The sequence below is a fragment of the Gigantopelta aegis genome, chromosome 3, assembly GCF_016097555.1.
Source record: "Gigantopelta aegis isolate Gae_Host chromosome 3, Gae_host_genome, whole genome shotgun sequence".
NCBI classification, from domain to species: Eukaryota; Metazoa; Mollusca; class Gastropoda; order Neomphalida; family Peltospiridae; genus Gigantopelta; species Gigantopelta aegis.
Window position 1 is genome coordinate 71,645,498 of NC_054701.1, and position 123,597 is coordinate 71,769,094.

Genomic DNA, 123,597 nt, shown 5'->3' on the forward strand with positions numbered 1-123,597 from the left:
AGCGAGTTTCCTCTCTCAATATCTGCGAAGTCCTTAACCATCTGTCTGACGCCATATAACCATAAATAAAATGTGTTGAATGCGTCATTAAATAAACCATTTCCTTCGTTTATTGTTGGATTGTGTTCTGTACATCCAACATATAATTTTTATGATGGCACATGTGCGTTTATGTCCAAAACTAGACTATAAAATTAAAAACAATCCTTATGATTAGCGAGTTTAAAATAGACCTCAAAGCATTTTATTAATTCCATATAGCATATGTAGATTTTTCACATTGACATCCATTTAGAAGCAGCAGTAGGTATGTAGGATATTCCCTGATTTTATTAATCCTATTTATTGCATTTCAAGAGCATTTCTCACCAAAGTGTAATGGTTGTATTATCAGGTATTTTAACTTGAAGAAAAGTAGATATTAATCTGTTGGGCATTATTGCCATTTCTGACATTTTTACGATTCTTTTAATCATTATCAAAGTATGTTAACTCTACTTTGTACCATTATCCAAAATGAATGTTTACAGGGTTAGTTTATTCAGATTGGCATGGCATTATCTTCATCCGATCTCTTCCTGCAACTGTAGGTTTGGTTACAGTTACACAAACATGATCTTGCTAAACCTAGCAGCTTTTAAGATGAATTATTTCAAATATATGAAATAAATTGTACATTCTTCTGTATATATTGGTGGCATTTGTTTTTCTTGTTAGTACAGGAATAATTTATTTATTAATTTAGATTTGTGCAGTTTGAACTCAAGAGCACTACCTCGAAGTGACCAATCCGATATGGTAGCTAAATTAACCCTAATATATACTACTTATCTGCTAGGAGTATACCAATTACATGTAATGATTTAGAGAATACTCGACGAGCTATGAGGCAATATCATTTATCTTGCACGAGTGAATTGATGATGTCCTTCCAGAGCCTTTAGCATCACTTCACAAGTGCAAGATAAACAGTATTGCAGAGTAGCGAATTGAGTATTCTATTTATTACCCATTATCAATATTTATCATTTTGTGGAAGATTTTCAAACGATACTGTTGTTGAAAACAAATTTGCAAGTTGAGAACACGAGGCAGCATTGCATCATAGCTGTGACATATGTATCACTGATGATGTTAAGTTAGTTGTTGATATGACTTCCACCATGGACACTATTCTTACACATAATTAACCGCCTATTGTGAACGTATCTAGGGGAAGAAATGTTTGTTTTTTCTTTCCCTAGGCAAAGATCACTTTCTTTGCCCACTTCTCTCTGCCCATAAAAATAATATGTGCAACATGATCAATGATACCATGCGGTTTGGATGTCCCATACATTACAATAATAATGCACGACTACAGTTGCACGTCCTCCATTGAACACAATAAATGCATTTGCTTTACTTTATTTAAAATTTTCAAAATATCCCAAGCATAAGTTGAGAAGTATATTGGACACAAAATATCCAGTTTAATATGTGTCGACGTGTTCTTTAAAAAATTCCTTTCCCAGACATAAAAAACTGGAATATTGTGCTGTCCAGTAATTGTTTCTGGTCCTTGGTCTTTGATGAAAAGCTTACACAATAACCGGCCTAATTTTCAAGACCCTGCAGTTTTCTGAATTTGTGTTGTTTGCGGTAATTTTCATATCTGCATTTCTTTACGTGTATCTTGTTCCAGCCAGTGCACCACAACTGGTACATCAAAGGCTGTGATATGTGCTATCCTGTCTGTGGGATTGTGCATATAAAAGATCCCTTGCTGCTAATTGAAAAAAAAAAAGAAAAAAGTACATGAAGTGGCAACAGCGGGTTTTCTCCCTCAATATGCGTGTGGTAGTTAAACATATAACCGTAAATAAAACATTTCCTTCCTTCTTTACCTGTATGGGGTTGAATGCAGCCCAGTGGTAAAGAGCTTGTCTGATGCATGATCGGTGTAGGATCAATCTCAGTCAGTGGGCCCATTTCTCATTCCAGCCAGTGATTCATAAGTGGTGTAACAAAGTAAGTAAAGTTATATCACATTTCATTATGTGTGGTCTTTGACAATGTCAGACTCCATGTAACTGTATATTGAAAAAAAAAAAAAAACCCCACTACTGTCCCTACATTATTTCCTGTTTCATTACTGGAATATAAAAAATGGTGTATTCTATGGTGTTTACATACAGGTGCAGACTAGTATATTAGGATTTTTTTTTCTCTCAACAGTGTCGCAATTGGTAAAATGTTTAAAATCCAATTTGTGGCGATTTGGTTAATCTATCTTTCTTAAAAAATTACAACTTGTGCACGATTACAAGACAAAGCAAAATTTACAGTCTGCTCCGATTGTGTCTAGAACATCGCCTTGTTGAAGATCATTGTACATTGACAGCTCACTAAATGGGGAAAAAATGACAACTTTAACCCCAAAATTATTGGGCTACCATAATTATGCTGATGGGCTTTTGGGAGGTCCCATTGTTAACATACTGGTTATAATTGGCTAAAGTAAAGTTTGTTTTATTTAACGCCGCCACTAGAGCACATTGATTTTTTATCTTATCATCAGCTATTGGACGTCAAACATATGGTCATTCTGACAGTTTTTCTAGAGAAAACCCGCTTTCGCCACAGACTACAGCAAGGGATCTTTTATTTGCACTTCCCACAGGCAGGATAGCACAAACCATGGCCTTTGTTGAACCAGTTATGGATCACTGGTCGGTGCAAGTGGTTTACACCTACATATTGAGCCTTGCGGAGCACTCACTCACGGTTTGGAGTATCTGGATTAAAAATCCCATGCCTCCACTGGAATCCGAACCCTGTACCTACCAGCATATAGACTGATGGCTTAACCACAACGCCGGTAAAATTGGCTAAAGATGACAGGAGCCAGACAATGTGGATCAATTAAAAGAAATGTTTGTTTTAACGACTTTTGTACACTGAATCTCTGCAAATAACCTAGAGTTCATTAAAGTATTGGAACATCTAAAACAGTAGGCTAAACCTGTACTCTTGTAAGTTAAACCAAGAACAGTGAGGTTTTTTTTATATCATCACAAAAGACACCGAGCTTAATATCATCACAAAGGACATTTAGTTATGTACATATTGCTTATGTAATACTTGTAAGGTCAGAAATCAACATATTCTTAAATTTGGCTTTATTTATATCCCATACCCATACAATTAGTATACTGTTGCCATGTTAAGAAGCTGAAACTGATAAAACACTGTATTATCATACTTGATGACATCATCAGTTGGTGATAGTTGTAATAGTTTTGTTTTGTTTAATCATAAATGACACCTCTAGAGTACCGATTAATTAATCATCGGCTATTGATGTCAAACATTTTGTAATTCTGACTTGTAGTCATCGGAGGAAACCTGCTACATTTTTCCTAAAGCAGCAAGGGATCTTTTATAGGCACATTCTCCAACAAGAAAGCTCATACCACAGCTTTTGACTGGTTGTAGTGCACTGGTTGGAACGAGAGAAAAAAAACCCAATCAGTTGAATGAATCCACAGAGGTGGTTTGATACTGTGAGGCAACCACCTCAAGAGAGTACTCAACTGACAGCTAAATCCCACCCCTATTTGTAATAGTTATTTGTATATACAACAAGATCATTTGTTACCAAAAACAATGAACAGTTGAAATTATATAGGAATCACTCTACTGCTTTCTGATTTGCAGACATGACTATGTAAATTTTACTGCCGTCAATAAAACTAAATTAGTGACAGTAAAACATCAGTTAAACAAAAAAACAGCAGGGTTATTCCCCAATTTTATTGTGGACTACAATATGTATCAAATGAAACAAGATGAGAATGTAAGCATACAATGTCTGAAAAGAGGGATGGGTTTTTCTCCCCATCTCTTATAAAACAGTATGACATAGTACAACAGTGTCTTTGCTGCCCTGTAACTTTTTGCATCAAATCCATTATCCATGCTTGTCTAGACTGCAAACCTTCACAGATAGCTTTCACAATGAAAAACATTTTCTCATTCAGCTAACATGACCACAAATGGAGTTTTCTTGTGTGTTGTTTTTTTTTGCACCAGGTTAAGATCAAGCATCTTTCACAAATGTTCTTTACTTCACGTTCCCGTTCTCATAGGTGGGGAAACAAGAATGACTCCATCTCCACGAACAAACAGCATGGGAATTGTTCTCTTTGTAGACTGAAATAAAAATTAAATCAAGGACAGTTGTAAACAAAATCACTTGAGCACATATAACAGTTGACGGCTTTTTCACTGTTAACATTGATCACATATATACTCTTCAAAAAAAGAAACGCAAAAGGGTACAAATGGGTTATAACTCCGATTTTATGTTTCCTACCGGTTCATGCTTTGTGAATATAAGGTCATTGCATGTCCCAAACACATTCCCACGGTTACATTCGATAAAACGCAGCTACTGTACAATAAAGTTCCAAAATGTGAATATTCGCAAAAACGCAGCCACGTGCAAACCATGTCACCACTGCACGTGCGTTGTCTGCACGTGCAACATGAACACCGACAGTATAAAAGTGCAGGGTGTTCGCTTGCCTGGCCTCTGTATCTGGCCGACAGTTGACAATCCAGGACATGCCACGTCTCAGTGAACCGCAGAGAAACAATGCCATCGGCCGACTAGACGCAGGCGAATCCAGAACGGCCGTTGCCAGGGCATTCCATGTGTCCCCAAGCACCATCTCCAGACTGTGGGACCGTTACCAGCAACATGGATCAACACGTGACCTCCCTAGATCCGGTCGACCACGGGTCACTACCCCCGGGCAGGACCGCTACATCCGGGTACGCCACCTTCGGGAACGATTGACTACTGCCACCTCCACAGCCGCAGCAATACCAGGTTTGCGCAGGATATCCGACCAGACCGTACGGAACCGCCTACGTGAGGTAGGAATTCGTGCCAGACGTCCAGTTCGAGGTGTCATCTTAACACCACAACACCGTCGACTCCGACTGCAGTGGTGCCAGATTCATCGACAATGGCCTCAACTGCGATGGAGACAGGTGTGGTTCAGTGACGAGTCCCGATTTCTGCTCCGACGTCATGATGGAAGATGTCGCGTGTATAGGCGTCGTGGTGAACGTTATGCGGCAAACTGCGTGCAGGAAGTGGACAGATTCGGCGGGGGTAGTGTCATGGTGTGGGCAGCCATCTCACACACTGGCAGAACTGACCTGGTCCACGTGCAGGGCAACCTGAATGCACAGGGCTACATTGACCAGATCCTCCGGCCACACATCGTTCCAGTTATGGCCAACGCCAACGCAGTGTTCTAACATGACAACGCCAGGCCTCACACAGCACGTCTCACAACGGCTTTCCTATGGAACAACAACATTAATGTCCTTCCTTGGCCATCGATATCACCGGATTTGAACCCAATTGAGCATCTATGGGACGAGTTGGACCGACGCCTCCGACAGCGACAACCACAGCCCCAGACCCTGCCCGAGCTGGCAGCAGCCTTGTAGGCCGAGTGGGCCACCATCCCCCGGGACGTCATTCGTACTCTGGTTGCTTCAATGGGCAGGCGGTGCCAGGCAGTTGTCAACACACGCGGAGGCCACACCCGGTATTGACTCCAGATGACCTTGACCTTGGTGGTGTGTCCTATCACTTACTCACAATGGACTAGAGTGAATTGTGAACAATCCTGCAACATTTGGTAATTATCGGACTCACCATTCAATAATTAAATCAATTCTCCAAATGTTACGACAATGTGGTTTTGCGTTTCTTCTTTTGAAGAGTATATATACATTTTGTATTAGCATAAATACCTTTTTGAGAGTGAAAAATTGCTCATTTCTGACTTTAAAATATGACATGGCTTTGTTTTTATTACCCACATGGTCTCAAATATACAGGTAATATTTTTTTGATAATGGCAGTGTGCAGATTGCTTCTACAGTCACCCAACTGGCTGGCTTAAAAATTATTATTTTTGGTTGGTTATTCACTTTCATTTATTAATATTTCCATTAATGAGTCGGATTACACATACATTATATGATCAGAAAAATAATTACTTTCTAATACAACCACCATCATATTATTTGTATTGTAAACATTTGGATGTTATGCCATAACGTCACTTACATTGCATTGTGTAATGTACATAAGGTTATGACATAATGATCGACAGCTTTGTTGTCATCAGAGGGTTTTTTTTCCATGATTAAAAACCAGTTATTTGTCCCTCGTGAATGGATCTTGTAAAATCCTTTCCAAAGGCTTGGTTTCACAACATTCATTCACTAGGGACAGATAAATTGTAATTCCTCATAGCTCGTTAATTATTCTCCAATTAATTTACATGCACCGATGTTTGCTAAATCAAAACTTCTATTTTCTAAAATATGTTCTTTAAGGTGTTCTTAAACAGTCATGTTTCTTTCTTTCATGTACAAAGATTAACTACACTTGGGGTAATAACCTTATAGATCTCTTCGTAGGTTTCCTCGTCAATCTCCACTGTAGTAACGGTCTCCTCTACATCCCCCAGGATCATATTCAGATGCTGATCGTAAGCCTAAAATGATGTCAAATCATATTTATAAACAACAACACAATCGCAACTTAGAGGTGTTTCCATTTGCCAAAATTATCCAATTTGGCACTTTAAAAATCTTAGTAGAAAATTCAGACTAGATTAGTGACTAAATGCAAGTGGAGTGTAGTAAGAAAATTATTAAGTTTAGAGAGACTGTCCCAAGGTTCTGACCAATACAATCTTTATAATCACTAAAATTAAATACCATGTTTGTATATTCAATGTTTCTGATCATCCTCAAAGGTCGTAGTAGCCCAACTGGAGTTTGTATGTATGAAAACATTGTATATAATAGGAAGATGTTTTCATTAGATAATAGATATGTCAACATCTACTGACTTGAGTTAACCCTTTCTTATTCTTACATGAAGTCTACCACGTAGTTCTCTATCATTCCTCATCTTCACATAGATTCTTTCATCCAGACTGAGTCGAATCAAATCCAGGGGCTCTTCCACAGTTTGGATTGGAACTTGCTGTTGGAAAAAGAAATTTTAAAAATATGTGAAAAAATTACTTCACGTTAACTTGCAAACATGGGACATATCATGACAACTATGACAATTAAACTTTTAGCTTTTTTCATCAGTTGGCACTTCCAAGTTTAAAAAAAAAGAAGAAAAAAAGAGTAAATTTTGCCACAAAATGTTCAAGGAAAGACTTTCGAACATTCCTGCATGCATGCTAATACTATCACTAACCTTAACCCTAAACCTAAGCCTGAATGAACTGACAAATTGCCCTACTCTAGTGGCGTCATTAACCAAACCAATGTTTCTTCCTGTTATTTTACCCTAGAATGGGTGGAGCCCCTCGATCTCGCCCAACGTCTATCTCGCCCAAGACGAGATAGCCGTAAATCCCATTTCCTATTGGGCAAAGTCGCCGTACATATTATATTTAAACGGAAAGGATAAACAATGCTTAAAGGAAAGGTGTAGGCTGGCTCTAATGCCAAATTAAACAAATATGGAGCCTAAAATGAAGAATGATGCAATAAAATGTTTAATATGTTAACGGGTTTAGGATTAATTGACAATATTAACACGGTTTCTATTTTACGCGCATGGATAAAATAACTACGCGAAAAGCCGCGTGCATTGGCTGTGACGTAGCACGTGAACAGCCAGCCAGTAAACAATATGTGAAACCATGTGCTTTTTGATAGATTTGTTTACATTAGCGCTTTGATCAATGGCTTACCAACCGTTTATGTTTGAGCCCGAACGTTCCGAACATGATAGTGAGTCGGACTTCGACATAGGATTATCTTCAGGCGATGAATTGGAAGAAAATGTCGAAAATATTGCGCGATTGGGAAACCGAGATTGGTGTTTGTGTGGCAACTGCAGACCAATGGACACGGTAAAAGAAAGTATCTGTTGTTTAGAAGTAGACCAAATCGGCGACAAAATGCAAACCACCAACTTGCAGTGCATTCTAGAACATTATGATTTCCCGATTATATGTTTGTATCCAGAAGTGCTCAGGACAGCCCTCGTAGCCAGAGCCGACATACGACGCGATGACTACACAGAACCAGTACCAAATAGGTATGTAGCTTACTATGGTCCGTACCACAGGGAACGCCCTTTTTCATACTATACAATTTACTACAAGTTATTTATTTCTGAACCGATTGGTTTGTAAATTTGCACACAAAAATAGTAAAAAAAAATGTTATTTTTAAAATGCTTTTACCTTTCTTCTTAGGTCAAACCAAACAGCAATTACTGAATTAGCCCCATTTTTGTTTTAAATTCAAATTTTGGTACATTTCCTTGAAAATTATTAAAATGTGGTCGATTTATGTAATCTTTTATTACTTAAAGACTAAATATGTGCTTTACATACATTTTTATATACTAATTTATTGTGAAACATCTATATTGACCTTGTAACACCGGAGCCTGGCGATCTCGCCCTGTGTCGATGTCGCCCGGGGCGACTTCGCCAGGACTTATTTTCATCGTTAGGCGAAGTTATCATACATATTAGACTTGCTAGAAGACATATATTACAACATATATTATAGTATATATCTACTGTCATTATCAGCATGTTTTTGTGCCAAAACTACAGGGTTATACCACTTATACTACTAGTTTTGTGTTGGGACACGCTGTGGCGAGATCGCCATATTTACTTCCGTGTTGCATGTCTGTTTAGCGAAGTCGCCAGTACATTATAACTCAACAATATTCAAGTTACAAGCTGTTTTATGTTTACTTCATTAAGTAAATACATGTGCAGTAGTCATGTTTTGATTTTCTTGTTGTAAAATGTAATACATTGGTAGTTTACATTTCTGACGATTTCACTTGCAAGCCGGGGCGAGATCGCCAGGATTTTCCAACGGAGCCTGGCGATCTCGCCCCGTGTCGATTTTGTTTTTTCTTGTTTAAGTTTACAGTTTATTATAATAAATACACGTAAAGTACACATTTATGGTTTGTTTCATCATGTAATGTAACATTTTTTTAAGTTTACATTTCTTATTATTTCACTTTTTCAGGCTGTGGCGAGATCGTCAGGATTTTCTCAGTGTAGCATTTTTATGTTGGTGAAGTTGTCACACGTTACTACGCAACTATTTGTCATAAGTGCACACTTTGATGTTCAATTTGGTATAATAAATATATGAACAAGACAACATTCATTTATTGTTTTGTTTTTATTGAACAGAAACAGAGTGTTTTGTGACAACATAGTTCTTTCGCCGAAGATTATGTACCCATATATACTTTGGTACGTTTTCTCTCTCGCCTGTATTGAGTAATACCCAATGCCTTTGACCCTTCTTGAGTCATTACTACAGTTGACAGCTGCACAAAGGACCATTTTCCATTCATAGAAACGCGATTTCTCGCGAACAAAGATGTAATAACAATTAACTTAATCGATGATAAGAGCTTCCATTATGCGGCCATTACGTGTTTTCCCCACATGGCTGTTTCACCTGTGACGTCACGCATGACTGTTGTAGTGTTACAAAAAGAAGAGTTCCGTTTTTTACTTTCGTACACGGTTGAGCTCGTTTTTAAATATAAATATATATTTTTTTAATTTATATATATTTTTCCCTTATACTTTGTAAGGCTATTAATCCATTTTATATGAAGCCCTGTACGCTCCAGTACCCCTTTAAAATGTTTATATGACTAAAATTAATTAATGTATAGACTTATTCTCATTTAGTGTACTCAATATTCGTGCGTCATGTCATTTCAACAGAAAATAATGATATTTAGCGTGCTCACGCGCTGCGCGAGATTTGCATCTGTCAGAATAAAAGATAAATGTCAAATGTCACCAATACCAAAATGTCCACTTCCAAAAATTGCACTTAATGTTATGTCAAACATTAATTAACTATGAGTGTCATGGATAATCAACAAATAGCTTACCAAATATCGTTGATTATCATACATTTTAACTACAGAATGGTACATATTATAATATTAATAAATCAAATATAAATTTCGTTATTATTGTGTACAATTATACATGTCATTTAGGCCTAATACTGTTCACCTTTATAATGCACTGCTGGTGGGCTTACAGCTCAAAGATAAATACAGATTGAATTATAATTTACTGATTAAAGTTAACGGTCCTTTGGCATTCAAATATAGTCATTACAACAGTTAATGTTTTTATAATTTACGGATTAACGTTAACGGTCAATCGCCTTAACAACTCTTCTGTTATTCCGTTAATACAGTCCAATAGCTAATTGGCTACCATGCACATAGTTGTTATAATATGAAATGTGTTAACACATTAACGGGTATAAAATAATGCCCCAAAATAGGCAGACCTCATTCGCATTCGAATATTGCTAGATATTTCCGTTAAACGCATTTCGTTCGTTAGAAAATTTCTCTAAGAATGTCTGTCAATAGTTCTTGTTCGGCCGTGTCAGGAGGGCTTGTTGTGAAAACTGTTTTAATATATGTGGACCGAAACCATTTTACAATTATTATTATGACTTAATTAAAAAAAAATATATTTCAGCTTGAAACAAGTATCCATAATCCAGTCAACAACGTCATGCACACATTAATTGATTTTAATAATATATACATTTTAAACATAATTAATACAATCTAGTTACATCATAACCAGCTTCTACACAGAAGTAAAACATGTCAGAGATCTCGCCCAATTTCGCCAAGGTGTAAACATAAACTAACACAATCATCAATGAAAAACATTTTTAAAAACCCCCACACCAACATGCAGTATGCACTGAATCAGAATAAGTCTATACATTAATTAATTTTAATAATATAAACATTCTAAACAGTGCCAATCCTTTATAAAATGTACGGCGATTTTGCCCAGTAGGAAATAGGATTTACGGCTATCTCGTCACGGGCGAGATCGACTGGCGAAATCGACGTACTTCGAATGGGTTATCTCCCCTTGGTTTCGTTTCAAAAACGTTTCACATTGCACAGCTAGAAAATTCAATACGTGTTCACACTGGCCCTAAACTTATGTTCAAAACTTAAAATGATTAGTGATTTTTACAGTTAGTATGTTAAGCAACCACAAAGTGCTATTTAAAAAAACAACAAATGTACATGTTCACCTGTTCACTATCATCCGCCATTATATTTATATTTAAATGAAGCTTCTTGAAAAATATGCTTTCGTATTTTGAATTATAGTAATGAAAACAGAAACTGTTATCCCTTGTTATATAAATAATTCCAGAAAGTACTATTACATACAACTATTATGAATATTCCTTAAATGTTTTAATACACCTCGTTTTTGTGAAAAATATGCGAAACTAAAAGATTTAGAGTGGTACTTTCAAGTTACAAGTTTCAAAGTAGATGAACTTGGACCAGGTAGAAACAAATTGCATTGCGTTGTTAATAATGACAGTATTTTGGGATGACTTATAAGTAGTTTTATTTTTAATACAGTATTATACAGATAGTAACATGTATGTTTCAGGATTTGAACACATACTTCATATGAATCCGAGTCGTTTCGCTCTTATTCCTATTCGACCCCCGAGTCGTTTCGCCCTTATTCCCGAGTCATTTCGTTCTCTATTATGAGTCGTTTCGCCCCTATTGTATTGGGGGTGGTACTAGTATGCAAAATTAGGTATATAAAAATAATTTTACCCATAATTTTGTCGTAATAGTCACCTAACAGGAAACAAGGTTGTAGACTTAAACGTAAAAGTCCGAAACAAAATGTTGCAATCTAATTTAATTAAAATTAGCTCCACTATTACATGTGGATCTAACACCAGCCAGTTGGAACCAATTAAAACCTTACTTGCAGAATCCTGCCAGTGATTTAAAAACAATTTGAAAACATTCCGAATCATCCTGAGGGTATACAACATGTTTCGTGTGAATTACGAATGCCTTAAAACATGTTTTATTTTATAAAATAAATAATTTGTAATGTAAAAATGAAGATGATTTAGTTAGTTTTTTTATTATAAATAAATAAAAAAAAATTAATCTAAAATTGAAGACTGATAACCTATCCCGTACGTATTGGTATGGTTCGCTGTACTGTGGCCACTAAAATAGACTCACCCGATATTTTTAGAATTTGTATGCTCCCAAATAACGTTATAAAAGGCGAAGTGTGATTGGTCAATATTTAAATTATTATTTATAGACTAAATGTTACCTGGACATTGGGGACTACGCAGTGTTGTTAGCAATCCGATTAAAATTAGTTCTACTGGTCTAAATAAGGCATTTGTAATTCACATGAAACATATCGTATACCCTCAGGATAATTCGGAATGTTTTCAAATTATTTTTAAATCACTGGCAGGATTCTGCAAGGAAGGTTTTGATTGGTGGACATGAGCTCCAACTGGCTGGTGTTAGATCCATATGTAATAGTGGAGCTAATTTTAATTAGATTGAAAATGTTGACAACTACAATTAATTGCTCCTACCTTTATTTTTCGTTAGATTTTACCCACATTTTGTCCAGACAGAAATCTTGAAATGACACAGGGCGATTGGGAATAAGGACGAAACCGACCTGATACCGACACGTACCCATTTGCAACTAGAGTCACGTAATTTTTTTTATTCATCATTCACAATCAACATGTAGGTATTCCCTACATAAACATTAGGGCGAAATGACACGGGGTCGATCAGGAATAAGGGCGAAACGACCTGATACCCTTCATATAGTCATCTTACTAAAAAAAAAATCAATTCTGATGGAAGCATGCCATTGCTGATGATTTGGGACATTGGCAGTGGCACTGCGTCAGTGCGTGCATGTGGGGGGGGGGGGGGGGGGGGGGGGGGGGAAGTCTGCAAGTGACTACTAGCCTGTACTGTTTTTATGTTAAAATGTACAACGAAATGGTGTCTAAAATGCTCACCAACAAAGTGTGCGTCTGAGTGACCAAAATCTGTTCCCAAAGACCTTTTGTTTCAAGATTACTTCGGCTTTTCTTGTTTACTCATAATATTAAATGTATATAACACCAACCTTTTGCTCTAAAACCAGTTTATAGCGTGTCTTGTTTTGCCCTTGATTCCTGTTCGTACGCAGTTGTTTCATTCTGAAAGTGAGTCAGTTTGCCCTGAGACCTACCATACATGCCCGCCAGCAAAAACAATGATATTATCTGTATGACTGTGCTTATATTGTGCTCAGTAGTTATCCCATAAGGAATTAAATCTTACACAATAAATATAACATGTCAGTGGTAACTTTGTTATATAAAATTTTGACATGTGTGAAGTTAAAGGGGACAGACCCTAGTTTCAACCCGTGAAAATCCATATGCACCAAGTTTGGTTATTCTACAAACATTTAAAGGGACAGACCCTAGTTTCAACCCGTGAAAATGAACAGTAAGTTTAGTTCATTTGCAGACCGGTCTGTAAAACATTTGAATAAAGTTACAATTGAGTGAAACATGAGTCTGTGACTTTGAAATGGTGAAATACCCTCTTAAAATAGACTAAAACGTGACTCCATAACTTTCTTCTCAAGACGCACATGCATTTTTTAAACAATATAAGAAATACATTTTGTGATATTAATAACACCAGGATTATTCAAAAATACAGAAACAGATAATATAAGCAATAAAATCTAAGTAAAGTGTGATTTCAGTTATCAAAAACGACTCTACTATAGTACTGTCGGAAATAGAATAAAAATGATTTTCGTCGATTATTTCTTACATATTAAACTGACAAGTAAATATTTTGTAAATATCTATTTAATGACAGTCTACCTAATTGAGCATTTACTTGTTTGGGCACTCATTGATGTTCAAGGTGGTGTTTACTCTTGAAATTTAAAAAAAAATGTCAGTAAACAGGTGATTTGTGCACTTTATTGGAACAGACTATAACAAATTTGTCAATATGTGTCAATTTCATTGCTGTTACAATATGTGAGGGACTGTTTCTGATGATGGTTTACCCCTATCCCTCTCCAAAACTAAATATTTGTAGTCATTTATAAGTAACTTTTTAGCAAAACTGCCAAGAACCATTATGAGTGATCCATTTTCCCGGAATTAAAGGTGCTATCTCAATGTTGCACAATGACAGCTATTGCAAATCATTTTTTTTTTATATATATAAAATTTTGATTTAATATTTAAAGAAGACACCTTTAACAATATGCTCATAAATGATTATAGGAAATAATTTTATCTACTGGTAAAAAATACATTTTTATTGGAGAATCTTTATCACAGCTCGCACATAACTATGATATAGTATGTTTAAATTGTTGCAAGATTGTGTAAATTTCTAATGTACTTATATTGAATTTATATTCAATAAATATGCTTGTCATAATTAATAATTTATGCGGCAATTCAAAATAATTAGTTAACTTGCAGTTTTAAATTAAAAGTTTGTTTATGGGTAAATGAAATTGACACACATTGATCAAAATGTGTTATAGTCTGTTCCAATAAAGGTCACAAATCTGATATCTTTAGTTTAATTTCAAGAGTAAACACTATCTTGTACATCAATGAGAGCCCAAACAAGTAAATGCTAAATTAGGTAGAGTATTATTGAATGGGTATTTACAAAATATTTACTTGTCAGTTTAATATGAAAGAAATAATCGACGAAAATCATTTTTATTCTATTTCCGACAGTACTTTAGTAAAAAATATGCCTTAGTGTTTAAAAACTAGGGTTATGTCACTTTAAGTAGATCAAAGTGATACGAAATGATGATATGTAGTAATCTACCTTTTGTGTTTCAAAACCAGAAACATATTGATTTGTAAAAATTTATTTTGTAAGAAAAAAGTGATTAAAACAAAAAAATGTCTTCATATCTTATAGTTATATGACATTCATACATGTACATCATACTACATGTAGCCATAATTTTAGTTAATTGAAAAACCCCCAAAAAACCTGTGCTAATGCTTGACTAGAATTATTATAAAGTTTGATGGTTTTACATACATGTAGTTCACTTATGTGTTCAAATCTGATATTTTAGACTATGCAGAGAACTTCTAAACTGGAGTATTCAAACAGCTCGGTTGTTGAATCAACATGGAAGCGACGACACTCATTCAGAGCAGCAAGAATTGCAATGATATCTACCATCATTATCACGTTCCTCATATTCATCATTTACATAGACATGTGAGATGAATTTAAGTTTATTTTGTTTTTAAAATAGACAATTTATACATTCATAAACCATGATAAAGTCTTCGCCAGGAAAGGCGAATGATCACTACTGCTTTTCACCACACTTGCCAGGAAAGTTTTAGGCATGGGTCGAAATACTGGAGTCCCGACCAATTTTGCCAGTCCACATCACTGGACAGGCAATTATTTTACGTTTGTATCCACACATTAGGCAATTATTTTACGTTTGTATCCACACATTAGTTTGAGTGAATCATATTTAGTCCAGTAGGTTTTGATTCAGGGCCCCGTTCCACGAAGCGACCTTAGCCCTAAGATCATCTTAAGTACATAGCTACTTTAGGCATTTAGGTGATCTTAGGGCTTTGATAGCTTCGTGGAACGGGGCCCTGGCCGACATAATTTATAGGATAAAATATATGTTGATTGTGTCAAAGAGACTATTAAAAAGATTAAATGTTAATATGCCATTCCAGTATATAACGCAGAAAACATTGAATCAATTTTGAATGAAAGTATACAATTCACAATTAACGATCAATTATTTTTAGAAGTATTATTAATGGAAATAAGGGGAAAAACAATTTCGTATTCAACATTTAAGAAAAAATCAGAAAATACGTTAGAATTAAAATTTAGTGAAGAAATACAGGTGTTAGAAGAAGATGAAAATAATACAAATTCTGACTTACTAGAAGCAAAAAGAAATGAACTAAAAGAAATTCGAAGGAAGAAGTTAAAAGGGAAATTCATTAGATCTAGAGCAAAATGGATAGAAGAAGGCGAGAAGCCTACTAAATACTTTTGTAATTTAGAATCGAGGAACTACAATAGCAAATTTATTTCCAAAATAGAATTAGATAACGGTAATGTAATAACAGAACAAACAAAAATCTTAGAGGAAACTAAAAAATTCTATGAAAACTTATACTCTAAACGAAATCCATCTACTGGCGATAACTTCAAAAATATTAATAATATTAATGCAAATAAACTATCAGATGCAGTAGCAGAAGGCTTAGAAGGAGAAATAAAATATAATGAAGCACTAGAATGTCTTAAAAATATGAAAAACAATAAAAGCCCTGGTTCAGATGGTTTTACGGCTGAATTTTTAAAATTCTTTTGGATTGACCTAGGTCGCTTTATTATTAGATCTCTTAATTATAGTTATAATATAAATGAAATGTCCAACACTCAAAAATTAGGAATTATTACTTGTATACCGAAATTAAATAAACCAAAACAGTTTAAAAAAAATTGGCATCCTATTACTTTATTAAACTGTATATACAAAATAGCTTCAGGATGCATAGCCAATAGAATAAAAACAGTACTTGATACAATTATTGCTAAAGATCAAACTGGTTTTATCAAAGGCAGGTATATTGGTGAAAATATATGATTAATATTTGACATAATGGACTATACAGAAAGACAAAAAATACCAGGTATGTTGGTTTTGGTAGATTTCGAAAAAGCCTTCAACTCGGTTTCCTGGGATTTTATTGAACAAACACTAGGTATTTTTAACTTTAAATATTCAATAAAAAAGTGGATAAATACTCTTTATAAAATTTCTGTGTCGCGAATATTACAAAATGGGTTTCTATCAGAAAGTTTTAAGTTAGAAAGGGGTTGTAGGCAAGGCGATCCACTATCCCCCTATATTTTTATGATATGTGCTGAAATTCTAGCAATATTAATCAGAAATTCAAAGGATATTAAAGGAATACATATTGATGGGGAAGAATACCTTCTATCTCAATATGCAGATGATACCACCTTTATTTTAGACGGATCACCCAGTCCCTGGACAGTACTTTAAGTGTATTAAACATGTATGCAGATGTTTCTGGTTTGAAAATAAATTACTCGAAATCGAAAATTATATGAATAGGAAGTAAGAAATTCTCAAAAGAGGTCTTTCATCCATCAAAATGGAAGCTAGAATAGGGAGCTGAAACTTTTAGTATATTAGGAATAAACGTTTCTTTAAATATGCAACAAATGATTGATAAAAATTATGAATATAAAATATTGGAAATGAAGAAATCTATGAAACAGTGGTCAACAAGAAAATTAACCGTTTTGGGTAGAATTATTGTGGTAAAATAGCTTGTAATACCCAAAATAACGCATTTACTTATTTCTTTACCAAATCCACCGGAAAGAATATTAAAACAAATAAATAAATTACTTTTGAATTTTGTATCGCAAAACAAACCTGACCAGATAAAAAGAACAATACTAGTGCAAGATTATGAAAAAGGTGGGCTTAAAATGATAGATATTATACATTTCTCTACAGCATTAAAACTGACTTGGATAAAAAGACTGTTTGGGTCAAATTCTAAATTGGCAAATATTTTTCAGTCTTAACAGGTTTAACAACCAGAGACTTAGTTATACAAGATGATTTTTTAATTCAGCTTAGGATAAAGAAAAAAAAAAAAATGTTTTGGAAGGATGTATTAAATAGTTGGATTTTATTTCAACAAAAATTAACATTTCAAAATGAAGAAGAAATTCTAAGTTTGAAAATAGACAGAAAACCTATATTATATAAGAATTTCATTGAAAAAGGTGTTATATTTTTATATGATTTACTAGATAGCCAAGGGCAGTTTATGGATTATAACACTTTTAATGCAAAATATAATATACGATCAATTTTTTTTAGAATATGCGTCTTTAATATGTGCAATCAAATTATTTATACAAAACAAAACAAATTTAAATAAACAAACATACAAAGTGCCTAAACATCCAGTATTTCCTTCGAAAATAAAGCTTTTTGCGAAAAACAAATCGGGAAGTAGAGAAATATATAAAGTACTGAATAATGCTACTGTAGTTCCTATATCACAATTGAAATATTCTTGTGAAGGATGCTGTTTTCCTACTTCAAAATGGGCAAAGTATTATAGTCTTCCATTTATGATTTTGAAAGACCCAACTCTACTATGATTTCAGTACCAAATTTTACATAGGATTATACCTACAAATTAGTTTTTATATAAAATAAAGTATATTGCTTCCAGTACTTGTAACTTTTGTAATCAGCAACCAGAAACATTGCAACACTTGTTTTATGATTGCCCTAAAGTCAGTGAACTTTGGAAAACTATAGAACAATGGTTACAGCAAAAAGACGAATATATTCAGCTTGATAAAAGTATGGTTCTATTCGGCAGCATACATACAAATCATAAATTTGTGAATTGGCTTATTGTCAATGTAAAGCATTATATATACAGAACAAAACTTCAAAAGAATATACTTCATATAACTGGAATTAAAAATGTAATTACAGATAAATTACAAATAGAGAAATACATACTCTATAAAAACTGTTCACATAAAGAGTTTGATGAAAACGAGTCTAGAAAATTAAACTTAGCCTTAATAGTTAAAAATAACTCCAATATAAGACACATACTGTTGGTGGGTTTTTTTTGTAACCTAAAAGCCAATAACGTTTGTTTCTATATTTGGAAATATGGATTTTTCTTTTCTTCTTTTCTCTCTGTCTATCTGTTTAATTTCTTTTTTATTATATATTTAGTCTGTCATTAATTTTGTGCTCCAAATTTGACTGTTTCAATTAACTAGTAATTTTATTGAATGCACTTTATATTTATGTATCTATTGTTAGATAATGATTTCAGGGCCCCAACCCTGACATTATCAATATATAAATATCTGGGACAATAAATATATTTAAAAAAAAAAAAATAATAATAATAATAATAATATTATTAGCTGTGTTTAAAAAAAATCAATCTTTAATCTTTAAAATGTAATTATGATGGCAATATTTGGTGTATTCTGTTTAATGTAGTGGTTGTTTATAAACAGCATGTCAAAAATCAACTCAGCAGTTTTGTCCACTACTGTATGTCTGGTTTTGTCATAAGATATAGTAAAAAATATGGTTTAGTTTTTCTGTGAGTTCATATAAAATAAAATATTCAATGTTTAAAAAAAAAAAAAGTAAGTTAAAAGAATTTGATGAGTTCGAAGCCATTTACAATTAATGTACCAAAATTTCCTTGAGCGTACAAACCATACTTTAATTTTTGGTACCCACTCCCTCTTAATTAAATGCTGTTCAGAAATGTTGATTTTGTGCTTAATTTTAATTCAGTCAAACCTACTTGTACTTGTATACATGTATACATGTGTTAAGTGGCGACCAGACATGCATATAGGTGATGTACACAGGCAGTGTTTCTGCCAAAAAGAAATTTTAGGGTATGGCGCTATGGAATTGAATGCAACCATGGTCAACGGGATATGGGGGACCTCTCCCACAAAGAAAATGGGTTACATTTAGGGCTAGGGTTAAGAAAATCATACAGTAATTATAAGAGTCATTAATTTTGTCAAAATGTTAACTTAAAAAATTAAAATTTGGGTATGGCGCCATACCCATTTTACCCTCTGGCAGAAACCCTGACAGATAGTGTTGAAATTTGCCACTTTGTTGTTTAATAGGTCATTAAGCTTTACATTCTGCATACTCAAACAATCAGTGTATTTCAAAAATGTTATTAACAAATTGTGGACACTTTCAGCGTCACTGTAACTAGTATGTACAGTGTGTTCGGGTTAGGTCATTCATCAGTTAAGCAAATATCATGTAACCGATTTTACAGTTTCCTAGGTAAAAATCATGTGAATGCACTTCTAACATTTTAAAAATATTGTGACCTTGCCTCTGTTGATAACATGAAATATGATATGTTATATGACTATTATCTGTGTGTGTTGATCAAACTGTATTTCTTTAGGTGCTATGGAACAGTTAGTGGTTACTTGGATGTTTCTCACCCCATCCTCTGGTACCTTGGTAAGTACTGTTTTGATAATTCTGAAACAAAATACATTTAATAAGGTTTACTTTTATAACAACATTATGAACTATGAAGATGAGCTGTATGGTTTAAATTTATATTACTGAATACTTTGTATTCCCAGTAATGAGTAAAAAGTGTTATTCCTTCTTTTGTTTTCATGTAAGCGCTGCAAAGCATCTTACAAAATACTTGCGCTAACAGGGCTCACTCTGGAAAAAAGTTTGGTTTAGCCAAATTTCAGAAATGTATAGTATTTCAGTGCGAGCTCTGGGTGAGCACCACATTTCGCCAAATTATCTATTAAATTAAAAACATTGCAGAAACTTGGTTATTCTTTTAACAAAATAGCAATTACTATATATGAAATTATTTCACCAGATTAAAATATAATTCGCCAGTTCTTTTTAAAATTCGCAATTGGTGAATTTGGTGAGTGCCAGAGCTAGCCGTGTATTTCTGTGAAAATCATTAAAATGTGGTTAATTTGAGGAATATTTTATTGGCCATTTTGTATAAAAATTAGCAATTGGCTAATTTAGCAATGTACAGGTTGAGCCCTGAATGCACATTCTAAAGTTAATGCAAAAACAGACACCTTTTTACATGACATAATTTTAATATTTTTAGCATGTACACTATTTACAAAACAAACAAACTACGTCACTATAATAATAATAAAATACATATCATTGTGTAACAGTAAACATTTTTAATATAAAATTGCTTTTGTATATTACACAATTTGATACATTTTATAACTGTTACATGTGTATATATATTTGATAAATTCTCTGAAAACAATTCTTGTATACATTTATTGTTGTTATTACTTGTAGAGTTGGTCATCACTGGTGTGTTCCTGTGGAAGCTTGTTTTAAATCTGTCAAATATCATCACATACCTGAAAACCAATGTATTCGGGAACATCATCGAGCTGTCATCACAACAGCGGATCTTGCTTGGTGTTCGTGAAAGTGGTAAGAATTTCTCAAGTGTTTCAGCCTTGAAATGTTTCATATATATATATATACAGTAGAATCTCATTGGCTCGAATGCCCAACAGTCGAACCTACCGGTATTCTCAAACCAAGAACAATGTCCCGATGTTTTTCTCTATTAAACTATTTTATTTTGGTGCTGATTGGTCGAATACCCCTGGGGTCGAACAGAAGCTTTCTCTCAAACCAGTTTATTGGTCCGAACTGTAAAATTAATTAAACATATTTAGCTCGAACGACTAAATCTATCCGAAGAAATAATGTTTTTAATTTATGTACAAATTTTTCATCGACCCTTCCACGTTAGTCACACAGTAAGTTATTATAAATTCGGAAGTGGAACGAATTAATCCTAGATCATATGCCGGATTATCATGTTGTTTATTTAGCACCTATCGGTAATTATCTTTCTAGTACAGACAATTGTACTACGATAATCGTTAGCTGAATGAACCTTACATGTAACACCAATCAATTGGTGAGCCTAGGCAGGCCTCGCCAGTTTACTTTAATCATTTTAATCGCTACTCTACAGAACAGAACAGGTAAAGGTCCCCTGCCTGTGCTTCATGCACTTTCATTTTGTCGCACTTTCATTATGTCGCAAAAGATTCTACAACAGCATAATAAAGAACGATTTTTTAAATTAATAAATATTTATAAATACAGATTAACAGTGTGGTTTGTATTTGTTTATTTAACGGTGATAAATAATAGTTACAAATATGTATCTCATCCGACATTTGACGACGACTTCGTTACTCATGAGTCAATCAGACCATCTCGCCCAAGCCAGTTTTACGGAAATATGCGAGGTGTTCCGATTGGTTTTTGTGTTACAGAAGCACCCGACAACGGCCGAATGCATGGTTCGAACTACTCAATGGATCGAACAGACTTTAATGCACCGACAGTGTTCGAGCCAATGAGATTCTACTGTATGTATGTGTGTGTGTGTATATATATATATATATATATATATATATATATTATATATATTATTATTTTTTTTTCATTGTGATAGTACATATGTATTTGGAATATTTAGCTAACTTTTCTGACTAAATATTTGGATCCACAGACATTGAGATAAAGTTTAGTTGGTCTATTCAAGATATTATACATATACTTTATGGGCTAGATCTGGGTGAGCAGAACATTTTGGTAAATTATGGATTAAACATCAAAAATGGCAGAAACCATAAAAAATTTCACCAACTGTTTCAAATTTGCATTTAGCGGAATCCAGAGTTAGCCTTGCTTTTTAAAGTAGGGGTCTTATTTTCTTAAATAAACAGCCCTGGCTTGGACAATAGAAGTGTTTTGCCTAATGTAAATAGTCTCTAAATCTGTTGCTATTAATGATCAGGTCGGGACTGTAAAATAAACATTCTGTACGTTTGCTAAAAGTTAAAACTGAGACTGACTTTGTAGTACAAAAACTGTAATGTATGCTTGTGAGGAAGTGCACATAAAAGACCACATTCTGCTTACCAAAAGGATTTGCTTGTGTAACAGCAGTGTGTTTCTTCTCTATCAATCAGTTATACTGTGCATGTATTTGAACTTGTGTTTGCAAACAACTGAAGATCTGTTCTCATCACACCACCAGACAAGGTGGTGTCGGGTTTTGGAAAAGAATGTGTTCACAAATGCTGATGAGAACAAAGTTTTAATGACACAGAATATGACAAACAAGTAGCCACTGATTGATAATTTTCCTTTAACGGTGTCCTTTTTGTCTCGCCTTTACAAAGTACAAAGGTGAGATATAGGTGTTACGTTTCAGGCAATGGCGATGGCATCAACTTTTACATTAAAAGTTTTGTGTCTAAATTAGTTTCTCACCAAATATAAGACCTATGTGAGGTAAATCTGGTTTATAATTTCATCTATGGATGTTCATCACAGTGTGCCAAAAAGGTTCATGGTAGATGAGACATTTAATTCCGTAGAATGTTTGTTTTTGTAATATTATTAATGTGATTTCAATTTTTTTTGGTTAGAAAAAGGTTTTCGGACGTCTCCTGTTAAACCTGCACCAGTGAGTGAGCCTTTTGAGAACATCGGCCTGTTTACTCTCGGCAGTCCGGTCTCCCCGGCACACACTAGTTACTCGAGCGACGGCTCCCACCACAGTCCCAGCTTCTACTCGCCCAGCCCATACGGAGTCGGCTACAGCTTCCTCGGCTCATCGCCTTCTACTTCACTAGACAGAGTACGTTTTATTCTCAGGTCTTATTCCGAGACAATTACAAAAAAGTTTGAAATATTTGAAAACATCAACAAATTCTATCTAAAATATTTATTATGAAAACCATAACACACTGACAATTTACCAGAACATTTTATTTCCTGTCATGCGCAGTCCACCGGATACGAAAAGAGAATAGTATAGTCAAGACAACAAGTTAGAATTTAAAAAAAGTTAATGTGTGAATTTCACTATTTGTAGAATATAATGAAATATTTTAAAATTTCGTATATTGTTTTTGTCAATGTCTGTCCTTGATTGTTAATAACAAACTGAACAGTTAAGCACATAATAATAAATAAACATTACAGATAACCATGTACTGCTCAGACGTTCATCAGTATTGTATACTCAAAACGGTTAATTATCACTGCGGATCGCCAGCACTGCATCAGTGATTCCAGGGTGGATAAATGCAGATTTCAACATTTCCTGGCGTGTTTTCAATTCTGCTATAACTTTCATAATCCACCTTGCATGAATTGGTTTTATCGCCGAAGTACGCATGTCGATCTTGATGTCTGTTACACCTTTGCCGTCTTTCATAGCCAAGGAAACCTGCTTTGAATACCATGTGGTGAACTCGGACTTCAGGGCGTCCTTAAGTGGTTTGTTCACACATACGTCTTGTGGCTGCAGGGCTTCAGTGCAGTTAGGCGGAACAAAGACCAGCTTGATATGCGCTTTCTTTAACTTGTCTTGAAAGGCTCGGTCTTGATGACATTTAAACATATCGAGTATGACCAGTGATTTCTGACGTTTGGGTAGTTTTTGTTCCTTCTTAACACGATTCACATACGGTATAATAAACTTGTCAGCGTATTCATTCATTGTTGCATTGGTTGACCAGTGGTTTTCTGAGTGTGTAGTATCCCAGTCAGTAGGGAATTTTGTGCCCTGGGGGTGGCAACGATCTGTCTTCCCATCGTAAATCAACTGCACTGGGAGCATGTCCCCACTCGGTGTCGAAGTAACAACAGCCGTTATCATGCGTTTATTGCTTAGTCCAGCAATTTCAATACGCTTTGATCCCTTCTGGTCCATGGTCCACACACCACACGGCACAAACTTCAAGCCAGTCTGGCCAAAGTTTATTATTAGTTCATCTGGAATGTCATACTGATTTACGTTTGTAGAAATTCTGTCTAGAAATTCACTTTTGATAGATTCAAAGTTCTGTGGTAAAGTTCTTGCACTTGTTGTTGCTTTGCATTTTGAAAACCCCATCCGATGTAAGAGGGAAGCTGCCCAGCTCTTCGTTAAAGATATTGAACCACCGTTTTCTGTCAGCAGTCCCGGGTTGCTGGCTTCAATGACTCTCTTGGCACCTATAGTTATAGAAGTGTTGACAACATCCCCAGCCTCACGGATGGCCTTCAGATAAATCTGGATTGTTTTATCAACTTCACCCAATAGCAGTGATCGCCCCCTGTTTTTTTTTGGCAAAGTTGTTTCTGTTACTTTAATATCTCTCTCTGTAGATAAAATATTCTGTCTGACGTTTAGCATACAACGTTTATGTCTGTCTCTGATACTTCGAACTGTCGATTCGCTGACTGGTTTATTCAGTTCTTTTGAGAATTGACGACTGCATCTTGCCACACCATGTTCAAGAGCATATTTCCCAATCTTAGCTGTCTGTTCGTCATCAAAGAAATTGTACTCGCGTTTTCATTTCCATGATTTAGGTGTACATATGGCTTTGTTTGCGGCATCGATATATGAAGATGGGATCTCGAGTTCGGGTCCTCTTGACAGCGATGGTAAAACCCCCATTGTTTTCGACCAATTTTTTCAACTAGCTCAACAGACTCATGTTGCAAGTTTGAAATGTAAAATGTGTATGTATTGCTTGTTTGCTACACTGGTATACAAAGCCAGCTTACTATACGAGTGAGTGAAACATGTCAAGCTCAGATTAAACATCAAACACTGCACAGACTGACTTCGAAAATATCTCACACAAATTGTAATTGGCTTTACACAAAATCAAAGACTGTGATTAGTTGTCTTGCGAATAGCATACAGGGTATCACAGTGGCCAGTTAGGCTACAGCTGAGTGCTCTATTGTTTAACTTTACATGTCGGTGATATCGAACATCTGGCAGCCGACATGAAACTTTAATCAACACTAACAAGTATTCTCACAACTGGACTTGCTAAAACTTGAAAATAAAATTACTTTCAATTTAGATTTGGCAAACGATGAAAATAAGAAACCTTGAAATGTTTTTATACCCCAAACCGGTTATACGGTATATGGTTTGGGTGGAATTTTTTTTTAACCCCCTCATCGTACCCTTTAAAACATATGCAAAAGCAAAAAAATTTGATTTTGTCAGACATAGTTTTGTCGACATGTTTTGTTTTATCATGGAGGGAGGCATTTATTTTATTTTTGTTGTTTATTTTAACAGACCTAAATCCTAATCTGTGAAATTTGGTTTATTGTTGTATCTATGGATGTTTATGAAAGATGTTAATGATCTGGATACAAGTTATGTAAAGCATAAATATATTTCAATAGCTTAATTAAAATGCAGCATTAAGACAGGACATCTTCTAACAATAACATCCTTTTTTTTAAATTTCAGTCTGCTAACATTAGTGGTGGTAACATACCATATGGGATGTCAAACCTATCATATGGGACTCCAAATCTATCATACGGGACACCGAACTTAACATATGGGACACCAAACTTATCGTATGGGAGTCCGAACCTGTCTTATGGGAGTCCGAACTTGTCTTATGGGACTTCGAAATTCGATATGAATGAACAGAGTGGATTGAGGTCTCGCGCTGGTTTCTCAAGCATAAAGAGTTCTCCAGGTAATACATACTGATGTTATGTTAAAAGTAAATATCTGTATTGTATGTGTGATATAAACAAATTGTATTTATATTTTCATGATGTAAAATGTTCCGAAAGTACTTATTTAACTTGTTTATTATCCTCTATATTGATTTACTTGAAATTCATATTAGCTTTATGATGATAAGTGCACACACAATTGTGACTGTATACCTTAGAATGTGTTGCCATCAGAGGAGACACTAATCTTCAGTGATAAATTCAATAGAAAAAGCATTGTCAAAAAGATTATTATTTTTATCTTTTTGTTTTCATGAAGTGGAGTTTAGTCATTTGAATTTCAAGTTTGTAATGTTGATCAGACCATTTTAGTATAGTTTATTCCTCAATATGCATTTTCACATGGGATCTGTTGTCAAGACTTGTAACTAATGAAAATATACATTTGGTAATGTATGGTAAATAATGAATTTATGTTTTCAATTTCCCTTACCCGACAGAGGACAACATCACTGATATGTACCATCTGAGTCAATACCTTCGAGAGCAACAAGACAAAGAAAGGAGGAGTATGCAAGGTATGCATTATCATTTTTAAAATTAGATCATTTTATTTTTTGTCTGTCTTTGACAAAGCTGGAAGGTGTTACTTTTGGTGAAGATGTCAACTTATGTGTTGATAACTCCATTTGTTGAATTATTATTTTTTTCTTCTTTAAATTAAATTAACTCCATTCATTTGTGTGGGTTTTTTTGTTCTTTACATCAGACATATTTGCATTAAGTGTGACATTTAAATTCAAGGAATTCCGGTTCTCACAAAGTCGACCTTGAAATAGTTTTATTGTTTTAAGGATTTGTAACCTGACACATTGCTTCTGTGCAATGGGGGTTTAGTTTCTTTTGACTAACATTTTAAACTTTGACTACAATTATTTTTAGCATCTCCTGAAAACCTGAGTGGTGGATCTCCTTCATTCTGGAGTTACGGGGTAAGCCCGATGGACTGCAGTAATGTTCTGAAGAAATATCAGTACCAAGTGGCAGCCTTCTCTCCACAGTCCCTTGTCACCAAAAGCAGTCACAGTGATCTGTCCATGCTGACAGGCAGTGAAGAAGTGGGTATACTGATGGAAAGAAATTAGGGATCACGTAAATACTAACAGCATTGACTGTAACAAAAAACACATTTACATTATCAGGAAGTTAACTGTGTTAATGGTAGTCATTCCCACATTACATCTCTGTAATTTATGCAGTTAAAACTACTTAAATTAGTAGTGAATTAAATTTTGTCTCAAATTCTACTGTTACTTTATTTTTTTTCATCAGTAAATTTTTTAATTTTGCTATCTTTCCCATCTAAATTAAAATAATATGAATTTGTAGCTGAGTCATGTCGGTATGTAATGCTCGTTAATTTGTGATGCTGATCTAGATGTGCCCCAAAAATGTTTTCAATTAACTATATTACAGGCATCTTTTATTAAACTGTGTCTGAGACCTCGCCATTTAAGGGGAGCTATCACTCTCTCACCATCACTCCCCTGAGACTAGTTCAAGGAGAGTAATTTTTATCTCCCTTTAGTGTGTAAATTTATATGGTATGGTATCAGTGTGGTAAAAACTTAAATGGCTCCACATAATCTATGCAATTAATCACTCCCCTCAATTTTTTTTTACATCAAAGTCTGATTTCTTGAAATGTCAGTAATCGCAGACCTCAAACTTAATTGACTGACTCCCTCAACTTAAATATATTTGCCGAATATCAACTGATATACTTTGAAGTTTTTGTGTGTATTCTGGTGAAATAGACTGAAACAATGCTGGTGCAGATAATAAAAATGGTTCAAGTTCACACTCGTAAATTTGACAAGTATAAATTGTAACTAAAGTGAGGTATTATAAAGTTATGTTTTGTTTATTTGATTATTGTTTTTCATATTTAGGTTTGGAACAAACTGGGTGTAACAGAGGACAACTTGTACTTGTGGACAGAAAGACTGAGAAAAGTGAGTAGCCAACATTAAAGGCACACTGTCACAGATTTAACGACCTTATTTCTCTAAAAATTGATAATTGCATCACATTAACTGAACCATGATGGCGTGAAATCCATGTCATCCCTCTCAGCAATTTTAGTTTTTGAATTATGGACCATTGCCATAATTCAATTATTTTTACAAAATATTAATAAATGGAGTATGGTGGTTATGAAGATGGTTGAATAAAGTACATTTAGGGACAAATCAAAATTATTTTTGTTTAGGTAATACTTTGTTAGACCATTAAATAGGTCAGTGGTCTGTGACAATATGCCTTTAAAGCTGCTGATTTCTGATTCTAATTTTTAGGCAGTGTCAGATATTTTCAGCTATTTCTGGGCCCATATGTTCGAAGCTATCTTAGTGTTAACAATATTGTAAAACTGCCGGGTTCTATGATGTGTGTTTTCAGTGACGCCATAGCCTCTGATGACCGGCCTCGGTGGCATCATGGTTAGGCCATCGGTCTACAGGCTGGAAGGTACTGGGTTTGGATCCCAGTCGAGGCATGGGATTTTTAATCCAGATACCGACTCCAAACCCTGAGTGAGTGCTCTGCAAGGCTCAATGGGTGGGTGTAAACCACTTGCACCGACCAGTGATCCATAACGGGTTCAACAAAGGCCATGGTTTGTGCTATCCTGTCTGTGGGAAGCGCAAATAAAAGATCCCTTGCTGCTAATCGGAAGAGTAGCCCATGTAGTGGCGACAGCAGGTTTCCTCTCAAAATCTGTGTGGTCCTTAACCATATGTCTGACGCCATATAACCGTAGATAAAATGTGTTGAGTGCGTCGTTAACTCAAAGATTTCTTTCTTTCTTTCTTTCTTTCATTAAAAATACACAAAAACTAATTGAAATAAACATTAATGTAATTTATGTGCTTGCTTTAATACATGAATGGCAAAAGATATAAAAGGCATATTTTATTAATTAATAATACCTTTTTGGGTGTTTTATAAAGGCAATTTTAGAATTAATTACTGAAAAAGGCTTGCTTAATCTCAGGGCTGCAGCATGGTGCTGATTACGGCAAGATGGTGCTAGACTATTGAGGCATGGTGCTGCACCATGCTAAAACAAGCTAGGGAAAACACTAGTGTGTAATATCTCCATATTATTGCAATATAGATACATCACCATAGCTAGCTCTGGGTGAGCAAAACAATTTGCCATATGTAACATCCACTGTAATTTTTCAACAAAATAACAATTATTACATGAAAAGTTTTCGCCAAATCAAAATAAAATTTGCCATTTGTTTCTAAAATTTGCAATTAACGAATTTGGCAAGTGTTAGAGCTAGCCCTGGATCACTGACCTAAAGGTCAGCTTAACTAAAACATTGCTGTGACCTGATGATCTCATAAAAATTACTGATTTTTATTTTTATTCCAGCAATATATTATACTACTTACAGAAATTCTTATTTTTCTTTCAATAATAATTATTTAAATACAAGTGATTTTTGTATGTTAAATCAGTACTCTACATGTGGTATATTAAGACCTAGGTATCACCCTGGCTGGCAAATGACCAAAAAAACCAAAAAAAACTCCTTGAAAATTAATTTTATGGGATTTATATAGAATTTCATCTTCAAAAATTCAATTTACAATTTATTTGATTTGAAGTTATTTTATTTTTTTAAATTAAAGAAAAAATTAAAATCTAATTTATGAGGTACATAATGTTTTTTTTGTTTTTTTAGTGGCTTAGTCTAACAGTTATATCACGGTTGTCTAAAGAAATTGATGAAATCAACAAAGAACTTGAAAGGATTGGCTGTGAAGATATGCAGGTTGGAGGCAAGTTAATGGATATATTGACAAATCATCTTCTCTTTTGTGTTCATTTCTTTTAAAAACAATTGAAAAATTAAATTATTCAGAATAAATCTTTTTGTGGTGTGGGTTGCAGCACAGTGATACATCCCACCGCACAAAATATAAAAAAGAAAGGAAGATCATTGAAGAAAATTATATAAACCACAATATCTCGGGGGCGGGACGTAGCTCGTTGGTACAACGCATGACTGATGTGTAATCAATTCTGGTGGGTGGGCCCATAGGGCTATTTCTCGTTCCAGCCAGTGCTCCACAATTGGTATAACAAAGGCCATGGTATATACTATCCTGTCTGTGATGGTGCATATAAAAAGATCCCTTGCTCTTAATCGAAAAAAGTAACCCATAAAGTGGCGACAGCGGGTTTCCTCTCAATATCTGTGTGGTCCTTAACCATATGTCTGACACCATATAACCGTAAATAAAATGTGTTGAGTGCGTCGTTAAATAAAATATTTCCTTCCTTCCTTTTTTCGCAACGATATCTGGATATCATGACAGAATAATATAAATATTGCATTACATAAAATATGTAGTGTTAAGAAGATTTTATGACAGTGCATCATGTGTAGTATGGTTTCACAGGCTTGACACTATATGGCAAACAGTCAACTAATTCTGTTCATATTGATACTTGCTATGGTTTTGTGTTAATACCTTCTTCTTTTTTCAGAGGTGAGCATATCTACACTGAAACAACTGGCACTAACAAAGGGAGCCTGCATCCCGTCTTTGAACACCATCGTGCCATACCTGGATTTATCGGCCAATCAGGAATACGTTGTGAGACGAATTAAAGGTGAGATGCCTTGATTTGTTTTTTTTATTGATTTGGGGTTTTTTGTGGGTTTTTTTAATTTCATTTGTAATAGATTTAGGGAATGAAGTCAAGTATGTATTCTAGTTTTGTTTCTGTCGGATATAATTTAGTCTAGTGGTAGATTGTCTGCCTGGTATGTGCGGTAGTATGCTCTGCAGGGCTCAAACATAAGAATTTGTTGCCTATGGTAATTTAGTTTTTTAAGTTTGTCTTGTTCAATGACGCCACTAGAGCACATTGATTTATTAATCATCGGCTTTTGGATGTCAAACATTTGGTAATTTTGACATATAGTCGTTGAATGGAAAACGTCTACATTTTTCCATCAGTAGAAAGGGATCCTTTATATGCAATCTAATTAAAATTAGCTCCACTATTACATGTGGATCTAACGGCAACCCATTGGAGCTCATGTCCAGTTGACCTTTCATTCGACAAATCAAAACCTTACTTGCAAAATCATGCCAGTGATTTGAAAAGAATTTGAAAACATTTGGGATTATGCTGAGGGTATACGAAATAATTCAGACCCAGTAGAGCTAATTTTAATCAGATTGCTTTATATGCACCATCTCACAGACAGGATAACACATACCATGGCCTTTGATATACCAGTCGTGGGGCACTGGCTGGGACGAGAAATAGCCCAATAGGCCCACCGACGGGAATCGATCCCAGACCGACTGTGCATGAAATTACATCCCGCCCCAGGCAATTTTAAAACGTTTTTACTGCAGGCAAAATGCTCACCTATAGCACAACAAACACAAAATGGATTATCTCTTTTAACAGACAGCATGAATTTTTATCCAGTTTCAAAACACTCTTTATCAGTAAAGCTTGTGACCTTTGGCAATTCATATTGCAACCACAGCAATTTTTCATTTTTGGTGTCACTGTTAAGTTCTGAATCCTGCTCCGAAGTTTTTCCCATTCCAATTATTTGTTTGTAAGTTAAGAAAATATAATATTAAAAGATAATGTTCTTTCTTTTTAATTGACATAATATATAAAAGTGAAAATGTGTCTTTGTTTTACACTCTTATTAGCAAAAGCTCTGTATTCTGATTTAAAATACTGTCTTGTGTTGTGTGTAAAATACATTGCAAAGCAATTATTTTTTCAGGACACAATTATGAAAATTTACTTCCAAATTGTGTAGTGTTTCCTATTAAATCTGTGTATTTCCACGAAACTTTTATTTACATGAATGTATTTGACTGATGCTGTTCCAGTGAGCACAATGTCAGTGCTGTAATGTAATGTACTGATAGACGCTGAATTTGTGTATTCCAGAGCTGGGTACTGGAAGCATGTCGGAGTTTACCTGGAATAGTGGCGGTCAGTATGGTAAGCGGTGGGAGGAACACCTGCCCACTGATGCTGCAGTAAGTCAGATTAATCGTCTTGAGGGTGTTTTGTGTTCAGAAAGCTAGTTTTATATGCCAGTCTATGATGGATCGTATTATGGTATGGCGTTGTCCGTCCGTATGTCCGTCCATCTGTTAACGTTTTCTTGTCCGGACCATATCCTGCATACAGATGCATAGAGGACCATCAAACCTCAAATGTAGGAAAAACTTGGGATAGCGGTGTGTTTTGTACTATTACTAGGTCACTATGACCTACTTTTCACGGTCTACTGCTCATAACAGTAAATCCTTGTCTAGACTATATCTTGCATACAGATGTCTACAGGACCATCGCACCTCACATGTAGGAACAATTTGGAATGGATGTGTGTCGCATACTATTACTAGGTCACTGTGACCTACTTTTCATGGTCTACTGTACATAAAAGTAAATCCTTTTCTGGACCATATGCCTACAGGACCATCAAACCTCACTTATAGGAACAATTTGGAATGTTGGTGAGTCACAATTACAAGGTCACTGTGATACAAATAACGGGTGTATCATGTATCTCACCGGTACTTGTTATATTTTGTGGCAACAAAATTTGTCTTTATCAGTTAAAGAATGTATATTGTATGACAGGTTTCCTCCCATCAATGTCATTGCCAAAAATCTTTGGGGTCAAATTAAAATTTGAAATTGAAGCAAAAAGAAAATCCCAGATTTATATTATACTTTGTGTCATTACTCTGTAGTTGTATTGTGGCATCAAGTTTGTTTGTTTGGGTTTATTTTTATTTTGTGTGGGTTTTTTAATTTATTTGGAGTTTTTTGGGGGGGTTTTGAGAGGGGAGGTGGGGTTTGGTGTAATGTTTAAACATTTTCAAGAACCTGATATTGGACATTAATGTTTTCTGTTATAAAACAGATTTCTGCTTTTTAAATATTTCGTTACCGATTTTTATTTTCCGCTTGTAATAATTTTTAACGAGAGGTCATTCAGAGCACTTAATTTATGGTACTAGAGAAAACAAAATTCACCAGGATATACCAAAAATAGCCGAATATTACAATTGAACTTCTTGACTATCCTGTATTGTGATTGGCCTATGGTTTCCAATAGACAAATAGACCAATGACTCACTGCGTAACAAGTTGGCAAACAGTTTGCCTTTTGCAAAAATGGTGTCCTGTGTTGTTACAGCCCCTCCCCCCAACCCCAAACTGGAAAGCCATCGCTCTCAGTCCGCATTAACATCGCTATGTCTGAATAAAATAATTTTTTCTTTTGGTAGGGTGAACGGGGGCAGGTTAACTTGCCCCAAAACCAACTCTCCCCCAATGTGGTTGGTCAACTTGCCCCACACTGTTTTGTCAACTCATTACCAATTTAAAAAATTAATATACCAACATTTTAAGCAATAATATGCATTAAATATTGTTGTCTGATCATTCCTTTAAGGAAAATAAGGCACAAACTCACGAACATCGTTAAAATAGGCTTGACAGTTCATTGTAATATATTATTATTTATCCGATATTAAGATCTCCCCAATATAAAATCATTTAATAAGTGGTTGTAATAGCAGAGTTTCACTGTAATATTAATAAATAAAATGACACCAAAGTTGTAGACGTCCATTTTTACTTTCGTCACAATTATTTACGGACAGTAAAGTTTGGGGCGAGTTGTCCAAACACTGGCGAATTTGTAGGGGGCGAGTTGGGTTTGGGGCGAGTTGACCAGCATTCGGGTGCACAAATCATGTCTGTAATATGTTATGGATACCTTTTTTGTTATAATTTTAGCTTGTTATCACACTGCATTGCATGTGTTACTGATGTATCTTGAAGATACATTGTATTTTAACTGTTAAAAGGACAGGGCCTCGTAAGTTAGCAAACTTGTGCTCGATCCTTTTTGTTTTTTGTGCAGTAAAATATGTTTTCAATCAAACTGTCTGTTACAGCTGGTGATGCACTGTATGTGTACATACCTCGACATGCGGCTACCCGCCCATCCGAAGTACCCAGATGGGAAAACATTTACAACTCAGCACTTCCTGAAAACTCCAGACAAGCCAAGTAGGTCATATATATATATATAGCTATTCTTAGTAAGAGCCTCAACATTTTATTTTGCGAACTTTATTATTGGGTATAGATTGTAATTGAGGCTGAATTAGACCATTTACCACCCTACATTTAATCTTTTAGCATATTTATTTTTATAACCATTTGATGCATACATTAATGAAACCTAATATTTTGTATTACCACTAAATATTAATTTTGGAAGTGGGAAATGTGTTAAAATAGTATACTCTCCGACACAGCTGTATTGCATAAGATGACATAAGGACAGGTGCATATGTGCTATCTAACAGGGAAAGCTGTGAGTACTATGCCCCCACCCACCCACCCCCACACACACTTTTCTTTGTTGTTGTGCTCAGAATGATGGAAATGTTGTATTTGAAAACCTGAATTTTAAAATGCTCTCAGAAGAGCATGTCCCAAACCCCCTCTGACAGTTGTGGGGCCTAATTCACAAAGCTCTCATACGCTCTGATAGACAACAAAGCATCCTCTTTGCAAGTCTTTTTGCATTGCACTGCGATATCGCAAAGTTGCGAGAGTTTAGTGAATTGGGTCCCTGGGTGTTTTTTTGTCCCTTGCATTTCCCTCATCCAGGCCATTGGACTGATAGTGGCCCACCCCTACTTTCTAAGTGCACTGACAGTAGTATCCCTCACCCTAATTTGAAATACACTCCATGGGCCTTGAGGTGTTGTCTTTGTTGCTATAGTTAAAATACGCCGAGGTATGGTTAAGCGAAATATTCCTTTGATGTTTCCTTTGTTAGTATATAGGTTTTTTGTTTTTAGATTTGGAAAAGAAGGATAACATGTTTCTGTACCAGACCAGTATCAATTCACCTCATTTCCAAGTTGTTATTGGCCAAGAAGTCCTGAACCTTCCTAAGGTGAGAACCGAATGTATTAGTGTTTCCAGGGTTTCATTTTAACAGTGACTAGGTAACATAGTTTAAAACTCTGCAGGCGTAGATCCAGGAGGGTGTTTGGATTGTTTCCACTCTACCCCTTTAACTCTGAAGATGTTCCAGATATCTTTTCTTAATGGATGAATATGAAATTATATGAATTAAGTGTGAAATTTTGTGGTTAGCTGGGCATTTCTTGGGAAAACATGTTATATAAAATTGATGTTCTGTGCATGGTTTGTTTAAAAGAGGAATTTTGCACCAATGAAGTGTGTTATTAGGTAGCTCTTGCTTTTCCTTTTCAGGGAAGAAACAATATGTTTCATTCCATACTGCTGTTTTTCTACTATATCAAAGAGAAGCAAGCAGGCATGCTTGGGTGAGTGTTTAATCATTTGTAAACTACAGTCCTAAATTAGTAAAACAAGAAAGCACTGTCTTTGTCATCTGTACTAAAGAAGACATTTGTTTAGTAGTTACTGTTTATCAGTGAAAATATAATGCTTTGCTTTATAGTACCGTATATCTTCACCTGTAAGTCGATCTCGGCTATAAGTCGAGTCCCTAATTTCAAGCCCTGAAAATGTATTTTTTTATTGACCCGTTTATAAGTCGACCCATGAAAAACGAACTTATAAATATTGAAGTATTTCTTATTTTCAGCACATAAGAACAATAATATACAATATTTGAACAAAAGAAAATTATTTTAAAAACTTCAGTTTTTACTGTACGTTTTGTACATCGCAATCAAACTACATAGCATCAAAACGAAACATTCCCTTAGTAGATAGTGAAAGCTGTTTGACTGTCACCGTATAGCACTGTACAGCATGGTTTTGTGCACAGACAACAACTTTATTTATAAACACTGACAACAGATCACTACGATAAAACTGAAAGTATCAGTTAATCACATGTTTTGCCGCCATATTAATACATGTAAGGAGGACAACTCTGGAAAGTACACTGGTTTTGTACCAAATGATGTATGTCCCTATTGCTCTAGTGAACTGTAGAGATTAGTCTAATCTGTTTTAAGGGAAAGCTCAGTAATATTCATGAAGTTAATCACTGACAAAACATTGTTTGAACAACCATTAATGCCAGTGACCAGATTTCAAAATAAACTCAGGCAACAGGTAGTTAGTATTGTTTACATTTTTGCTGTTAGTGACGACTGTTATTTTAACTAAGTGGAATGTTCTCTTGGCATGTGAGTGATATCGCACGCCTTTTTGCATAACCGAAACCGTTCTAATGCCCAAAAATACATATTTGAGTATAAATACAGGGATACTTCAACAATAAAACTTGTAAAATAATCCCCAAAACGGTAATATTTTTTGGTGAAATTTTTTTACCCTCTTATAAGTCGACCCCCCGAGTTATAAAATAATTTTTGGGTGAAAAAAAATCGACGATATACGGTATATGAAATTGTTTCAAAAATATAATGAATTCAGACTCTAAATCTTGAAAATAATCATAGTATTATTGCACTGGGGTAGATTTACACTAAAAAGTGTATATTTATATCAGTGCATATAAGTACATGTAATTGCAATTTAAAAGTTTATACCGTGAAAATAATGAAATATAGTACTGTAGTATATGTGCACAAACAACAACATGTTGCATTTCAAATGTACTTTGTTTTCATTCTTATAGGTAACATAGAACTTTATTGACAAAACACAATGCTTGTATGTTATTTGTGTACATAGTTTTGAAGGCCATTCAGGTTTAAAAAAAATATATATATACACACATATATATATATATATATATACTGAACAAAAAAAGAAACTTCCGATTTGTACATATAGTATTTGTTGTGTTAAAGAATTCATTGTGTAATGAAATTATATAGGTAGTATTAGCCTTGAGCTGTATTATCAGGATTCATGAATTTTATCGATTATTTTTGCACTGTTAATCGTCGACAATGTGAAATTCAATTTGCACGTGTATGCATGGTTCAACATGTCCCGTGTAGTATTCGGTCAATTTGTTTTACTTGTCTTACTGACATTGTTGTCAAGTGAATGAAAACACTTAAAAATTTGTAAAAAAAATTAAAGTTTTTTTTACATTGTAGCATTTTTAGTATGCCAAGAATACCCAATAATTTACGCGAACGGGCGATTGGCATGCTTGATGCTGGCATGTCGACAGAAGATGTTGCAAGGCATGTTGGGAGTTGTAAATTTTCTTAGGACAAATAACATTGATTTCATTGATGACTGGCCCGCTAAAAGTCCTGATCTCAACCCCATCGAGCATGTCTGGGATAGTTTGGACAGACGATTGAGGCGTCGTCCCAACCCACCCGCTAACGTCAACATACTTCATCAAGCGCTCATTCAGGAATGGAACAATATTCCACAGGCAGAAATCAACACTTTAGTCAATTCTATGCGCCTGCGATGCACTGCAGTGGTCAATTCAAGAGGTGGTCATACCCGTTATTAAGTGGGTGTTTTTGTTTTTAACCCCTACCACACTTGGTCAAAATTTCTCTCAGTTTCTGTTAACGTATGGCCATGATTGTTGCACCAAATGATGCATCATGGAACACTCTTTAAACGCATATATAACAATTATTCCCCCGGTTTGTTTTCATCAAGTTATGTTCAAGCAAAGTTAGCGGAAGTTTCTTATTTTGTTCAGTATATATATATATATATATATATACTCTTCAAAAGAAGAAACGCAAAACCACATTGTCGTAACATTTGGAGAATTGATTTAATTATTGAATGGTGAGTCCGATAATTACCAAATGTTGCAGGATTGTTCACAATTCACTCTAGTCCATTGTGAGTAAGTGATAGGACACACCACCAAGGTCAAGGTCATCTGGAGTCAATACCGGGTGTGGCCTCCGCGTGTGTTGACAACTGCCTGGCACCGCCTGCCCATTGAAGCAACCAGAGTACGGATGACGTCCCGGGGGATGGTGGCCCACTCGGCCTGCAAGGCTGCTGCCAGCTCGGGCAGGGTCTGGGGCTGTGGTTGTCGCTGTCGGAGGCGTCGGTCCAACTCGTCCCATAGATGCTCAATTGGGATCAAATCCGGTGATACCAATGGCCAAGGAAGGACATTAATGTTGTTGTTCTGTAGGAAAGCCGTTGTGAGACGTGCTGTGTGAGGCCTGGCGTTGTCATGTTGGAACACTGCGTTGGCGTTGGCCATAACTGGAACGATGTGTGGCCGGAGGATCTAGTCAATGTAGCCCTGTGCATTCAGGTTGCCCTGCACGTGGACCAGGTCAGTTCTGCCAGTGTGTGAGATGGCTGCCCACACCATGACACTAACCCCGCCGAATCTGTCCACTTCCTGCACGCAGTTTGCCGCATAACGTTCACCACGACGCCTATACACGCGACATCTTCCATCATGACGTCGGAGCAGAAATCGGGACTCGTCACTGAACCACACCTGTCTCCATCGCAGTTGAGGCCATTGTCGATGAATCTGGCACCACTGCAGTCGGAGTCGACGGTGTTGTGGTGTTAAGATGACACCTCGAACTGGACGTCTGGCACGAATTCCTACCTCACGTAGGCGGTTCCGTACGGTCTGGTCGGATATCCTGCGCAAACCTGGTATTGCTGCGGCTGTGGAGGTGGCAGTAGTCAATCATTCCCGAAGGTGGCGTACCCTGATGTAGCGGTCCTGCCCGAGGGTAGTGACCCGTGGTCGACCGGATCTAGGGAGGTCACGTGTTGATCCATGTTGCTGGTAACGGTCCCACAGTCTGGAGATGGTGCTTGGGGACACATGGAATGCCCTGGCAACGGCCGTTCTGGATTCGCCTGCGTCTAGTCGGCCGATGGCATTGTTTCTCTGCGGTTCACTGAGACGTGGCATGTCCTGGATTGTCAAATGTCGGCCAGATACAGAGGCCAGGCAAGCGAACACCCTGCACTTTTATACTGTCGGTGTTCATGTTGCACGTGCAGACAACGCACGTGCAGTGGTGACATGGTTTGCACGTGGCTGCGTTTTTGCGAATATTCACATTTTGGAACTTTATTGTACAGTAGCTGCGTTTTATCGAATGTAACCGTGGGAATGTGTTTGGGACATGCAATGACCTTATATTCACAAAGCATGAACCGGTAGGAAACATAAAATCGGAGTTATAACCCATTTGTACCCTTTTGCGTTTCTTTTTTTGAAGAGTATATATTCTTAATGGTGGAAATTGTGTAAAAATTTCATGTATCAAGTAAATATTTCAGTAATTCAATTGCATCACTTAAGTACATAATAGAATTTATATTATTTTTCAGTTATTTTCCAAAATTGTTATAGTTTCATTGATTAAAAAAAATGTGTAAAAATCGATGATAAAAAAAATAAAAATCTTCTTTTTTTTTCAGTCGTGTAAATTTAGGCATGTCTGGACTGAACCTGTTGTGGATATTTAACTGATGAAGAAGGAAGTTCAACACAAACACTCACAGTGCAATATTTCAAATATGTGTTATTTCAGAAAACAGTGCTGAACACGTAGGAAAGCACATTGTTAAGTTGAATCACTGACAGTTTTTAATTGAACATTTCCACTCAAACATTACATAGAAGTCAATCATCACCATCCTCTTCATCTGTGTAAAATACATATTCATTTCACTCATTCATTTTTGGTTCTCTTTTTTAATGGCTTTGACACTCAATAGCTTATGCATGCTGGGGTGTTTCATCTTTCAGCATTTGCAGTTTGCATCAGCATTGACACACACTATTAAAAATACTATTAGGAATGTGAACCTGGAGGGGTGGGTGGCTCGTACCTCCATCTCTTAAAGCCAAAAATATTTACTTTTTTATTCGTCCAATTAAAGCAAAAGAAAATGTGGTTGTGCCGGCACCCCTAAGTCTCCACTTTAATTAATATCATCAGAATGGGATTGTGGATGCATGGATCTCACTCATTTCTGTTTTACAGTGTCTATTTTTGTAATATTAAAGTCTGAAACTAGAATGCTTGTGTTAAATGTTTGCTTTCTCATTCTTTAGAATCCAGAAACTATTTTCAACAGCTTCACTGTATAGTGTTTTCAAATATGGGAACATAAATATAAATTGGTGGCATGTTCAGAAGGGTGAGCACTCGTGAACAATTTCACTGGATTCCAGTGTACTGTAAACAAGAATAAATGCATGCTTTTAAACTTTTATGTCCTTTGTGCTCAACCTTAAGTCGTGAAATTTAGTTTTCATTACAGGTACCAATGGGTTTCGTGAAATTTCCATATTGCGAACATATGCTAAGGTGTGTATTTGCAAATGTTACCATATTAGTTTACAGTATCCTATGCTATCGCATTCTCTTGTCCTCTGGTCTAAAAACTGAGTGGTTGGCCTTCAGAACATGTTTCAGATATTGGTGTCAAAAATCCACATAACTCATCTTAGTATGGAAGTGGTTAACCATCTGCCTTAAGGCTGGTAGGTGATTGCTTCATATTTCATTCTCTTACTGGCTGCAAACCTATAGTTTTAATGGTCATAGGCACTGGAACAGGTGACCACCACAATCCCTAGTTCCCAACTCTGAAGATTATACATTACTCGAACCCCTTCACACATTTGAAAGGAATATTTGTTTAACAACACCTCAATACATTTTAAACTATTTCAACATTTGGTTAATGGAGATAAAGAGGAAACATATTTCCATCACATGGGATTCTCCTTTTCCACACTTAAAATGCCCCTACCCACCACAATTTCCGGCATCTAAAAATATATGTGCGTCCTTGAACCTTACTTAATTGGATTTTAATCAAATGAAGTGGGATATCATTATACTGGAATCTTTTTAACCAATCATTTATTATTAAAAATGCTAATGTATTCTTGTGTTATAAAAATTAATTATGTCATATTATGTGCAGGTTTTTTTCCAATGCATTTGCATAAAATATGTGAAGATTGATTTTAAAAAACCGCAAATACAATTAAAAGATCATGCATTGTGGTATAAGTAACATGTTTAGCAGCATGGGCATGTGTGCTCGCTGTCAATGCAAATATGATTTGTAAAGAAACAATTGCAACTGCTTGCCTCACAGGTTTCTGCTTTTGTCTGACCAGAGTCAAGTATAACTCATTGATCTAGCTCCCATCTCTGGAATGATGAATCTTGGGATAAAGTATATTCCTATCCCAATCTGTAATCATTGGTCTAAAGTCATGATCCAAGATTGGTATTTTCAAAGTCTTGATCCATCATTGGTATATCCAAAGTCCTGATCCATGATTGGTGTATCCAATGTTTTGATCCATCATTGGTATATCCAAAGTCTTCATTCATGACTGGTATATCCAAAGTCGTCATCCATGATTGGTATATCCAAAGTCTTCACCCATAACTGGTATATCCAAAGTCTTCATCCATGACTGGTATATCCAAAGTCTTTGATTCATGATTGGTATATCCAAAGTCTTGCTCCATGATTGGTATATCCAAAGACTTGCTCAAAGATTGGTGTATCCAAAAATTTGCTCCATGATTGGTATATCCAAAGTCTTGCTCCATGATTGGTATATCCAAAGTCTTGCTCCATGATTGGTATATCCAGTCTTGATCCATGATTGGTATATCCAAAGTCTTTGATTCATGATTGGTATATCCAAAGTCTTGCTCCATGATTGGTATATTCAAAGACTTGCTCCATGATTGGTATATCCAAAGTATTGCTCCATGATTGGTATATCCAAAGTCTTGCCCCATGATTGGTATATCCAAATACTTGCTCCATGATTGGTATATCCAAAGACTTGCTCCATGATTGGTATATCCAAAGTCTTGCCCCATGATTGGTATATCCAAAGTCTTGCCCCATGATTGGTATATCCAAAGACTTTGCTCCATGATTGGTATATCCAAAGTCTTGCCCCATGATTGGTATATCCAAAGTCTTGCCCCATGATTGGTATATCCAAAGTCTTGCCCCATGATTGGTATATCCAAAGTCTTGCCCCATGATTGGTATATCCAAAGTCTTGCTCCATGATTGGTATATCCAAAGTCTTGCCCCATGATTGGTATATTCAAAGACTTGCTCCATGATTGGTATATCCAAAGTCTTGCTCCATGATTGGTATATTCAAAGACTTGCTCCATGATTGGTATATCCAAAGACTTGCTCCATGATTGGTATATCCAGTCTTGATCCATGATTGGTATATCCAAAGTCTTGCCCCATGATTGGTATATTCAAAGACTTGCTCTATGATTGGTATATCCAAAGTCTTGCTTTATGATTGGAATATCCAAAGTCTTCACCCTTTACTGATATATCCAGTCTTCATCCATGATTGGTATATCCAGTCTTGATCCATGATTGGTATATCCAAAGTATTGCTCCATGATTGGTATATTCAAAGACTTGCTCTATGATTGGTATATCCAAAGTCTTGATCCAATCTTGGTATATCCAAAGACTTGCTCCATGATTGGTATATCCAAAGTATTGATCCATAATTGGTATATCCAAAATATTGTTCCATGATTGGTATATCCAAAGTCTTGATACATGATTGGTAGTAGTAAGCAGGCCTGTATAGAGTCATGACCTACTTTCCGTGACCTTGGCCTTGATGACGTCACGGCCTTGTGCCGTGACCTCGTCCTACTGACCTACTTAGACTGACTTTGACCTTGGTGACGTCACGGACTACTGTACCGTGTGCAACGTCCTACTTAGACTGACCCTGACCTACTTAGACTGACCCTGACCTAGTTAGACTGGCCTACTGTGCCGTGTGCAACGTCCTACTGACCCGGCCCTGACCTACTTAGACCGGCCCCTGACCTATTTAGCCCGACCCCTATCCGTCGTACTTAGCAACGCCCGTGCTATCCTGTTTGTGGGAAGTGTAGGATCCCTTGCTACTAATGGGAAAGTGCAGGGGGGTTTTCCTCTCTAAAACTGCCAAAAGTATGTTTGACATCCAATAGCCAATGATTCATAAATCGAGGTGCTCTAGTGGTGTCGTTAACCTACCACGTCTAAGGACTCAGCCCGACGCGAGGTAGTGTATTTATTTTTAGCGCGCTGAATGATGAATGGTTATCACTGTTTACATCCGGGAAGCGGTGGTATTCTATTTTATTGTCGGTGACAATACTGAACTAGAAGTTACATTCTTAAAGACGTGAAATAAGAAATGATTTAAATAGGTGTAAAACAGAATTTTCGTTCTACGCTATCTGGATCCCGCTATCTGGTTCCCGCTATCTGATAGCGCATTCACAAGATTATTATTAACTGACCTATTTCGTCACGTCATTCCGCGCTTCGCCGCTCGCACATGTAGCGGTTTAAAGGACAGGTTTTGTTAACATGCGTGAAGTAGTCAGCTGCGAACGACTTCGCGTCCAGCGCTGAGGGTACGCCGTTCGTATCTCATGTGGGGAAATTAAAGTTTTACTATTATTTTTAAAACAAAATAATAATTTATAGTTTGTTTTTATTTTACTTATTTACTTATTTGTATTTATTTGTTTATTTATTGTTACGAGGTTTTTTTTTTAAGCAGCCTCTAATAACCCTGTGGGGACGGGACGCAGCTCAGTGTTCCCTTGATGTGGGTCGGTCTGGGATATATCCAGCCAATGCTTCACAACTGTACAACGGTATGTACTATCTTGTCTGTGGGATGGTGTAGGATCCCTTGCTGCTAATCGGAAGAGTAGCCCATGAAGTGGCGATAGCGGGTTTCCTCAATCAATATCTGTGTGGTCCATATGTCCGTATAACCATAAATAAAATGTGTTGAGTAAATAAAATATTTCCTTCCTCGTAAAATAAAGATTAATTGAATAATTTTTTTTAGTGTTTTGTTTTAGTCATAGGGAAAGAAAGACATATTTGTCCCGAAGAAAGGAATATTTGTTAAAAAGAAAGGCATATGCGTTAAGGGAAGAAATGAATGTTTGTTAAGGGAAGAAATAAGTGTGTGTGTGTGTGTGTGTGTGTGTGTGTGTGTGTGTGTGTGTGTGTGTGTGTGTGTGTGTGTGTGTGTGTGTGTGTGTGTGTGTGTGTGTGTGTGTGTGTGTGTGAGAAACATCCCCAGCCCATTGCTTTGAAGAAAGAACGCATGACTGCAACTCAACGCTCCGACCTAAACTATGATCTTTTAGCTGCATTTTAAACACAAGTATTTCCCTAGAGTACAAGCCTTTTTACAGGGCTTTTTTAATTACCAAATAGGTAAATACAGTGGTCGATCTAGGATCGATCCCCGTCGGTGGCCCATTAAGCTATAGCCAACTAGTGTATTATGTCTGGTATATCAAAGATCGTGGTATGTTCTGTCTTGTACACACAGCTCTTGCTACTATAAAGTAGCGGTAGAAATATCCAATCACAAATCTAGTCATAGAGTAAAAAACAAAAAACAAACGCAATGGTTTGGTTTTTCATTTATTTCTAAAATTACAAATCACTGACACATATATAAAATGGGCACACACTGGGTTACATCGAGAGGCCTTAAGGGCGACATGTGAATAATATGAGTGTTCATTTCTCTTCATAATCGTCGTCCTCCTCATCGTCGGTATCGTCGTCGTCTTGTTCATCCAAATATTCGCCGATCCAGGAACGATACTGATTTAATTTAGAACGAATCTGTGGTCTCACATCTTTGTCTGGATTCACAAACTGTAAAAAAATTCTGGTGTTGGGACCTTTGTCAAAGTAATGCATATAGGTCAGAAAGCGAGAGTACGTGTCTTTAAATAACTTCCATTGCAATGTCTTCATGTTTCTTTCGATGGCATCTTGGGACATGTTTTTTTCTTCGTAGCGTTTCCTCTTGCTTTGGAGATAGTCATGATTGATGTCGAATTCACGTTCCACCATGAGACGAATGCCTTCGTTTTCCAGGTCGGGCGACGGCTCTTCAGTTCCCTCCTCGCACGTTTTCACGTGTCGCTGCAAGTCGCTTCCGTCTTTAAAGACCAGACCACACGTATCGCAAGACTGCATCCTCTTGACTTTTTTGAGATAGGGTTCTACCTCCTCTTCTTCTTCGTCATCACTTTCGTAGGCGGGTATGCCTGGTAGTTTTCTCTTGAATGCGTTTCTTTGCATGATTTGCATATAGAGCTCTTTCTTCGTCGGTGGTTGCAACTCTTCTGAGACATTCGCCATTACGTTCGTGCTTTTATACCATTCGGACGGCCCCGTCTCTAAACCATTAGGCCGAAGACGCCAATGTTCGGGCGTGGTCGGTTTCAAGTCCACCAAGAGATATTCGTAGGGCCTGTGGGTAGCTTCCTCAAACCGCTGCATGAAATGACGAGTATTTCCAGGATACATCTGCTGTGCCAAGGTTAGGACTTGCTGCTTGTCGATGGGGTTGTTGAACTGTGCCAGGTAATGACAGTTTCTTCTCTGTGTCGGGTCCTTGCTGTGATACAGGTTCTGGTTGATGGCAATCACAGAGAGGTTTCTGTGGTGACTTCCTTCCGTGAACAGGTCGGTGATGCGAGGGTTTTTTCCAGCTGTAGACATCAGGTCGTCCAACACGATGAGATTTCTGACTCTCGAATCCAAATAACGATCCTTTTCCAAATTCTCGGGTATACCTTGAACAAATTTCACTCGAGCAACCATTTTGATCGTATCATAGAGGGTTTACCATCGTTTGTAGAGCCAGATGATGCGCTGGGGAGGCGGCTGGATTTTACCATCCCTTAGCAGTTTGTACAACAAAACTGTCTTTCCACACGACGTGGGTCCCGACACGATCATGTGAACGGATGTAACAATCTTAGGGGCTGCTGCTGCTGTTGCTGCTTCTGCTGCTGTGGTGGTGGTGGTGGTGGTGGTGGTGGTGGCTATTGCTGCTGCAGTGGTGGTGGTGGTGGTGATGGCTGCTGCTGCTGTGGTGGTGGTGGTGGCTGCTGCTGCTGTGGTGGTGGTGGTGGCTGCTGCTGTGGTGGTGGTGGTGGTGGTGGTGGCTGCTGCTGCTGCTGCTGGGAAGGCTTATTTTCAGATTCCAAGAGTCCATGTTTATTTCGTACGTGCCGAGTTAGGTCGTGGGTCCAAACATATTTTTTTTCGCAAATGCGACACTGATTCATGTTGTTGATTGTTGAAGTGTTCGACGTGAATTGACGATGTTGAAACTGCCATGCCCCCTTTTATAGCCTTCTCAGAAATGCTTGTGCCGTTTTTGTCCAGTCTGCTCTTGTCGTTTCTGTTCCATGCCACTCTGTTCTCGTTTCCGTTTCAGATCGGCTTTGGCTTGCTCTACCACTTGTTGTGTTGGGGAGACCACGACGACTTTGGGTGTCGGGGACTTGTTCTGTTCCTCTTTTTCTTTTTTCCACGTGGGATCGTAGAGTTCTAGACATCGATCCACACTGTACATGATCTGACTTTCCCCACCACGTTGAATTTCGAAGTGAGGTTGAAGTTTACCTTGTGCCTGCAGTTTATAGAAACGGGTCCACTTATCCACGTCGGGTACATATAACTTGTACTGGTCTGACATGTTGCTCCTCTGAAAGTTCTACCTCAAATGACGAGTTTTCCAAAACTATTTCACTTATATACCTTATGACGCATAAAGATATGGTACAGGAATGTTTGAATGTGTGTGATACGTATGACCAGTGTCCCTCCTCCCAAGCACAAATCTCATCGTGCGAGCTCCCAAAAAAACATCGTTACCAAATATTACCCTTTACCAGTGTTACTACCATAGGAATACGTCTAGAGACACACTCATGGACCCAGAACATAAATAAGAAAGCAAAACCTATTATTCACGGTTTTATTCACAACATACAACATGAAAACATAGCACACTAGTGTCTGAAACATTTAATGTCTGAACACGTTGTTCACATGGGGACATCTCGGGGACAGTCTGTAATGTTCCATCACTTGGTCGTCCATTCTCTGCCATCGGTAGGCGCGTAGTCCACAACAGTAACAGACGACGGCATCGTGATCCCCTGTGTAGAAGAAACTGGCCTTGGCGAGCTCCCTCGGTTTCTGGCGTAACTGTATGGGCCACCACCCAAATGTCTGCATCCGTGTGTAGACGTGGCGCATTTCGGGACGATGGCAGAACAGGTAACGTCTCGAACAGCAGTCTTCATCATCCCAGGCAGCGTCTGTTTTATATTCTCGAGCGGCATCTGTTTGATCCACGGCTTCTTTGATTTCACCATCTTGATCCATATTGTCACAGGCAACATCCGTTTGATCCATGAAATGTTCTTCTGGTTTGGTAGCCACTCTTTTGATCGTATGTCTTTCTGAACATTTGCAGACCAAGATGTCGTCCTCGTCGCTACTGCTGAGGCTCCTAACACTGCTCGAATATCCCGATGCCATCTTCTTCGTTCCAGATAGAGTGCAACAAGACACAAGAATGCTAGAATCATAAAACACGTCTGTTCTCTAGTAAAACGAACGTAGATCTGGTCGTTTTCGGCTAGCGAATGACAATTAACCCGTATCTAGCCTTTTTATACTCTTTCGTACCGGTCTAAGTAGGTCAGGGGCCGGTCTAAGTAGGTCAGGGTCGGGTCAGTAGGACGTTGCACACGGCACAGTAGGCCAGTCTAAGTAGGTCAAGGTCAGTCTAAGTAGGTCAGGGCCGGGTCAGTAGGACGTTGCACATGGCACAGTAGGCCAGTCTAAGTAGGTCAGGGCCGGGTTAGTAGGACGAGGTCACGTGACAAGGCCGTGACGTCATCAAGGTCAAGGTCAGTCTAAGTAGGTCAGTAGGACGAGGTCACGGCACAAGGCCGTGACGTCATCAAGGTCAAGGTCACGGAAAGTAGGTCATGATTCTATACAGGCCTGCTTACTACTATCGGTATATCCAAAGTCTTGATCCATGATTGGTATATCCAAAGTCTTGATCCATGATTGGTATATCTAATCTTTGATCCATGATTGGTGTATCCAATGTCTTGATCCATGATTATTATATCCCTGTTCCACAGTTTCCCATTCAGTGACCCGTGACTGGTGTATGTGGTCCATTACTGGTATATTTAATCCGTGCTTCCAAACTTGTATATCAAAAACGTGATTTACGACTGGTATATCCAGGATCATAATACGGGCAGACTTTGCACGTGAAAAGGTGCGTATAAACTAAAAGACCGAATGGTGCTTTTCAGAAGTTGTCTTGTGTTTGGTTTCTCTTTCATTTTTTTGTTTGCAATTACTATTATATGTAGTAATAACCGATGGTTAAGCAGGGTCGGGACGTAGTCGAGCGGTTAAAATGTTTGACAACCAATAGACTGACTTGTAAAACCATTGTGCTTTAGTAAACGCGTCTAAAAACAAAACAAACTTTTGCCCAGTGGTAAAGCACTAGCGATCGATCGTCCATGGTCCCATTGGGCTATGCCTCATTTGAGCCAGTGCTCCACAACTGATGTAACAAAGGCAGTTGTATGAACGATCCTGTCTGTGGGATGAACGATCCTGTCTGTGGGATGGTCCATATAAAAGATACCTTGCTGCTAATCGAAAAGAGTAGCTCATGAGATGGCGACAGCGGGTTTTGCTCTCAATATATGTGGTCGTTAACCATATGTCTGACGCCATATAACCGTAAATAAAATGTGTCGAGTGCGTCGTTAAATAAAACATTTCCTTCCTTCCTTTCTCTCATTGTCTGTGTTGTCTTTATATGTCTATCGCCATATATTACTTTATTTTAAAATGTGTTGAGTGCGCCGTTAAGCAAAATATTTTTCTTTCTGATTTGTTTGCTTGCACTGTCAACTGTTTCATGATTTACTGTGTCTTTCTAAGAAAGTATTTTTATTAATTTACCCTACAGATAGGTCGAGTAGCACTTGTCAAGTCAACAAAACGTGTGTCTCCAGCTATTAATTTTTAATATTAAAAATAGACTGAACTGGGTGGACTAAGATCAAAGACGCATATCAATACCGACACCAACACGGTAATTTGTAATACTGACGCTTCTCAATAAAGCATTGTTGCACCGAAAGGGGAAATACCGTAACCTTGTGATAATTGGATAATCCGACGTTTTGTTCGCAAGTTAATACTTTAAGTAATTTGCTTTCAGCGGTCAAGGTACTGGGCCAGTGCGTGTAAAGCTATTTTGGCACACAGACCGTCGGTTGTCGATCATGTTTTGTACGCAAAAAAAAAAAAAGAAAAAAAACAGTTACATTGTGTACACGGGACAATTAATCACGTCTCGGGTTTACATAACGGGAATACTATTTGCACATTTGTCACTCGACAGGGGCGGATTATGGTGGGATCTGATAACAGTTACTCGGGAATCCTGTCTTAACGCTTTAAGGTCAATTATTTTATTTCCTTCTTGTTTTTTTTAAACTATCAATCTGTACAGTAACGCTCATGGTCCGGTATCATAGCTTAATAGCCTATATGTAAACGTTGATCCGCCTCTGTGAGTGACATTAAACTTATAAATATTGTATTGACGCATATATACAGTGACCAGTTTGCGTTTTGTGATTTAATGTGTATTGGTATTCTGTTGCACAACGAACATATGGATACCTTGTGAATCATACTGGTAACATTGATGCGGTTTGTGTAGGTTTTCTCCTCTTGTTTTTTTGCGTTTTATAAGATGACCATTCGCAATCTAGATTGTGAAGGAACAATACTGTCCAAGTGTATGAGGCATATCCTCTCTTGCTATACATCAGTATAGTGTAATGATTCTAGAAGGAAAGGAGTTGTGAATACAATCTGGCAGAGTAAGCACACTACACATAATTAGTTGTGTTGCTGACAACAACTAAAGCGGGACGAGTGGTTAAGGCATTCGCTAGTCTCCATAATGTGTATTGATTAGACGAGCTACTTGGGGTCCGTTTATATGTTTCTCGTGAAAGGCCAACTTGTTCGCCCTGTTGGACAATCGCTAATCGATTTGTTGATGGACGTATAAGATCAATCTGCTTACGACAACTCTTTGTTTTTCACACCTCTATCTGTATCATTTTGACGTCAACTATTTCATGCATTGTTTAATAAAATGGAATACTATGCGAATGAAGAGATCTGATGCAAATTTGTAACGAAAATGTATGTTTCAACTATCGAAAAAATGTGAATATATTCTGTTATCAGTGAATGTGTATAAAGGAAAAGTAAGACCAATCGGATCGTATTAAACCTTTGTTATTATACCTCTAGCTTTCTAATTTGGTGTTGCTAAACTACGAATACCGTGCGCTGTTTTACTGAACGTGACAGACATGTTGTCTCGACTTTGACAACCTTAGGTGTGGAGAACACAAACGGATCTCGGTCAAGTATGTTTTTACCTATCAACTAATGTGCACACATTCTGTTATCAGTCGTTCAACTACGTCCTTATGAGACGGAGAAAAAACGTATCAGATTGAAGTTGGTTTGTCAGCTCAGAAAAAACTTATCCGCATATCTAAAAACATGTTTATGTCACTGTGTATAAGCACGTGGTAGCCTTCTGCCGAATATATACAATGACGCCTGTCATCCATAGCATACTTACAGCTTGCTGCATGTTTGTTTTGTGACGACTTCACTCTTGGGATATGAAACATCGTACATTTAAGCATGGGATTTCGCATGGTATTGGAGGACGGAAATGAAACCAGACTGGGGGAAATCGCCGAGGCTCGTTCCATTCTTTCCAAAATTTCGATCGTTGCCTAGGACAAAAAAAAGCTTCCCGCGAATTCAAGCTTCTCAGTGCCGGGAACTGGACGAGAGCAGACGCCGAACTGATGCATTTGACATGCAGACGTCTGCTTACCTCCGAAAACTAGAGCTGGAGCGAGATCGAGACAAAGAGATTCAGACGAAAAGCCTACACAACATCCCCATTCAAATTAGGTGAGGTCTTTGTTTTTAAAATTAATTTTACTGTCAGACAAACCACATCACTAGCTGTGTATGATAGACGAACTATTTAATTTTGCGAAATATATTATAATGTTTGTTGCTGTTTCAAAATAAATTAGTTATAGTATGCATATAGAGATGATGCATCTAGATATTTTGTTTTAATTTGTAGGTAGAACAAAACCGGCAGTACATGTTTGTCTACAAAATGCATTTATATTTTGATTGAAAAAGTAAAATCACTAGAATTGTTGTAAACAAAAATAATATTTCTGTGGGTCCAATGATGGTGTTTGTGATTATGTGAATGTTCAAACTATTCCAGGAATTATTGTATTGGGGTATAAGACGTTGTTTGTCCCAACATCCTGCATCCATAAATGAGAAGCAAATGCTTCATCGGATATTATTAATCTTCAGGCCCAAACGCATGCACTTGATTACTCATGTAAGAGCATCTACTCATAAATATAGTCAGGTGAGTATATATTTCATGCAAACTGATTTACTCACATCAGTCAAAGTACTCTAGGAGTAAATTTGCATCTAGTCCTCGGGTCGTGCTAAAGTTTATTTAATCATATGCAAATTTGCTCTATATGCAAATTCGTTATGCGAATCCTTAGCTAAACTATACACATGAGTATATTACAATTCACTTAAGATTCTGAAGTATTAACTTTTTTAAAGGGAATGAAAAATGACAAAAGTCCTGGGTCTGATGGTTTTTCTGCAGAGTTCTTGAAATTGTTTTTGGATTGATATTGGATATTTTATAGTTAGATCCATTAATTATAGCTATTCTGTCAAAGAAATGTCTCATGTCCAAAAATTAGGCATAATTACTTGCATCCCTAAAGAAAATACCGGCCTCGGTGGCGTCGTGGCAGGCCATCGGTCTACAGGCTGGTAGGTACTGGGTTCGGATCCCAGTGGAGGCATGGGATTTTTAATCCAGATACCGACTCCAAACCCTGAGTGAGTGCTCCGCAAGGCTCAATGGGTAGGTGTAAACCACTTGCACCGACCAGTGATCCATAACTGGTTCAACAAAGGCCATGGTTTGTGCTATCCTGCCTGTGGGAAGCGCAAATAAAAGATCCCTTGCTGCTTATCGGAAGAGTAGCCCATGTAGTGGCGACAGCGGGTTTCCTCTCAAAATCTGTGTGGTCCTGAACCATATGTCTGACGCCATATAACCGTAAATAAAATGTGTTGAGTGCGTCGTTAAATAAAACACTTCTTTTTCCCTAAAGAAAATAAACCAAAGGAATTTCTTAAAAACTGGAGACCTTTATCTTTGTTAAACTGTACTTATAAAATGGCATCTGGGTGTATAGCTAACAGAATAAAGCAAGTATTAGATAAAATTATAAACAAAGACCAAACTGGCTTCATTAAAGGAAGAGATATTGAGGAAAATATAAGACTAATATACGACATTATGTATTACACTGAAACACATAACATACCTGGGTTGCTGTTACTAGTAGATTTAGAAAAAGCATTCGATACAGTATCATGGTCTTTTATAAATAAAGCACTAGACATATTTAACTTTAAAACTTCTATTAAAGATTGGATCAAAACTTTATATAACAATTATTTATCTCGGGTAATGCAAAATGGGTTTTTGTCTGAACCATTTCATTTAGAAAGGGGATGCAGACAAGGATACCCATTGTCGCCATATATGTTTATTATATGCGCTGAAATTCTAGCAATTCTTGTTAGAAATTGTACATCAATTAAAGGTATAACTATAGATGGAGAAGAATATTTAATATCCCAATATGCGGATGATATACCAGTTTCATTCTTGATGGATCACCAGAGTCCCTTCATAGTACGCTAAGAGTTCTAGATAACTATGCTCATACTTCAGGCTTAAAATAAATTATTCAAAATCAAGCGCTATCTGGATAGGCAGTAAAAAGTTTTCTAAAGATGTTTTTCACCATACTAGATGGAAACTAGACTGGGGGGGGGGGGGGGGGGGTGTGGGGGGGGGGGGTAACTGAATTTAAACTACTTGGAATTAAATTCCCAATCATGTTAGAACATATCGGTGAACTCAACTATGACCCTAAAATATTGGAAATGCAAAAGTTAATAAAAATTTAACTATTTTAGGGCGAGTCACGCTTCTAAAAGCCTTAGTAATACCGAAGTTAACACACCTTTTAATGGTATTACCAAACCCAAACGAAAAAGTAATAAAACATCTGAATACATTATTTTTAAAATTTATTTGGGAGAATAAACCAGAAAAGATAAAACGAACATTAATAACACAAGACTACAAAAATGGTGGTATAAAAATGATAAATATAGATAACTTTCTTATAGCTTTAAAATGTGTATGGGTTCGAAGATTGTTTCAAGAAAACTCAAAATGGATAACCCTATTTAAATCAGATACATGTATATCCACAAAGGATCTAATCTTATATGGGGATAATTTTATTGTTCGTAAAACATTGCACATGAAAAATATATTTTGGAAAGATACTCTGGAAAGTTGGGCAGAAATACAACAAAAACAAACTCCGAATAATGTAGAAGACATACTTGGAACAAATATATCCCTTAACAGTAAAATATTAATAGATAATAAACCATTTTTGTATAAAACCTATATTGGTAAAAGCATTATTTTTATAAACGATTTATTAGACGAAAATGGAAATTGTTTAATATATGACCAGTTTGTTGAAAAATACCATATAACTACAAATTTTATCAACTGTGCATCATTAATAAATGCTGTCAAATCATTTATATATAAATTAGATCAGTTAAAAGACGATCATTTTAACACAGTGAAAAATCCTATATACCCTTTAAAACTGCAACTGTTATTAAAAAGTAAAAACGGGTGCAGAGATATGTATGACATTTTAAACTTTCAGTATGTAAAGCCAAAAGGACAGATAAAATATAGTAATGAAGGCTTTTTATTTGAACAAACTGACTAGGAAAAATATTATGCTTTACCATTTCGATGTGTGAAAGATTAGAATCGATAGTTTCAGTATAGATTACTGCAAAACATATTAGCTACTAATACTTTTCTATACAAGATTAACTACACTGATTCTGATATATGTAACTTCTGTAAATAATTTTCCTGAAACAATACAACATTTATTTTTCGATTGCGATAAGGTACACACTTTATGGGAAGCAGTACTAACAAACTATAAAATGGAAACAAAAGAGCGACAAAGGAGGGAGAGATGGGTGCAAATGGTCCGTGTGTGTTTGGAGCGCTTTTTAGCTTGCAAACCCAATGCCACTTAACAAAAATTAGGAAAGCCTAGGTTTCGGTGCAGTCATGCAAAATGTCTCAAAGGGCAGGGTGTGTCAACAAAGAGACCTAATCGTGGATTAACATTATTCTAGAATGCTACTTTCTTCTGACAATATGGAAAGAGGGAATCCTGCTTACTATTGAAGAAAAATTCTGAATGTTTCAAAACTTTGGCACCATATACAAAATCATACCATCCAATTTTTAATGTTCTTCAACTCGTATTTTGTATGATCGCAAACATATGCACGCGCGTATACTGTAACAGACTCTTTCCTTTGCAAATAATCTTCATGGGAGTCTTGTGATCCACATTATCATTAGGATCACCAACGTACCAACAATTATGAATATGACCTTAATTTTAGCATCTCTGACATGTAATTATCAACGTACAATGGACCATTTAAGTAGCAAACGAACCTAGTTATTATTTGGTTTAAGAATAAACATAACTTGTTGGAACGAATGGCCGCGATCGAAGTACCAGTAGGCATGTGTGCAGAATGTTTTGCAGGGGGTCTAAACTGGCGGGCCGAGTTCGAAAATTTTGAAAGAAAAGAAGAAAAAGATGTAAGTAAAATTCTTCATGATAAATGCTGGCAAATGCAACAATTTTTAAATACATTTTTAACTAATAATCTTTGTTTTACCTGAATATATACAAATGTACCAAACTGTTTGATCAAATGACAAATAAATGAACCCTCCCCCACCACCACCCCCCCCCCCAAAAAAAAAAAACCCAATAAAAAACAACCAAAAAAAAACCCCAAACAATAATCAACACCACTTTAAAAACAACAGTTTGTCCAATAAAATACTTCGTTACGATTACAATCGCACCAAAGTATTATTTTAAAGTGACTATGTAGGACTTTATATTTCAAATGTAGCTGAAATTGTTTGACTTCCTTGGTAACACATTTACATACGTTAATTAGAGGGGATTAGGGGGTGGGAGATATGTCCTGCAGACATGTCTGAAAAGTAGATATCCTGAAATGAAATTTCCTGCATTGTATCAGTCACATTCTTCACCATGACAAATACAGGTATATTCATCTTTTAATAAAAGTTGGCTTTTAGGGGTTTGGGGGGATTGGGGGGTGGGGGGGGGGGTGGGGTAACTGTCTTAAAGATGAGCACAGCCGCATACGTTATTTGCCTTACGTTTCTTTGGTTTTACAAACTTTCTATCATATGATCTACACAAATGAAGAACAAAAATTTATTATGATTTTTTGTTTTAATTAATTAATAAAATACATCCCCCGAGAAAACACACACCGCAAAAAAATAAAATAGATATAGCTACGGTCTACCCCTCTGCTTAGCTTAGTACTTGTGATTTCACCTGTCAGGTGTAATCAATATCAACCAGGGTGTTATAGTCTGTTTCAAATTACATATGTTTAGCAGTAAAATTGTAAATACATCTCATATTTCTATCTATAACAGGTCATATATTGTCATTTTTTTTGTACCGGTTGTTTGAATACCGTAACAGGTCATGATAATACTGACACATTGTTATAGTTTTTATTCCAGGGATTTTCATAGCCTGGAAAATCACATGGGTATAATTTTGATTAGTACTTTAGTTTTGCACGTAAACATACATTTAATGGGGAAAACGGATTCGTATAATTACAAACTGTACAAATAATATAGTTTGAAATATGTCTGTATCATTTGCTTTCATCTACAGCTACCACGATCCATCATCTGACATAAAGCAGATACTAAACACGTGCTAACCATAAACGCGGGGCGGGATTTAGCCCAGTGTTAAAGCGCTCGCTTGATGCGCGGTCGGTCTGGGATCGATTCCCGTCGGTGGGCTCATTGGGCTATCTCTTGTTCCAGACAGTGCATCACGACTGGTATATCAAAGGCCGTGGTATGTGCTATCCTGTCTGTGGGAGCCCATGAAGTGGCGACAGTGGATTTTCTCTCAATATCTGTGTGGTCCTTAACCATATGTCTGACGCCATATAATCGTAAAATAAACTGTGTTGAGTGCGTCGTTAAATAAAATATTTCTTTCTCTTTTTTTAACACTGTAATAAATCTAAACAAATCAAGGATGTTGATGTCTGATATTGATGTTTTTCGTGCATTTGGTGTAATCGACTGTATTGGCAATCAATGTCATACATGTGTATGCCATAATCTGAATAGCAGTCCTAACAACAGATTTGCTCTTTCGTGTTTACAACATCTCCAGTCTTTTCAACGTTCTGCAACACTTGTATGTGACAGTTTTACCAATACCACGGAGTTCATTGTGAATGTTATGTTCTTACTAATCAAAAGAAAAGTTTCCTATCAGTGGCGTGAAATGTAGTGTTTATAACGCGGTGCTTTAGAAAGCAGAAACGTGTCTAAAATTATGGTATTTGCGACATTTTGGTCTAGAGAATTACAAAACAGCATACAAAAACAAGAAAATAATCATTGTTTCTTGGATAACACTCTGTACCGGAATAAAAAAAGAAAGAAATGTTTTATTTAATGACGCACTCAACACATTTTATTTACGGTTATATGGCGTCAGACATATGGTTAAGGACCACACAGATTTTGAGAGGAAACCTGCTGTCGCCACTACATGGGCTACTCTTTCCGATTAGCAGCAAGGGATCTTTTATTTGCGCTTCCCACAGGCAGGATAGCCTCTGTTGAACCAGTTATGGATCACTGGTCGGTGCAAGTGTTTTACACACACCCATTGAGCCTTGCGGAGCACTCACTCAGGGTTTGGAGTCGGTATCTGGATTAAAAATCCCATGCCTCGACTGGGATCCGAACCCAATACCTACCAACCTGTAGACCAATGGCCTAACCACGAGGCCGGTTATTGTACCGGAATAAGAAAAAATGTCATAACTTGCTCGTGACAGGCTTTTTTAAGTGTACGCCTGTGGTGTGGTGGTTAAGTCATCAGTCTTAAAACTGGTAAACTACGGGTTCACATCCTAGGACCGGCTCCCTCCTACAGCGAGATTTGACGCGATGATCGCTGTGTTTACACAAATAATTATTAAAAGATGCGAGGGTTGTTTGTTTTTTGTTTGTTGTGGGTTTTTTGGTTGTTGTTTTTTGTTGTGTTTGTTTTTGTTGTGTTGTGTGGGGTTTTTTTGGTGGTTTTTTGTGGGGTTTTTTTTTTTTTGGGGGGGGGGGGGGGTCGAACTGGGGGTGGTTTCCTTTTTTTTTTTTTTTGAAGAGCGGGACGTGGCCCAGTGATAAAGCGCTTGCCTGATGCGCGGTCGGTCTAGGATCGATCCCCGTCGGTGTGCCCATTGGGCTATTTCTCATTCTAGCCAGTGCACTGCGACTGGTATATTAAAAACCGTGGCGTATACTATCCTGTCTGTGATACCTTGTTACTGATGGAAATATTTTAGCGGGTCTCCTCTCTAAGACTATATAACGAAATTACCAATTTATGTTTCACATCCAACGGCCGATGATTAATAAATAATATGCTCTAGTGGTGTCGTTAAACAAAACAAACTTAAAACTTGTTAGCTTTTTTTTTTTTTGGTGTGTGTGTGTGGCTAATATTTCAAAGTACCCTATCGTATACTATCTATAGAAAATCTTTAACAGAAACACCCAGAGGACCCAGTTATAACCAATTATGAGAAGTCGCCCACGAAATCAAATTAACTGTATTCATCCGTTAAACAATTTATTTTTGGAACACTTTAATTTTCAGGAGGAGACGGGGCATCCTAGAACCCCCTTCTGGATCTGCGTTTAATTTGTTTGTTGTTGTTGTTGTATATTGTTTCGGATCTGCGCCAAATTTGTTTGGTTTTTTGTTTTGTTCATTGTTTGTTTCATTGTTTCGCTTTTCCTTTTTGTTTCTTCTTCAGACGAATGGCACGACTGGGTTCCGGCTTGTCCGTAGACAGCAACTGCCCGGATCACCGAAAGGCGGACACTGTGCAAGGCTTCACCAGACAGACCGTGGTGCTGCCCAAAATAATGTCCAAGCAGAGACAGCAGGCGACGTGCAGCGACGGTCGGTGGGAGACTAAAAGCATGAAGGACGGTTCGGAGACCGGCTCCACCACAGACCACTCGTGTCAGGAGTATCACTCGGAGGGCGAGATCTATACGTCTGGTGCCGACATCTACACGTCTGGCGCCGACATCTACACATCTGGCGCCGAGATTTACACGTCTGGCGTCAACTACGCGTCACGTAACGACTCCGACCTGTGCGGCCTGGCAGACGTTCCGTACAAATGCAGACGACTCTGTGCTGTGAAAAACAACACGAAGAAGAAGCGTCAAGTGAAGAGCTACTGTCCGATTCCCATCAAGCAGACGCTGGCGTTGCAGCTGGACCGGGCGCGTTGTCGCGCGCTGGATAAGCACGTGCATTTCGTGAACAGCAGTTGCATCGCGGGCCAGAAGGTCTACCGGACGGACAGAATGTCGATTTTTGACACGCCCAGAATGATGCACAGAGATGATCGGCCCTCCTTGGCCAGCCGCCTTCAGCTCATGGCAATAGCATCGGTTCAGGAGCATAACCTTCCAGAAATGCAGGAACAGACTGGTCCAGAAAATTCTTCTGTGGGATAATTAACGTCACGGGGCAGTGTTACATTTTACTCTAGCACTGTCTTTGGTGGTTAAGTTAACAGCCTTAAGGCTGGTAGGTGCTAGGGCCGAGTTCGCATCTCAGTACCGGCTCCAATCTAGGACAGTCTCTCTCTCTCTCTCTCTCTCTCTCTCTCTCTCTCTCTCTCTCTCTCTCTCTCTCTCTCTCTCTCTCTCTCTCAATAACCACTAACTCCCTTCCTTGACAGACATCGAAGACAATTGAGATGGGCAGCATGCTTGAACACCAATTGTATGTAAGGCTCGGATACATAACGGTAACGGTATGTTCTGTTTCGGACTCGGGTAGGCTCTACATGACGGTATGTACGGTTTCGCCTCGGGTACATAACGGTATGTAAGATTTCGGATTCCGATCCATGCAAAGCCCAGGAACATATTGAAGAAACTCATAGCTAGTTATCTGATTTGGGACGATCTTTGTTAAGGGAATATTCTGTGTGGAAATTCCACATGTATGTTTTATATACAGGCAATTTGTGGCTGTTGTACCACCTAAATATCATTTGTACTGTGACAAGTTTTCATACTTAATAAGGTACAATTAAGTTATTGTTTAAGCATCCAGATATCACATTTATCAGCTATACTACCAAGTGCAAGTTCAGATGGGAAGAGGATAACCGGAAGCCAGAAAAATGAGTACGGCTAGTACAAACAGAAAACTTTTAACATAAAATAATACGACCATTCACAAGCTGTATATCTGAGATTCTGATTGTACATAGTCAATTGTTGATGTATGCAAGCGAATGTTTTTGAGTATATGGTGATTACAAAGGTGTCCATGAACAAAATATTTTGGTCGATGCCAATGAATTAGATGACTTTGACCTAGTTGTGACATTATGATTCAGAATTGCATTAGATGACATTTCATGAGTATGGAAATTGGTGGTATTATTTTAGACATTCGCTTTCCTCTGAGACAATACAGCTGAACCCTAACAATAACTTTTATTATTCTGTCTACCATTTTGTAGTGTTGTGTTAAGCATTATTGGGAATTCACAGTCTAAATCTATGAGAACACTATTGTATCGGCTTAAAGTACATGAGTTTATCTTAAATATGAGCTATTGCGAGCCCCGATGACGCAAAGTGACGTAATATTTGCGTCATGACGTTATACGTCAAAGTATATTATCAGCAAGATGTTTTTTTTCTTTGATATATGTATATATATATATATATGTATGTATATATATATGTATATATATATATATATATATACCCCACGACTGGTATATCAAAGGAATGCTATGTGCTGTTCTGGCTGTGGTAAAATGTATATAACAGATCTTTTGCCACTAATGGAAAAATGTAATGAGTTTCCACGTAGACTTCATGTCAGAATTACCAAACATTTCACATCCAATAGCCGACGATTGATAAATAAATGAACTCTAGTGGTATCGTTAAACAAAATAAAGTTTAACTCTGTAAGTGTTAACTGTTCGTTTAAACGGTTTGTCATATACTGCGCACCTTTATGACCTCACTTTTTGGAACCCAGACAACATATATAAATAAATCGGAATTACTTTTATGTTTAAAAAGAAAAGAAAGAAAAAAAGAAGAAGAAAAAAAAGAAGAAAAACACAATAACCCCCCCCCCCCCCCCCCCCCCCCCCAAAACACACAAAAACACAAAACCCCCCATAAAAACAAACAAACACCACAAAGACAATGTTTATTTATAGCATTCTGCATCAAACCCGATACGTTACGGTTTCGTTTTCGGATTTTTGCTGAAGTAGTTTGCATACCGAAGCTGTATTTTAAAAACAGCAACGCATGTACGACTGGAATCGCAACAAACAGAAGTGCTACGGAAATGGACGCACTCGCGATGTCCCTCCAGGCAAGTGGTTTGTAAACGTTTGGTGGTACACAATAGTGAAAAATGGTGTATAGTAAAGTTCAAAGTTTGTTTAACGACACCACTAGAGCACATTGATTTATTAATCATCGGCTATTGGATGTCAAACATTTGGTAATTTTGACATATAGTCTTAGAGAGAGGAAACCCGCTACATTTTTCCAGTAGTAGCAAGGGATCTTTTATATGCACCATCCCACAGACAGGATAGCACATACCACAGCCTTTGATATACCAGTCGTGGTGCATTGGCTGGAACGAGAAATAGCTCAATGGGCCCACCGACGGGGGTCGATCCCAAACCGACCGCGAATCAAGCGAACGATTTACCACTAGGCTACGTTTCGCCCCAAAATGTACAGAAGGCCAAACACCAATGTGTGGTAGAAATGGTACAGTCTCGTGGGGAACACCAACACTCGTAGGTTGAGCACCAGGTACACGCCGTTGAAGGCGTGCAAGGCAACGTTTATGGCATTTATCTCCACGGAAGCTGGAAGAAGAAATAATTAAGTACAATACAGTTTAGTAGGATAAATTAATCACTAAAATATAACAATATAATATACTACTACTACTAGTAGTAGTAGTAGTAGTAGTAGTAGTAGTAGTAGTAGTAGTAGTAGTAGTAGTAGTAGTAGTAGTAGTAGTAGTAGTAGTAGTAGTAGTAGTAGTAGTAGTAGTAGTAGTAGTAGTAGTAGTAGTAGTAGTAGTAGTAGTAGTAGTAGTAGTAGTAGTAGTAGTAGTAGTAGTAGAACAGTCAGTCCCAATCAGGCTTTATGATGACCACGGTTTCAGCAGTGTTCATGGCGGGCTACAGTTCTTTGTTTTGCAACGGCCACCTATCCCAACCTTGGCCAAAGTACACTAAGAACGTTTAATGGGGTATAGTTATAGTAGTAGAACAATCAGCAACTTTCAGTCCTCGTGGTGGTGATGGATTTATCAGACCTCTTGATGGCTGCGGCTGTTTCACTATCTATGACTGCCACAGTTCGTTGTAGATTGCGCTCGTACACCGTAACCCGAGTCCAGTACATCAAGAAGAAGAATGCATGGCACACTGGAATCGCAACAAACACGCCAAGGACAGAGTATGTTATAGCAATCTCTGGGTACTTCCATGCCATTTGCGGATAAATGTACTTCTCGTCATTATAACCGATACCGCCCGCCGTTTCATACACGTAAGAGAACATTACATACGCGGTACCAAATATCATGAGCTGGTAGAAGTGGTAAATGCGGACTGGAATCGCAGTCAGGGGCATGTTCACGACCACGTAGACTCCGTTCAGAAGGTGCACGACAATGTTTCCGAAAGAAACTGCAACGAAAGAAATAGAAAACAATACACTGATCATCGTGTTCTAACTGAGGCGCATTCCCAGAGGGGCTTCAATGGTGTCATCGAAAACCCTTCAGGTACGTGTACAGGAAATATACAGGTAGTGGGGTGAGGGGTGGGGGAGGGGGGGGGGGGGGGTCTGGACTGTGGTGAGGGAAGTTTGTTGTGTTTTCAAAGTTTTGTTTTTTGTTTTGTTTGTTTTTTCTTGGGAGGGGGGGTAATTTATTTTTTGGGTTTTTTTTTTTTTTTTTTTTTTTTTTTTTTTTGTTGGGGGGGGGGGGGGGGGGAGGATTCGTCATACTCCGCCGGAAAATATACTATGAAAAATAAGTAGGAGATATTCCATTTTAAATATCAATAATTATAGAATGAAATATAAAACTCAAAATAAGTGCACAATGTGCGCTATAGTTCCCACCCCAAGAGCATGAACAAACGCATCGATTGTTTTGATCGCGAAGCACGTAATGTGGCGTTGCACGTGCGAAGGGTGTGATTTGAAATAATACTTGGTTTGTATGTACACTGTGGCAGTATTCTTTCTTGTTTGTTACTGGAACACTAAATCATAACCTTACTGTCACATTCTTTACAACATTGTGTAATTTTTCAACAATGCGACGTTTCCAACGTCAGGAACGTCTCATGGCTGTATGCATGCTCCAACTTGGCACCGCCCAAGCGACGTTACAACATGGAAGAGTTGGCTAATGGTTTCCTTTCTAACAAAGTGATAAAATTACCAAATATTTGACATCCAATAGCCGATAATTAATGAATCAATGTGCTGTAGTGGTGTCGTTACACAAAACAAACTTTTTTGGGTGATTGTCGGGCACTTGTCGTTTTGAGACGGCCCCTGGAAGACGGAATGGCTGAGTGGGCGATCATGTGACGCATCGTCACGATATAGGTCGGCGAAATTAGAATTCTGCTGTCCGGAGTTTGCCGAAGCTTAGCTGAATGTGGGTGCTGTCGGGTTTCTTTCTGTAGTGTGTGTATTAGTGATTAATATCTGAATTTCTTTTAATCAATCAACTCGAAAATGATCGATGTAAAGGTATTTGACGTCAAACATAGGATTGTTGTGGTATTAGAGCGGAAATCTTTGCCAACTTTTTGGTTGTCGGGAATTGCCAAACAAAATACATTGCTTGGTCTCTGACTGTAATGAGAGCGTATTTATGTCCAAATGTCCGTCTAGCTCTCTTATAGTCCGAGTACTCGGGCTAGTACATGATATGCCTAGTTTCAAAACCAGAGTCGTTTAAAGATTGGGACCGGCCTCGGTGGCGTCGTGGCAGGCCATCGGTCTACAGACTGGTAGGTACTGGGTTCGGATCCCAGTCGAGGCATGGAATTTTTAATCCAGATACCGACTCCAAACCCTGAGTGAGTGCTCCGCAAGGTTCAATGGGTAGGTGTAAACCACTTGCACCGACCAGTGATCCATAATTGGTTCAACAAAGGCCATGGTTTGTGCTATCCTGCCTGTGGGAAGCGCAAATAAAAGATCCCTTGCTGCCTGTCGTAAAAGAGTAGCCTATGTGGCGACAGCGGATTTCCTCTAAAAAAATCTGTGTGGTCCTTAACCATATGTCTGACGTCATATAACCGTAAATAAAATGTGTTGAGTGCGTCGTTAAATAACACACTTCTTTCTTTCTTTTTAAAGATTGGATCCCAGTGGCGCGCAAACTATGTGCTGTGTACGTCATACTACAATGTGCGTTACTGCTAATGCTTGGCATGAACTGACTGAATTTTGTTTTTGAAATCGCTTTTGTAAAATACCAAATTCCATTGGAATTGTACACTTTTTTGGATCGGCAAAATAGATTTTTAGCTGTGGGATTTTGAATTCACTATAAACATATGACGTAAGTAATTTCAATATATTTTAACCTGTAATAAAAATGTCTGAAGCGACCTATTTTGTATGGTATAATTTATATGTGAAGATTTTTAGAAGTTTGACAGCAGGCGATTACTGTTTGATGTCTAAAAATAGAATCTCAAGGAAATTCCTCGGGGATTCCTTTGTTGACATAATTCATAAAGTAGTTCCGGCTATAAGCCAAAAATAGTGCTAAACTGAGATTCATGGTGCTATGAATGTCAGTTTTTATCATCACGTGAATTTGACCAATCCAAGGCTTTATAGCAAAGGCATTTTTAGAGATTGGAATTATATACCTATGGAAAACGTACACAAAAGGGTCCGCTAAATTCATATACTCCCCCACCCCGTCCCCTGTTCAGAAAATGCACTGTTCGTACAGTACTTAGTATGTATTCCTTCTGTTCCAGATGGTTCGGTAATATGAATCAATCAAATACATGTACTTATTTACCGCCTATATACATTTTTGCTGTGAATATAGCCACCCCTCGTTAGTGGAGGCTATAGACACGGCCTTCGTATATATAGTCACATCTTATATAAACACCGTCTAGTTCAGAGTATCCTTTAAAAATGTAACAATTCCTATCCCAAGTCAGCTGTTATGGCATATTTTGTATAATAATGAATTTGACAAGGTGGAAAATGACGGTGTTTGTGATCCAGATGTTTAGAGTTTTTCGCGTACGACTAACGGTAAATTTACCTATGGATGCAAAGGCCTAACTAGTCGGGATTGTCAACGTTTAACATGCTTGTTACTAAAATAAATTAATATATAAGCTTAATATCATTCAGTACATGTTTTTATTAATTTTGAATAACTTATTTTCATTGTTGTTGGGGGTTTTTTCTTCTATTTACCCTACGTCGCAGAGGACGGTCAAGCGTTCTCGTTACACGAGCTTGGTAAATCGTTTTGGCACTGCGGTTATTCGGGGAATGCCCGTCACGTGACTCAAAATAGTACGTCACACCTCTGCTCTCCAAATAGCCGTTATTTTTCTCAGAATTATGGACCGTACCCATAATTCAATTATTTTTTTAATAAAATATCAATAATAAGTGTGATATGGTGGTTATGTAGATGGTTCAATAAAGTATTTTTAGGTACAAATCAAATGTATATATTGTCATATAATATTTTGTTGGGTCAGTAATTAGGTCAACCATCCGTGACAGAGCGCGTTTAATCATCGGATATCGGATATCAAATATTTGGTAATTTTGACATATAGTGTTAGTGAGGAAACCCGCTATATTTTTCCATTAGTAGCAAGGGATTTTTTATTGCACCATTCCATAGACAGGAGGATAGCACATACCATGACCTTTAATATACCAGTCGTGGTGCACTGGCTGGAATGAGAAATAGCCCGCTTGCATATGCAAAATTTAGATGCGGGGTTGCCCCAATTCGTTTTGAAACTGGGCGCTATGAGAACCTTCCAGTGGAACAGCGCATATGTCCTATGTGTCAAAATAACTGTGTGGAAGATGAGGTCCATGTTTTAACCGTGTGCCCCATCTATACTGACTTACGTTTTAATTTAACATATTTAGCTCTGTTTTTTAACAACCAGTATGACCTCTTATCAGACGTGCACAAATTTTGTTTTTTAATATTCCACAAAGATTTAGTTTTTAATACTGCCAAGACCCTACTTTTAATTCTGGTCCGACGTCAGGCACTTTTATATTCTTAAATTTGTATTATTTATATTTTAATATGGTTAAAAAAATTATGTTCTACTTCAACTCGACGTCAAGTCCCTTTTTTATTCTCTTATTATAAATCTTTTGGTGTTATATTATGTAATAATTATTTGGTGTGTGTATATATATACAGTATAGTATATATAGATTTTATTTAAAATATTATTTTAATGTCAGTCTCTCATAATTCCGTTATGGAGTGGCTTGTGTACTTTTATTCTTGTATTTTTTTATTTTAATGTTTTTAAACCTGTGTACACATGGTGAGACTTAAATAAAATATATGTCTGTCTGTCCAGTGCTCGCGCTGTCGTTCGCCAAAGTCGCTAATTGCGAAAAAAAAAAAAAAATTGCGAAAGAATTTTCGTTTTGGCGAAAACATTTGCGAAAGATTCCCCCCCCCCCCCCCCCCCCCCCCCCATCTGATTTTTAGAACCAAACATTGCAATCATTATTAGTTTAACCTTTCTACGTTTACAGATTATATTTCAAACATATTAAATGGCGAAATTATAATTCATATCTGCTATATCTGTTTTTATATAAAAATAATTAGAAACGAAATGACCAGACAGGCCGTTTTATTTTATGAAACAAAAAAAAATAAGATTTTTTTTTTTTTTTCATAAAATAAAACGGCCTGTCTGGTCATTTCGTTTCTAAAAAAAATTAGATTTTTCTATTATATATACAATAATACATCTATTTATTAAGATATATGCATATAGGCCGGTTGCTTTGGAGCACTCTGGAGGGGTAGCACAGTATCTGGTGTGACTGGTAACAGGTCGTTTCGCCCCTGTTACTAGATCGCCCGCGTCGTTTCGACCCGGATCCATTTGTACTGTTAACTGAGTCGGTTCGCCCCCATGTAGGGTCGTTTCGCACTTTTTTAAATTTTGTTAATAAAAACATTTATTCATTGCTTTATCATATATGCATCGGGATTATTTTTTTTTGGGGGGGTCGGGGGTGGGGGTGGGGGTGTTACACACTGCCGTCGATAACCACAGAGTTTGGTCTAATACGCGGATGGTTTATACTAAAATTCGAGCAGATCTAATTAATTTTTCTTTTCAGGTTGAAACATCTGCTAAAAAATAATCCCCTAAAACAGTGTCATACAAGACGTAAACTGAATAATAAGTACATCTTAACATGTACTATATTATCATAAAGAACAGGACTAAAAACAAAATATTTTAACTGAAATGCCAAAATGTAATTGGCGAATACATATTTAGATTGGCGAAAGAAATTGAAGATTAGCGAATTTTTTGGCGAACAAAAATGGCCACCCAGGGCTAGCACTGTGTCTATCTACATTTGAGGGAACTACTACACTGTCTATGAGTTGTATTATGGGGCGACAGGAAGCTATAAAACGAGGTGGGAAAAACAGGTGTGAATGAAAGAAGGAAATGGTTTATTTAACGACGCACTCAACACATTTTATTTACGGTTATATGGCGTCGGACATAATATGATTAAGGACCACACAGGTATTGACAGAGGAAACTCGTCGCCATTTCATGGGCTACTCTTTTCGATTAGCAGCAAGGAATCTTTTATATGCACCATCCCACAGACAGGGTAGTACATACCACGATTTTGATATACCAGTCGTGATGCACTGGCTGGAACGATAAATAGCCCAATAGGCCCACCGACGGGGATCGAATTTAAATTCCAGGTTTACTGCTTATAATTGATTTTGAAAAAGCATTTGATACTGTTGAATGGGAATTTATAGACAAAACATTAGAAGCATTTAACTTTGGACAGTCCTTTAGAAAATGGATAAAATTATTTTGGTATAATAGCAATAGTGCGGTTTTAAATCTCGGCTATCTTTCAGATTTCTTTAAATGTGAACGAGGCTGTAGGCAAGGCGACCCACTTTCACCATATTTATTCATCATATGTGTCGAGTTGCTGTCTGCTGCTGTCAAGCGTAATACGGAAATTAAGGGAATAAACATCAATAATCAAGAATACTGTATTTTTCAGTATGCAGATGACACTAACTTACCTTAGATGGATCAGAAAAAAGCTCAACTGAAGTTATGAAAATATTAGATGATTTTGCTTCTTGTTCAGGCCTTAAGATAAACACAGATAAGTGTACGGCAACATGGTTTGGTTCAAAAATAAACTCTAATGAGCAGTTATGCCCACACATTCCACTAAAATGGTCTAAAAAACCTTTTAAAATTCTCGGCATAATATTTTCAACGGACCTCCAGAAAATGTGTTCACTTAACTTTGAAAAACAATTATGTAAAGCGAGAAGGATTATATTTTCGTGGTCAAACAGAATATTAACTATTAATGGTAAAATAATAATTATAAAGTGACAAATTCTTCCACTTTTAACACATTTATTTATTGCTCTTCCAAACCCAGATACTTTATTTTTCAAACGATTCAATACATTATTATACAAATTTATCTGGAATGGTAAAAGAGACAAAATTAAGAGGAATTTACTAATTAATAAGTATAAAGATGGAGGACTTAAAATGATTGATCCTTTGTCATTTTGCAGGTACTTAAAGGTAACATGGGTAAACAGACTAATAACATCTTGACTTTGGAAGTTTAGACCTTTTTTCATTTCAGAAAAAACAATTACTTAGATATCAAAATGTGTCCAAAATTTATTCTGGAAAGATGTAATCAATAATTATGCATTACTACAGGAAAATGAATTTCAAAATGAAAACCAATTTATACAAACTTCATTACTATATTTCATTCCACCTAAATTAATAAAACAGTTCCTACATTGGTATGAAAAGGGTCTAAAACCGGTACGTGATTTATTTACACCGAATGGTATGATAAAGCGATTCATAAGAGTTAAAAATGAATATAACCTAAATGGTAATTATTTACTATACTTTAAAATACTTTCATATATCCCAAAATATTGGTTACGCAAAATAAAAGGACATATGTTAACTTTGGAAACCCCAGATAATGACAATATTTTTAAAAAAATGCAAAAATCGAAAAGCTGTAAATTTATTTACTATTTATATATAAAATCAAAAGTGTTTTCTATATTACATATTGCGAATAAATGGTCACAAAAACGTAATACAAATATTACTGAAGGTCATTTGTCAAAATGTTTTGAAATTATAAAACAAATTACCTCCGACATTAAAACTCAAAACTTTCAATTCAAGCTTATACATCGTATTTTGACAATATCTCTGTATGTGTGGCATACAGGCGGATAATAAATGCAGCTTTTGTGCTAACGAACCGGAATCTTTGGAACATATTTTTCTATTGCCCTCACTCTAATCAAATATGGAAAACATTTCAAATTTGGCTCGAAACAAAGATAGGATCAGTTATTAAATTAAATATTCAAGATGTTTTGCTGGGTATCCCTAGTCAAAGCATTTTAATAAATCATCTAATTGTTATACTGAAAAGATACATATATACTTTTAAACATAAAGAAAAACTACCACAATTTATGGAAGCTCTTAGTTTTATAAAATATTATTGAACAATAGAAAATATATTTTAGGGTACAATGAAGACCGCTTTACAGAAAAATGGGGCATTTTACCTCCCTAAAATTAATACTTTAAATAAGAATAATAAAAAGTCTATCAAATACACTTAGTTTATTTTTTACGCTAATGGAAATATCCTTTCAGCTGGAGATAAAACATTTCCTTAATTTTCTTACTAATATAACTGTCCTCCATGACTTTGCCAATCCCTATTACGTAATAGATGTACATAGCTATTTTTCATTATTAGTATTTTGCGATGTTATTTCTTCTAATAAGATGTATAAGCCACGTGGGTATATAACACGGATGTAAATTTGGTATTTCATGGAAATAAACTTTAGAAAAAATAAAAAAATAAAAAATAAATAAAATCATTTTATATTTTACAGAGCAAGCGTCGAAATACCTCACAGAGAAGACATGATAACTATGATTTAAACAGATCAGGTTGCCGGCGTCTGGATTGAAAATTAACGTTGCGGAAAGACACTGGCTTAAGATGTGATAATAATCCAGCTGAGATTTCAGGACATCACTTGTTGAATTTGTTTCGAATATGCTGTCATAGCCAGCATTGTTTTGTAAATCCACATAGTCACGATCACACCTTCCCACCTCCGCCATATTGAATTCTTAGGGGAACAAAAATAACAGTTAAAACTTGATACACAACTACTCACAAGCATCAAACGCCCTAGGGCCCATATTTATAAAGGCGTTTTAGGTAAAATATTTTAACTAAAACATGTTCTAACCTAAAACACATTTTAAATCGATATCATAAAAACTGTTTTAAGAAAAAACACTGTTTTACTTAAAACATTGTTTTAGAGTACCGTTTTAAAGTGTACACATATATGCAATATCAGGAATGCGGTGGTCTTACGAAATATATGTCGGATGTGGGGAAGGGGAATGTACCTCGGGATTTTTTTTTTTTACTCTTGGACTGATTAAAGGACGAATTACGGGAACGAACGAAATGACAATCTTTTAAAGACTGTTTTATTGTGCTTTTTCTCTGAGCCCTCACTGTTCACCACCCATATTTCTTCCCTGAAAGCTGGCGAGAACATGAAACATACAAGTTGTTTATTTCACTGAAATTACGACAGATGCACACATTGCATGCAACAAGTGAAACGCATTCTATTGAACTGAACTGCATGCACGTATGGAAGGGTATAGTTTTCACACCGCACAATTACATTGGCACTGCATTACTTCTATAGACACCTGTGAGCGTTATCTACTGGAGATAATGTTAGATAAAAAAAAGAACTAAACATTTTTCAAATGCTGAAAAAACATTTTTGGTGCAAACAATTAAAGAGAGAGCTCATATAATAGAAGATAAAAGGAATGACATTAATTTTAACAAGAAAAAAAAGGCCGCTTGGGAGGAGGATATCCAAGATTACCACGATCATTTCTCTGAGCATACCGGGAAAACAATGACGCAGATAAGAGACTGGTGGCGACGGGCAAAATGTCAGGCAAGGAAAGACCATGCGAAACATAAACGAGATATGAGCAAAATAGGGGGTGGGGAAAAGCCGACTTCTCCACAAGGTATCACAAAAGATATCTGTGAAACAATCCAGGATGACCTGATTCCGCTCATCAACACTTTCGATGACGATGCCGCCACGTCAGCAGCAGCAAGGACAACCCAGACTTCACAGTCCAGTGATGAGGATGAGGATAACACTGACTGCGAAAACATCAACATGCCCATGGATGAAGATGAACTGCCCTCTGGTACTGTCAACAGAAGCCCTTCTCTGATTGGTAATACCGAGACGACAACTCAAAACACCATGCCGCAGAAAGAACAGGTTGCTTATTTTTATTTGCATATTTTACTGCAACATTTTTTATTTCTTACAGGAATTTTTCCTTACTTTGTTTGTTTGATTGCTCAGGTAATTTTAAAAATGTAAAAAACCCCACCCCAAAACAACCACTCTATAAACGCACGATAAGTCAGTTTCATTATGTTTATTTTGGCAGGTGGAAACCAAACAAACATCTTCAAAGAAACAACCATACACCACACCAGAGATGAAAATTCTGGAATTTGCTCGAAAGGAGCACGAAGCAAAAATGCTAAATCTATATTTGAAGCATGAAATTCTTCAACTTAAAAAGCAGTATTCGAGCAAAAATTGCCCAACGCCAAGCCACCCAGATTCATCTAGTACTTAACATGCAGTTTTTGTCCAAAGCACCTTTTGTTTTAAATGCATAAAAGATGGTATATAAAACAGTTACTTGTAGTTTGTCTATTACACAAGAAATACATAGCTAATGATATTGTAAGGTTTTTGGTTACTAGTATGTTATTTTAATGGATTAACTTTTAATATGTTAGGCAAAATACTGTTGAATAAGAGCCCGTCTGACAGCATTTCCACGTCCGTTTTGTACTCTGTTGATCTGAAGTTGAGGCTGCCGATCTTCAATGTCATCGTCTAAATTGGGTTCTCTTTCACTGATAGCAATATTATGCAATACAGCAGTTGCTACAATCACTGCTAGAGATATTTGTAACTTCTTGAATCGGAGAGTATAAGTTAAACAAGGAAATCTTCGTTTCCACATTCCAAACATGCATTCAACTACATTTCTCGTGGAACAGAGAGTACGGTTATATCTGTTTTCGGCAGCGTTTCCTGGATTGAGCAGAGGTGTCATTAGATAGGGCAGACAAGGATATCCCGAATCGCCAATTAAGAACCCATCAATTTCTCCATCTTCAAATCTCTGTTTCATTAAGCTGTTGTCGAATATTCTGCTGTCATGTACTGAACCATGCCAGTGTGCCACTATGTTGACAAATCTACGATTACTGTCGCTCACTGCTTGGACATTAATAGAAAACCAGCCTTTTCTGTTGAATAATCTTTGCCCGTTTTTACCTTGTCCAATTATACGGATGTGACTGCAGTCAATGGCTCCTACGCAGTTGGGGAAACCAGCATTGTTGAAAAATCTTTCTTTAAGATCGTTCATTTCCTCATTATTGGGGAATGAAATATACTGTGGTCTCAATCTAATTAAAATTAGCTCCACTATTACATGTGGATCTAAAGACAGCCAGTTGGAGCTCATGTCCACCAATCAAAACCTTACTTGCAGAATCCTGCCAGTGTTTTAAAAATAATTTGAAAACATTCCGAATTATCCTGAGGGTATACGACATGTTTCGTGTGAATTACGAATGCCTTAAAACATGTTTTATTTTATAAAATAACTAATTTGTAATGTAAAACTGAAGACTGATTTAGTTTTTTTAAATTTTATAAATAAATAAATAATTTTTAATGTAAAATTGAAGACTGATAACCCACCCCGTACGTATTGGTATGGTTCGCTGTACTGCGGCCACTAAAATAGACTCGCCCGATATTTTTAGAATTTGTATGCTCCCAAATAACGTTATAAAAGGCGAAGTGTGATTGGTCAATATTTAAATTATTATTCTTTTTCTTACCTCGACCTTCAGACAATGAAGTTGTCTAGCGAGAACGTGGTGATTTCTCTACCCCCCACCCTGGGGGCTGTGTTGCGTGTACTTGGCCCACTAGTCAAGTACCGCATTGAACACAACGGAGACAGTGCTGTTGTAACCTTGAGTTACGGAGCTACCAACTCATCAGGATCGAAGAGGAGGAACCGGAGGCGGCGACCTAAGACTTCGCAGGGGGGACCAAACCTGGCGGCTCAACCGCCAGGAGCGGTCCCACCTGCCCCGAAGAGGAAGATCAGACCAACGGGAGCGAGACAGGGTGATCCAAACCCGGTGGCTAAACCACCGGGGGCGGTTCACTCTGCGCAGCCGCTCCCAGTTTCTGACCGGAAGCACTCGCCAGGAGCGGAACAGGGGGGACCAAAGCTGTCACCTCCACTGACAGTGGCGATCCTTCCTGACGACCCACCTGCTGAGATGGAAACTGGACACGTCATCGTGACGGACCCCCCAGCGAGCCCACAAGCGCCTTCCATTGCTGTTGTTGCCGACCCTGCAGCCGGACATGAGTCCAAGAGGAGGAAGATGTCAACGGTGTCCGAACCGGGGACACTCGACCAATCCGAATGGACTATCGTCTGTGAAAACATCCCATCCAAATGGCAGGGTGCTATCCACGGCGATTTCACTGACACCAACCAACTGAAGGGACTTTGGAACGAAAACAACTGGCGAAATCTACCCAACGGAACTGGAAAATACCAACTTCACTCAACAGGAACTGGCAACCAGATCCACGTGACTGCACAACAGGACGGACTGCTCAGGCAAGGACTCTTGATACCGGATATGCCCAATTCTACGATCCATCGTATCCTCAAGATAGTGTTGAGAGATATATATCCGGCAGCCATCTACAGGAATATGAAGGTCTTGATTGAAGGACTCCCCAACTTCAGGCCTGGGCAGTCCATCACCTCGCCATGAGTCCTGTTATACCAACCTCCTACCAACCTCCTTTGCCTCCGTGAGTAACCTCTTTTTTTGGGCTAGTTAGACTTTAAACGTTTTCGAAGCAGTTCAAAATTCTTATGTTTATTTTTTTATAAGTAGTCTAACGCACTTTATTTCGGCGCCCGTTCAATTGCTCAAAATCACCTTAAAACTTTTCGGCCGAGCAGTCTTAACCATTTTTGGCTAAAATTTTAGAGTCCAGACATGTATCGGTATGCAGTACTCTTTGTAGACTTAGGTAAAAAACAGGCTTCACCGAGGAATCGAAATTCAGCCAATCAGAACACGGCTCCCACTCGGTGTTACTTCTTGTTTATGAAGTGTCTGCTAGTCGGTCCGCGCTTACTAAATGGCTTTTTTCCAAATTCCGCCCACTTCAAACTTACCCCCCCCCCCCCCCCCCCCCCCTGCTCCGGAGTCAGTCACTGGCGAAGTCAGAGGCTAATTCCGTAGTGGGCGTGCCTGAACCTTCGTGGATAGGGGCACGTAAATATAGTTACCCATACCCATAAATTATTATTTACAGACGAAATGTTACCTGGACATTGGGGACTACGCAGTGTTGTTAGTTTTAAATCACTGGCAAGCTTCTGCAAGTAAGGTTTTGATTGGTGGACATGAGCTCCAACTGGCTGTCTTTAAATCCACATGTAATAGTGGAGCTAATTTTAATTAGATTGCTGTGGTCTTAACCTGGCATTCGCATTCGTCACTCGTTTGAGAACAGTACATACGGTCGTCTGAGAAAGTCCATGGAGGTCGGCCATGGTGAGCTGGAATCCCCCTGTTGCATAAAACCGCAATGCAAGTAATACTTGAAGTTCGCAAGGGACTGCATGATTACTACGTGTTGGCTGTTCTATATCTGCCCGCACCATGTCAGTTACAACGCGAACTGTATTTTTACTCAGACGAAATCGCATTCGAAAACACTCATCAGACAAACGGTCAAATGGATTGTCACGATCTCTGAAAACACGCTCTCGTCTTATTGCGCGGTTGTAGTTGATATCCTTAACACGTTGAAGATGTTGTAGTTGTCGGAGTACGTCCATATTTCATGTCCCAAAATGTTGAAGCGACTGAGTCCAAACACGCAATTGAGTTAGACGTACCTCTTCATTGTTTTAACTAAAACGTGTTTTAGGATACTTTAAAACATGTTTTAACATTAAAATACTTTTATAAATATGGATGTAAAAACATCTTTTAGTAGCAGTGCTTTAAAGTTAAAACATATTTGTAAATATTGATTTTCCATTAGTAGCAAAGGAGATTTTATAAGCACCATCCCTCAGACATGACAGCACATACCACGGCCTTTGATATACCAGTCGTGGTGCACTGGATGGAATGAGAAATAGCTGAATTGGCCCACCGACGGGGATCGATCCCAAACCGACCTCGCATCAAGCAAACTCTTTACCACTGGGCTACGTCCTGCCCAAAAACTGAATGAGGGTCCTAGGATTTGCATTTGGTGTGTTCATCTGCATGACTACTAAAGTGAACGCTTTATCACTGGGCTACGTCCCGCCCCATTTTCATCTTCATAAATCAAGGCTAATATTCGTTCCTCGTATTCAGCCTTGATACATGTAGTCAAGATTACTGATATCCACTACTAGCGCCCTCTATTGGAAGAAAATTTGTAACACGTATGATGTCCCTTACACGATGACATCGCTGACCAATCACAGCATCGGTAACATGTGACAATCTTGAAAGTTATATCAAAAATTAACCGCCGGACGTCGACGCTGCCATCTTTGTTTACAATAACAAGGGAATCTATAAGGAGCGTTGCGATTCGTTGCAATCAGATCTCATCGCATCCAATGAAATTTAAGCATTTTGTGACACGATTTCTTGACGACATGTATCAAGGCTGAATACGAGGAACGAATATTAGCCTTGATTTATGAAGATGCCCCATTTTATGACTAATGCATGTATAATAATTAAATTTACCGTCTTGTAATAAACTCCAGTAGAGTAGCGTAACGACCAGAGCAGAACAGTTGCTGACGTTATAAATACACCATATGGCCTTGAGAAACCACGGCATCTGTGAACAGGCATCTGACAAAATAATATATTACAGTTAACCGAAAGCAGACTGGCACAAAAAAAAGAAAAAAGAAAAGAAAAGAAGTTTGCGACATTACGGTAAATCCATAACACTTGGCATACGTTCAGCCAGCGAACGTTTCACTAACGTTTGCGAACTATTTGATTGATTCTCGATGTCGCCATTTGGTTTAACGCGATGAGCATGATGAACCAGTCTATCGGACGTTTTTCTGCTCGGTCTGGCTGAACGCAACCCAGGTGTCGGATACCACGGAGTCACTATACAAGTAGGCTACCCGATAATATAACAACAACAAAGAGTTAGAGTTTGTTTTGTTTAACGACATATACCAGTCGTGGTGCACTGGCTGGAAGGAGAAATACCCCAATGGGCCCACCGACGGGGATCGTTCCTAGACCGACCGCGCATCAAGCGAACGTTTTACCATTGGGTTACGTCCCGCCCGAAAACGCAAAAAGACGGACACGCAGATATTGATAACCACTGCTTGGGGCCGACACCGGATGTTGCGCCTAGAGAACAGTCGAACTTTTGAGGGTTACTTACCATTATTCAAGTTCGTAAAAGTTCATATAACTTTAGCACGGTATCGGAATAACATATTTCTCATATTAATGGATTTCTTTCATAACATACATGTATGTATATATTGCTGCAATGTACAACGAATTGCTATGCACCCGTTATATTTACACTTAAACAATGTTCAAACTGTTTATACTCATTAACTATTTGGCGTATTATTTGGTAAATGTTTTCCCGTAAAAATACACTTATGTAATGGCATAGTTATCAGTTATAGCTTTAATTTATACGTTGACATACGTTACCGTAGTTTAATCGTTTTCTTACACACCCGTTGGTGAGAACGCCATGCGTTATTTTTGACAACACATGGTTGTTTACGCACGTACGTGTGTTAACAATTTCAAGACATACGACTGGCTGCTCCTAGGTGATGACCAGGTCATCAATGCCATACGTCCAATGAAAAAACAGCACGGTGGAACTCCATTACACTGTGACATATAGTTAACCTGACAATCATGTCTGTGACGCTACAGTCAGCTACAAGTACAAAGGGTTGTAAATATTATTTAGTCGAAAAAGATGTTAAAATTAGCTTAAAACCTGGTTGTTGAGGATATGTAAGAAATAAAATAACACATTCGTGTCCGTTAAATACCATTTATCTCACAACTCGTTGTTTAAAAACGTATCAAACTCGCTTTCGCTCGTTAAATACATTTTCAAAACAACTCATTGTGAGATAAATGGTATCTAACGGCCACTCTTCTGTTATTCTCTTATTACCACGATAAGTAGCAAGATGTGTCCGGTGTTGGTCCCAGGCAGTGATAATAATTTTTTGACGTTGCTATGTGCTCTGCGCATGGCAGTCGGTTGGTTGCTTGCTTGTTTTTCAAACATGCAATGATGAATTCCAGCAATAATGTTGAATTGCATGAAGAAATATAACTTTTAGACTCCCCGTAACGTCAGAATACCTTTTATGTTTCACCCCCTCCCCCTCCTCCGTCCCCATATAATGAAAGACATCTTCATGCTGACATGTTAAATATACCGTTATATGGCGTCGGACATATTATTAAGTACCACAGAGGCAATTAGAAAGAAAACCTGCTATATCCACTCAATGAGCTCCACTCTTTTCAATTAGCAGGGGTGGATCTTTTATAATATTATGCTTAATCCCACAGACAGAATACTACATACCACGGCCTTTGTTACATCAGTTGTGGAACACTGGCTGTAATGAGAAATAGCCCAATGGGCCCATTAATTGGTCCAGCGATGGGGATAGATCGATATCGACCGTGCATCAGCCGAGCACTATACTACTTGGCTATGTTCCGCCCCAAGGAAGCATTATTACGGTTATATGGCGTCGGGACAGACAGTGGCATTTATATATGTCCACAATGTGCTCTAGTAGTGTCGTTAAACAAAACAAACACATTTATATGTGTCCCAATAATATAGACATTTATTATACTTTATTTTACATATGTTTTAATAACTGTAAAGAACTAAATCGACGGCTGACTGGTCATGTCCACTATTTATGGAAATGGCTGTAGGCCTAATGAAGTCCGATCCACATTGTTAACAGCTACGATAAATTACTTGAAATCCTATCTTTAATTACCGTTAGATTTCCCCCACATTCTGTCCAGCACAAATAATGATAACACCATGACACTGACAAATTAATTTCACATGCTACATTGTAACCATGTCACCTACATTGACTTCGCTAAAATCACCGAGAACAAATAGCATGCAATTTTTTTGTTGGTTGCCATTTTGCTCTCTTTTTTTTTTCTTCCCCCCCCCCCCCCCAGATGCATTCATAATCACCAAGCAAAAAATGTCCTGTAGCCACATAACCTTGCAAGTTTTTCGACCTTTCAAATGACAGACGAGTTTATTATTGTTGCAGGTTACAATGATTTAGAGGAACAAATTATCAATAGTGCAGTTGATGGAGTTGCTACGGGAGTGTTGAAATTATTTTGTTATTATATGCAGATAATATTGTTTTGCTGGCTGACAATGAAACAGGTATGCAAAACAATTTGAGTTGTCTCTATGAATATAGTATGAGATGAAGGTTGTGTAAATAATGAAAAAACCCCACACAAAATCATGGTATTTCGTAAAGGTGGAATATTGTTAAATGATTTACATTTTAAATGTAGTGATCATGTCATAGAGAATGTACCTACATTCTGTTATCTTAGTGTGTTTTTTACAACTGGTGTAGCATTTACAGAAATGCAACATACATGCACTTTAACAGCCAAGCTTAAAAGGGGATCTACCTATTGTACAATCATTTGTGACTTTAAAAACTTTGCACGTCTTTTAGTATTTTTAACAAATTAGTATCTTCTATTTTAAATTATGTTTATTTTGTTAAAGCACCATTATTAGAAAGACAAAAGAAAAAGAAAGAAATGTTTTATTTAACGACGCGCTCAACACATTTTATTTACTGAGAGAGGAAACCGCTGTGCCCACTTCATGGGCTACTCTTTTCGATTAGCAGCAAGGGACCTTTTATATGCACCATCCCACAGACAGGGTAGTACATACCACGGCCTTTGATATACCAGTCGTGGTGTACTGGTTGGAACGAGAAATAGCTCAATGGGCCCACCGACAGGGATCGATCCCACACCGACCGCGCATCGAGCGAGCGCTATACCACTGGGCAACGTCCCGCCCCATTATTAGAAAGACTGCATTTGAAATTTTGTAAAGAGCTGCCAGGATTAAATCAGTCTTCTCAAAATTATTTTATACATGGTGAATCAGGTAGATTTCTCTTTAATAATTTACAGACAATGCAGTATTTTTGTTTAAAACAATAAAAAGTAACAATATGAACAGTCTAATTAAAATTAGCTCCACTGGTTAATTACTATTACCTGTGGATCTAATAGCACCCCGTTGGAGCTCATGTCCAGTTGACCTTTCATTCGACCAATCAAAACCGTACTTGCAAAATCATGCCAGTGATTTGGAAAGAACTTGAAAACATTCGGAATTATGCCGAGGGTATACGAAATGATTCGAGTGAATTACAAAGTATGCCGGAAACTAATTTCAATATAAATTTTTATATAAAATTCGTTATATTTTACCTAATAAAATGTTCTCGGTCAGTATTAATTTCTTCGGTCCATAAAACATGATATTGCCCTCAACGACGGTCAATAATTGATAAATATTATGACACTGAAATGTCATATATTATAAACAGTTTAATTGCATTTATTCGCGTTTATTTTGTCGATCAGTATATTTACCGTATATTATATCTTCCCGTCGTTTATTGACATAGATAATTGCAATGAACTGCAGTAACGTGTCCAGTGTCAGCATTGTATAACTCCAGTTAGTCAGATATATAAACCATCTCGCATCAGTGCCTCCGTCATTGTTTTTCATCAGTATTCCAGTTCCGATAACGCAAGCAACATGATATATCGCCCAAGAGACACGCCATACTATATAGTAGTTTCTTCCACACTGAAATATATCATAATTATATATGCATTTTTTTACGTATTTGTTGCAGTTGTTAAAGGATCTTCGCCCACAAACGGTGGTGTAGTGGTTGATTGAAAACGTATTTTAGTGCATATAATATATATATATATATATATATATATATATATATATATATATATATATATATATATATATATATACACACACACACACACACACACACACACACACACACACACACACACACACACACCAACTTATCCAACTTACGAGGCCCTCTCCTAATTACAAACGTTAAATTGTTCAATAATGGCGACTGCAATTTTCAGGAAATAAATAAATCAATTATTCATTTATTTGTTACTAATTACTATTATATTGTTATGACTTACACTTGTCTGAGAAGATAAAATGTTAATAATTACTTCTATTTCTTTTCTTTTTTTCCTTTTCTGTCCTTTCAGTTTATTCAATTGTTTTTCCACAAACGTTTACTTTAATAACATGACTTAACGGTATTAAATATATATATATATACATACATACATATATATATAATTTTATGACATGACATTTATTAGCTGCCTCCTCCCTCAGACTTTTTCTGTTTATTAGCAAAGATCTGGAATACTTAACCATATATCTGACGCCATATAACCGTAAACAAAATGTGTTGAGTTGTCCTTAACTTGATCTGGAATAAGATGGTTCCACCCAGGGTCCCAGGAGAGTATTTGAAAGGTGTGTGTGTGTGGGGGGGGGGGGGGGGGGGGGGGGGTTTACATAATACTTATGATGGGAATAAGTGAGCTGTTTGGGATTTGAGGCATGCTTCCTCCACAAAACATTGACTTTCAGGCGTTCCAAGCCAGAGAACAATAACGTGGGAAATGCGGGTGCGAAAGCATGAGCCCCGCCCCTTACCCCGTTCGGCACTCATGCGGCCATGGCACTCATGCGGTCTTTTGAAATCTGGTTGTTTCGAGAAATGACAACATGAAATATATATTTGTCACAATTCCTTTATGGTTTCCATGGACGTTTGAAATAATGTTTTAATAATTCAGCTCAACACGACGTGAATACAAGCTTCAAGAGGCCTAAATTTTTATTAAAATAAAAAATAGGGCCTATATCTTTAGAAAATGTATAAAAATAAGTACAGTCCACTCTACGACCCCTCTGCTGACCAGAAATACCGACAGAACAAAAGTTACGACCCATTCTGAATTGTTTTCATGGTTAAAAATAAAAATAAAAAATAAAATAATAATAATAAAAATAAAAAATAAAATAATAATAATAATAATAATAATAATCTCGCATCCCATGTTAATCAATGGCACAAATGGTTTGTTTACAGCGCCCAGCCTCGTTTTGATATAGTTATGCAGGTGGCGCTACGGAACATGTTATGTGCCTGCTTTAAAGGGTAGATAAAATTACTTACCTCAAACTGAGACTGAACAAAATGAATAGGCTTATCATATTCCAATAGTAAAGTGTCGGGTGTGAAATGTTTTCGACATGCTTCCCTGGAGCATATACCCAAGTTTTCCGTTGATTCAGTACGGTTCTTCATTTAACCAGAGGATATATATTTTTTAAAAGTGAGAAAATAGCTTGGTATTATCCCGTTGCACTTGGTTTTAAAAGCAAAGTACAGAAAAAATTTAATAGTAACGTTTAACGGTAGCAATGACTACCCGACGGTGACGTCATTATGACATCATGCGTGGATTGATGAACAAAAGAACCACACAATTATTCGATAAACAGACTGTCAAATAGGCCTTGTTCACAAGACATTGATATTTGTAATTAACACAAACACTAATGAAATTAAAATTGAATAATTTAAAATAAAAATGACTAAATTAAATTTCGGCTTTTTTTCTTCTTTTTTTCTTCTTCTTTTTTCTGGTCAGTATATGATACATAGTTGACCTTGTTATGAATATGTTCACAAATGAAATGGTAATCTATAGTCCGTCCCACCATTCTATTAAAATGTGGGTTTTTTCTGGGGGGTTTTGTTGGTTTTTTGTTGTTGTTTTTGTAAATAATTTCAGTTTGGTTTGACGTAAGAAAAAAATAACAACGGTGTTTTGGAAATAACAAAAAAAATACAATTTGTGTGTGCAATTTACAAATCAATCGGCTCGGAAATAAATAACCTGTAGTAAATTACATAGTATGAAAAAAACAAAGAGATCCCTGTGGGACGGACTATAGCTTAAAATGATTGCAGTGGCAGCACACACACACACACACACACACACACACACACACGTGCGCGCGCGCACACATAATGATTTAATAATAATTTTAAAAACCAATTAACGATCAAAACAAAACCATACAGAAGAAGAAAGGAATTTTTTTATTTAACGACGCACAACACCAGTGGCGTTGCGGGCGCAAAATTATGGACTGGTGGAAGGGACTCGGGGAGTGCTAACAGTCCACTGGTTAGGGGGCGCAATACTTGCCTTGTCCCGGGCGCTTGCAACCCACGCTACGCCACTGCACAACACATTTTAATTACGGTTATAAAGATGGTTTGAACAATATCTATTCAACAAGACAATACAAGGGGATTGTTCAACATTAGGATTGGTCTCCAAACATGTTACCAGCGTCCATGTGTGTCCATGAATAATGCAGTAGTACCAAAGTGTTAAATGTTTTAGTTTTAATATGGTTCGGTGGCGTTGGTAACCAAGACTCCAAACCTTGTACAAAGACAAAATTCACTACTTCACGAACAATAAGAGAAGGGTGAGAGGCGGGATCGACGTGCCCCTCCCTAACGCTGATGCTGGGAGTCGTAACACGCCCAACGGCTACCACGAAGAACAATGTAATTGTCTTGTATCTCAACACTAGACCACATGTCGAAATGATCGTAATAATTATAATGGAACAAGGTTCCGTTCCACGAAAGAATTGTAGCTAAGGTTAATTGTAGTGACTTAAGGTGAGTGTTACAACTGGCACCGTAAACTTTACAGCCGTTCTACGAAGCAACCTTACGGTAGTCGTAAGTGCCCCTTTAAACGCACTCTCTCACAGATGGTTGACCTAATTTATTGACCTAATAAGGAATTATATGACAATATATACATTTGATTTGTACCTAAAAGTACTTTATTGAACCATCTGCATAACCACCATATCACACTTATTATTGATATTTTATAAAAATAATTGAATTATGGATACGGTCCATAATTCAGAGAAAAATAACGGCTATTTGGAGAGCAGAGGTGTGACGTATTATTTTGAATCACGTGACGGGCATTCCCCGAATAACCAGTGTCAAAACGATTTACCAAGCTCGTGTAACGAGAACGCTTGACCGTCCTATGCGACGTAGGTAAATAGGAAAACAACAACAATGAAAATAAGTTAATAAAAACATATACTGAATGATAATATTAATAAGCTTATACATTAATTTATTTGAGCAACAGACGCATGTTAAACGTCGACAATCCCGACTAGTTAGGCCTTTGCATCTATAGATAAATTTATCGTTAGTCGTACCCGAAAAACTCTAAACATCTGGATCACGAACACCTTTATTTTCCACCTTGTAAAATTCATTATTATGCAAAATATGCCATAACAGCTGACTTGGGATAGGAATTGTTACATTTTTAAAGAATACGCTAAACTAGACGATGTTTATATACGATGTGACTATATATATATATATATATATATATATATATATATATATATACGAAGGCCGTGTATATAGCCTCCGCTAACTAGGGCTGGCTATATTCACAGCAAAAATGTATATAGGCGGTAAATAAGTATTTGATTGATCCATATTACCGAACCATCTGGAATAGGAGGAATATATGCTAAGTACTGTACGAACAGAGCGTTTTCTGAACAGGGGAAGGAGGTGGGGGGGGGGGGGGGGGGGGGGGGAGTACATGGATTTAGCGGACCCTTTTGTGTACGTTTTTCATAGACATATGAATAGCGTAATATTGCCCGTACAGTACTATCAAAATAAATAATAATAAAAAAATTAATATTAATAATAATACACAATTATTATTATTATTATTATTATTATTATAAGCCTACTACTACCTTTTTGGGGTGGAGGGGGCGGTGTTTTATCTGGGAGAGTTTTGGCTATAAAAATGCAAGATTAATGTGCGTGCACACACGCTCAAACGACAGGCTGAACTTGTCCCTGCACGTAGAACTGGATTCAACTGGGTTAAGTAATAATTCAATCTAATTAAAATTAGCTCCACTATTACATGTGGATCTAACAGCAGCCCGTTGGAGCTCATGTCCAGCTGATCTTTCATTCGACCAATCAAAACCAACATTTGGACGACAAAACATGCGACAGTACACTGTTTTTTTTACGCTATACATTAAAGCGGCAGTATCCGGAATATTTTTATTATTTAAGCATATAGAACAGAAAATCCAATTACGTTTGGTGGATATATGACGCCGCACTCCACATTGTTTTCACTACGCTGGCTTATCCAGAGAATGTAACTTTAAACCGAATGACCACCTTGCGAACCAGTCAAAATAATTTAATAATAATAATAATAAATGGTGAATTCATGTTCTGAATGTCTATTATTTTATTTCAGCGTATTCGCAATTATTTTCGTTGTGAAATTAATAATATATTTTTTTATTTTCCATGTATATAGCCGGCCCCCATTTGCCAAGTCTCTATACACGGCGGTCGTTTATATAAAATTAAAAAATACATTATACGGTTGTCGTATATATAGCCTCATCACTTACGAGTCTGTTTTGCCGTAATTTTTTAACTTATAAACATGAAGAGTTCTAACTTTTAAAAATGAAGCATGTTATGGAATTCCCTCGATCGTAGTTCAATTAAAATGTTTTAGATTATACAGTAACTAGTTTTGGTATTCCAAATGAATGTAATTTCCATTTATAATCCATATTTAGAGAAATAAGGCCCACTAAATCCGTGATTGAGTGCCTTTAATTATTAATATATTCTTTACAAAGAAGTGTGAATTAGTTAAATAATAAATTGGTTACCGACTTTAAGGAACATCTTAGGTATATCCATTGGTATCGGACATCCATGAGTAACTTTGTCAATGTATGTGATAAGCGAAAATTCCCGAATGCATAAAACATGAGAGTTATCTCTCATATTTTCGTGTGAAGGTCGTATGGCCTAGAATGCTTTTCATGGAACGCCGAGTTTCAGAAAAGGTATTTGATATATGTATTAGATATATTTTTTACACAATAAATTAGTATCCTTCTTAGAAAATTATCAAATCATTATTAAACTGCCATTTGACAGCTACGTTAGTGGCTTACAACTGCCTCGTACCTATTGCAAATTTTCACAGTAATTTACGACGATAGTAAGCTACGCCACGTCGTGGAACGGGCTGGCGATGGTAGAACAAAACTGAGGTCGCGATGGTAGGTATAAACGGCGATAGTAGTGCACCTTCGTGGAACAGGACCCAGGGCCCCGTTCCACGAAATAATTGTAGCTACGGTTAATTGTAGTGACTTAAGGTGAGTTTTACGGTTACAGCGCTAGAGTCCGAAGGGTCAGTGGTCCGAAGGTTCAACACTAACCCTAACCCTAGGTTCAGTAGTCCGAAAGTTCAGTAGTCCGACGGTTTATAGACCTAACCCCGGACTATTGAACCTTCGGACTATTGAACCTTCGGACTATAGAGCGGTCCCCAGTTTTACAACTGGCACCGTAAACTTTACAGCCGTTCTACAAAGCAACCTTACGGTAGTCGTGTAAGTACCCCTTTAATGGTTAAAATCTTCTTTGCGAAGAAGTGTGAATTAGTTGAATAATAAATTGGTTACAGACTTTTCGGAACATCTTGGATGTATTCATTGGTATCGGACATCCTTGAAGTTACTTTGTCAGTATATTTGTCTAAGCGCTCCCGTATTTACGTGTGACGGTCGTATGGCGTAGACCGTTTTTCATCGAACGCTGAGTTACATAAAATGGATTTGGTATATATTTGATCCATTTTTACACAGTAAGTTAGTATCCTCCTTAGAAAATGATCAAATCATCATCTAACTGCCATTTCACATCTACGTTAGTTACAACTGCCTATTGTAAATTTTCACAGTAATTTACGATAGTAAGCTACGCGATGGTAGGTATTTACGGCGATAGTAGTGCTAAGATCGCTTCGTGAAACGGGGCCTTAGTGGTTATTTCCAGCTAACTCGGCATGAACATCTAGGTGATCATGTTCTGATTAAGGACATGGTTCGGAAACAACAGGTTGAACCAGCACATGCATAAGAGATTCCGGCTAGTACCCTCTTCCATGTGCTCCAGCGGAGAAGAAGAACATACGACCGAACATGCCATCCAAGACTGCAAAAATCTACAGCAGCTGAGGGACAATACCTGGACAACTACAACAACACTCCAGAAAAAGCTGCACGGTACCAGTAGTGATCTAGAGAGGACAGTACCATCCATCGTCACATCTGGCCTCAACGTGTAGGCGTCAAGCGAACAGAAGAAGAAATTATAATGGACACCATATAGCCTGGGGGCGGGGTATTGTTTTGTCGGTAGAGCGCTCGTCTGAGATACTTGGGTCGTAGGTTCAACCCCTTCATGGAACCCATTCTTTAATTGCCACATGACTGGTATATCAAAGGCCGTGGTATGTGCTGTCTTGCTTGTGTGGGGCATAACATAGTCCTTGCTTCTAGTAGGATCAACCCCCTCAGGAGACCCATTCTTTAATTGACCAATCACTAGTATATATCAAAGGCTGTGGTATGTGCTGTCCTGCCAGTGGGAAAGAGCATATACAAGATTCCGTACTGTTAATGAAAAAAATGTATCGGGTTTCCTCTAGGACTATATGTTAGAATTACCAAAATGTCTGACTTTTTAAATAGCCGATGATTAATAAAACAATGGGATCTAACGGTAACAAATAAACAAAAACAAACTTTGACTTTCTAAATAGTTATAGTTTTTAATGCGCTGAGGATGTCGTTAAAGACCATGCTATTCCTGTTCTGTCTACACGTAGCAGTCTGTCAAACCATGCTGGCTTCGGGTCTTGTCTGGTAACGTTTATACACCGCAGTTCGAGCCAAGCACAATAAATATAACAGTGAATGAATCAGCGGAATCGCCACAAACGTTGAGCCTGCTGAGAACATGGCAGCAGTTCCAGGATGGTTCCAGTCAATCTGAGGGTAGATGTATGGTTTGTCGTGTCTGTTGGTACCGCCCAGTGCTTGATACACGATGGTAAATGTGATGTAGACAACGCCAAATATCATGGTCTGGTACATATGGTAAATCTTGAAAGGAACCGCGGTGACTGGCAGGTTCAGAATCACGTAGACGCCATTCAGGGCGTGCTCGATAAGAGTTGTGATCGTTATATGTTCACCAGCTGTAAGGACACAAATCAGATATGTATAAATTGTAAATCGATTATCGTATCCAAAAATCAGTGATTGAAAAACAAACAATAAACCACAAAAATAAAAACCCACAAATAAAACAACAACAACACACACACACACACACACACACACACACACACACACACACACACACACACACAAACCAACTCCAAAACAACTAAGCAACTAAACTAAACTAAACTAAACTAAACTAAAAACTGTTCAAAAGGACGGATACCATAAAAGTTAATTTTGCGTTAGAACTTTCCGCATTTACAAAAACCAACCTAGCGAGCGAGCGACCGCAGGCGCTTGCATTGACCTTCAGAAGGCCCGATACCACAGTTAACACGTATTTCGTGAATACTGCTGAAGTAATACATGCCCTACCTAGCCCAACACATTCTTAAGTTATAGGTCCACAGGCCTGTCAAAAAAAACCCCCAAAACAAACAAACAAAAACAAAAAACAACACACACACATACACACACACACACACACACACACACACACACACACACACACACACACAACAAATAAATAAATAAATAAAAATGTTTTGGTTGATGACACTACTGGAGCATATTTATATATTAATCATCGGCAACGGGATGTCAAACATTAGGTAATTTTGATTTATAGTCCTAGAGAGGTAACCCGCTACATTTTCACATTAGTAGCAAGGGATCTATATTATATGCATCATCCCACAGGCAGAATACAATCCCCATGGAAGTCGAACTTGATCTGTAGCTCTATATCATAACGTTATACACAAAATGGCAAGGCCCCATTTCTAGAAAGAATCGTAGCTAGGATTAATTGTAGTGGCTTATGCTAGGGTCAGACTGTCAACTGTCACGAAGACGTTGGCCAACTCGACGGTTGTGTTGTAATTCTCCCCAACTCCCGACTTATGACAGATTAAAGGGACACGCCCTAGTTGTTACGCCGTTGTTTTTCGCTATTAAACCCATTTTCTCACAAATAAAATTGCACTTTACTTACATTTTATTATTTAGAATATACATTTCCATTCACCTGAAGCGTTTTTTTGGTAATCCTGGTGTTTGTAATGCCACAAAATGCATTTTTCGTATTTCTTAAAAACACGTCTGAGAAAAAAACGTTGAGAAGACAAGGTCTAATCTATTTTTAGAGAGGATCTTCCCGTTTCAACGCCACAGACGTTGGTAAACCACGTGACCGTTATCATTTTGGTTCAGTTTGTTTTCTCGTGCACGGTTCGCGCAATCAACATCCGATTTGTTGTCGTTTGTTTGTCGTTCATTTGTGAGGTTTTTCTTCACAGTTCGTGAACATTTTCATTAACAGTAAAGTTCAAACAAGTAAGTATCTCAATACAAAACGTTACAAACCTTTAAAACCAATAATTTTGCTAAGTCTTACGATATCTGGAGAGGGAATAGAACCTTGGGTGGGGGTGAGGGGGGGGGTGAGTGGGGTGAGTGGGGGGGTGAGTGGGGGGAGTGGGGGGGGGCACAAGCTATATTGTTACCTTTATTTAAATAGAGTAGGACCAAAAAAAACTTACATTTTCGTCCTGGGGAGGGGAAGTGCCTCCCCACCTCTGGTTCCTACAGACTGTACTACTACTACTATCAACACCACTACTACTACTACTACTACCAACAATAATAAACGGTGCATCTAATTGCTAATAACAATAGGTTTGCCACTAGTACCCGGTGCCGAATAGCAAATCTAGGCTAATTGCGGTTTATATATATAATTTATTATTTCAAACACTGTAGGATAGTCAACATGGTCAGTGACGGACTATCATTGTCGTCTTATTCTGATTCAAGTATTATGATTGCTGCAGCAGCCACTTCCTCAACAGAAGCACCCATATTGGTAAAGTAACTTCCTGTTCCAAACTCATTCCTTTCGCTGTCCACGACAAAACAATTGGAAGATGCCCACAAGAGGTGAAAGGAACCCACCCCAAGTCTGTGTGCACTCTGGGAAATTTGTCGTGACATAGGCATTTCTGTGCTTCGAGCGACATCTACCGGTGACATCAGAATACTAACTTTCAAAATTATTTCAAGTAATTGGGTCACTGGGATTTCCATGGTATTTATCGATATAAAACCTGCTTTTTCACTCTTATTTTATAAAAACGTGATCTAAGTGTGTTACAGTTTTGTAGATTAACCAAAATTAGAATTAATTTTCGCGGGCTGAAACTAGGGCGTGCGACTTTAACTAATTGGTACACAATCCACCGCGATCATGATCCACTGTAAATACGACTATACCAACCACGTTCACAAAATGGTATATATGCATACATGCATAGGCGCACGCGCACGCGCACGCGCAAACACACACACACACACACACACACACACTCTCTCTCTCTCTCTCTCTCTCTCTCTCTCTCTCTCTCTCTCTCTCTCTCTCTCTCTCTCTCTCTCTCTCTCTCTCTCCACATGCATGCCATATTAAGACCATAGTGGAAAACAAATAGAACACGAATTCTATTCTAATCGATCAATCACAGCGCAGCATTAGTCCACGTGACATCATCCAGTGGACTACCAAAAGGTGGCATCTTAAAGCCGCACACCCTAGTTCCATCCAGCGAAAATAAATTATAATTTGGTTAATCTACAAACCTGTAACACACTTAGATCACGTTTTTATCAAATGGAGTGAAAAAGCAGGTTTTATATCGATAAATACCATGGGAATCCCCATGTCCCAATTGCTTGAAATAATTTTGAAAGTTAGTATTCTGATGTCACCGGTAGATGTCGCTCGAAGCACAATGCCTAGTCACGACAAATTTCACAGAGTGCGCAGAGACTTGGGGTGCGTTCTTTTCATCTCTCCTGGACATGTTCCAACTGTTCTGTCCTGGTTGTATCCCCTCTCCAGATATCGTGACACTTACTTGTCTGAACTTTATTGTTACTGAAAATGTTCACGAACTGTGAAGAAAAATCTCACAAATGAACAACAACAAATCGGATGCTGATTGCGCGAACCGTGCACGAGAAAACAAACCGAACCAAAATGATAACGGTCACGTGGTATACCAACGTCTGTGACATTGAAATGGAAATATCCCGTCTAAAATTAGACCTTGTCTGCTCAACGTTTTTTTCTCAAACGTGCGTCCGTTTTTAAGAAATAAGAAAAATGCATTTTGTGGTATTACAAAAACCAGGATTACCAGGATTACCAAAAAACACTTCAGGTGAATGGAAATGTATATTCTAAATAATAAACGGTAAATAAAGTGCAATTTTATTTGTGAAAAAATGGGATTAATAGCGAAAAACAACGCCGTAATGGTTAACAACTAGCCGTAACTAGGGTGTGTCCCTTTAATCCAGGCAGTTAATATATATGGCAAGCACAATGTGCTTAAATCATAATTAGAAATAAGTACGAAATTATTAATTGTACACTGCTGCTTAAATTAGTAATGAAAAAAACCAAAAACAATTTGGAGCAAATGAAAAACGGAAAAAAACACCTGAAAAATTATCAGTTTTGTTTTTCGCATTATACGTTTTTGTGACGGAACATGCTCTTTATTTGCACTTTGTTACGTAATACCTCCGCGCGACCGTACCCTCTAATACACACCCGGACCAGTTGTGGAGGTCATGTGGCCAGTAGTTACGTAATAACTCCGATAGAACGGTTTATGACCGGGGTATTTCTGGCGAACTGGCGACAGTATGTCTGGTCATCTAAGAAAATATATCGACTCTGGGAGTGGTGGAAATTCACATGATAAGATTCGGTCGCGCGTACTGTCTCCGGACCAGTCTGGGATTTTTATAATAAATAGCTAGGATTTTAGATTTATCGGGGAGAAACATATTGGAAGGCTGCCAGGGAACGTTAGTCCGTTTGGACTTGGTAAATATTATTTCTGCTCTGTTGTATAACCTTGATGTGATTGATGTGACTTTAAATATTTTAATACTGTATTATACAAATATTATTTAGACAGTGTTTCCGGTAAACTGACGAAGTAAATTGTAGGCTTCACTGTTCTAACATTATTAAAGCTTAGCCAGTCATCCTAGAGGACCTAGGTAAACTGTAGGTTATTGTCTTTATTGTGATAGGTACCAGTATTAATTCTGTATTACAAGGTTACTGAATGAGTAGTTAAGGGTTAATTAAAAATTAACTAGTTAGGAATAGAGTTGTAATTCCTTTATTAATTAAGTTCCCCTGGAAGCGTTTCTCAATTATCACACGTGTGTTTGTTGTATCACGGTGACGTGATTAGAATATTGTGTAAACTAGACACCTAGTGATTAACTAATTAAGTGATTAGTTCTGGGTTGTTATTATTATTGTTGTTGTTGTAAGTAATTAACTGCGGCAATTATATTTGTCAGCTTAAGGTTAATACAGATTCCAAAGTGTATTGTGTTTTGTTGTGTTTTTTAGTGAACTAAACGTGCTATATTACATATACTTTATATAAGATCTTATCTCTGATATACCTAGAACCGAGCCACGCAGGTATTGGACTGCCCGTTACAGAGAGATCTAATAGATATACAGTTAGGAGAGAGATTTGGATAATCGTGTTTTATTCAGTTACGGGTATTATAGGATCCTCGTGACAGGAGTGAAAATTTGGGCGCTCGTCCCGGATCTGAAACGGGACATGCATATTTAAAAAGGTATTATTTGTAAATGGGGGCTTTATAAATTATTTTTACAAATTACCAGAAGTAGCAACGTTGTTCACTAGAAAATTAATTAATAAGTGCGTCATACCTAAACATGGATAAGAATTTGCTGGATAGGCTTACGCTCAGTGTAGTGGAGATTAAGCGAGCACGTAAGGCCGAATTAGTTGAAATCGCGAGTGAGCGGGAAATTGATTTAACATCAGCTAAAACATTAGGAGATATAAGGACAATTATTATCCAGGAAGTTTTTGGTGATAGTCCTGTTATGGAAGACAGTGAGATTGTTCCAGAGATGGAGATAAATGAGTTAAGTGTGGACCAACAATTAGCTTTTAAAAAGCTTGAGTACGAAAGAGAAGAACGTGCATTAGATAAAGAGAGAGAGAGAGAGAGAGAGAGAGAGAGAGAGAGAGAGAGAGAGAGAGAGAGAGAGAGAGAGAGAGAGAGAGAGAGAGAGAGATAGAGAGAGAGAGAGAGAGAGAGAGAGAGAGAGAGAGAGAGAGAGAGAGAGAGAGAGAGAGAGAGAGAAGAGAGAGAGAGAGAGAGAGAGAGAGAGAGAGAGAGAGAGAGAGAGAGAGAGAGAGAGAGAGAGAGAGAAAGAGAGGAGAGGGATAGAGAATTCCAGTTAGAAAAATTAAAAGTGGAACATGAGTTAAAGTTGAATACTGAAGAAGTTAGACGGGAGGCAGGAAATGGGTTTAACATGTCGGAGGCTTATAGATCAGTACCTGTATTTGACGACCAGGAGGTAGAAATGTTCTTCCAACTTTTTGAACGGGCCGCTAAGCAGCTAAATTGGCCGCAGTCTAAGTGGACATTGTTAGCCGTGTCTAAGTTTAAAGGGAAGGCTAGCGTAGCTTATAATTCAATGAGTGATGAGCGAGCAAGTCAGTACGACCTAGTTAAGTCTGCGGTGTTGAGGGCTTATGAATTACGACCTGAGGATTATCGTTTACGGTATAGCGAGTTGAGAAAAACACAGGGTCAGTCTTATAGTGAGTTTGTGTCTAAGAAGGCAGGGATGTTTGATAAATGGGTGGTTTCTCATCAGGTAGAGTCATATACCGAGTTACGGGAGTTGTTGATCTTACAGGACATTAAGAATGGATTACCAGTTAGCTTACGTATTCATTTAGAGGATCGTGATATAAAAAAAATAGAGGAGGCAGGCATAGTGGCAGATGATTACGTGTTAATACACAAAGCTCAGGCAGTACAGGGTAGCTCTATACAACAGGGTGATAAGAAGAAATTTCAGCCAGGTTTTTCCCGGGAAAGTAACTATCGGGGAGAGTCATCTAGTTGGTCAGCTAGTCAGGCAAGGAATGCACCTGGTGGGCAAAGTAAGGATAAACCTGCATTATCAACCAATGCACGAACTTTTCGTCCACATTGCAGTTACTGTAAAAAGGATAACCATCTTGTCGGGGACTGTTTTAAAAGGAAACGCGATAATGCGCAAGTGGTCGGTTTAGTGAGGTCAGCTCCGTTAGCGAGAGAGTTATTGGTTAGTCCCATGGCAGAGAAAGTAAACCCGTATGTGTCCACTGGTATGGTTTGTGATGTGAAACAAGAACTGAGTCCTAAGGCAATATCAATCTATCGAGATACAGGGTGTAGCCTGTCGCTTATAACGTCGAAGTGTTTAGCTGGTATTGAAAATTCAGATACAGGACGTAGTTTGGCCTTAACCTCAGTTACTGGAGAAAATATGGTTGTCCGGTTACATAACGTTTTCTTGTGTTCGAAGTTTGTGACGGGACCAGTCATTATGGGTGTTGTGAAGGACTTGCCTGTTGAAAACATAGGAGTTTTGTTGGGTAATGATATGACTAGTCAGTGCTGTCGGCCGCAATGTGACCATTTGTTTATTGAAGACAGCCCTTTACCAATAGAAGAGAGTTAGGTTGATGAAATTAGATATCCTACGTATGTAAAGACTAGGGCTATGGCCAGAAGGGTAACACGAGACCCAGAGGATATTTGTGGTTTGTCTGATACGTGTGTGAGCAATGAAATTGGAGTGGATGAGGTTATCAGTAAAATGGTAGATAAGTCAACTGAGGAACTAAATGTGGTGGAACCTGTTGATCTCCCGCAGAGGGGAAATGAACCAGTTGTGGTTGATAGAGGGGACTTACCTTGTAATAGAAAAGAGTTAGTTCTAGAGCAGGGGGCTGATCCAAATTTGTTGGCAGCTCGCACTACCTTGTTAACTGAGGGTGAGATGGAGGATCAGATGTCAGGTTATTATATGGACAAGGAAGTATTAATCAATAAGAGAGTTAGAGATAAGAAGGCTAGGAAGCAACTGAGCCATGCTCAGAGCAAAATAAAATCAGTGTTTGATAGGAAGACTAGGAGTCGGGAATTTAAACCAGGGGATAAAGTGCTGCTATACCTTCCCATTAAACGGGGTTCATTACAGAACAGGTATTTCGGTCCCTATGTTGTGCACAAACGGGTTAATGAGACAGGGTATGTGATAAACACTCCTGATAGGGTTAGGAAAAGTAGGTATTGTCACATAAGTTTGCTAAAAGGTTATTTTGACAGACTGCCGATAGTTCCAGTGTTACCTGTCCAAATTGAGAGTCACTTAATTTCCTGTGATGACGTCAAGACTGCAGATATCAAGTTAACCAACAGCCAGATTCTAGCAGACTTGAGTTCCTATCTACAGCACCTTGACAGCCCCCAGCGAGCAAAGTTGACTACGTTGATACAAGACAATGTTTTCATTTTTCAGGACTTTCCAACGGTTACCAATACCGTAATCCAGGATGTGCGCTTGGAACCCAACACTACACCGATTCGACAGCATGCCTATCGGATAAATCCTGTAAAACGTGCGGCACTGAAAAAGGAGATAGATTACATGTTGGAACACGACATTCTGGAACCATCAAACAGTCAGTGGGCATCACCTGTTATTCTGATTCAAAAGGGAGATAACAGTTTCCGGGTGTGTGCTGACCTACGTCGCGTGAATCAACTCATCAGGGCAGATGCCTACCCTCTACACCGCCTTGACGATTGCATCGACCGAGTTGGACACGCTCAATACATCACCAAATTGGACCTACTGAAGGGTTTTTATGCCATTCCGTTAACGGAGGAAGCTAAGGACATTCTGGCGATCATCACACCTGACGGCCTCTTCCAATTCCGAGTGATGCCGTTTGGTTTGAAGACTGCCCCTGCTGCCTTTCAAAGGATGATGAACCAGGTGTTATCAGACTTAGAAAACGTCAGTGTGTATCTGGACGATGTGGTGTTAGCCATCGACACTTGGGATGAACATTTAACCGGGTTACAACAAATATTCAGTCGCCTACAGAAAGCTAACTTGACTGTGAACCTGGGGAAATGTGAATTTGTGAAAGCTTCAGTGACCTACTTAGGTCATACTGTCGGACATGGTTGCGTCACCCCACTGCAGGCCAAGACACTAAGCTTCAGCCAGTATCCTGCACCGACCAACCGTCGTGAAGTTCGCCGGTTCCTTGGTATGGCTGGTTATTATCGTCGTTTTTGTGCTAAATTTGCGACGGTAGCTGCCCCCATCACATCGCTGCTAAAGAAGGAAACGAAGGTCCAGTGGTCAGATGAATGCGAGAAGTCATTCAACCGTCTCAAGCAGATGCTCTCCTCGTCTCCCGTGATGGCAGCGCCAGACTACCGAATGCCTTTCAAGCTGGCTGTGGATGCCAGTGACGTGGGAGCTGGAGCTGTGCTGTTCCAGGAAGACGAAAATGGACTGGACCATCCTGTAAGTTTCTTCTCCAAAAAGTTTGAAAAACACCAGGTGAACTATTCCACTATAGAGAAGGAAGCTTTGGCCATGGTACAAGCTCTGAAGCATTTTCAGATGAAATCGGCAGTGCATCAAGTGGTGGTCTTTACTGATCATAATCCGCTTACCTTCATTCACAGAATGAAAGCCACCAACCAGAGAGTTTTGAGATGGAGTCTTCTTCTGCAGGAATTCCCAATTACCATTGAACATATCAAGGGCACATCCAATGTAATCGCTGATGCCCTGTCCCGAAGTTGAACGTTATGATAATGTGTTGACATTCTTGATTTCTGTTTTGTTTTTATATATTTTATTGTATACCAGGGACTCAGAGACTCAGTGTGATTACTGGTAGTCACCTTATTACTATGTGTTATAAATGCCCGGATGCGTCGGTTAACGCACATTTATTTTAATGTAGTATATTTCCCTATTCCTAGAGTAGAGGAAATATTCTTTTTGAGGTGGGTGTGTGTGACGGAACATGCTCTTAATTTTTTTTCGCCTGTGGCGGTATTAATTGTTTTAGAGGGCCGTGTGCAGTCCCAATATGCACTTAGACCAGGTGGGCACTTTGTTACGTAATACCTCCGCGCGACCGTACCCTCTAATACACACCCGGAGCAGGTGTGGAGGCCATGTGGCCAGTAGTTACGCAATAACTCCGGTAGAACGGTTTATGACCGGGGTATTTCTGGCGAACTGGCGACAGTATGTCTGGTCATCTAAGAAAATATATCTACTCTGGGAGTGGTGGAAATTCACATGATAAGATTCAGTCGCGCGTACTGTCTCCGGACCAGTCTGGGATTTTTATAATAAATAGCTAGGATTTTAGATTTATCGGGGAGAAACATATTGGAAGGCTACCAGGGAACGTTAGTCCGTTTGGACTTGGTAAATATTATTTCTGCTCTGTTGTATAACCTTGATGTGATTGATGTGACTTTAAATATTTTAATACTGTATTATACAAATATTATTTAGACAGTGTTTCCGGTAAACTGACGAAGTAAGTTGTAGGCTTCACTGTTCTAAAATTATTAAAGCTTAGTCAGTCATCCTAGAGGACCTAGGTAAACTGTAGGTTATTGTCTTTATTGTGATAGGTACCAGTATTAATTCTGTATTACAAGGTTACTGAATGAGTAGTTAAGGGTTAATTAAAAATTAACTAGTTGGGAATAGAGTTGTAATTCCTTTATTAATTAAGTTCCCCTGGAAGCGTTTCTCAATTATCACACGTGTGGGTATTGTGTCACGGTGAAGTGATTAGAATATTGTGTAAACTAGACACCTAGTGATTAACTAATTAAGTGATTAGTTCTGGGTTGTTATTATTATTGTTGTTGTAAGTAATTAACTGCGGCAATTGTATTTGTCAGCTTAAGGTTAATACAGATTCCAAAGTGTATTGTGTTTTGTTGTGTTTTCTGGTGAACTAAACGTGCTATATTACATATACTTTATATAAGATCTTATCTCTGGATATACCTAGAACCGAGCCACGCGGGTATTGGACTGCCCGTTACAGAGAGATCTAATAGATATACAATTAGGAGAGATATTTGGATAATCGTGTTTTATTCAGTTACGGGTATTATAGGATCCCCGTGACAGTTTTATAAAACATTTGTAAAAAAAAAAATGCAAATGAACAAATAGGTTGATAATACCAGGTACTAGTATATATCAGTTACAAAATTAGATTGACCAAATCCTTTTTAAAGCTACAATCTCAACTTGACTCACGTAAAGGTCTAAAATTAACGAGCTACTCTCGATTCACTAATATCAAAACCTATATTAGCTCGGCCATTTACCTTTCGACCGACCGTTCAAAATTGCGCCAAATTCCCTCAATCAAAATTGCGCACCCTTTTCTCTTTGGCATTTAACTGCTCCATTCAAATTCCATAGCACCACCACTACCCCCACACGCTGCTACCGATTTGATCGGGCTGCTGGTGCTCCCTTGCACCTGCCAGTGCAGGCGGTCCCTCCTCTCCCCTCCCCCTCCCCCACCTTTCCTGTCATGGACGGAGGAGCCGGCCAAGGCCGGCTCTTGCGCCCACGACAGGCGTGCGCTACAACAGCTTGTTCTGAATGTGCACGTAAAACCCTATGACATGACATGACATTGACCAAATTCCTGTTATGGACGGAGGAGCCGGCTAAGGCCGGCTCTTGTGCCCACGACAGGTGTGCGCTACAACAGCTTGTTCTGAATGTGCACGTAAAACCCTATGACATGACACATGACATTGACCAAAGAAAACCCCCCCATATAAATCACTTTTTTCAAAATAGATTAGAATAGAATCTGTCCTATTCTTTTCCATAATGGCAGTAATACCGCACGTCTGTGTGTGTGTGTGTGTGTGTGTGTGTGTGTGCGTGTGTATCTGTGTGTGTGTGTGTGTGTGTGTGTGCGTGCGTGCGTGTGTGTTCTGGTTGTTCTAAATTAGAATCCATAACGAAAGGAGAATCAATATGCATGTAATATGTATGCACAGGAAATGCGACAGATATAAACTAATACAATGCCTGCCGCCTCTCCATGTGATCAAAGTTTGTTTTGTCTGGGGCACATTGATTTATAAATCATCGGCTGTTAGATGTCAAACATTTCGTAATTTTTACATATAGTCTTAGAGAGGAAACCCGCTGCATTTTTCCATTAATAGCAAGGGGTATTTTATATGCACCATCCCACTGACATGATAGCACATACCACGGCCTTTGATATACCAGTCGATGTGCATTAGCTGGAACGAGAAATAGCCTAATGAGCCCACCGACGGGGATCGATCCCAAACCGATCGCGTATCATGCGAGTGCTTTACCACTGGGCTACGTCTCCCCCCCCCCCCCCCCCCCCATGCGATCAAGTCTGTAATAGTTCTTATAATGGAGCAGCAGAGAGCCAAAAAGTCCTCTAGTTTTGGAGATAGTCCAACCCGCAATTCAGCATAGGTTGAGATATATCAAAATGTTCGTCTTGGGGTCAGAATTCAAGAAACCAATGTTGACATTGTGGCAAATTAGTGTGGGCTGAGAAATTTGGTGTCGAAAAATACGAAAAAGTAAAAATGCTAATTTCCAAAGCATATGCAAACAACAGGTCTAATTATTAATTTTAAATTTTGTTTTAAGTTTAAATTGCTTTTGTTGTATGCTACATGACCACATCAACTAAATTTACTGTATTTATTTGTTTGAATGGCCATTACATAAGAAACATAACACCCAAAAGAACGTATTCGAGCAACAAATGTGCATACCAAATCAAAACTAATGTTTAAGCGTTATATAATTATCTTCTTGAATTAAAATCTCAAACGGTTAGACACTGGAAAATACAAAACAAATTTAGAATCAAAATAAATTCAGTACTGACCAAAGTATGACAAGTATATGACCAAAGTATGACAAATGTTTGACCAACTATTACAGAATCTGCAAAATTCCAACATGCACAGAAAAATGTAGCCAACTCTTGTAGTGAAAATTAAATCTACTCTATGAGAAGTATAGTTTTAGTTTAATCACTTTCATTATTTGCAGTCTGCTTTGTCAGTACCTCTATATGGGCAATGGGTTAGAGCATTGGTTTTCATCAAAATCCTCAACTAATGTCTCACAGTTGGATGTGGCAGAACATACATGATTGTTTGCTTGGTGTATGCAATCTTCTAAACAGCTATTCAGTTGCACAGGAACAAAGACTAATAGATAAGAAGTATGGAGCTGCAACTCACTAGTTATGCTTGATGAGTTACAGTCTCGGGTTATGTTTGATCTAATATGTCATGGATTACAATATCATCAACTGGTAAACATATAGAGAAACATGTAGCAGAAAACTATATTTTGTAAGGGGTAGTTTTTTCGCCAGGAAAATTTTCCCACAGCATTTTCACAATAAAAACTTAAAAGGAACAGTCGGTTTTTTGTCATACAGAGTCCCAACAAAATACCATACTCAGCACTAATTTCTGTTTTGTTCACAAAGCTGTTAAGTTCTTATTATGTAGAAGCATTCTATACCATTAAACAAAATGCAGATATTTTTTTTTCTATGTCCAAAGAAAGAGTTGGTTGTAGCACATCTTGTCAGGCAATACACTGGAAGGAGCCGTGCTTCTCTGGAAAGTGTCAGTTAACCATGTATCTCATGAACAGGGGTAAACGTTACCACACTGGCATGCTTACTGTAGTATGACCTGTTAAAGAGGCTGTCCTGAGTTTGCTGTCATTGTTTCCGATTAATAGTTAAATACAGACCTTTCACAACTTTAAATACATATTAAATACATTTTCTTGTTTGCTACATGCAGCTTAAAACATCAGTGTTTGTGGATAACACAACGTGTTTCTGGTCATCCTAATGTTTGTAGTTGTCCAAAATTTATTTTACCTCCCAGTAGTTTCATACCTAGAGAAAAAAACAATATCTTTTAGGAAGTAGAAATGACGTTTGAGCTACTACAAACATTAGGACAACTGGAAACATCGCATTTGCAGACACTGATATTCTAAACTGGAAAACTGTTTAATATTTAATTTTAGTAGTTATAAAGGCTCTGTGAGGTTGAAACACGTTACAATGGCAGTACACCGAGGATAGTCCTTTCAAGGAATTAATTGTGCTGGCAAGTATCTCTGCATGACGGTGGATGTTAAGTGTCAGGACTCGACAGCAGTGTGTTGTCAGCCCACCTCTAAAAAGCTTTAGTTCTTATATTGGCCTTAGTTCTTATATTGGCCTCTTCTTGATTAGACTGCATTTGTGGAATGCCAAGAACACATATTGGTCTTACCAGAGCAATGCTGTTACGTCCACAACCACTCAGTCTGATAAACAATGTCTTATTTCCAGGAGAATGTGTTTTCCCCTCGACATGTAACGATAAAGAACAGTGCTTGGCTGGCCTTATTTTTACTGTTGCTGAGATATATTTCTATCTTCTGCAAATAAAGACAGTAAAGATAAAGAACATAACAATGGATGCCAGTGTAATTATGTACCATCTCGCTGTTAGTTGTGAAAAAGGTTCCACCAGCAAGATTTATGTCATATGGAAATGCCCCTGTTCCATTTAGTATGTTTACAAAAACAAATTGAAAGGCGATATCATCAAAATCTCAATGGTTACTATATCTGGAAGGACGACATCTCTCACACAGTGTGATGCAGTGTTATCAGACAGATATGCCTGTATGTATTCAAACGATTAATAATATAATCCTTCACAAATTGTCACATCAGAACCATTCCAACAGGCGGCTAAAAGGTTTTCAACCTTATAAAATGTAGTGCTCACTCTTAATAGCAGTAAACCTGATCAACAAAGACATGTAGTGTCTGACAAAATCAAGGGACAGACACTGAGAACAGGCATCGGTAACAAAATGTGCATTCCAACAAACTGAACATGGTTTCTCAGCAACAGTGAAAATAAAGCCAGCCTAGCAAAGTTCTTTACTTTGTACATGTCTAAACATATGATACTACTAGAACAAGACCAGATATTGTTTATTAGTTTAAACCTGTTCAGGTTAACACCAACAAAAGACAACATGTGTTCCTGACATTCAACATATGCAGTCTAATCATGAGGAGGCTCCTATGAAAGAATCATAATGCATACCACTGATGCTTCTATAGGAGGGCTGCTGACAATAGAGCAACGTCCTGTTCTGATGTCAATGTCCTTGCTCTCATCCAACAAGGTGCAGTGACACTTTCTAGCAAATCTACTTCTCAACGGACCATGCTGGTAAACATGCCAATGTTGCAAGCTTTATATTAATCCCTGTTCATGAGATACTGTATCACTTGACACTTCCCCAGAGAGGCACCGCTCCTTCCAGTTTACACTGCCAACTGTGGAAACAACATCGAGACTGTCAAAATAGTACTTTGTGCTGAGTACGACATTAGTTGGAGCTTGTACGACACAAAGTATGGTGTTTCTTTGAACAGTCCTCATAGTGAAAAAGCAGGAAAAACGTACCTGGTGAAAAACTTCCTCTTATATGGAGAATAGTTTTCATCTGTACGTGTCTCGATATTCGTATCAGTACATGGTATGGTGTAATGCCAACATTGCAATGTGTTATGAGATAACCTAAGATTGGAATTCTAATGAATCATACACCAACAGCTCCTGAACTTCACACCAATTTGAATAGTTGTTCAGTAGATTACATAAGAAGATGGCCAGGCATGTACTACTATTTGCATTTATGTACAGATGAACGTTTTGACGAAACCGGTGCTCTAACCCATTGACTACAGCAAACTGTAGACAGTGACTGAACTGAAGCTATGTTTCTCTTTGAACAGATGTAGTTTTTACTCAATCTAATTAAAATTAGCTCCACTATTACATGTGGATCTAACACCAGCCAGTTGGAGCTCATGTCCACCAATCAAAACCTTACTTGCAGAATCATGCCAGTGATTTAAAAATAATTTGAAAACATTCCGAATTATCCTGAGGGTATACGACATGTTTCGTGTGAATTACGAATGCCTTAAAACATGTTTTATTTTATAAAATAAATAATTTTTAATGTAAAACTGAAGACTGATTTAGTTTGGGGGTTTTTATAAATAAATAAATAATTTTTAATGTAAAATTGAAGACTGATAACCTACCCCGTACGTATTGGTATGGTTCGCTGTACTGCGGCCACTAAAATAGACTCGCCCGATATTTTTAGAATTTGTATGCTCCCAAATAACGTTATGAAAGGCGAAGTGTGATTGGTCAATATTTAAATTAATATTTACAGACGAAATGTTACCTGGACATTGGGGACTACGCAGTGTTGTTAGTTTTAAATCACTGGCAGGATTCTGCAAGTAAGGTTTTGATTGGTGGACATGAGCTCCAACTGGCTGGTGTTAGATCCACATGTAATAGTGGAGCTAATTTTAATTAGATTGGTTTTTACTACAAGACTTGGCTACATTTTGCTGTGCATGTTGTAGCTACCGTTTCAGATTCTACAATGGATGGTCATATACTTGTCATACTTTAGTCAGTACTGAATTTATTTTGATTTTAAATCTTTTCTGTATTAGTCAGCGTCTAACAATTTGATACATGTGTATTTTAATTCAAGAAGATAATTATATAGCATGTCTAAATGTTTTGTTTTGGAATACACATTTGTTGCTTGAAGACGTTCTTTTAAGCATAATTGTCCTGATGTAATGGCCATACAAACAACAAAATATAGTAAATTTAGTTGATATAGTTATGCTACATTTGATAAAAGTCATTCAGGAATCAAAATGTAATAATTAAACCAGTTGTATGCTATTGCTTTGGAATTTTGCATTTTTTTCTTTTTCGTATTTTTCACCCCAAAACGCAAGTTTTCGACACCAGTTTCTCAGCCCGCACTAATTTGCCACACTGTCAACATTGTTTTCCTAAATCCTGACCCCCAAGAGGAACATTTTGAACCTGTGTTGAACTCCGGGTTGGACTATCTTGAAAATGTGTGGTCTCTGCTGCTCCACTATTAACAGTATTTATCACTGAACAATGGAACACTTACGTTTATGGAGGAGAGACCAGTACAGCGATGTGACGAGGACAGCGCTGCAGGAACTAAGGTTATAAACAAACCACACAACTTTTAAATACCACGGCGTCACCGTACAGTCACCTGATAAAATAATGTTGATATTTATCTAAACAGCCTTTAAATACAATGGCGTCACCGAACAATCACCACATAAAATAGTGTTGATATTTATCTAAACAGCCTTTAAATACCACGGCGTCACTGAACAGTCACGTGATAAAATAATGTTGATATTTATCTAAACAGTCTTTAAATACCACAGCTTCACCGAACAGTCACCTCATAAAATAATGTTTTTATTTTTATATAGTCACCTCATAAAACTAGAATATACAATACATGTATATATATATATATATATATATATATATATATATATATATATATATATATATATATATATATATACCGGTATATATATTTACAAGCAGCCTTTAAAATACCACGGTGTCACCCGATAAAACAATTTAAATATAACTTAGTAGTTTCCGTATGCAGTCATATATAAACATACACACAATCCCGTACACAATTCAGAAAAAAGATAGGACACATACAGAGATACAGACATAATACTATACATATTGAGGCAGACAAGTACGTGAGTAGACATACCGACTGATAGGTACATATATAGATACTGACATGAAGTTTGTTTTGTTTAACGACACCACTAGAGCACACTGATCTATAATCTTGGAGAAAATCTGCTTCAGTTTCCATTAGCAAAATATCTTTCATATACACTTTCTCACAGACGGGACAGCACATACCACCGTTTTTGATATACCGGGGCAAAACACAATCAGAGAATGGGTCCACTGAAGTGATTCGATCCTAAGACCCCAGCACCTCAGGCGAGTACACTGGCAACTGAGCTAGATTCCGCCTCGCAGGTAAAGTCTGTGTTGCTTAACGACACCAATAAAGCACACTGATTTACTATGATCTTCGGCTATTGGATGTCAAACATTTGGTTATTCTGACATATGATCTTAGAGAGGACACCCGCTACATTCTCCATTAGTAGAAAGGTATCTGTTATATGTACTATCCCACAGACAGGATAGCTAAGCACATACCATGGCCTTTGATATACCAGGCATGGTGCACTGGCTTGGACGAGAAATAGCCTAATGGGCCCACCGATGGGGATCGATCCTAGACGGACCGCACATCAAGCAAATGCTTTACCACTGGGCTACTTCCTGCCTGCCTGCCCACGGAGAGAGAGAGGGGGGGGGGGGGGGGGGAGGGGATGGTAAATAGACAGAGCGGCACGGAGCATGTGTGTGCGTGTGTATGTGTGGGGTTTGCTCCATTTCAATTAACACTTCACGACAAAGACTGTCGTAATACCACTGGTATGATACTGCGTAGCAATGCAAAGGCAGCGGGTTTCTCCATTCGTTTGGAATTACATTAGCAAACATATTTTTTTTTAAAGATAAGAAATAACCCCATGGGCCCCGTTCCACGAAGCGACCTTAGCCCTGAGATCACCTTAATTGCATAGCTACCTTAAGCACTTAAGGTGATCTTAGGGCTATGATCGCTTCGTGGAACGGGGCCCTGGACAGGTGTCTACATTTTTATGAATGCTTCTTAAATACCATGAAATGTGCATACCAGATAATATATCTGGTCGTGTCCGGCGAACGAAGACGACTGCAATGAATTCCAGTAGCGCGTCCAGCGTGAGGCAGAAATAACTCCAGTTAGTCAGATATATAAACCATTTCCTGCTCTTCGCAGTATTGCACATGCGATAATGCCAGTCAAATGGTAAATGGCCCAAAATGCACGCCATACTATATACAGTTTCCTTCCACACTGAAAAAAGAAGACAAAAACAATATCAAGTATCCAAAGTACATACCCATTATTCATACACCTACAAACATATCCAGATATTGTTGTGTGGAATAAATAGGGAGTCAGTTTAATATACATCCTCCGCCACCCCTCCCCCCCCCCCCCCCGACCCATTTGTTCTTATTTTTTTAAAAGAGAATAAAAACCCAACAACCCTAAACCATACATGTTTTTTGTTGTTGTTGTTTTTTGTTGTTGTTGTTTGTTGGGTTTTTTGGTCTCAATTAAAATCTTGTGTCTCTGAAATATTACTTCATTTGTCTTAAACCTATTGTCCGAACCAAATTGTTAACAACTACAAAAATTTAGTCTTCTACCTTTAGTTGCCGTTAGATTTCCTCCAAAGTTTGTCCAGACACAAATCGCAAAACAAACACTACAAATATACAGATTCCACATACGAGACTGCAACGATGTCGCCGATATTGTCTTTGCTGAGATTGCATAGGGGAAAATACATGCAGTTTTCTGCCGTCTGCCATGTTGCTTGTTTATGGAATACTCTTCAAGAGGGGTGAAAGCCTCCAAAGTATGTGACACAATTAATATGAAATCGATGATCTCTAGTGGTATCATTAAAATAATAATAATAATAATAATAAAAAATAATAATAATATGACGTCATCACGTTTGCTTTTATATCATAACATGTTATGACGTTGTTAGATTAAGAACTATCCTTTCACCCCTCCTGAAGAATATTCCATAAAAAGTCAAAATGGCAGCTGATACAAAATTACATGCTTTTTTCCCTATGGCACTCAGGGGATATAGGGGGTTATCATCTGGGGGAATCTGTGTCATTGTAATGGGTTTTTTCAATTTGTGTCTGGACAAACTTTGGAGGAAATCTAACGTTAAAGGTGGAGAGTAATTTTTCGTAGTATCGTTTGGTTCGGACAATAATTCAAACTGTTTAGAAATAAGTGTGGACATCACCATTCTATGGTTCTAAGTCGAATGAAAACTTATGTCAATCGAGCACCGTACGAATCATGGGGACCAAAAAAGTATCGAGTCATATCAGTACAAACCAAAAATGTCATGTATTTATATATACACATGCAGGCCTATATAAAAAGATATATAAATGTAGTTTTAATCGAACCATACAGTTTAAAATCAATGTAACCCAATAAAAATTGTTATTCTATGGAAATTAAATTAATCAATGAATTAATCAACCAATCAGTTGTACCGCTGTGCACATTCTGAACAAAGTGAATCATCTTTTAAAAATAGATAGGCATATTTGAGAAATAAAAATGTTTAAAACTTTATTACGTCAAAGTACCGGTGAAGTGACATAGGCCTACTACCTTAAAGGGAAGGTGAAATTACTTACCTCAAATTGAGACTGAACAAAATCAACAGGCTTATCATATCCCAAACTGAAATATTTTTGACATGCTTTCCTGGAGCATATACCCGAGTTTTCCGTGGAAACAGTCGGGTTTTCCGTGGAAATTGGCGAGTTTTCTGTGAAAAGAATTGGGTTTTCCGTGGAAATAGGCGAGTTTTCTGTGAAAACAACTGTTTTTTCCGTGGAAATAGGCGGGTTTTCCGTGGAAACAATCGGATTTTCCGTGGAAATTGGCGAGTTTTCTGTGAAAAGAATTGGGTTTTCCGTGGAAATAGGCGAGTTTTCTGTGAAAACAACTGTTTTTTCCGTGGAAATAGGCGGGTTTTCCGTGGAAACAATCGGGTTTTCCGTGGAAATAGGCGAGTTTTCCGTGGAAACAATCGGCTTTTCCGTGGAAATAATCGGGTTTTCCGTAGAAGCGGTCGGATTCTCCATTTAACATGGGTAGAATCCTTTAAGCGAGAAAACAGTTTGGTCTTATGCTGTACAAAGTGCTGATAAAAAATAACCCTAACGTTTAACGGTAGCAATGATTACGTGAAGGTGACGTCATTATGACGTCATGCGTGGATTTATTTATTTATTTATGTTTTGGTGAAAAAAAACCAACAACCTTCTTACAATAAACTACAAATGAATTAAAAAAATTGTAACAACTATTAAAATACTACTACTAATAATAATAATATTACCAATTATATTTTAAAAAATAATTTTTATTATTATTATAAATTTTTTATATTATTATACTATAGTTATGTAAAACAATGTACATTATAATATAGGCTTATGTAAATAGGTACAGTGCAGTCCATCCAAAAATATCGGTCCCCCATCCCTAAAAAGAGCACTAAAAAAAACCCCAAAACAAACTCAAACAGACTAACCAAAAAACTAAAAACATAACCGTACTGAATGTAGATTTATTTTAAAAGTGTGGGGTCTGTAATTTTGATATTTCACACCCATACCATGTGGATATATGCCACCTTCAGTGACCATTTTAAGCCCATAAGTTAAATATTGTTAAAATAGCAACAGATTCAAAAGTGTTAAGTAAAAAAGAGGGAAAACTTTTAATAAGTGACATTTTGATTACGGCATGACAGTATTCATGAAGAATGAACTAAAGAGAGAAATGGGGGGGGGGGGGGGGGGGGGGGGGGGGGGGGGGGGGGGGGGATTAGGTTGAAAAAAAAAAAATCGATTTCCTCATGGAAAGAAACGTTTAAGAGCAGTCTACAGGCAAGATGGTAGACGCACTGACCAGTGACCGCCTTTTCAAATAAACAAAAGTATATATTAGTAAAATTTCACTTAGCTTTTGGCATCGCATTGTTTACTTGTAGTTTTCAATCTGTTGGTATTTGTGGCGGGATGTAACCCAGTGGTAAAGCGCTCGCTTGATGCGGGGTCGGTTTGGGATCGATCCCTGTCGGCGGGCCCATTGGGCTATTTCTCGTTCCAGCTAGTGCACCACAACTGGTATATCAAAGGCCGTGGTATGTGCTATCATGTCTGTAGGTTGGTGCATATAAAAGAACCCTTGCTGCTAATCAAAACAGAGTAGCCTATGAAGTGGCGACAGCGGGTTTCCTCTCTCAATGTCTGTGTGGTCCTTAACCATGTCTGACGCCATATAACCGTAAATAAAATGTGTTGAGTGCGTCGTTAAATAAAACATTTCCTTCCTGTTGCTATTTTAACAATATTAAAATAATTTTGACCAATGGGTCTACAATTTTCACTGAATGTGGCAAATATTCATATAGTAATGAGTGTGAAATATTACAATTACAGTCCAATTCCAAATTCAGTAGGGTTGTCGTTTTTGGGAGGCACTTAATGTTTAGAGTCGCATTTGTTATTCACAATTTTGAATCTATAGCTATTTTAGTAATAGTTGACCTATGGGCCTAAAATGTTTTCTGTAAGTGGCAAATATTCATATAATATAAACATTTAAAATAATTATTTCCACTAAAACCACCTAAGTTAAAAGTATATAAAAATAATCGTCGTTTCGTCAGAAAAAACCCTACATCTTCAGGAGAAGAAATGAAACAAAATGGCTGGCAAGTAAGCCAGTAAGGCATACAATAGAAACAACTAGCGTGGAAGTTAAAAGCAATAATGGAAGGGAGTAAAATCTGACTGATAAGGCAACAATTAAAGTTATTAACACTGGGTATACAAAAGGTATTACGTATTAAAACCACCAGGGCTGTACTCATTGAAGACACATGGGTGAACAGTGTTCAGTTTGTGTATCCAAATGGATTCCGCAAGGTCTAACTTAAGCCCCGGTCACACTATCAAGGATAAGGACGCCGGGTTAGCCACGGATACGATGCGGCATCATTCGTAACAATCCGTTGTGGTCTGTACTAAATTGTACCGATTTTTGGCGATTCCGTAGCGATCCGTAGCGCAACCCGTTGTCAACTAAGCCCAATCCTTAATAATCCTTGGTTTATCCGTCGAAAATCGCAGTTAAACCGTGGTGCATCCGTGAGGTTTTCATCCGTCGTGGATCCGGCCAGACGATCCTTAACAGTGTGACCGGGGCTTTAGCTTGTTCCACGTTAACTTGCTGTAATAGAAAAAAAATTGTGAGGGGTCACATGGGGAGCTTTTTTTCTTTTTTAATGCTATATACCTGTGACCAGTGAGTCTCTTACTGAATGTTTGAATGGTCTGTCCAACGTATTCATGTGAGACAGTATATCACAAACGCTGAAATACAGTTGAGGACATTTTTTATTTTAAATTTTTTATTGGTTTTACTTGTGATCGAATCTATAGTATTGCACATAGGACGTCCACAATGGCTGCAACCCCAAGCCTGGGGTTTATCATAAATCTGACGGAGATGATTGTATTTTAAGAGGTTTGCCAAAGTAGCAGTTTTCGTCCCCTACCGGTTCAATCGGAGGGGACTATAGATTTCATATACGTCCTTCTGTCTGTTTGTCCGTCCATCTCACATATAAGTTTCTGCATTTTTTTTAATAGAATGCCTTGAAATTTGGTGCATAGCTTTATCATATACTGTTACAGATCAAGTTTGACTTTTATGGTGATTTACCCATTTTTAATGGAGATTTGGCCCTTCAACTTAGGAGATGTGAAAATTAGTTTTCCGAACCCCTTTTTAGAAGGCTTTGCAATATTGAGCTGTGTATAGCTTTATCATGTACTGTTACAGATCAAGTTGGACTTTCATGGCAATTTACTGATTTTTGACGAGTTATGGCCCCATGAAAATTTGTTTTCCGGACTTTTGTTTTGCAATGCCTGAAGATATTGAGATGAAATATTCTATATAGCTTTGTCACGTACTGTTACAGATCAACTTTAACGTTAATGGTTATTAACCCACTTTTCGCAGAGGTATGGCCCTTGAATATAGGAGATACAAAAGGGGTAGGGGACATGTATTGCTTTAGCAGTACTCTCATAATGCTTGTTTCTTTCAGCAACGATGCTGGGTGAGGCCACATAGGTCTTAACCATTCTTTCACTGGTTTGAAGAATGCTAGTGACTTTAGAAATCCGACGAGAATTGCGTTGCCTAGGATCCTAAGTAGTTACCCAAGGTACAATGTCTTTCGTTGACTGGGACTAATCTATGTACTGCAAGAATTCACCTCTAGAGCGGCGTTGAGCTTTTGTGAACATAGCTACAACTGTTTTCTTTTTGTATCCACAATTTACCAAATATTCTGTAAATTCTAAAAGGTCTTTCCCATTCAGGTTTACTGCATATGCGACGGATTCCGAGAGCGTCAGAAGCGGGACGTAGCCCAGTGGTAAAGCATTCACGTGGTGCGCGGTCGATCTGGGTTCGATCCCTGTCAGTGGACCCATTGGGCTATTTCTCGTTCCAGCCAGTGCACCACGACTGGTGTATCAAAGGCCGTGGTATGTTATCCTGTTTGTGGGATTTTGCGTATAAAAGATCCCTTGCTGCATTAGGAAAAATGTAGCGGGTTTCTTCTGATGACTTCGTGCCAGAATTACCAAATGTTTGACATCCAATAGCCGATGATTAATTAATCAATTTGGTAATCCTGACACATAGTCATCAAAGGAACCTGCTACATGTTTCCTAATGCCGCATAGGATCTTTTATATGTACTTTCCCACAGACAGGAAAGCACATACCACGACCTTTGACCAGTTGGAACGAGAAAAAAAGCAATCAGTTGAATGGATCGACTGAGGTGGTTCGATCCTGCGACGCAGTCACCTCAAGCGAGCACTCAACTGACTGAGCTAAATCCCTCCCTTTTGTCTAATATTGATGTCCCTATACTTTTTTAATTATCTATGTTCAGTGAGGTTATCTTTGTTTGTTTTTTGTTTGTTGTTGTTTTTGGTTGGGCTTATTAGGGGGTTTGGATTTTGTGGGGAGGTTTTTGTTGTGTGTGGTGTTTTTTTTGTTTTTTTTGGGGGGGGGTTGTTTTTTTGGGGGGGGGTGGGGGATGGAGGAGGACCATACATACATACATACATACATACATATATAGATATATATAATTATATATATATATATATATATATATATATATATATATATATATATATATATATATACTACATCGTCACCTTTGAAGTACTGGGATGATTAAATTACAAAGGACTATAATTGTAGCAATATTTTGCGACATAATTAGCTATTAGTATTAAGCCTTCAGCAGTTAGTAAAAAATAAATTTATCATCAGCAGACATATTACTGAAATGCACTACAATTGAAATAAAAAAATGCTTTATAAAACTCGTCCCTAAAATCAGAATACAATGGGCACTCCACCATGACTTGTCTTCCATCTTCGAAGGTGGAGCGGGACGTATCCCACTGGTAAAGCGCGAGGTCGGTGTGGGATCGACCCCCGTTGGTGGGCCCATTGGGTTATTTCTCGTTCCAGCCAGTGCACCATGACTGGTATATCAAAGGCCGTGGCATGTGCTATCCTGTCTGTGGGAAAGTGCATATAAAAGATCCCTTGTTGCATTAGGAAAGATGTAGCGGGTTTTCTCTGATGACTACGAGTCAGAATTACCAAATGTTTGACATCCAATAGCCGATGATTAATATATCAATGTGCTCTAGTGGTGTCGTTAAACAAACTTTGAACTTTACTATACACCATACAAAACAAAACAAAAACCTTTATTCGCGCGTGACCCATGACATGAAGGTGTAAGGTGACACGTGAACGCCTATGGGGCCTGCACTTTGAAAATGACTTGTTTGTTCTGTTCACGCGATAATGGTGAAAAGTGAATCATGACACGTGAAAAGTGAACGTCTATGGAAATCCAACCTTAGAAGCATAGATTGCATCCATTTCTGGGACCGAGTTCTTGGGATTTATTACCAATAATATTTTTGATGCAGTTATTGGGGTGGGGTAGAGCCGCAAGCCACCGCCCCCCCCCCCCTCCTCTGCACCCCTTGTACCTCCCTGGATGTACTACTACTACTACTACTACTACTACTACTACTACTACTACTACTACTACTACTACTACTACTACTACCACTACCACTACCACTACCACTACCACTACCACTACCACTACTACTACCACTATCACTACCACCACTACTACTACAAATATTACTACTACTACTAAATAAATAAATAAATAAATAAATAAAAAGCCAAATTTTTAGTTAACTAATTATACTTTCTGAGAGTAATGATAAAACAGTTTCGACCCCCGACCTCAATGCACACGGCCTGCATCTACAATATAACAAATAAAGACATACTCGTGTCTTTGAGTAATCGAAGGCGAGGGGTTAGGGAGGTAACTCTTTTCCTTTCGATAAACGTCATCTAGGCGGCGCTGCTGATCCCCTAGCCAACGACCGATTTTGTTGACGTCATCAATGATTTTGACGTCAAATGCTTATTGCAATAAGTGTATGGAACAGTTGGGAAGCTTGGTGAGTTTTGGTTTCTTTTTCGAGTATATATATATGTGTGTCCGTGCGTGCATGCGTGTGTGTGTGTGTGCACAGGGGCGTGGCATGGTCTCAACCTAGGAAGATTCGAATATGAACCTAGCGGACTCTTTTCAAGTCTTTTGTCAACATTTTCTCTGGACACCGTGACACCATTATGAATAGCAAAATATTACACGATAAACCCATTCAACTATTGTAGCCTCAGCTGGGAGTTCGTCCGAACCGTCACACCATACGCCCCTGCTCTCTCGCTCGCTCGCTCGCTCTCTCTCTCTCTCTCTCTCTCTCTCTCTCTCTCTCTCTCTCTCTCTCTCTCTCTCTCTCTCTCTCTCTCTCTCTGTCTCTCGTATGTGTGCTTGTGTTTAATGGGTTTTTTTTGTGTGTGTGTGGTTTTTTTTTTTTTTGTGGGTTGTTTTTTTGTAATTGGTTAACTTTATTTTGCAAAGAAAACCCTATGCTTTCCGATTGTTTATGTTAGAAAAACTTGACCATGTTGCAAATATTCATGATACTTTCACAATAAGTTTAGATTTTTACACTGAAAATTTTAGCCGACTTTACAAGTAGTAGTTACCTCATCTTTTAAGTTTTACAAGAGATTCGTCTAGGTCTCACTACACAGATGTCATCTGCCATTGAAACCCATGTTAAACTGCCCGACTTCAAGTGAAGATTGCCCATAGAACGGGTTCTCGTTGGCACTAACAACATACACCATTGCGAACATACATTATATAAGCATTTATTTTCACTCCAAAATTGAGAACATTTCCGTCTCAGTTTTTTGCTATATGACAGCATCTGGCTATAGTACCGGTCCGAACAGGTGATTCATTAACCGATTCACTCCGGCTGTTACTTGCGCTATATACCCATGTCCCAAAAGGTTGATGCACAATATTACGAAATAACATGGGCAAAATACAGCCAGAAGGCTTACCATTAAACATACATATTGTTTTAATTCTTCACCATTTCCTAGAAGTGAATATGTGAACCATAACATGTGTCACAATTAGGAACTATATGAACTCTCACCCGGGAGTGATCTGTGTAGTGAGACCCTAGTTAGATCACGGCTTTGCAGCCGTCGCAGGACATAACCGCGTGCAGGTAACTGTAGTTACTGGCATCCAAGATGGCGGAGGACGTACATGATGAGATTAGTCGATGTGAATTTTCATTCTTAATGGGTATTTTTGAGATGTCGATATACAGAGACTTCATGAAATATATTAAATATGTATGTCTGAAGCATACGTTTTTACAAAATAGTATTTGGGAATTAGATAACGGGCATCACAAATCGCGTGTGATGTTGGTAATTGATAGTATCAACATCTCAAGGATGTGGGTATCTGTTATGTTTTCAAGTCACAAATAATTCAAAATTAGGTGATTGATTACTTTAATTTGAATATAAGACGAAATGACTCGACGGTAATAGTAGTGGTAAAACTACTTAAATAAATTAACTCCAACTCAAATGAAAGGACGATTACCCCAAATGAAAATTTAATGTCCGATTATACCAAAATTAAAATTAAATTAAACTCCCGATATTTACCGAATGCCACACGCACGCACGCTTGCCATTCAGTTACGTATTTTGTTGTTGAACATCGAAATGCCCCGGCAAGTGAGAATAAAAAAAAAAAAAACACACACACACACACACACACACATTCAACAAGAGCTTAGCTCGGCAGCAGCCAACTGTGCGAAACTGCCCAACGTCTTTAGATATGAGTGTTTCAACTAAACTTAGTTTTGCCAGTTGATATAGTTATTAGCTGTGGAATTGCAGATCGCGTGTTGCCGTGACCTCGAGCTAGGACCAGAATACATTCGAGCTACTGTCCAATCAGTACAAATGCACGACAACCACACATATCAAGGCATCTGTATCCAACAAATTGCATAGGCTAGAGTCCAAGGTCATAAGGTGAAATAATATTTGTCTGAGAAACTTGATAGAAAGTAAGTTGCCTTGGTGCCCCTCTTTTGAAGGAAATGTTTGCCTTGGTGCCCCTCCATCTTCCCTTTAGTGCCCTAATGTTTGTTATTAAACCTTAGGCAACACTTGCCGTGTCCCCCAAAATTTGAAATTTGACCACTGTTATTCACAATATTCAAATATTACGTAACGCTATTTTGTCAAAATTAGACATCCTTGGAGGCTCCCTCCCCCCTTTATTATACTGCGGTGGAAGAGATATTGATAGGTGTGTGGCGTAGGAATGCAAAATTTCATTGACAAATAGCAAAATGAAGTAGCCACAACATGACGTCATTTGGTAAGCGAAGTCTCGGTCTTTAATCTGCATTTTCACGTCGTATTAATTATTTTGGAAGTCATTGTGTGCGATTTTTGTTCATTGATGTGCGGATCCAGAAAATCCATTTAAGGGGGCCCAGTGACAAGAGGTGGAATGCTAAGGGAACTTTGGGGGAGGTTTGGAGGGGGATCATATAAAAATGAAAATTAATATATAATAAAATTATAACTATCGCAAAATTCAGGGTGGGCCCCCCACCCCCACCCCCCGATCCGGCTCTGGGTGTAATAAATAAAATACTACACACTTTCCCGTGTGATACCGTTTATCAGGGTTCCCGCGGTCATTAAAAACCTGGAAAAGTTTTGAAATTTGCAAAATACTTTTCAAGGGCCTTGAAAAGTTTTGAAATGTTGGTTATAACTGAAAAGACCAGCCTCGGTGGCGTCGTGGCAGGCCATCGGTCTACAGGCTGGTAGGTACTGGGTTCGGATTCCAGTCGAGGCATGGGATTTTTAATCCAGATACCGACTCCAAACCCTGAGTGAGTGCTCCGCAAGGCTCAATGGGTAGGTGTAAACCACTTGCACCGACCAGTGATCCATAACTGGTTCAACAAAGGCCATGGTTTGTGCTATCCTGCCTGTGGGAAGTGCAAATAAAAGATCCCTTGCTGCCTGTCGTAAAAAATAGTAGCCTATGTGGCGACAGCGGGTTTCCTCTAAAAAACAGTGTCAGAATGACCATATGTTTGACGTCCAATAGCCGATGATAAGATTAAAAATCAATGTGCTCTAGCGGCGTCGTTAAATAAAACAAACTTTACTTCTTCTGTTTTTTTTTTATAACTGAAAAGTTATGGAATGTTTTTGAAATTTACGCATCGGCCGAGATATTTCGATCATGCTTATCAAAGTGCGAGCGATCACTTCCTGTCGCATAGCGAAATATCTAGAAATATCTAGATGAAATTCAGAATGTAAAGCAGCTAGTTGATTTTGAACCAGGACAGTCAAAATATCACATGGATGATCCAAAATTGATGTTGGCTTTGCAACATGTTATGCACTACGTGATATGGGATGTGTTGTCCTTCAGATTGGACTGTAGACGGTTTCTGTTGGACATAGTGAACAAGCTTCTGATGAAATCACCAGTGACAACTTTGGTAAGAAACTTAACCTGTGACAGTCTCTCCTGAAGCCATTTTGAAGGATCCTGCTGGCTGTGTATCAGCCTTTCATAACTGTCTGAATTGCCTTGTGAGTGCAGGCAGGCTAGACATCAGTACTTGCGACAAGATCCTCAAGAAATACAAACTGTTCTTAGATGAGACACTGAAATCCGATGCATCAAGCAGTCTGGAATCCTTCTCACGTAAAAATTATCGCCTGGACTCCCTGTATGCTTCTCTTCTTGGCAACAAGAAAGAATTCTGCCAGCTTTGGCCAGTAGTCAAGCTTTTTTGTCGCTATAACATGAACAAGCTGTTGTGGAAAGGGGCTTTTCTGTTAACAAGGAGGCCTTAGCAGATAATCAGAGAGCCCTATCCCTTATAGCAAGGAGGGAAGTTCTTGATCACATTTGCCATTCTGGAGGCATCCAGAATGTAAAGCTGTACAAAAAACTTATTGTCTTCAACATCAAATGCCAGGAATAGGTGCAGACTTTACCTGGAAGAGCAAAGGAAAAGGACAGAAGAAGCGGACAGATCAAACAAGAGAAAATATGAAGATGAAGAACTGGCCACCTTGATGAGAAAGAAGACAAGGCTAGAGGCAGACATCCATCAACTGCTAAAAACTGCTGACGAACATGCAGACACGGCAGAAAGGTGCAAAGGCTAACGAAAGTCAGCTGAAAGAGCTTCTTTCCTACATAGATTCCATACGGGCTAGTGTAGCCAAGTGATATGCACCTTGTGTTTTACCTATTTGTCTGCTCCTGTCATAAACAGTGATTGTAAATACTTAATTTGCTACAAGGGAAGGACTGTATTTATGCTGGCCAGAATATTTTAACAAGTTGATGACTGTGTTTAAGTATATTTACTAAGTGGTTTGCTACCAGCCCAGGAGTTTTGTACACACAGTTTTTCATGCTTAGGACTGTGTAAATGTAGCATGGTGTCTCTAGACAACTGCCAATCCTGGCTATTCCAAGTGGCTTACCCTGTGATCAGCTTGCCAACAGTAATTGGATTACCAGTATTTGTTGTTGATCCTGTTTGTCTGCTCCTGCCATAAACAGTGACTGTATATACATATTTACTTTCTCTTTTGTCTGCTTTAATTACTTTCTGTTTTAATTACTTCTTGTGATGCATTATGCCCCTGAAAACCATCTTTTTTCACCATTGAAAGTCTTTGATTTGTTTTCCTCTCTAAAGAGTATAAACCCTGTCTTTTTAGCATGTTGAATATTCAGTTTTACCAGATTTCGATTTTATCTCATGGCAGTGTCATACGTCTGTACATTTTTACAGATTTGTGTGCGAAAAGGTCATTAAATGTTTCGAAAAGTCATGGAAAAGTCATGAAAAAGTTTTGAAATTTGATTTTTGGAAGTCTGCAGGAACCCTGGTTTATATTACAACTCGTGTGTTTTTAATCATACATCACTCGCTTTCGCCCGTGACGTACGATTAAAAATAAACTCGTAATATAAACGGTCTCACACGGGAACTCGTTAAGTATTCTCTATGTAACGCTCCATAATGCTAGACCATACACACCCCATTTTGACAAATTAAAATATTAAACAGCAGTTCTCTTACTATCATCTAGCAGTTAAAATGTAAAATTATATCCATTAATTTCCAAGTTTTAGGCTACGTAATTTTAACCTCCATACAATCTGGCAAAAACTCTGAAATAGAAAACATTGGTTTTGAAATGTTTGACAAACTTTACAACAAAGCAAACAATGACAATATATGTATATATATTTTCAACTTCAGGCATAAGGAGATTCTGACATGATCTCAGATCAACACACATGGTCTCAGATCAACAGGGAGTTTGGTTCAGCATACTCCAATATTTTTAGCCTGGTGGATCTTCTATTATTGCTTCCTGCAACATCTGTAGAATGTGAACACAGGTGAAGGATTATTGGAGAAGTAGGCTCAGCAATGACACCCTGAACAATCTCATGAGACTACACATGCATTGCCGATCAGTTCAGGACTTTGATCTTTCTCCAGCCATAGACTTGTGGTTCAAAAGACACATTCAGAAGCCACGTGGATGATGATGATGATGATGATGATGATGGCAATAATGGAAATGATGCAGGAATGAGAAATGGCTGATGATCATGATGATGTTGGTTCCAGTGATAACTTAGATGAGGACATCATTATAGTAGTTTAAATATTCTAAGCAAACTGAAACACGTCTCTGGCTCCTACTCAGATTTCTCAGGTTAGTCAAATAGTTGACAGTTTTAAGTCACTAACAATCCCAACTGCACACACTGCAGTATGAACGCTACTACAGGTTTTTGTGGACGATTACAGCTGTGGTGGGGATTTACTTCCAGCACCTTGGATCGATAACACGGTAAGCCACACGTGCATTTTATTACTTACTTTTGGTATTCATAAAGGTACGAGACGGGACAGGGGTGAGGAGGGAGGAGTTAACTATCTATGCTGGCTATGCTTATTCAAGGGTAATTTCTCATACTACCCGATCCAAATGTAAATGCTATGCCTTAGTGTAATAGACATTCCATAATAACTTAAATTTCGCATCAGTCATTTACACAGTATGCACTGTATGCTATTTATTAATTATAAGCATCAATACTGGAATCGACGGTGACATCATGTCTAACTCTATGATACTGAATGGATATAACTCAAAGGAGGTAATCCAGTATCGATACATTTAAGTCACGTAATGAGGAAGCTTTCCCGCCTCTAGACATGGACCCAGTCCTCAATGTCCACAAATGTCTTGAGATAGGAATAAAAAAAGCTGGCACTACTCATTCAAGGGTATTTTCTCATACAACGTGATTCAAATGCAAATGCTATCCCATAGCACAAACGACATCACATGACTATCCCATTAGGTATTTGCATTAAAAATATGTCTCTCATTCACGACACCGACTTCAAATGAGCAGTATTTGAAGTGTACCCTTTGACTGCTAACTATTATGCCCAAAAGTAAAGTTCTCATTGTTTTTAAAAGAGTTTGTTTCAGTCTTATTGTTAGTTTCAGTTACCAGTTTGTTCAGTTCAGATGACTAATTTATGTTAGTTTATTCAGTTCTGATTATCAAAGAATCTGTTTTTATCCAGTGGAACGCTTGTGTTGGTGGATGCGTGGATTTACAGTAGTAGATTTGGTATTTTGGGTGAAAATGTAATCAAACAGCTATCACTTTCACAGACGTGCTTTGCAAAATGAGCACATGTAAATACGTTACTATTAATTACTTAGTTTTTTTTAACGACACCACTAGAGCACTTTGATTTATTAATCATCGGCTATTGGGTGTCAAACATTTGGTAATTTTGACATATAGTCTTAGAGAGGAAACCCGCTAGATTTTTCCATTAGTAGCAAGGGATCTTTTATATGCACCATCTCACAGAGAGTACAACACATACCACGGGTTTTTTCAAAAAGCTAATCATGGTGTACTAGCTGGAACACAATTAATCCCAAACCGACAGCGCATCAGGCAAGCGCTTTACCAATGGGCTACATCCACCCCCTTACAATTAATTACTACAATGAATTCAAATGGGAAATTACAATAGTCTCTGGTGACTGGAATACTCTTCAGTTGTAAACTCGGAACTCACCAGTCATATTTTGTGGTATATGAAGAGTATTTCCCTGTTTTGGAAAAGCCAATAAAAATTCATCCATATGGGGGAGGGTGGCACTGACGGGTGACACCATGTTAAGCAATTGGGAAAAAGTGTTTTTCAACTCTCATTTCTACCCTTACTTACATGATTGATTTATGTTACTATTAGTTTGTTCAGTTTTCATTATTGCATTCTGTCACAGTTATTCAGTTGTCATTACCAAAATTATGTCACAGTCCTTAGTTGTGGTTTCTGTAACAGTTTGTTCACTTCGCATTAATGACCTCTGTTAAGAATATGTTCAATTCTCGTTATTTTTTTCTGGTACAATTTTTGCATTATCATCGTATTAGTTTCTGTTACAGTTTGTTCAGTTCTCATTACCGGTTTGTGTTACACTTTCTTCAGTTTACACAACTGGTTTCTGTTACAGTTTGTTCAGTTCACATAATTAATTTCTCTTACAATTTGTTCAGTATTTATCAATGGTTGCTTACAATATATTTAGTTCGCATCACTGGTTTATATTGTAGGGTTGGTTGCCGTTTTTTTCTTCTTTCTTAAAAATAGTTTATTAACCCAGAAACGTATATGGTAGTGTCAGGGTTGGAGGCCCTGATATCACTACCTTACAGTTGTGCTAATGTGCTAACAAAATATGAATACATATGGTACATTACAACAGTAAACATGGATACATTAAATAATTATGTAATATATAGAGGATTCGTCACAAGTGTTTTTTAATATGGAAAATATAGAATTTTGTATTGTAATAAATACCTCTAGAACAATATATTGCTATGTCTTGTTTCCAGTTCATAATATTGTAGTTTCTTCTGTTCTGATTATTGCCACATTGGTGTCTACTGCAATTTGTTCAGTTCACATTGCTGACTTCTGTTACAATTTGTTCAGTTCTCATTATTGTTTTCTGTTACATTTTCTTCAGTTATTTTTATTTGTTTCTGTTACAATTTGTCCAGTTTTCATTATTAATTTGTTTTAATAACTACGTAGTTCAGTTCTTATTGTTGGTGTTTGCTAGTTTCTTCAGTTTTAATAATTAAAAACAAATTGTCACAGTTCAGTTCTCATTATTCCTTTCTGTTACCTTTCAATTCTCATTTCCTTCCTTTAAGAATTTATTCTGTTTTCATTAGTGGTTGATCTTGGAATGTGATCGATTTCTGTTACATCTTGTTCAGTTCGCTTCCTGGTTATAGTTACTGTAGTTAATTATTTCTCATAATTAGTTTCTGTCTCACTTCACATTGTTTACTTCTGTTAATTTGTTTAGTTCTCATTATTGCATTATTTTAGTTTGTTCACGTTTCAACTTACATCATTGGTTTCAGTTACTGTTTGTATAGTTCACATTGTTGATTTCTGTTACATTTTGTTCAGTTCACTTCACTGGTTATAGTTACTATAGTTAATTCAGTTATCATAATTAGTTTCTGTCTCATTTCGCATTATTTACTTCTGTTAATTTGTTTAGTTCTCATTATTGCATTAGTTTAGTTTCTTCACGTTTCAATTTACATCATTGGTTTCTGTTACTGTTTGGTCGCTTCACATTGTTGATTTCTCTTTGACTGTTCAGGTCTTATCATTGGTTTCTTTTACATTTTATTCATTTTTTTTTATTTGTTCAGTTTTCATTGGTTTGTTTTAATAGCTACGTGGTTCAGTTCTTATTGTTGTTTTCTGCCAGTTTCTTCAGTTTTAATTATTAATTTTTGTTACAGATCAGTTCTCACTATTCCTCAGAATTCTCATTTCCTTGTTAAGAATGTGTTCTGTTTTCATTATGATTGGTTTTACAGTTTATTTAGTTTTCATTTTTGTTTTTAGTTTATTTTTATTTAATTTTATTATTATTATTTTATCTTCTCATGATTGATTTCTGTTACAGTCTGTTCAGTTCGCTTTACTGGTTTTTGTTACAGTTAATTCAGTTATAATAATTAGTTTCGGTCTCATTTCGCATTCTTTACTTATGTTAATTTATTTTGTTACCATATTGATTACGGTTTGTTCAATTCACACGTTTTATTTCTCTTAGGTCGTTCATTTCTTGTTCCTGTTTTCTATTACTTTATTCAGTTTTCATCATTGGTTTTTGTTTTACATTTTGTTCAATTCTTTTTATTTGTTTCTGTTACAATTTGTTCAGTGTACATCAATGGTTTGTTACAATATATTAAGTTCGCATCACTGGTTTATATTGTAGTTTGTTCAGTTCTCATTATTGCCACATTGGTGTCTACTACAATTTGTTCAGTTCGCATTGTTGACTTCTCTGTTACAATTTGTTCAGTTCTCATTATTGGTTTCTGTTATGTTTTGTTCAATTCTTTCTATTTGTTTCTGTTATAATCAATCCAGTTTTCATTATTGATTTTTTAATAGCTATGCAGTTCAGTTCTTATTGTTGGTTTCTGCTGGTTTCTTCAGTTTTAATTATTATTATTATTTGTTACAGTTCAGTTCTCATATCCATCTGTTAAGAATTTGTTCTGTTTTTATTAGTGATTAATCTTGGAGTGTGTTCAGTTTTCTTTTAATTTTATTTAATTTTATTAATATTGTTTTAAGTTGTCATGATTGATTTCTGTTAGTTTGTTCAGTTCGCTCCATTGGTTTTTGCTATAGTTAATTCAGTTATAATAATTAGTTTCTGTCTCATTTCGCATTGCTTACTTCTGTTAATTTGTTTAGTTCTCATTATTGCATTATGTTAGTTTGTTCACTTTTCAATTTGCATAATTAATTGTTTTCTATTACTTTTTGTTCAGTTCACATTGTTGATTTCTCTTAGTTGGTTCAGTTCTTATTATTGGTTTCTGTTACATTTTGTTCATATCTTTTTATTTGCTTGTTATAATTTGTCCAGTTTTAATTACTAATTTTTTTAATAGCTACGTAGTTCAGTTCTTATTGTTGGTTTCTTCTAGTTTCTTCGGTTTTAATTAGTCCTTTTTGTTACAGTTCCTTCTGTTAAAGTTACATTCTCTGGTTACCATATTATAACATCATGTACAAATGTGAAATACAAGCTCAAATGCACTTTTAAAAAAGTTGTTTGTGTTCGCTGTGAACGGATATCGCCAGACGTATACGCTTGATTCGTCGCCTGTACCGCCATAGCTCGGCAAAGCACAAATGACAGCCTGTTGTCAGTTTCAGTTAACACGTGCGTTTGCCGATTTCAAATTGTAGGGTTCGTCTCAAAGAATTAAAAAAGAAATCTTGCACTGTACGAAGAACGTTCGGTTGAGGATACGGTACTAGAGTCTTTAGTTAAAACTGGTTTAATCTTGAAAACATATTATCGACAGTCGTACCTTCCTGTTTCAGAATTGTTATTTTATAAAGTGTTAGTAGAACTTTCGAAGTTACAATTAGTTTGTATACTAGTAAAACATTAATCATGTATATATTTTTAAAATAAAATATACTAAAGTAGACGATGAACGTTTTCACTTCTTAATTTTACGTGTTAAAATCGACAAATTCAAATAAATATTATTTCGTTTGGAAAGGGTAAAGTTTCGGGGGT

General features: G+C 37.5%; 6 protein-coding genes across 7 annotated transcripts; 3 read left to right on the forward strand and 3 right to left on the reverse strand.

The window, feature by feature from the left end:
• Positions 1-3,780: 3,780 nt before the first annotated feature.
• LOC121369025 (U6 snRNA-associated Sm-like protein LSm3) lies at positions 3,781-11,234 on the reverse strand. Its single transcript, XM_041493831.1, has 4 exons — positions 11,188-11,234; positions 6,956-7,066; positions 6,474-6,569; positions 3,781-4,194 (listed from the first exon to the last, which is right to left on the reverse strand). Exons 1-4 carry the CDS (start codon positions 11,206-11,208, stop codon positions 4,111-4,113), a joined length of 312 nt encoding a protein of 103 aa, XP_041349765.1. The 5' UTR covers positions 11,209-11,234; the 3' UTR covers positions 3,781-4,110.
• LOC121369024 lies at positions 7,482-9,240 on the forward strand. The gene is made up of 2 exons (XM_041493830.1): positions 7,482-8,143; positions 9,106-9,240. Exons 1-2 carry the CDS (start codon positions 7,785-7,787, stop codon positions 9,155-9,157), a joined length of 411 nt encoding a protein of 136 aa, XP_041349764.1. The 5' UTR covers positions 7,482-7,784; the 3' UTR covers positions 9,158-9,240.
• Positions 11,235-11,411: 177 nt separating the features above from the next.
• LOC121369023 (transmembrane protein 209-like) lies at positions 11,412-40,247 on the forward strand. Its single transcript, XM_041493829.1, has 16 exons — positions 11,412-11,452; positions 15,090-15,238; positions 20,044-20,102; positions 20,946-21,086; positions 23,114-23,325; positions 25,957-26,194; positions 26,678-26,755; positions 27,120-27,295; positions 28,130-28,192; positions 29,936-30,032; positions 30,745-30,870; positions 32,188-32,279; positions 34,218-34,332; positions 35,136-35,233; positions 35,557-35,630; positions 39,643-40,247. The coding sequence occupies exons 1-16, from the start codon at positions 11,438-11,440 to the stop codon at positions 39,692-39,694; spliced, it is 1,785 nt and encodes a 594-aa protein (XP_041349763.1). The 5' UTR covers positions 11,412-11,437; the 3' UTR covers positions 39,695-40,247.
• Positions 40,248-49,568: 9,321 nt separating this feature from the next.
• LOC121369026 lies at positions 49,569-60,064 on the forward strand. Its single transcript, XM_041493833.1, has 2 exons — positions 49,569-51,153; positions 58,360-60,064. The coding sequence occupies exons 1-2, from the start codon at positions 50,906-50,908 to the stop codon at positions 59,075-59,077; spliced, it is 966 nt and encodes a 321-aa protein (XP_041349767.1). The 5' UTR covers positions 49,569-50,905; the 3' UTR covers positions 59,078-60,064.
• A 1,150-nt stretch (positions 60,065-61,214) lies between these two features.
• Positions 61,215-81,853, reverse strand: LOC121369027 (protein rolling stone-like). Its single transcript, XM_041493834.1, has 4 exons — positions 81,577-81,853; positions 79,922-80,144; positions 75,962-76,072; positions 61,215-62,325 (listed from the first exon to the last, which is right to left on the reverse strand). The coding sequence occupies exons 1-4, from the start codon at positions 81,706-81,708 to the stop codon at positions 61,907-61,909; spliced, it is 885 nt and encodes a 294-aa protein (XP_041349768.1). The 5' UTR covers positions 81,709-81,853; the 3' UTR covers positions 61,215-61,906.
• A 5,275-nt stretch (positions 81,854-87,128) lies between these two features.
• LOC121369028 (protein rolling stone-like) lies at positions 87,129-107,471 on the reverse strand. 2 transcript variants are annotated; one of them, XM_041493835.1, is made up of 4 exons: positions 106,923-107,467; positions 105,331-105,534; positions 103,672-103,782; positions 87,129-87,583 (listed from the first exon to the last, which is right to left on the reverse strand). In XM_041493835.1, exons 2-4 carry the CDS (start codon positions 105,509-105,511, stop codon positions 87,219-87,221), a joined length of 657 nt encoding a protein of 218 aa, XP_041349769.1. In that variant the 5' UTR covers positions 105,512-105,534; positions 106,923-107,467; the 3' UTR covers positions 87,129-87,218. The 2 variants fall into 2 exon arrangements, with proteins under 2 accessions (XP_041349769.1, XP_041349770.1); XM_041493836.1 differs by lacking the exon at positions 103,672-103,782 and having other exon boundaries at positions 106,923-107,471.
• Between the last annotated feature and the right edge of the window lie 16,126 nt (positions 107,472-123,597).

Excerpts from the sequence above, each read along its gene's own strand:
- LOC121369024 (XM_041493830.1), top strand. The coding sequence starts at position 7,785 with ATGGCTTACCAACCGTTTATGTTTGAGCCCGAACGTTCCGAACATGAT. Across the intron at positions 8,144-9,105 it reads ACAGAACCAGTACCAAATAG|GCTGTGGCGAGATCGTCAGG; the intron begins GTATGTAGCTTA and ends TCACTTTTTCAG.
- LOC121369025 (XM_041493831.1), bottom strand. The coding sequence starts at position 11,208 with ATGGCGGATGATAGTGAACAG. Across the intron at positions 7,067-11,187 it reads TGGCGGATGATAGTGAACAG|CAAGTTCCAATCCAAACTGT; the intron begins GTGAACATGTAC and ends TTTTTCCAACAG. Across the intron at positions 4,195-6,473 it reads CCTACGAAGAGATCTATAAG|TCTACAAAGAGAACAATTCC; the intron begins GTTATTACCCCA and ends TTTTTATTTCAG.
- LOC121369023 (XM_041493829.1), top strand. Across the intron at positions 28,193-29,935 it reads GGACAGAAAGACTGAGAAAA|TGGCTTAGTCTAACAGTTAT; the intron begins GTGAGTAGCCAA and ends TTGTTTTTTTAG. Across the intron at positions 32,280-34,217 it reads ACCTGCCCACTGATGCTGCA|CTGGTGATGCACTGTATGTG; the intron begins GTAAGTCAGATT and ends TGTCTGTTACAG.
- LOC121369026 (XM_041493833.1), top strand. The coding sequence starts at position 50,906 with ATGAAACCAGACTGGGGGAAATCGCCGAGGCTCGTTCCATTCTTTCCA. Across the intron at positions 51,154-58,359 it reads AACATCCCCATTCAAATTAG|ACGAATGGCACGACTGGGTT; the intron begins GTGAGGTCTTTG and ends TTTCTTCTTCAG.
- LOC121369027 (XM_041493834.1), bottom strand. The coding sequence starts at position 81,708 with ATGAAGAACCGTACTGAATCAACGGAAAACTTGGGTATATGCTCCAGG. Across the intron at positions 80,145-81,576 it reads TTGTTCAGTCTCAGTTTGAG|TGTGGAAGAAACTACTATAT; the intron begins GTAAGTAATTTT and ends GATATATTTCAG. Across the intron at positions 62,326-75,961 it reads CTGGAGTTTATTACAAGACG|TTTCTTTCGGAAACATTGTC; the intron begins GTAAATTTAATT and ends CTTTCGTTGCAG.
- LOC121369028 (XM_041493835.1), bottom strand. The coding sequence starts at position 105,511 with ATGGCGTGCATTTTGGGCCATTTACCATTTGACTGGCATTATCGCATG. Across the intron at positions 103,783-105,330 it reads ACGACCAGATATATTATCTG|GTGACTGTACGGTGACGCCG; the intron begins GTATGCACATTT and ends TTATTTTATCAG. Across the intron at positions 87,584-103,671 it reads CTGGTCTCTCCTCCATAAAC|CTGGTGAACATATAACGATC; the intron begins GTAAGTGTTCCA and ends GTGTCCTTACAG.